The sequence below is a fragment of the Nothoprocta perdicaria genome, unplaced genomic scaffold, assembly GCF_003342845.1.
Source record: "Nothoprocta perdicaria isolate Ctin4 unplaced genomic scaffold, notPer1 scaffold_9, whole genome shotgun sequence".
NCBI lineage: Eukaryota > Metazoa > Chordata > Aves > Tinamiformes > Tinamidae > Nothoprocta > Nothoprocta perdicaria.
Window position 1 is genome coordinate 7,699,979 of NW_020456198.1, and position 128,108 is coordinate 7,828,086.

At 47.4% G+C, this 128,108-nt stretch overlaps 2 protein-coding genes across 4 annotated transcripts; both read right to left on the bottom strand.

The window, feature by feature from the left end:
- Positions 1 to 17,099: 17,099 nt before the first annotated feature.
- CHCHD6 (coiled-coil-helix-coiled-coil-helix domain containing 6) lies at positions 17,100 to 112,840 on the bottom strand. Of its 3 annotated transcripts, none has more exons than XM_026052494.1 (9): positions 112,739 to 112,840; positions 110,713 to 110,833; positions 110,028 to 110,097; positions 109,551 to 109,695; positions 85,981 to 86,001; positions 80,728 to 80,811; positions 61,428 to 61,498; positions 46,748 to 46,883; positions 17,100 to 17,235 (listed from the first exon to the last, which is right to left on the bottom strand). In XM_026052494.1, exons 1-9 carry the CDS (start codon positions 112,826 to 112,828, stop codon positions 17,212 to 17,214), a joined length of 762 nt encoding a protein of 253 aa, XP_025908279.1. In that variant the 5' UTR covers positions 112,829 to 112,840; the 3' UTR covers positions 17,100 to 17,211. The 3 variants fall into 3 exon arrangements, with proteins under 3 accessions (XP_025908279.1, XP_025908281.1, XP_025908280.1); XM_026052496.1 differs by lacking the exon at positions 112,739 to 112,840 and adding an exon at positions 111,560 to 112,249; XM_026052495.1 differs by lacking the exon at positions 85,981 to 86,001.
- A 3,142-nt stretch (positions 112,841 to 115,982) lies between these two features.
- On the bottom strand, positions 115,983 to 124,968 carry TPRA1 (transmembrane protein adipocyte associated 1). The gene is given in 10 exon segments (XM_026052493.1): positions 115,983 to 116,217; positions 117,206 to 117,286; positions 117,928 to 118,030; positions 118,501 to 118,561; positions 118,987 to 119,097; positions 120,270 to 120,349; positions 120,684 to 120,756; positions 122,190 to 122,276; positions 124,495 to 124,627; positions 124,778 to 124,968. Coding segments are annotated over 10 exon segments (1,155 nt in total).
- Between the last annotated feature and the right edge of the window lie 3,140 nt (positions 124,969 to 128,108).

Consider the following 128,108-nt stretch of genomic DNA (forward strand, 5'->3'; position numbering starts at 1 on the left):
GGGCGCGGGGAGGGGAGGGGAGGGAGGGAATGGCGGGAGCCGCCCGCCCTCTGCCTGCTCTTAAAAGGGCGATGGGCGCGGGGGGAAGGTCGCCTTGCAGAGCGGCCGCGGCGCGGGTGTGGTGGCGCTGCCCGGCTCGGTGATGCCGACAGCGGCAGAGGGACCCTCGCCATGGCGCGGCCGGCGCCCGGACCCCGCAGCAATGGATATCTCGTGCCACGGGGCCGGCGTGGCCCTGAGCAGCCACAAGGGCTGTGGAGGGCGGCTGAGGGAGCGCAGCCAGTGAAACACAGCAGGGGAAAAACTCACCCAAACGGATTTGGGGACAAGAGGAGAGATTTGGGGTAAAACGTCACCTAGGTGCTCACTGGGCAGCTGTCCGGTGCCACCAGCGCTGTCAGCCCTGCAGCCATTTAGTGCCTTGATGCCACCTCAGGTGGTGCCGCCATTTTGGATAGCGACATCCCACTGCTGCCTCAGGGGGTGCCGCCATTTTGGGTCGTGATGCCTCATTGGGCCCCACAGCCGTTTGGGACTTCAGGCCACCTTGGTCCCTGCCCTGGACCACAGCCTGGTGCCCTGGGCTCCCCAAGGCCCTGCCACCCTCCTGTAAGGAAGGACAAACGGACAGGCCAATGTCCTGGACCCTGTTCACCAGGGCACAGGACAGCCAAGATAGAAATCCCCACGTCCTGGAGGGGAGCAAAGGGCCGTCCTCCTACTGCCCCCATCCCGCCCGTGGAAGCAGGACTTTGCTCTCCAGAGCTATCATTTCAGCATCATTCCATCAGCACTACAACTGCTGAAGTTAAAAAAAAAAAAAAACAAAATTACAAAGAGGAGAAATAATAAAAGGCACTAAAAAGATTAATTGATGGTCTGAGTTGATTTTTTATCCAGCAGGAGGGACAGGGTGCCGCGTGGGTTTCGAGTCCTAGGGAGCTGCGATACTGTCTTCCTGCTGCTCTGTCATTTCTTAGCTGGGAAGTGACCTTTTTAAAGACAAATAAAAATAAATAGCGTGTTTATAAGCAGGACTACCTGCCTGATTTTATCAGTGGTGTTTGGGATATAAACGGCACGGAGCTGCTCTGTGCAGATCGCAGGTGCCCATCTGGTTCCCTGGAGCCTGGGGGGTCATTCCCTCCTGGGTAGAGGCCACGAGCTGCCAGCCACACACGTGGCCTTGTGCAGGGCACCACCAGCAACGGGGTTTTCAGGCACCCAAACGATGGCTGGAGATGGTTGGAGCAGCCTTGGTTGCCTTTGGTAAGGAAAGGTGCTGGAAGCCCCTAGTGATCCTCAGTCAGGATGGAGAAGGGGTCCCAGGAGGCTCCAGCAGGGCTAGGAAGAGGGACTGTGGTGGAAAGTAGGTGACTCGGGTGAGTGTCACAGCAAAGGTGCTCGTTACACCTGCCCTTAGCTGCTAGGACATCAGCACTGCTTGTGAGTGACCGTGCTCAAACCCAGACTAAGCGCAGGCAACATCCCTGCCCTACTCACCCAAATATGGTCCCTTTGCTTGCGTTTGGTCTTCCCTAATTTGTCCCCCTGCCCTAACTTTGTCATCACCGGCCTTGTTAAGCCTGGGAGAGGCTGGGAATTGCCATATTCCCTTTGAGGGAATGTCGCTGCCTGCCTTCCTCCCGCCTCTTATTTGTGCACAGACACCCACATGGGACCCAGACCTAAAATCTTTCAAGACGGAGGACAAAGGAACAAATGAGCTAGAGCTGACTGCAGGGAAGCGGCTGGGGTTTGGATCGCTTCCCCCAGATAGAAAGGAACAGTTTTCCTTTTTTTTTTTTTTTTTTTTTTTTTTTTCCCCTTCAGGAGACTAATTTTAGTGAATTCCTTGCACATTAAAAACTTGTCAGGTATTCACATCCAACGAGGCTGCCACTTGGGTCTCTCGGGGGAGTTACTAAGTCAGTGAAACCTCTTAAACGTACAGAGAAAGGAAAGATATTGAAGCAATCTCCCTCCGCCGTTCTTAAATCCGCTCTCAGGAGTGCTCCGCGGGCACCTTGCTCTATCTCGTGCTGCAGGCACATGAAGAGAGGCGATGAGTTACTCCTCTGCTTGGAAGTGCTCTGTGCACGGGACGGGATCCTCCAGCCCAGCAGGCAGCGGCCACCAGGCTGCTCCCCGTTTCTACTGCACTCAGTGCTAGCAGGGAGGAGATCAGAAACATTCGTTCTTGCTGAAGGAATCCCAGAATCCCAGAATGGTCAAGGTTGAAAGGGACCTCTAGAGATCATCTAGTCCAACCCCTGCTCCAGCAGGTACACCCAGAGCACGGGGCACCCGGTCGCATCCAGGTGGGTTTGGAAGATCTCCTGAGAAGGAATCTCCACAGCCTCCCTGGGCAGCCTGGGCCAGGGCGCTGGCACCCTCACAATCAAGAAGTTCTTCCTCACATGCAGATGAAACTGCCTGGGCTTCAACTTATACCCATTGCCCCTTGTTCTGTAACTGGCCACCACTGAGAAGAGCTTGGCCCCTTCCTACATCCCCCCTTCATGTACTTATACATATTGATCAGGTCCCCTCTGGGTCTGGAGATGATATCTCTCCCTCTGGAAGCAGAGGGTGATGGATTCAGTGAGGAGCAAAGCCAAGGCAAAGCAAAGCGCCCCGGTGCCCTGGCTTCCTGTTACACCTCCAGCCCCTGCTGAACCCCCCAGGAGAGTCTGCCCTGCAGAGAGAGGAATGAAAGAAATACCGTGAGAAAAATCAAGCAGCCCTCACACGAGGAGCCCAGCACAGGAGTCAGGGAGGCTTTGGGTGGCAGGGAATGTTCCCGAGTTCATGCGGAGTGGGAATGAGCTGCTCGGCAGCCGCACATCCCACACTGTGCCCAGCACACGGGAAGACTTGAGATCAAGGGGACCCGCTGGCCACTCAAGTGGCTCCTCCCAAGACCTGGGCACCTCAACCTTACATCCTCGTCCCTCTTTAGCTGGCAACCGGTTGGACGGACAGACTCAGCGGCGCTCCTGCGTGCCCTGCCTTGCGTGGCACCTCAAAGACCCTCGGGTGCCAGGGCTCGGCAGGGTGCTGCGAGGCAGGGCTTGAGGCCGAGCAGGACCCGTCCTCAGCCGGACCCACACCGAGAGCTTACCACACCGCAGGCTGGCTCGTCCTCCTTGTGCCCAGAGCTTGGGGCTGGCTCGGCACTTCTTACGCGCAACTTGGACCAAAATTGCATGTAGAGACAATCTATTCTCCGTGGGTCTGGTGCACTTTCCTGTGTTATGGAAGAGACCAAGGGGCGTTTTGTTCTGTAAAAGCAGCCTGACGACGACTTTGTGAAAAGAAACTAATTGAGAGGGGATTAGATCGCCGAGGAGAGCCAGAATAGATGAGGAAGCTGCTCCGCTCAGCGCATTGGGCTAATCCAGTCCAACAGAGTGCAGAGGGACTAAAAATAAGCAGCTAAATTCATGATTTTCAAATATTTTTGATTTCTGACTGCAAAAAAAAAAAATCCTTTTGGGAATGCAGATTCCTGAATGGTGCATAGGGGTCTTCACACCCAAGGCATCTCCCCGGGTTGGGTCTCGTGCACCATCCAAAAATGGATGCCCTGGAATCCGCAAGCGCAGGTTTAAACTCCCTGCTCTAAACAGTGATGAGCGCAGAAGAGATAAATGTAATGACCTCATCCCAGAGGCCTTTTCCTCCGTGAAATCTGCCTTGCCTGGGGAACAGCCTGGAACAAATATTTGGGCTTTGGGGACATTCACACCCAAACTCTGCAGCTCAGCTCTGCCCACCGAGCCTGGAGGCGCCTGCTGGGCCAGGAGAGGCTTCACGAGCGGGTGAGTCCTGCCCAGAACTCACGGGGGTGGTTTTTTCTCCTCCCGTCCTCACCGACATCGTTGTTGATAAAGAACCGGGGAGGGAAAGCCTGGGCGGACAGGCCGGGGAGGCAGCGCCGGCTCCGAGCGGAGGGTTTGTCAAAGTTTTCCAGGAGGCGTCGGCAGCTCTTTAAGCCCCTTGACAGCCGGGATAACAAAATGTGTCTGCAGAGCTCTGGGGATCCAGAGCGAAATTAAAACGGGTAATGAATAGAGCCATTTTCCAGGGGCTTGCAGCTGCGAACGCGAGCGGGGCCAGCAAGAGGCACCGAGGAGGCACGTGTGGGGGGACCCCGGGGTGCCAGGGGGGTCCCCAGGCACGCACGGGCTCCTCCATCTCCCGGGATGGGGCTGGCGCTTTCCTGCTGGCCAGGGTGGTTTTATCCCACGCCTGCTGCTACGGATGCCCCCCGGATGGGCAGGGCTCCGCTGACAGAGCGGCCCTTCCTCGGCACCTGCCCTGCTTATGCTCCCTGAAACGGGGACTTTCCTCTCAGAGGCGCCGGTGCTGCGGCAGCGCGGCCGTTAGTGACCGCATCATTTCTTCTGAAACCCCTTTGAACCGCAGGCGAGCCGGGGTTCACCCGCTGCCTCGCGCGCACACGAGCCGCCCCCACGCCGGTGCGGCCCGCAGAGATCCCGAGCCTCCCCGCGCAGCCACCCCGTGGCCGGCGACTCAGAGCGGCGCTTAATGAGCAGGGAGGCTGGCGCAGACACCTGTCAGCTCCTCTGAGACAACCCGCCTCTCACGTTAGCTGCCCTGGGGCTGCTCGGCAAGAACAGCTCTCTCTCCGTATTGATATTCCTTCATCTCAGCCTATTTTCCGAGCCGTGAAGCTGCCATCTCAACCCTCCCAGGCCCCGTAGCGCCAGGGAGAGCGGCCTTGTGTCCGTCAGCTCCCGGACTCCGATCCCACCTTTGCGGCGGCTCTCGAGCGTTGGAGCCACTTTGTGCTGCTGCCCAGCAGCCTGAGGGCTTTCTGCTAAGTAAATCAGACGTCCCTTGATGAATCAAGCGCAGGCTTCCCTGCACAGCGTGAACCCGAAGCAGACAGGCCTGACTTCAAGTCGGGGCAACTTTGAAGGTAAGAGAGAAAGTCACTTCCCAGCTCCGCAGAGACGCTGCGCGCACAGACCTCCTCCACCCTCCAAAGAGCACGGACGTGACTGCAGCTTCCAGGAGGGGACGGCGTCAGCACAAGCATGTTCAGTGCTGCACACCTTGCCTACAGGTATTGGCCTCTGAGGTAACTCACCTCTGGTGGGCGGAGTGTCACAATAAATCTTGCAGAGATGGCTAGAGGTAGGGCCACTTGGACCGGGTTTTAAGAGACCTGTGTTAACGGCACCATTCAGTGACTGAAACGAGGGAGGTTTGAGGAGCAGGGTGACGCTGTGGCTCACCACTCTGCTGGGTGCCTCCGGGAGGCTGGAATCGGGCTGCGCATCCCGCTGGTTCCCAGCTCCGGAGGCGCTTGGAAGGACACGCCAGACTTTTTATACCCCCGCTCCGTTGCCCAATGCTGCAGCCTCTGCAGAGCTCTTCCTTCTCTTCTGCCCTACTTCCCTTGCCAGATCAAGCTACAGAGCCTTTTTATGGAGCAGATCCACCTCCTCCTTCACCCTCGGGAGGAGATGTGCAATTTCCTCCTTCCCAAAGGCTTCCCGGTGCTCCCCAAGGGTCAGGAGAAGCAGTGCTGTGATCGGTGGGCAAGGCGCCCTCATGGGTGCTGTGGTCGGTGGGCAAGGTGCCCTCATGACGGGCGAGGAGCATTCCCACCATTTCATCCATGGAGATGAGAGTTGCAGTTGCTCCGGTAGGACCAACTAATGCATCAGCAGGACCCAGGCCCTTTCTCTCCCTATTGCCCTTTTCCAGACATGATTTGGAAAAGTCCACATTGTTGGATCATGGGCCTGCATGTCCACAGCTGCTGTAGCTGCCTCTAATTCAGGGTGTCTTCTGCTGCTTCTCCAGGCCTGGCTGTTTCCCATAGGATTTGAGTCAGTAGAAGGATCAACACCAAACGCCTTGGCCATTCTGAAACGCATCTCGGTCACAGGGGACAGGTGGGTGGCCACGAGACACCAGGGAGTCTCTTTGCTTTCTCCAGTGCCCATGTAAAATTAAAACGGACAAGGAAGAAGCTGCTGTAAATAATGCATTGGTGCAGCACTGCACGCCTTGCGCAGCACGGAGTCACTCTCTAGTCTTATTTAAGGAAACTCAGCCCTGCCTGCATTATTCACACCGTGTCCTGGTCTCCGCTTCATCCCATGTACACTCGCCGCCGGGAAGCGGGTGCCTCGGCGGCTCTTTCCATCCCTGCTCAGGGAGGCTGCCCCGTATCCCGTGCCCGGCATCCTGAGGCCCATGTCCCCCCTGCCTGCCCAGCGAATCCGGGGAAAAAGGGGGGAATCCGGGTGCTCTGCAGCCCCAAGCGCCTCCCGTCCCCCCTCCACATCCCCACAGCGGAGCCGCCTTGCAAGGGAAGGGAAGTTCCTGCAGGGAAATAACCCGGCCGCGGCCGCGCGGGCGCCGGCCCCATCGCCGCCCGCGGCCCCGCGCAGCAGCTCCGCGCAGCCCTGCGAGATAACGCACGCCTGCGACGTTAGCAATTAAGGAACATTAATTATAATAATAATAATTATCACAAAATAGCATTTTTATGGCACAATATTATGCTGAAGGATTTACAACATACTGAATCATGACGTTCGCAATTAAAGTTATTCTAGTTTCTAATTCTGTTCTAATTCTATTCCAATAAAAGAAATGATAAATATATCTTAAAAAAAAAAAAAAACCATTACTCCAGATGATTTCCCTATAAAGGGACGTTATACAGATGCACAGAGTTCCCTGGAGAAGCTTCACCATCCTCAGCGAGGCCAGAAAAGCCACAAGAAACCCGTCCCGGGAGCTGCCACTGTGAGCCCCATTCCCCAGACTGGGAGCTCACAGGGATCTTGTGGTCCTGCTCGATCCACTGACATCCCGCTCGATCTGCCGCAGTCCCACTTGATCCACTGACATCCCACTCAATCGCTGGGGCCCTGCTCAATCCAGTGACATCCCGCTCGATCCGCCGCGGTCCCGATGCGCTCAGGGCCAGCCCCGCGTCGTGCCTCCAGCTCGGATGAGCCGAGGGCTGTTTATTCCCATGTCTTCACCCAGCTGCCCGCCCGGCAGGGAGGCCCTGATCCCTGCACAGCACGTCGCGCTGCCTGTGGCTTCCCTCCGTAACCAGACACTGGTTTTAGAAGGGAGAACAAAAAAAAGACTGAAAAAAACATACCAAAAAAATCCAGGTCTGTCCAGCCTTGAGCTACTTGGAGGTTTTGCTTTTTTCAACTTTTTTTCCATCAGAAAATGCTGATTTGCTAACAGGTTCACACAGTAACCAAAAAAAAAGGCAATCGTTTTGAAGGCAGCTCATTGCTACAGGAAAAACCACACGGAGGACTTAGAAATTGTTTAGACCTAGTTGCAGAACCGTGGCGTGGAAGAGCAGCACCTGAAATTCCCACTGAAAAGGGACGTTCCGCTTTGTTTTTTTAAACTAAAGGCCCCATTTCCGCGTCCTGCTGCCTGGCCGGTGCCCGCGCGGGGACTTCCATCCAGCGCCGGCCGCGGGGTTCGGGCCCCTCCTGCCCAGCCGTCCCCAGGGACCTCTACCGGCCACGCGGCACCGTCAGTGGTGCCGATGGCCACGGGGCGAGCGGGACGGCGGCCACGAGGCCGTTTGAGCTGGAAGAGGCGCCCGCGTTACCAGCGAGAGCCGTAACTGATTCCAAGAGAGGAGAGCTGGGCGCTGCCGCGGCACGCGCAGCGGTCGATAGCTGCACTGAAGCCGGGGCCGGGCTGCGAGGCCCTTGGTTGCGGTTCCCAACGCGGCCCCGCTCGGCGCAGAGGGTGCCCAGCAGCCCATGGAGCGGGAACCGGCCCCGCGAGAGGTCCCGGCACGCAGGAACGGGGGATGCTCCTCACGGGCAGCGCAGACAGAAACCCCCTGCTGCTCCCAGCACCCGCCGGGCACCACCACAATCACCAACCTTCTCCTCCTCTCCTGGCCCCCTTCTCCTGGCTACTCCCATCACACTGATTTGATCCAGAAAATTAAGAAATGAGGAGTGATCGATTCAACAGAGATGTTCAGGATTCATCAAATCAGCTGCCTGGGCTTCCGCGGCACGGCAGGCTTGGGAGGGGGCTCCCACCTTCAGGAAGGGGGTTGCCAGCTGGGAAGGCAGATCCGGGAGATCCCTTTCTCCACACACTCCTGGCAAATCCCTGCTGCCCGGGGCAGAGCTGGGAGCTGGGAAAGCGGCCGCGAATAGAGACACTTCCGCCTGTTGATAAAAAAAAAAGTTTACAAAATGATGAGTGAAAGGCAGTTAATGATGCATAGTACAGTTAGTGCCAGGGAAAACGCTCTAAATTAAAGTCCTCAAATATGAAGAGAATCAACATTTAATAAGACAGTTAATGTATGTTATTTAAATGTCATTTCATTATTAAAAGTGTATATTTTTTGAGGATTAATAAGCATGTAATTGAGGCATCTTTTCTATAGTTAAACCTTGGCAAATATGTTTTTCATAATTAGCCAGTATTTATTTAACATGCAATAACCATCCCATTAAATTTAATGACTTCAATTAATAGGTACAGAGGGGCCTTTTTTAATATCAATAACTTTTCCCAGAGCTGGGTCCTCATGCGGTGCCGGGGCTGGCAGCCCCGGCCACCCGGGAATCGCGATTTCGGAATTGGGATTTCGGCACCACGTCCAGCATTCGGCCTCTGCTCCATGACAGGTAACAGCACCGGGGGCCCCTTCGTCTTCCATCCCCGGGAACCTGGTGATCGGGGGGACGCTGCACCCCATGGATCTCCCGCGCCCTACTAACGGCCCCACTATCCACCTCTCCATTTCCTCCTTATGCCGTTTTAAACATTTGTTCAATGAGAATAAAATTAAACCTTCAGCGGCCGCGTGGCGACGGCAGCAGAACGACGGACGGGCAGCGCGGCGCTGGGCGCGGGACGGCGGGCGGAGGACGGAGGCGCCGCGGGGCTGCCCAGCGCGCAGGTGGGCACCGCGTTCCTTGCTGCGGCGACGCGGCCTCGTCACAGCGCCGAGGGAGCCGAGCGGGTTAAACCGCAGCCTTTCCTGGGGAGCAAACGGGAAGCGCAGGGAGGAACGCGCGGCAAAGCCCTCGGAAACCAATTACGGCTCGGGAGAAGCGAGCGGTGTAAACACAGCAGCTCCCTGCCCCGGGCACTGCCCCCGGAGAGCCCCAAGAGCCGCCGGCCGAGGCCAACACGGACCCCGGAGCGGCCCAAGGCAGCCCGGCCCCCGCGGGGCCCTGCAGCCAGCGGGGCCCTGGGGCCACCTCGCGTGGTGCCAATGGTGTGCGCACACCTGGTGACAACACTGTGCGCACACCCGGCGAGGTCGCCTCATCCCAACAGCGCCGGGAGCTGCCGAGGGACTCGCAGGGGTTGTTTCCAGCCCTGCTCCATTTTTCCAGCGCCTGGAGACAGGACAAGGCCCAGGAGATGCCCAGGCCTTGCAGGTGGAGGTCAGATGGAGGGCGACACGGGTGGCACCCAGGGCAGAGCCCGGCCCCGGCAGCGCCCGCGCAGGACACCGCTCCGGCTCCTCGCGCCCAGCACCCAGGCGGGCCTGCAGGGTGGACGGGCAGGTCCAAGGCAGCCCGAGAAACCTGCGGCCCTCGCGGGTTAACGCGGCGGCCCCGGCGGCGGGGACGCAACCCGGATCCGGCCCCAGAGGGGCCGAGTGGGGCCAGGCGGGACCGGCCCCGGGCCCGGCCGCTGCGGGAGGAAACACAAGGCCGAGGAAACGGCGACGGCGCGGGGCGACAGCGCCACCTCGTGCCGCCTGCCCGGCGGGCGCGGGGCCGCCGCAACGGGCTGCGGGGCCCGGACCGGGACCGGGACCTCCGCGACGGGCTGCGGGGCCGGGACCGGGACCTCCGCGACGGGCTGCGGGACCCGGGACCTCCGCGACGGGCTGCGGGGCCCGGACCGGGACCCGGGACCTCCGCGACGGGCTGCGGGACCCGGGACCTCCGCGACGGGCTGCGGGGCCGGGGCTGGGACCGGCGGAACGGGCTGCGGGGCCGGGACCTGTAGGACCGGGACCACCGCAACGGGCTGCGGGGCCGGGACCCTGGAACGGGCTGCGGGGCGGGATCGGGACCGGCGGAACGGGCTGCGGGGCCGGGACCTGTAGGACCGGGACCCTGGAACGGGCTGCGGGGCCCGGACCGGGAGCCCCGGAACGGGCTGCGGGGCCGGGAGCCCAAAGCAGCGCGCGGCGGGCGCGGGGGAAGCCGCCTGCCAGCCCCCGCCGGCACCGTCCGTGCCCTCCTATCCAGACCGGGCCGGGGTTCTGGTTTCTCTTCAAGCGGCTGCCCTGTGAAATGGTAATAGAATTTCAAATCTAGGGGAAACAGGGAGGGGAAAAGCTGAATATGCAGGGATTAACAATGCGAGCGAGAGACAAAGGAGGAAATTATACCAAAAAATATATAGTCAGAGCTTTGCAGGAATTAATTAAATACAAACATAAAGAGAAAATTAACAGTCTCATGCTTAGGAGGGGGGAGAAAAAAGGATATTTTCTGAGTTTAATTAACCTTTTTTTGCCAAGCACAATAAAGAGGAAGGGGCGGGAGGCGAGCGCAGCCTCCCAATTGCTTTGGCTCTCAGGAGATAATTGTGTGGCGGGTCCAGCGGTCCCACTCCTGGGCCTGGCGGGACTGTTTGCATATAAATAACTCATTTGCGGGGCCTAATTGGGACGTAGGTGGATGAGGAGGGCCCTGGCAGAGCCGGCGGGAGCTGTGGGTCCCCCAGGAGCAGAGGAGGGAGACGTCCCCGCGCGGCGGCACCAGCAGGACTGTGGGGCGTTGGACACCCCGAGCCGAGCGCGGGGTCGATGGTGGCACCGCGGCCGGGTGGCCCCGCTGCCCCTTGGCGGCTCTCAGTGGGTTTTGGGAACACCCCGAGGGCCTCGCTGCCGCCCTCGGGAAGGGCTGCCCCGATCTCCTTAGCTCAAAAGCTTTCCTGTGGTGACACAGAGCTGCTCCCGACACTCAAGCGCCCCACTCTCCACCAGCAGCTCTTGGCGGAGGGAAAACACAGCGTGGGAAGAAGCTCACGAAGGCTCGAGACACTGAGGCCACCCCGACAAACCTGCAGCGGCCCCCAGGGCTGAGCGTCTCACGGGGCTGCCCCGGGCAGGGGAAGGTGCTGCCGAAGGGAAAGGTGCTGCCGGCGCCAAGCGGGGCCTGAGCAGCTCCGGGGCGGCAGCAGGATCCGTGCGGCCGGGAGGCAGCCCTGGATGTCCAGGAGTCTCCTCCTGGCCTCCTCCCGCAGGCCTCTCCCTGCCCACAGGGGGTTGTTCCAGCCCAGCTTCCACCGGCAGCAAGGGAGGATCCCACCATTCCCACCTGGAATCCTTATGGAGCTCCGTACTCATCTCACTCCGTGCACGGCCCTGCAGGTCGTTCATCACTCTGCTCCCAGGCAAGTTAAACTCAACACCAGCGCACGTTTACTTAAACTTGGCTCCCCTTCTGTCCACGAATAAATTGCAAAATTATTCAAGAGTCTTCAGCATAAATTATTCCCAGTATAAGGATTGTTTAAATTGCAAGCTGGGAATATTAGTGTGAAGTGTACAAGGTACGTGGTAAATTAGGTAACCAATTTATGTAATTTATAAATTGAGTTACATAAATTAGCCACATAAGGTATGGCATGAATGTCAAATTGTATATTCAATTGTCACCATAATAGCTCAGCATCAGATGAGCCGGAGGATTAATCCAGACAGCACAAAGTCTGGATATTACAAATAAACATAAATATCTAATTGTATATTAAGTGCACCAACCAGGAAGTTACTGGCATTAATCAAAGGCAAACAATGCCTCAGTTATGCAAGTCAAAAAGGAGGCTGAGAGAGGAGGGCCACTTTTCCTTCTAGTTCGCACAGATGGGCTCAGGTATCTAGTCCTCCAGGAATTTCTTGACTGATGGCAGCCTTTGGAGCACAGGAATTCAGACCTGGGATCTGCAAGGCGTTGTCAGGAAGAGCAGGATCCATATGAGCCACCTCCAGAAGTCCAAGTCCCACTCCCGGAGTAATGGAGTATCTCCACCAACTGTCAGCTGCATGGGGCCTACAGCATCATCAATGGCTTTGCAATTAAGAAGTTCTTAGTGTAATTAAGGGCACCTTCACACTAATTAATTCACAGCACACAGTGCCATGAGTATGGAAGAAAAATCCATGTGGCAAATTAATTTCCCATGCAACTCTGACAGTCTCACCTGCCGTTATTTACTAATCCAAGTTCTTGGGACCAGGAGGAGTTCTAGGGAACCAGAAAGAGGACTAATATTTTTCTCCAAATTAACAGCTAAAGGTGCGTTTCCACCTCTCCTTCTTCACCAGCACCTCCCCTCCATGGACTGTTCTACCCTGTGACTCAGCATGGCCAATACTCAACGCTGGACCTTTCTTTAGACACAAAGAGCTTGGAAGCCTTTGAAGATCCAAGGCTCTTCCCTTGCGGTCCTTGAGCAGTGACCCTTGATATCAGATTCCTGTAAGTTATATATAAGTTATATATACATACCACAAACCTGAGCTAAAGGAAGCCCGGAATAACGGTGCTCAGTTCCACATGAGGAGCCGCCTGCCGCGGCTCCCATCCGCTGCATCCCATCACCTGCAAGCCAGGGAAGCTGTGAGCTGGCAACAGCCAACTGCCAAGGAGTGCAGTGAAAAACCTTCACCACAAAGGAGCTCGCAAAAGAAAAACAGGTAAATAAGGATTACAGGGGCTGTGAAGGCTGTTTCATTGCAGCAGCCCATAAAGAGCAATTTCTCTGCCTTTTGTAGGCTTTCATTTTGGCTGATATGATTTAAACTAAACCTTGAACTGGCATTTCCACCCCCCCCACCCAACTCATTAAGAACCATGGAGCTTGGTTGCAGGAACCATCTAACCTTCCTCAGAAGTTCAAGGACTGCTGAAGGAAAAGGCAAGGAGGAATTAAGAAGCTGCACTCACATTCACTGCTTTATCAAGTGGCAAAAGCTCCAATCTCTCCCTCGGTTCAGCTGCTCGGAGGGGGAGTGCATGGCAGCCCTGGCAGAGTTCCTGTTTACTTGTTTTACGATGTTGTAATGAGGAACCCATTAAATTAATAGCTGTGCTTTATTTTTAATGTTATGTTTAGCTAATCCGGACTTACACTGGCACTCCTCATTCATAGAGAACAAAATTCCAACTCTCCGTGCGGATGGATTCCGTCACTGAGACAATATGGGGATACAGAGGGATGCTCCGGAGGTCGTGGGAAGGAAAACACGGTCCCCTTCGGATGCCTGTGAGGGAGCATCGCTCCAGTCCTTCAGCTGGTGCCCATTCCAGCCACGAGCTCAAGCAGTTCCAAGAGTCCCAGTCACAGCCAGCCTGGGAAGCACCGTTCCGAGATGCAGACCGGCACGGAAGCGTTTCAGGCAATCAGACACAAACAGTTTAGCACCAAACTACAGACAAACACTTCTAACCAGTTTAGAAATAAAATATAACAACAACTTGAAAGACAAATTGAAAAATTCTGCCTGGAAAAGCAGCACACAGCATGAGATCACAGGATTCAGCAGACTATAAAATAGGAAATGAGACTCACTCTTCTCTCCCTACAGCTGCACAAAACCCTCCTACAAAGATTACAGACACGCTTGGCAATTGCCTTCCTCCTCCAGTCTCTCCCGTTGTGGACAAGGCAGAGCTGATGGAAGCCCGAATACACAGAGGATGTTACATAAAGCATCTTGCAAAGCCAAGTGTGAAATATTAACAACAGGAGGCAGCGGGTTGCGTTTTTTTCTGCTAGATCACAAATTTGGGGCTTAGAAAGCCTGAGACGCCCTTGCACACTGGAACCTCAAAGCGCTTGTTGAACATCTCATTTAAAAAGCTACTGAAGCTTACTCAGAAGTTTCTATGACTGTTTCTTCTTTAACTTTGTTGTTTCATTCCTTTTCCTTCCTGTAACGCTAAGAACTTTTGCATAAATAAGAAGTTTGTGTCTGCCATTCATCTGGCCAGTTTCAAAAGAGTTCATACTGCTGAAGCGGGCACTTTGCAAGCCTGTGCTTTCCTGTTAAATTATCACAGTGGTGCACACTGGATGCAAATTTCCAGCTGCATTTGCACACACAATTACCCAATTTGCACACAGAACTGTGGTACCTGGGCAGGCAGAACGGGCACAGTGCTGCTTGGCTGCGTGGAGCACTGGCTGTGAGCTGTATCTGGCATGGGACAGTTTGGGATTGAGTAGGTAAAAAGAAGATCATTATCCAGAAGTACTTCTGGATGCAGCAAAAGCTCCATTTATCCAGCACATAAAGCATCAACGGCAGCACGTTGGCTCTCCCACCCCACCTCAAACTTGCCTTGGAGGAAACGGCTCCAAATTGAGGCTCTACAATAAACTCAGCCCATGTTTATCCCGCCGTCCACGCTGCCCGTTGATGCCAGCTGTGCCAGTGGTTGTGTGAAAAGCCTCCTATTCGACCCCGTCCACCAGGCTCCGGGAACGACGACCTTTGCCACTTTGGGACGTAACTGAGACCTGCTGTCACAGTCCTGCATGGCGCTCAGCACCCACCAAGCAGCCACGGAGAAACAGAAGCAGAGCGGCAGAGTCAGGGTTCCCTCTCTCTTTGAAAGGGTCCCAGGACCAGCGAAGAGGAGGAAGAAAAACAGCATAACCTGTATTAACAGGTAAGAGAAGCTGGGTAACCTGTACGTTTCTTGCTTAACCAGCACCCAAGGCTCTGCAAACTCCACTTCATCCCTGGCAACCTCTTGTCAGCCCCTCTGCTCCTCGTTCTTTCCTAAGCTCAGAAACCACTGAGCAACCACAGCGCTCCAGCACCATCCCCTACCATGGGAGAGGGGCTCCGTGAAGCCCGGGATCCATGGAATCACCACGAGAGCTGCACGGGAGGCCACGATCCCACAGCACGGCAGGACTGAAGAGCTTCCAACTTCACGGCTACACCGTGAATGAACTTCTGTCCTCAGAAACTACTGCAGACCAAGGGCTACACAAGCCAGCGCTGAGGGGATAGGGTGGAAGAGGTGCATTTTCAGCTCATAATCAAGCAGTTCCTCACGTGGAGATACTGGGTGGCCTCAGAGTGCCACTTTGTCCTTGCTGGGCTGCAGAACAGCCGCAGTGCACGTGGCCAGCGTTAGCTGGAGATGTTACATTTATGATTTTATGGCTGAGTTTTTTCCCTCTACCCTCTATCAATTGAGCTCACCGTCTGAACGATCACATCTGTTTATGTTCCACAGACACCTGCATATCTTGAGATGACAGCAACTCTGTGAATGCTGTAATCAGTTATTTCTCAACAGAGGAATTGCCAATTTGGTAAATAAAGCTCATTATAAAAGAACATGGAAATATATTACAGTTGCCTAACAGAGAAAATTGTCCAGTGCCGCCAGATAATCAGTCCTGGCATAACAGTCCCCCCTCAATTTGTGGTGGCTGAAACACTGACACGCAGATGACTTGTGCCAAGGCGACACTGGATGGGGGCAAGGGGAAAACGGGATGGAGATGAAATAGGTATTTTTCTCTTCAGACCAACAATAATTTAATATCTAGTCAGGGATGAACGTTGCTGCTCTGCATCTCTGCGCGCGGTGTCGGGAGTTCAGTGCTCTGCGGTACCTGGTTATCGTGGGCAGATCCCAGGGCTGCTTCGGTGGCTGGAACCGCCTGCCCAGAGCTGCTAGAGAGATCCAAGGGCCCTACGTGTCCTACCTGGGCCGAGGAAACCTGCCCTTCCTCCTCTGGGGCACCACGCTGCACCTGCATGGTGATAAAAGACAGAAATTCTGCAAGATCCGGGGCCAACAAAAATGAGCTGTGGAAAAGGAAACACTGCTTGTGAGGAGGAGGAAGGTTGCGGTATCAGCACCCTGGAGGAAGGAAAGGGATTTTGTCCCTTTAACTAAGATCTGAAGCATAAAGTGGCTGCTCAAAGGAAAGAGACCAAGCAGAACATAACACAGAAAACAGTTCTCTGCCCACCTCATCCATTTTCATAAACACTACATAAAACTCTGACATGACCTCCAAAAAAACATATCTATGTTCATATTCTTCAGAAGCTGTCAGCCCGTCGGAGGGGACACGGGCAGCAAACGCTGCCAGCTGCAGGAGAGGCTTTGCTCACAGAAAGGGAATTAAGTCACCAAAATGGACCTGCTCACCTGGGTTGCTGACAGATCTGCTGCAAACCTTCTCTCTTGCAAGAGGATGAAATGCCAGCCACAAACAGCTGCCCCTGCCCCTTGGCTGCACAAAGAGAGGGCACAAGGCAGGGTGTGGGGCTGAGGAGGGATGGGGCTTTGCAGCAGATAAAGCAGGGGCTGTACACAAGAGCTGGCACCAAGATAGATAATCAGAGCTCTGCATTCGGCAGGAAAAGGTTTTCTTGGTGTGATTCACCAAGACCAGCTCCCTTCAGCCAGCGCCTTGCCCTCTTCCAAGTACTTTAAAGAAGCCAAATTCACTCAACCCGGGACCAAAATGAACACGTTTTGTGATTTATAAACTGTGACTGGAAATATTTCTATTCCTCATACTTGCTGGGAGTTTTTGTTGGCAAGGACAGGAGGCAGAAAGCAGCCACATACAAACTCGCAGGACAGAAGGCATCTCACAGCACACGGTGACCATTAAACACTTTATTGGTTGGGAGGGAACCCTGGAAGGGAAGCAACGGGCCTGCTGGTCCAAGCGATGGGCGCACGCTAGGAACAGCTAATCCTAACAAGCTGGTCAGGGATGTTTCCCAGTACTTCAGGCTCCTGTCTCTGAAGCGCAAGGACACAGACAAAAGCTCTGGAAACTCAAATGGGGACGGGTGAAACCAAAGCCAGTACATGGTGAACCAGGCCTGCGTTAGGAGAGCCTCCAAACTACAAGCTGTGCCAGCAGCACTTGTGGCCAAAAGAATTCTTTATATTGTAACACAATAGGAAGAGGAAGCAGTCGTGTCCCCCTCCCTCAGGACCCTCCTCCCAACTCCAGAAACATCCACCGAGGCCGATACATGCAGGCAACCAGAAGAGGAACCACGTCGTCGTCTTGGACCGCTATGGGCAGAAGGCACCAGTTTGGTCAGCGTCTATCCAGAAGGATGCTGGGGCTTCCGAGGGCATCTGTGGTCCCTGTTTTGTGCTCTTGGATGGCTGCTGCTCTTTACCCAGAATTAACTAATAGCTCCTGGAGAAAAAAAGGAGACAAGGCAAAAGACAGCAAGTTAGATACTCAGCTGCAGACATTAGACTGGCTCTTCGAGAAGTGAAGAAACAGGAGCAGCACTGGCATGGCTCAAAAATTGCAGGACAATCCTCAGAAAGCACCACCAGGTATGGCCGGCTGCAAAACACTGCAATCCCTGCGCTCTCGAGTATCTTGAAGAAGGGAACGTATCACAATATCAGCAGTAGGACTGTTTCCGAGAAGCTCCAGCTCAACCCCTGCCCACGTGCTCTGTTGAGGGACGGTGGGTGGGGGAGAAAGGGAAGGCATTTTAAGTGATTTACAAACTACCACAAGAAATAGAGATCTAATAAAAATACTTTGGACTTCTAAAGAAAAGGAGCGAGAAAAACCAGGAGGATTGAGATGTTTTAGGATGGCAGCTGCAGAGCCCACCAGGGCCTCCTCCTGGTTTTACCTTCTTGCTCTTACCAAACCAGAGCACTCAGTCCAGCGGTGCCACGAGCGCAGAGGGGAGCGCAGCCGCCCCCGGCGCCAGGTCCCTTCCCGGCTCCGGCGCCTCCCGCACAAGCCGGGGTCCTGCTCTCCATCGCGGCAGGACCCGCTGCCGGCAGGACTGCGCGGGGCACCCGGCCAAGGCGCTGCGTCCTCCCCCTGCTCTGCACTGAGCAGCGTGCAGGGCACCTTGCTGGACCAGCTGCAGGAGCAGGGCCACACTGGAGGCCGCGCGTGCTGGCATCACCCAGCTGACTAGCGCTGGGTTTGAGTCACTCCTGCTCCTCGTACACTGGTTTTCCATGGGAGGGAAGCTGCTCCTTGTAAGTGACTCAGAATGGGGACCTCACAAAACGATGACACTGCCAAACCTGGCAATGTCTATGGGAAAACGAGGGGTGTCATTTAGGTTTCCTTTGCAGAGCAGCTCAAATGCACCACAAAACACCATCAAACGCCACCAAACGCCACCAAACACGTCACACCTACCTGACCAGGCCTCCCCAAGGAGAGCCCCATCGCCAACAACAACCGCCCAGAGCATTTGAGGAGAGAGAGAAAATTGCTTGCCAAATCATTTACACAAAGCTTATCCAGAAACCCAACAAATGAACCATCGATGCTGCCCGACCAGCTCTAATTTCCGAGGTAATTTTTCTCATCATTAGTGGCTCAGAAGTTTTGCACAGAGCAATATATTCTGAAGTCTCCAATAGCACTCACATAAATTGTAATGAGGGAAGCAGCAACAGCTCGCAATCAATTTCACAATAATTTGCTGCATTCACACTGTAACACTTCAGTTAAGTGTCAAGGAATCCTACATTTTGTGACAAAGACATTGATGGGGCCACTCAGTGATTAACCCTGATGCAAGAGGTTGTATTTTTTTATGGTAATTAAAAAAAAAAAAAAACATAGCTACACAATTTTATTTTCAAAAAAATACATTTTAAACTTCTTTCAGGGGAAAGAAAACCCAGCAGGCGGTGCTTAACTTGGATCAGTTCTCTCCAGCCTAAGCTGTGCACACCGGGGAGGCACCAAGCTGAGGGCTCACGAACATCCCTGTGTGAAAACCCGGCCTCCATCCCACTTTGTCCTAAAACTACTAACCTAAGGACAACTAGACTTTGCCCTTTGGAAGCCGAGGGGCTGCCAGACGGGCCGGACACCCATTTCCTGCCGCGCAGCTCACACCAGGGCAGCTTTAATGCCCCAAGGATGCGAGCGGCGAGAGCATCAGCCAGCGCAGATTGCTCTGAATCGGTCTGATACAATTTCACCCAAGACCAACCTGTGCTGCCCTGAGCGACTCAAATATTTATTTCCCCTTCCCGCTTTGCGAAGGGCACGTGGTGCACGTGGAGTTTATAGTTACAGGGCTGGCGTTCTCGGGACCCAAAGCACTCTGCACACAACTAACTGCAGAGGGACGACCTTGCAGCCGCGGCAGCCCCTTCTGCTCACGCGTCCATCCAGCTCTCGCACCGCTTGCCGAAGCGGCGGCGCCGCGCGGGGCAGCTCTGCAGGTCCCTTGTCACACCTACATGGACAGGCTCATTCAAACACACATGGATTGTTTTCATCTTTTCAGGCCACCAGCTAATAAACCCGTGGCCATCTACCTACAAGCACAGCGGCATCTGCCTCAGGCCTCACACGGTGGGTAACAGTGTGCAAGGGGCCTGCATTGCTGGGACTAAAGCGATTCTTCGCTAAGCCAACTCCTTGCACAAATGCACCGCAGTCATGCAGACAGAGCTGAAGTTACCTCTTGGTTCCTTTCCAATCTGGAGTCCTCCCTGCAGGGCTCTCTCAGGCTGCTGCGATACCCTGAGCAGAACCAGCCAGGAAAGGAAACTCTACAACGTGCTCTGATGGTTGTGGATGCATCCAACAAGACAGACATGCAACAAGCCCAGCTTGCCACATCGAGCCCTTCCCCACTGACTGAGCTGAAGTTCAACCCAAAGTCTGGTGACCCATCACAAAGCTCCTGGCCCCCAGCTGGTGCGAGCTGCTGTCCTGGCTGCTGTCCCAGCACAAGCGCTCGGGCAGCCCTGAGGGGACAGTGCCCTTGTCCTTGCCCAGGCAGGACAGAGCCCCTATATTGCCCCTACCAATATAAGGACAGTGGTATCTATAAAGAGCAGGTTCCAGGAGCTCCAATCCAGCTCCTCTCCATCCAAAACAGCCCTTCTCCCCGATGGCAGAACCAAGGTTTGGTGTCAGCCCCGGGGCCGCCCGTCTCTCCACAAGGTTTCCAGTGCTCCTCCCCACCCTGTGCATCCCCTGTCAGCCTGTGTCTGCCCACAGGGGCTCGGGGCCACCCTGGAGCCCGCAGCCTCCTCTCCTCCTGCTCACAGCCCATGCAGGCATCTTCCCCTTGAAAACCCAGGCCCTGCAGAACTTCCCTTGCCGCAGATGCTGCTTGCCAAGCAAGACGTGTTTGTTCGAAGAGTGTTTAGCCCCACAGAGGCCAACCCAGCACGTGCCCCTCAGCACAAGGCTCTAATCGTCCCTTCAGGCACCCGAGCACACAGGTACTGTGCAGCTACAAGGGAGTCCAAAAGCAGCTCCCTGTGATGAACAACTTGTTGGATCCAGAGTGTCAGTGACAAAGCAGAAATTAATGCCCATAGCTCCCGCCTTGTGCACAGAACTGGGTTTTATCATGGCTCTTTCTCCTTTTATTTTCCTCACCACCACACACGCTACCTGCTCGCACGCCGCAGACTTCAGCAACGCAACTGCACAACTTCTCACCTCTGTTGGTCTGGAAAGAGGCACCAACAAAAGGCAAAACCTCCTGCCCAGCCCTAAGATGGGTGTCCAAGGCCTTGCTCCTGGCTAAGGTATTTGTTGTGGGCTTATTAGCACTCCAGACCACTGCAAGGGACATTTAAGTCACTTTGGTTTGATGTATGCTGTAGGTATTTTTTGGTTATGTGCAATTTGTTCTGTTACATCCAGGGTATTGGCTATTTTGTGGAGCAGCTGTGCTGACTAATGGATCACAGCACTTCTGTGCCATATAGTTATTGCACTGAAAAGCCTCTCCGTCTCTCTCATCCTTCAGGAGTCCAAGAGTTGCTGTCCTTGGGTTCGGAATAAGAAGGGGCAGGAGCATGCCTGGCGGCAGCAAAGAAAAACATTAATTCCAAACGCTATGAAGAGAGTTTTGTTTTCCCTCTTTTGCGGACTGGTGTTAGTGGCTTCGCAAAGCAGAGGGTTCACCCGGTGACTTCTTGGCTGCTTCCCCAGATGGGGCCTGCCCCACACGCCCCACAAGACGTGGGATGAAGAGGAGGCAACAGAGCTTCCTCCCTCGCCGCTCGGGGCTGACGCACCGCGGGCTTTGCTTTGCCTCGATACCCCCTGGCTCTGCACGACCGGGATATGAAGCAAGTTCCCAGCCGGACTAATTCCTACCTGTCCCAGCCCCTCCGGCTGGGGGCCCCGTCTCCCCATCTCTCTGGATGTGCCCCAGGAAGGTGCAGGACCAGGGGGGCAAGCCCTGCTCTGCAAAGGGTCGCTGCTGAAAGGATGCCTGCTAATTAATCAGCATTCACACTGTGGACGTTTTGCTGTTCAATCAATGTTAATTGCATTTAATCTTGCCCCTGCCATTAAGGGAAGCCACCAGGCCAGGCTGATGGTGCTGGTCCCTGCCATGCAGATTCCACACGTGTTTGGGAGGAGAGGCAGGACGGGTAAAGGAGGGGAAGCAGAGAAAATAACCCTTCCTGCCCCTTCTGCATCACCGCTCCGTTTCCTCGGCACCGTCTCATATTTAAACAACTTTTGCTCCCTAGCAAAATCACGGAGGACTCAAAGGACAGAAGGCAGGCGTGGAGCCCTGCTCCGTGGGTACCCCTGCAGAGCAACAACAAAAACAACCTCTAAAACCCTCTGACAACCCCTTAAACAATCCCTGACCAAATCCTCCCTGTCACTCAGCACACGTTTGAAACCCGAATTTCCAAAGGAAACACTGGGGCATCCGCCAGCTCTCTGGCTTTGATCTGGGGACTGCGGCACTATCTGCAGGGCCACCTGTTTGGCAGAGCGGAGCCTTCCCGTGGTGTCAGCAGGAGCCAGCCTGGGGCCACGGGGCAGCTCGTGCAGCCCATGAAGCCCACGGGGGCAGGTTCCCCCACTGTCGCCTTCCTTCCTCGGGAAGGGACCCTTTCCAGACCGGGATCAAGAACGATACCAGAGCCCGGGCACCATCTGCCTTGCCCCAGGGCACCGCACAGCACTTGTTCAAAGCCAGCACTGCAGTTTATCCCAGATTTCCCTTCTCCCTCGGAAAACTGGTCCCGTTGCCTCTCACCATGTATAGAGCACAGAGCACAAGTGCCGTGAAGGACCGGCTGAGTTTTAAGTGGTTTGAAATGGCTCCACTAGACGTGGTCAAGACTGCTGTAAAATCACTTCCCATTAGGACTGTGACCCTCTCTTTACAGCCAACATAATGATTTTAGCTCAGGGGAAGATAATTATCTCCCGCTATCTCTACACATCAGAAAGCATAAACTGCAAACAGCAGCGACAACCCCGCACCTTTCCGAGGCATGCAAAGGAACAGGGTTAGAAAGGAAAGGCAGATGGTGCAGGAGGCTCCCTATCCCAACTGGAAGCACCCCTTGTGTTGTGCAAACCCCTGCATCAGGCTCCGGGCGGGATAAGGGGACTCAGGAGGGACACGATGTTTCGAAAGCAGAACAACAACTTGTACAAACTCAGCTCCAATTCTGTAAGGATTAAAACGAACTTCACCCAACTGTGAATTACCCTATCCAGAGCCAAAGAGAATGGAAAACTGCTGACTGATGCAACAGAAATTCACGCTTTCAAACCCTAAACCAAAGGCTTCGAGGAGGGGCAGGTGACAGTAACGTGATGCTGGGGGACATCAGCTTCTGGGGGACATCAGCTTCGGTAGCTGCAGAGGTTGTAACTGCTCAAGAGCCAAGGCAAGCACAGAGCAAAGCTAAATGCAAGAGTGTCTGCACATGGAGGAGGCTGCTGCCTGCTCTTATGTCTCCTACTGCTACCTGAGGATGAGGAGTGGGGAATTTAAGGGTGGGGGCATCTCTGAAGGCAGAAGATTTTGGATCAGGTTGTGTAAATGACCTGTTATCTCCTGTCACAAGGAAGAAACAACAAAAACCTGCAATAACCTCCCAGTGTTTTGGATTAAATGGATTATAGAAACGGAAAGGACGCGATGCAAGATGTTATAAAAGCAGAAGCCAGGAGAGTGCAGGAATTTGAATCGAGCTGGCAAGTGATCCCTGCAGACTACCGAGGAAAACTAGCACGGAGAAGGAACGGAAAAAGGATCCTGTAACAGCAGTGACTGATGAGCACTGCTGCCCAGGTGAGTGAATTCCGAGCGCCAGACTGCTGCCTAAATCTGCTCCAGTCCAAAAACAAAAGAGCAAATCCTGTTGTTAAAAGCAGTGGAAGCGCAGGGGCTCCTGTGCATCCTCCAGACCGACGCTTGTGACTTCAATTACTCCTGGAACGTGGGATTCGGTGCAGGGATTACTAGCAGCATCCTTCTTACAAGCATCACTCGTCAGTCAAATTACACTTCACTGCATGTCACTAACATACACACACACAAAAGCAAACTAGATGAAGGCAGCAGGACAAAAATTTAGAGATCCGTCGAGAAAATCTCCCAAGGTCAACCCAGAAAAATAAGTTGTGAACAGCAACTTCTAGAACGTTTCTAATTCCACAGCACATTAAAGCTTCATGTGCCCTTGACATGCTACACCTCTGGTGCTGGTGGCTCTGCAAGGGTCTGGGACCAAGGCACGGTGTCGTGTGAAGCAGTGTCATCAGAGCAGGTGGGGAAGGAAAACAAACGAAAGAAATTAAAAATAAAGAGTGAAAGCAACCCTGCTGTCCTCTGAACTACTACGGAGCTCAACTGGCTTTACTTGTTGGACAGTTCACATTTTCATTAGGTTGCTGCTATTCGGCAGCCAGTCATGTTATTTGCGTGCCGGCCATATTCATCTCGCCCTCCCAGGTGCGCACGTTGCTCTCCTTTTCTTCTGGAGAAAAGGTAAAATCCAGCAATGATAGAGCAGGGGCAGTCTGCAAATTCACATCTCTATTTACAGGTAAGTGCAGGATACGACCACTACCTGCTTTTGCAGGGATCACAGTGAAGAGCCTATAGGTAAATTAAGAATATTTTTCTTTGGGAAACAACTTCAATCATGCAAATTCCAAAGCTGAAGTTAAAATGCCTAAGAGCAGAATCAGTCCCTTTGACTTGGTTCTGCTCTTGTGTCAGGAGAGAGATCTGCTTCTCTCTCTCTCTAAATGCATCTTTTACGAACAGGACCCAAGGAGGAACATTTACCTGCAGCTTTTAAAAATACATGAGAGCAGAAAAGCAAGCAATATTTTATAAATGTGCCATTTGTTTGTCTTACTGACACCACTTAAGTGGAAGCTGTTTGGGTTTTTTTTTGGTTTTGTTTTGGATGTGACAAATGATGCTGGTCCTCTCTCGTAATTTCCCTCCCTGAGCAGAATGTCTGTTCCCAACAGATACCAGCATGGCTGCTTAGGTGCCCATTTATCTGCTAGAAAAGTGTTGTTGATTTGGAACCAACTCATCCTAAAACGGTAGCCCCAGGCGCGGAGAGAGGAAAGGGAGGTGTGACAAGCTGGGAACCCTGCACGGGTTCTGCAAAAGGCACCGCCTGTAGCCTTGGCTACAGTCTTCTCCCTCTCCCAGACTGCTCATTCCCAGTGTCACTCAACACCTCCTTAGACTCCTCCCCAACATTCCCATCAATCTTACTTCTTACCTGCAACGTGGGCAAACAAAGCAAGCCCAAAGCCAAGGCTGATGCCCACGGTCTGCGCCAGAGCACAGGAGCTTCCAGTGCCCAACCTGAGCCGATGCTCGTAGCTCCAAATAGACTACATGACAAGAGCTGCTCTGGGTCCAACGTGGGTCCAACTGCAGCATGGGCTCCTCCCGGAGGGACACTGCCCCTGAGCAACAGCTGTACCCCAACAGCCCGCCCCAGTTTATGGGGTACAGCCCCCATGGGGGCACGCAGGGAAGCGAGAGCCTTCCAAGTGCCTTAGGCAAGAGCTACATGCATGGGAAGAGCTTTAAAAGTCATGTTTGATGTTAAAAGGGTTGTTAAAATCCAAAGTAAATTAGTGGCGTGAACATTAAGATTAGGAACTGTCCATTTCAAAACTTCTATTTTTTCCCCCACTTGTAGAGTCTTATGAAAACAATGAAATTGCAAAAGAAAGACACGTAGCAAGGGAGAGACAGGGTATCAACGCATCTAGCTGTGCAAGGTATCTGTCTGCATGGTGTGACTCAGGCCTGAGACCTACATGCAGAAAGATTTGAGTTCCCAGAAAGACTTTTGTTGCTCAGGCTGCTGCCGCCTCTCCCAACTACCTGCCTCCCGCTTGCCCAGTGGGGATGGATCTGCAGAGCCACCAAGGCTCTGTCCAAAGGCTTTGGAGCGGGACGCGCCGGGACGCAAACACGGCCACACGTGGCAGCACGGCCACGCGCAGGGCACCGGCTTGCCCAAGAGCTCTTCCATTTGTCCCCCTCTGCTTGGACAGCATCAGACCAGAGCCAACGCGCTCCCCTTTCATCCACGCCGCGGTGGCCAGCTCTCCAGAGCTGCCCATCATTTCCTTATCAAGCAGCAAAAACGCGGGCTCGCTCGAGACACAGCTCGGCCTTGCTGAGATTTCACTCTCTCAGTGGGTTGTAAATGCCCCTATAATGTTGCCTTTTTTAATCTTGTGTTATTATTCCCCGCAGCTGCCATTCAGTGTGCAGAGAATGGAGCGCCGGGGCTTTCAGGGCCCGCACAAAGGCTCGGCGCGCTCGCCAGCGGCTGCACAAACAGCCCCGCCGCTGCCTGGCTTTATTGGAGACGTCCGCGTGGCGGGAGCGCGAGCGCACGCGCCCGGCGCTGGCTTTGCAAAGCCGCCAGCCGCCGCGGGAGCGACGCGCGGGCTGCGAGGCCGGCGCTGCCTCCACGTGGGACACGGGACACGGCAGCAGAGGGTCCTGTCGAGGGCTCTGTGCAGAGCGGGGTCCCCCGGCAAGCCCGCGGGTCTGCCCTGCGCCAAGGGGGCCGCCGGCCACAGGGAAGCCGGGTGCTGAATGCGGGAGTGAGGAAAACGCTGGAGCTTCAGCTCCTCAAGCCATGGGCTTGCAACAAAGCTTCTGTTCAATGCCAGGGACACCTCGAGCCTCGGCATTGGCAAAGAAAGTTTAAAAAGTGGAACCAGTTTAAAAAAATGCGTAAATGGGAACGCAAAAGATGTGAAAGCGGAGCCCTCTTGCAACTCTGGCAGACGGCTGCTTCGGTGCTTGGTTACTGCTTGCAGGGGATGCTGCAGATGTGCAGACCCTCATGCAGCTGTAGATGGTCTCGCACAAGGAAGTGAGCAGTGCTGCCCGCTCCTCGCCTGCTGAGAGCCCAGGACACGGGGCAGAAACTCCCCCAAACCCACAAAGTGACTTGTCAATTGTTTAGAAGTGCACTGGGGTCACTCCAGCTGCCTTCTTTCAAACACCTGAGTCATAATCTTTGTTCCTATCACTAGACAGAAGAGCTAGATTTTTTTTTTTCAAAAATCATTATTAAAAGAAAACCCATAACTAAGGCTTTCACGTACTTGTAAAACTTCAGAAACAACTCCACAAAAGTAGGGCAACAGAAAACATGCCAAATACTTCAAGACTTGGCAACGCTGAGCGCTGCCGGTATCTCGGTGGCAGGAGGAATGTCTGTCTTTCAGCCAATGTTTCTGAGTAAGAATTTCTAATCCCAGCAGCCCGCATACATGGAACACACCTATATTGTCCGTGCTCTGGGAAGAGATCTTGGTATTTTGCAGAAAACCACATCCAAGTCTCCCCTGAATATCAGCATAAGGCAGAAAAAAAAAAAAAAGAATTAAAAAAAGGGATCTTAAAATACAAAGTCAGGCACTTTCTTCAGTGACAGCTGAAGTCAGCAGGGGCGAGGCCGTGGAGGAATGAGCATGGGTCGAGTCGCTGCATGTTGAGTAATCGGGATGCAGCTTCCAGCTTTCCTGAATGCTCCTCCCTTTCCAACTACAACTGCCCGTCCCGGCTCAGCAGCCAGCCTGTCCCACTCCTCCTGTGAGCCAAGGAGAGAGGGATCTTCAGCTTGAGGAAACTGAGGCTTGAGCCACCTTAAAAAACTATATTAATTTAAAAAAGAGGTGCATGATTTCACAGCCTCGTGCACCTGGAGAGAGAAACTGCAACCCACTCGCTGAGCTCCAGCTTTAGGGATAACCGAGTTGGTTTAGAGAGATGAGCTCCCGTTCTCTGTGGATAGAGTAATAGGATTGCAATGTTTTCTTCCAAAAAAAAGAGTAATGAGGTGCCCAGAAAGCCTGCAGCACTCAGAGAAACAGATGCTGTTAGACCCTTCACAGGCCAAAGACATATTAAGAGGAACAAAAGCAGCATAACGGGATCTATCAGCAGCCCTGCAAGGGCTGGGAGCAGAGAGCTGAGGCGGGGACATGACACCTGCCTGCGTTAGGACACTGCTATTATTATTATTATTATTAGGGCACTGCCTTCCAAATTCCCCGCAGCCCAAGTGTCCACACGGCTCTGAAGCAAGACAGGCAGGTGAATCTGAACTCCCATCAGCTGTCTGCAAAGCTGCTACAAACACCTTGCTTTTCAGTGACATCCCTCATCCGCAGCATTTCCTCGACATCCGTTCAATCTCAGCACTCCAAACCACAGAAGTAATATCTGCCCAGGCAGAGCCTGGCGGATAAAAACAAGTTAAACAACTGTTCAAGGGCACGCAAGGACTGCAAGGCAGAGGCACACGCTGCTATGAGCGGGTAGCTCTTGCCTTTCGAGCGGCGAACACGACTACAACTGCTTAGCCAGGTGCGGAGCCTGCTGGGATCAACAGAGCTTCAGTGAGCAGCGGTTCTTGATGCTGTTTCATCGGCGCTAAAACACACGAGAAAAATAAATAAATAAGTCAAGCCTTTATAGCAACGCTCATTTGAACAGATGCAAATAGGGATGGGGGATTCTGCATCTGGGCTAAGTTACTGCAATCTCTACAGCCTGTTTGTGTCTCAGTTGTTAAATTACGAACATGCCATCAACAGCTCAAGCCTCTCCGAGGGGCAGAGATTAACTGGGAACTGGGAACACAGAAATGCTGCTGGTCTCTCACGCCAGTGAGATCGGTGTCACGATGAGCGGGGGGCACTTGGGAACAACGGTGAGCACTGCCACCGGCCAGGAGACACAAAGATGGAAAACGGGGGGATGCGAAGGCAGGACTATCAGGAATGGGTTCACATCCACTCTGCACAGACTTTTATCTGCTGCGCGGATACCTGGAGAGCTGAAAGCGGCACTTCTGCCCGAGCAGTAACACAAAAAGGAGTTTCTGTGACAGCCCCACCAAAGCAGCATTTCGCCATCTCAGAAAGCGTGAGGTCAACCCCCGGTTTCTTTCCTCAGTTTTACCCTCCCTGGAATTCTGGTTTTATAACATGCAATATGTCTTACAATCCTTACAATCCCCAATCCACCATTTGTGCAGCACACACAGGACCCGCTCTTTCCCACGGGCAGCGACGGCTGTGGAGGCCCGGGCAGCACCGCGGGTGCTCAGGGCTGGCAGGCGGGAATGCTGCATCCCGAGCCGCGCCACGGAACACAGCCGAAGCATCCGAGCTGCGCCACGGCCAGCAGCCATGGAAACCATGCGAATTCTGACGTTTCTGGCTATTCACACGGATTTGTGTAGCTTCTCCAAAAGTCTTTCAAAACCTCAGCTCTGCTCTTGCCGCAAAGAACAGTGACAACATCCCCGGCGGGCTGAGCTCGTAAATGGGCAGATTGAGCAAGAGGAACAGACCGGACTTTGTTACCCTTCCCTCCCACTTGCTGCAAGTTTCTGAGGAAATCTCCTGAACACAAGAAGTCCCTATGTACCCGCTTATCGTATGGCTAGAAAAAAGAAAAGAGGGTGGGGAGGAAGGAGAGGGAGGGCAAAAAAAAACCTCAGACCAACACTTGCTTCCATCAGACCCATGGTATTTTACAGGCTTTTACAGGGGCAGGTGCTTAGAGGTTCCTCTGGTGGGGAAGGTGCTGCAGAGCATCCCCAGAGCATCCCCATGTGTAGTAATGAGCACAACGCTGGCCAGGAGCCCTTCGCCCTTCGGCCTAACCCACCAAGTGGAAAAGCATCTCCAGGAGCGCTGCTTGTGCCTGCCTGGCACTGCAGACACGCTCCGGAGAGCACAGCCCACGGAAGCGGTCTCCCATGGCACAAGCAGTTTCTACGCAGCAAGCTCTGCATATAGGACTGTTCCTTCATCCCTCATCAATAATAAACATTCAGAAATTGTGCTTAAAGCCATTTTTATATGCAAGGGTTAAACTGAGGTTCATAGGCTTGTAGCTCTCAGAGGGTCAGATCTTTACAGCCCAGGCACTGTGGGAAAGAAGCTTCTCCAATAGGTTCACTTACGCTATCGTTTTCTAACAAATTTAGTGCTGTTTTCCATTATTTATGGAAATAGGATGGACAAGTTTAGTCTAGCAGAACTGAAACTTAAAAAAAAAAAAAGTCATGCTGAGAAGCCCCGAGTAATTCAGCGAGAAAAGTGCTACACACATTGCCAAATGGTTGATCATAAATAAGGGAATGAGCTGTTCTCTTTAATCAACTAGAATAAACCTAGAAGTAATAGATTTGCAATCATATTTACTGTAGTATTTACTCTAATAAAACTTCCATAAATCTAATAGCAATAGATGTAAGTGGCATCAAGGAAAAAAACTGAAACATTTCACACAGTTCAGGAAATGGAAGATGCTGCAGAACTGCCTTCCCAGGAGAGCTCCAGGCCGATGCTGACTCCCTTCTCCCCGAGGTGAAGCTGCACAGAAACCTGCAGTGCTAAAGGACCCCAAAGCAGCTCGTTCTAGTGCCCTTTCTTGCAGCTCTTGCAAAGTTGTGGCTTCCTTTGTCCACTGTTCTCCTCTCCATAGCAGGACTTCCATTACCCATATCTTTGATTTCAGAGCCCAGCCAGTTACAACCCAGCAGTTCTAACAAGCCCAGACCCGGAGAAAAGTTTAACTCAGTTCAGTCCTCTTGGAATTAAATTTCAAGCAGCTACAGCAGAGACAAAACCCAGCTTATCCAGAGTAATCCATTCTTCAGGCTTGTTTAAGCGTGGTCACTCACCGAGGAGAGCCTGGCAGCCGTGTGCGCAGGCTGCAGCCGCCGGGAGCTGCTCCGAGACGGATCCCCATCACACGTCAGCCGAGATGGACTGCACCCTTCAGCTGCCCGATGGAAAGATCAAGCTGCCAGATAGGCTCTCTTCCTTGCTGGAGACGCTGATCTTTTATCAACGGGAAAAGCCAATTAAAGTTGATAAAGACACATTTGCTGCTGATTTTTCCTTACTGCCCACTGCTCAGTGCTAGAATAATGGATAATGTTCTGCCTGTGGGTGTATTTTCTAAGATCTGTCAGTTCTGACAGCATTCTGGCACCTGGATAACTCAAGATTTATACCAAGGGTCCAGGAATGCACCATTTCTCTGTAGCTGATGGGTACATTTTTCAGCAGGGCTTCCCTAATTAAAGCGCTAGAAAGAGATGGGATCAGATTGATAGGTTTGCAGTCAAATATTTTACACTCACTTTGATGAAATATAAATCACTTTTCAGAACTTCTTGAACACGTGAGAAAAACGTAAGAAACTACAGCAATGTGTCCAAAATACCATCGTATGGATACTTATTTCCAATTCCACCTCTGTCCCTATGGACGACTGGGCGGCGAGAACCTCATGGAGTTCAACAAGGGCACGCGCAGGGTCCTGCACCTGGGGAGGAATAACCCTGGACACCAGGACAGGCTGGGGACCGACCTGCTGGAGAGCAGCTCTGCAGAGAGGGACCTGGGCATCGTGGTGGATGAGAACTTGACCATGAGGCAGCAGTGTGCCCTGGTGGCCAAGAAGGCCAACGGGATCCTGGGGTGCATTAAGAAGAGCATCTATAACAGGTCAAGAGAGGTGATCATCCCCCTATACACAGCCCTGGGGAGGCCACATCTGGAGACTGTGTCCAGTTCTGGGCTGCCCAGGACAAGAGGGATGTGGAGCTGCTGGAGAGAGTYCAGCRCARGGCTRYSAGGATGATCAGRRGCCTGGAACATCTGCCCTGTGAGCAAAGGCTGAGGGAGCTGGGCCTGTTCAGCCTGGAGAAGAGAAGGCTGAGGGGGGACCTGAGCAGTGTCTATAGATACCTCAAGGGAGGCAGTGAGGAGGATGGGGTGGCCTCTTTGCAGTGGTGGACAGTGATAGGACTAGAGGAAACAGCCACAAACTGAAGCACCGAAAGTTCCCCAGGAACTTAAGGAAAATTTTCTTGACAGTGACTGACAGAGCCCTGGAACAGGCTGCCCAGAGAGGTTGTGGAGTCTCCTTCTCTGGAGATCTTCAAACCCCACCTGGCCACAGCCTGTGCCCCATGCTCCAGGTGACCCTGCCTGTGCAGGGAGTTGGACAGGATGATTCCCAGAGGTCCCTTCCAACCTTAACGATTCTATGGTTCTGTGAAAGCTTCTAACAAGACATGCTTAAAAAAGCAATGTTCATTAGAAGGAAGAAGTAATAAATGCTCCTCTGTGGAAAACTAAACAAAACCTCAGGTGTGAGTCCGGTATCACAAAGTGAAAGTTCATGAGTTTCTTGCTCCCAGAGCTCTTTTCAAAGCAACCTACCCTTACAAAGTCATCCAGAAGAAACTCCCAGAAAAACCATCTGGAATAGCGGGAAGATGTTTGTTGGTGATTTAAAGCATGAAAAGGAAGGAGTACAATGCAGAGCAACCAGGATGTGAAAAGCATTTCCAGGCACTGAGAGGTTAAAACAATTATTTGAACAGCTGGGAAAATTAAAATGGTAAAATAATAGCTACCCTTCAAAATTCCACAGATGCAAAGAGACTCTTCAATGAATAACTGATAAAGGGGAAAAAACATTTTAAAAGAGGAACCGTTTCATGCATGAAGGTCATACAAGTAGCAGTTCCTCTTAAGTACCTGGATTTTCAGACTTGGCAAGAGATGAAGCAGTGGAGTTAACACAGCAGCCTTTTACCTCTGGAGAGCCAGGGTCAAATCCTGACTACTGTTACTTTTACATGAAAGTGACTTTGGTCATGGCCCTTCTGCTGCTTTTTTGGAAACGTTTCATATCCCAGGACATGCAAGGTCACCATGCAATCGTGCCCAGCGGCTCGTTGCCTTTCCTAGGAGAGCTCCTACCACAATCTCACGGGGGTGCAGCAGCTGCAGCAGGCAGAATTGGGGCAGTTTTTCTACCCCGTTATCCACAGCTCCCCACACACAGAGCCTGCTCCAGCAGGAGCGTCACGGCATGGATTCTTTTCAGAAAAAAAGCCAGGCTTTTCAGGAAAAAACTAAGTGGGCAGAAGAGCAGTGCTCAGAAACATTTTATGAGAGCCCAAGCTGGGCCGCTGCGCAGAGCGGTGACCAGGGCAGGGGACACTGGCATTCAAACTTGGGGACTCACAGCTCTTGCAGGGCCACCTCAAGGACAGGAGGGATGTGAGAGCACAGCTAGGTATGGTCCTTGTGCTGCCCGGCTCCCGGTATCCTTCTCATGGGTGATAAATCCTCCCTCCAAGGGCTATTTTAAAACAGCAAACCAAAAATCTTCAAAACACAGAGGAGAAATTAACAGTTGAATGGGCAGCACGGCAGGGCTGCCAGCTCCTCTCCCTCCTCCCCGCGCACTTCAAATGCACAAACTCTTCCACATAAAAACTGAGCAGACTATTACAAGGACAGCAGTGGAACACTCCTTATCAAATAGGGTCAAAACACAGGAAATCTTGAGTAAAAAAAACAGTCAGAATCAGAACAGGAGGCCATTCCTCCACCGCAGGCAGATCTTCTCTTGTTGCCTTTATGATTTACTAATGCAAAACCGTTTCTAACTGGAAAGTCTAACTCCTTACCTTAAGTAAAGGGATACACACTATGGTCCACCCAAAGGACGACTTTCTTTCTCCAGCGAAAGAGACTTGCCATTTCAGCTGCAATATTAGAGCATTTCTGCTGCACTAGCTATGGAGTTTACTCAATGTTTATGTTTCTTTCCTCTCCAGTGTATAGTTTAACCTGTTCTGGACATGACTTTGGTTTTTGTGCAGACTGTAGTGAGTCCAGATGCTGTCAGGTGCCTCGCTAATGGTTTAGACTCCTCACACACTACAAGAAAGCGTGCAGAGCAGGAGCCTGCCCGCCGCACTCGCAGGGAAGTGGCCTAGGGGTGACCACTTCCAGAAGCAGAAATTTCCAACACGCTGCAGAACGGAGTAGGCTCTTCCACGGTGTCTGTCACTAAACCGCACAGTCTGCCATACAGAAGGTAACAGGATTGACAGAAGGTTTTGAATAAAGGCCTTGGTCTTCTCCCATTGCCCTGAAGGACCCTGCGACACGTTTCTGGGACCCTGGTGCTCTGCCAAACTACATATATTTGGTTTAACTAAAATTATGACGGCATAAAAACTCAATGATGACTCAATATGCTACCCTTCACTTCCAATCCTCATCTGCTAGAGAGCTGTTCAGCAACTGCCTTTCCCTGCCCTTTAGGTGACCACATCACAGCAATGCCCGAACAGATGCCAGCAGCTCCAGCTACGCTGCAAAACCACATAGGAAATTCAGCAGCTGGGCACTGAGGTCCCCACCTGCCTGGCTGGGGGTGCTCCTCATACTGGGAAATCAGCTACTTCATCTCTGGCGTCTTGTCATGGCACCAATTGTGATAAGGAAATCAAAGAGGAATAGGACGGCTTGGCCCCTGACCGTCACAGCGTAATGATCAGCGATCAATCTTTTACCTGCCCAAGGCAAACAGAGCTTTGCAAGGCTGATGGATAGTTGAGGAAAGCGCTTTGGGGTCCTCTAGGGTCAAAAAGAAAAGGAAATATCTAAATGTGACAGGATGGAAAAAAAAAAAAAAAGAAAAAGAAAAAAAGAAAGGTGTCCAGCTTACAGGAGCACCTTACCACCCTCCTTCGTGAGGGGCTCCGAGTCTTCCCCACGTTTCCTGAAGTCGCTGCCCCATGCCAAGCCACTTCCATGCTGAGTGAGGAGCACAGAGCAATGCAGAGATGAGCCCGTGTCCTTAGGAGCTTCAGTACTCAGAGCCCAAAGACTTCTCTGCTCCTCTGCTCGGCCATGTTAAGATGCATATTCAGAATAAGACAGACACTGAACTCTGTCCTGCCCCTCGAGGGATCTGCAGCCTCCTCTTTCCAAAGCGCCCGCTGCAGGGAGTCGGCAGCCTGGTGTCAGCTTCAATAGCCCTTTGCAAGTGAAAGGAATGCAAAGGGGACAGGAGAGAGGAGGAGGAGGAAGGAAGAGGCTGCAGGGACTCTGGAAAGAGCCAGGTGAAACAAGATGAAGGAGAGAAAGAAAAGATCTGAGCACAGACTCTAGAAAGGGGTGAGTAAATAAAGAGGCAGAAAGAGGAGATGATAGCGGAAAAAGAGCAGGCGAAACCGACATCTGGGTTTCTTGCTCACGCTAAAAGGAAGAACTCTACAGGCAGTGAGAGCTGCTCGCACTAGGAAGTCCCAGGTAGTGGGGAGGCCATCAGTCATTTCCAGGTCAGGCCCAGCTTAGGAAGGGCCCACAGTTTGATTTTCAATCTCAAAGCAGAGCAGAGGAGCCACAGAGCGAGTCACACTTGCCTGTAAGGGCAAACATTTGTTAGACACTGTCCTGAATTAATGGAAACTCACCCCAATGCCAGGACAGCAAACCCAGCAATCTTCAGCACCCCTCGAAAAGATTAACAAAACTGAAAGCACCCTGAATAGTGCTGAATAGGACCTGACGTGCCCTACAGCACTTGATTCCAGTGTCAATAGGCCAAAAGATTTCTGGCCTCAGTGCTACATGTTTTAAGATCCAGCCCAACAGGAACGACGGTTTGTGGTGTTTTTAAATGTATACAAAGGATTCCAATTAGTTAACCTCAAGAAATCAGGATTAACATCTTTAAAATGCTGTTAGCTTTGTATTAAATAAATAAGATTTAGGCACCTGAAGTGCCTGACAGCTGACAGACACTCTGCTATCAGCAGGAGAAGGTGCTCGGCCAGCTACAAGCAGAGCTGCTCTGCTCCCTAGAGCTTTCCTTCCCAAGTGAGAAATACCTGACTGGGCAACACAACAAGGGGTGCAGAGATCACGACCACAAGCTACCTTAAGAGTATAAGCTGCTTTCTCCTTTCAAGTTGCCCAGAAAGCAAAATGAGAGAGCACGTATTACAGGATCAAGCTATTAACTTCGGAAGGCTGGACCTCTACGCAGCCCTCTCCTACAAGAAGAGATTTCCTTCTGTTTCTCAGGAGCAAATTAATAGTGGGGTAGAGAAGAAGAAGGTGCATTCCAAAGGCAATTCCTAAAAATAACACTGCTCACTCTCTCCTTAATTGCTCCAGTGTCACCCTTGGTGAGCCTCCCCAGTGAAGCCCATTAGAGGTAACTGCAAGTCAGCAGGGAAATCAGGGACCCTCAAAACATTTAAGCAAGTCAAAGAGTCCCCATGTGGAAACCAGCCATTCCATGGGCAGGCAGAACTGATGACATTTGGATTCCTCCAGCTTCATGTCTCAAGGTTAAGTTCCTGTGTGACCAAACTGATGTCTAATAAAGAGCAAGTCGATAGCACTGCCCCTGCAGAAGGGCTGCTGAGGTTCCTCTCCTCCACCTAATTGCCTGCGCTTTCACAAGACACACAGAAACTTATTACTTGAGAGCCTTTGTGCCTTGTGAGGAGCATCACCACGGCCAGCAGGAAGGCTCAGAGCGGGGGATGGAGACCAGTCTCACCAAGGCTCCCAACACGCTCGTGTAATCCCGCTGCCCGGCTTGGGATACAAACCCCGACACGGTCAGCGGAGGAGGAGAACACCAAGACACACATTCAGGACACGTGCAGGCACAAGAGACCCAGAGCAGTGCTACCCACGATGCTGGAGCAGGCTCTGCCCTGCTCTCCAGAGGCTGCGCTGTGTATGACAAAGCTCCTGACCTTCCAACATCTGTCTGGTTCTTAGACAAAAGCAAGGCAGGGTCTATAAGGCAGAACGACGACTCTGTTGACATTTCAGCCCCTGAGAGGGGAGCTCTCCTTTGCCTTTGTGTCAGCCACCTCTGGCTACATCGGAAAATAGTGCATGGCTTGTTCTCTCAAGCAGAGCCGCTCACCTGCGCAAAGGCTCCCTGCAAGCAGACGGAGGGAAGCAGCCGGGTGGAGCAGGCCTGGGATCACTGCACACAATCTCACCTTTTACCACTTAGCCACATTTACCGAACGCAGCCTGGCTTTAATCCATCAGCGCACAAAACCTGTTCATACAACTATGCAATTGGAAAGATCTCCCTGGATTTGACGGGGCTCTGTCGTAGCAAGTGCCAAGGCCCCGCAGAACAAGGAGGCGCCAGGACCTGCCTTGCGCAGCCGCCCATCTCCCACCGCTTGTGCTGAACAAACCCAGGGTCTCGAGGGCTCTCTGCCTCCAATCCCTGCCCCAGCTCTCACTGTACTGCCCACACCAGAACACGCTGCAACAAAATAGGAGATTCGCATTTAATAGCTGCCAAAGCACTTATTCTTCCTGAACAGCGTGGAGCCCCAAGTGCTTTGGATTTTTTCGTAAAAGCTGGAAAAAGCCTAACTTAAGGGAAATATTACACCCCATCTATCCTCAGTAAATAAACCTTGTGTGCTTCTGCTCCAGGGAGGCCAATTTGAAGTCTGTACACATGCTTTAAGCTTGGCTTTTGCAGAACAATAAGGTGGCCCAGTGCAAGCTCCCCACAAATATTTCTCTAATGCATCTCAGCCCTACTGCAGGACCTTCATTACGTCAGCTCGAGGCACGCAGAGCTGCAAAGATCACCTAAATCACCGCATCGAATCTATTTTTCAAGATCTATCTATTTCTGCAAGACTTCAGGGCATTTTCTGAGCCTCTGGATCCTCTCAAACATACCAAGAGTTGGTGCTAGTAACCAAATACAATAATGACGAAGGGCACTGCCAACATCCTAGGACCTGCATATATTAAGGAGCATATTAAATTACAATAACTCTAAGAACTGAGCTACTTTTAGCACTACTGAAAAGTTCTCCACAGTTCCTGCTAACATGGCTGCAGGAGTTGTTCAAATTCAGCAGTTTACAGCCGAGTTTGTAAGAAGCTACTGCTCAGAGGGCACCACAGTTGGGTGTCAGAGGGACCTGAGAGCAACTGGAAACACCCAAGAAGCTCCTGGAATCAACTGCTAACACCCACCCGCATATTGTGCTTACCAGGATCAGCACTTCAGACCAACTACTCATTTTCTCCCTTCTTCCTCCGTAAGAAGGGACCAATCCCATGCTGAAACATGGGATTCATATGGCATCAAGATGGGACAAACAGTGATTCTGTCTCCTTTCCAATTCCTTTGCAAACAGCAACAAGTCTCTATATGATAATCTTAAATCTTTCTACAGTGACAAATTCTCCTGTTCTGTCACAGAACTTTCATAAAAAGCTGAAGTCCATAATTGAAACAGTATATTACTTGCCCTGCTTCCCAGCTAGGAAATGGAATTTTACTTCCTTAATACTTGGAAGCTTTTTTTATTATTATTTTAACGGAGTATAATAGCGTAAGATTAAAAAGCTCTTCCTGAGGTTTACCCGATGAAGAAGTGTTTGCTTAGATGTTGTGTCTGAGCCTCCCTCCAGTTCTGAAGCCCCCAGATAACCACGTTGCCAACCACGGTTTCAGTCCTTGACCCTAAGGACGGTCCTTAGGGACTGTCCTGTGAGGGAAGCCACCGACCGCGGCAGTGCAGGGGACACTGACTGATGTGTCCCCTAAAAAGCAGCAATCAGAATCCACAGTCCAGGATCACTGACCTATTCCCATGACAACCAAGAGCCCATGCACAGAAAACTTCACAACAAAGTCCTGGGAATTGTATAACTGAAGAAGAAAGTGCCTCCTAGCCAGAAGCTTATGGCTCAGAGAGCCGAGCTGGGACAGTGCGCTGTTCTAAACAGGAGAATAAACATAATAAACAAAATGTAAATATTTACAGCAGCCTGATCTGAATGAAGGGGGAAAATACTCCAGTTGGTATCACTTTGCTATTTTTTAAGCAAAAAAAAATTTATCTAATTTTTAAGTTTAAATATCCAGTATCCTGAGGACCCAACCTTGCTAGCCAAGGTTCAGACTATTGCAGAGGCAATTCAAAGGTCCAGGACCCCATACACACAGTGCAAGTAACTGCAGTGGCAAGTCCTGCATGGAGCGGGTGCTCCCTCCGGTTTTTCAGACTGTGTCCGCAACACAAGGATCACCACTTGGAACCATCTTAACCCTTGAGCAAAGCAACCTCATCCCAACCCTTGGCAACCCCAAGGCAACCCCTTAGAGAAGAATCCAAATATCTAGTACAGGAAGAAAAGGATTCTCTTTGTCCATAAGAAACATTCGGATCAGGTCAGAATTGAAGCCCACACTCCACAAAGGAAGCTAGAGCGATCACTGTGCACCCTTTAATCTATATTGAAGAGTTAAAAAACATTCACGATCTCCTTTCACGAGCTTTAAATTCATTCTGGCATGGGAACTAGGTACCTGCAAGCAGAAAGCCTGCGGATGCACCGTATGCTGCTCAAAGCCCCCCAGAACCCCAATGAGGGAGCAGGGTAATACTGCTTTTCTGATGGACAGAACCAAGTAACTCTTATCTTTTCCTAACACGCAGTTCCGTGAGGTAACCCGGCAGATGATCTGCTCAGGAAAATAAACTCCTTCCTTGTGGGCAGCAAACGTGGACCGATAAACCGAGTGGAAGAAAATGCAGAGGCAGATGGGTGGAGGTAATCAGAAATGACAGCAAGATAAGCAGGCAGAGGGCAGGCAGAGAGCTTGAAGGACACGGGCAGAAGAGCAGAGATTTTACAGACTACACATATTTGGAAAGTTACATCAACAGCTTTCCAATAGCATTATTTTTAAAATCATTCCCCCTAATATATGCAGGGAGCCAGCTGCTCTCAGAACAACCTTTAGATCCTACCTACGATTCCTTATTAGTCTAATTTGGAGCTGGAAGTCGGCTGAACCCAAAATCCATTTACACGGGACAAATGAGCATTCAGGAGGGACAAAGAGCAAACACGTTGTCAAAATAATCCTGTCTGCACCTCTGGACACCCACGCTGGGTTAGCTCAGTAGAGCTATGAGCTTCCCCAACTTCAGAACCAACACGACACATTCGATGCTGCCAGACCAACCTAGCTCAAGCCTTCAGAAACCGCTTTCCTCCTACTGCAACAGTAACAACATTCTAATTCCAGCATGCAGCATTTTGTGGATGTATTTGTTGAGTCCAGAGGTCTTGAAGAGGCCTCCACCAACTCTTACAGGTCCTCACAAAGATCTTTAACACCTCACAAAGATGTTATAAAAGATGAAGTTTCTTGCCAGCAGAGCAGAAAGCATCCGTAGGAGAGCTGACACTTGCACTGCATTCAAATCACTGTGACACACTGACTTAAACACATCTTGGTCCTATTTTGGAGCATTGAAGTACAGAAAGATTGCCTAAAATGGCTTGAGAAGATCCAGCCAGGACTGACGGCACTGAATTGCTTAGGAAGCATTTCGAGTACACTAGGAAACATCTCCAGGGAAGGAGGAGTGTTAGAGAACAAGTCTGTCACAAAGCAGTGAAAACCCTAAGCAGTGGATGCAGGAACCACCTAGAAAGAAATTCGCTCATCAAGTTTAGATTTTGTGCAAGATGCGTGCCCCATGGCCTTGGACAGAGAGCCTTGTGGGGAGAGCAAATATAATCATGCAGCACGAGGGCAACTTTTCCAAGCCTTCTCCTTCAACACCACACAGCTCTGACCAGGAAGAGCAGTAACTTCCTACGCAGAAGGCTCATCCTGCAGTCCGTGAGCTTCTCCAGTTCTCTTTGGCCCTGCAGAAAAGGCTGGTTAAATTGTCTTGTTGGCTTGGTAACAGCTCTTCCAGTGGAGCAGGACCGGTCCCACCAGAATAGCTCCACTCTCTGCCATCTCCCCAGATGCAGGTGATTGGTGAAGGTGGTGAATCCTACCCCTATTCCTCAAGCTGTCCAGCCCCAAGGCCTGCTAAGAAAGCCAACTGATGGATGACGTGTGAAACCCGCAAACCTCATGCAGCATGGAAACATCCCGTGCAGACCTACAGCAACAACGAACAGAACAAACCTTCCTTCCCTGTTTGCCAGGAGGTCCCTGACATCATAGACATAATTTTTCAAGTTACAGTCAAGCCGTCAGAGAATAGATCCAACATTAGCTCCAAAGTTATGAAAGCCAGGACTGCTCTGGAACAGCTTGGAAGTGTGAAGGTGTTTGACCACTGACCTTGTGCTTCTAGGCAGCAGTTGCTATCGACAGCAATTTTCGTGGATCTGTTTCAATCTAACTTCAGCAGCAAAACACAGCTTAAAAATTGGAAATCAACTTCCTTCTGTCCAAGACTGCTTGGTCATCAGTCTCCCAGAATTAATCTGGGCAAGAATTTTCACTTCCAACTTGCCAACACAGTGCTACAAATCTTTTGTGGAAAAAAAAATAGTATTAAAACAGCATGATATATCACAACACTCACTCCCAACCACTATGGCCCATACCAGATAAGCTCCCTCATATACAGGCCGCTGTTCTCAGAAAAACATTGACCATCACAACATATAGAGAATACAGAACTAGAGAAGCCTGTTAGATAACAGTAGATCCATGTATATGGCCACTCAGTTAAATGGAAATAAAAACGTCCTGATAACAGTACAGAGAAAGGGAGTCTCTTCCTGGAGCCTTGGCCTTACCAGGCCTGAAATTATGACACTGCTTCAACTGAAGCTTTTCAGATTCACCTGCTCAAAGACCACAGCACTAAATCAAATGCTATGAGTTCTCATTCCTAACTGGCTAGTTCTTATAGTATTCTAATTATAGGAAAAAAAAACCTTTTTATACTGGTTCAAGCAAACCAATTTTCAAACCAAACAGAGCTGTAGCACAGATCACAATAAAAAGTGGTAAAACACCAAAGAGTTCAAATTCAAAATTTCAAAATAAAATTCAAATTCAAGAACAGTAACAGCTTCTTGACATTTTCTTTCCTCTTTTAGCCATGTTAGCTTCAAATGATCTGTTTGTACTTATGCATTAGACTAATTTTACCTGCAAGCACATCTGAGATTGGAACCATTAAGGGAGAAATTAGAGCCCAAAGTAATTTTGCCTCACTGAAAAACATATCCCCAAAAAATGCCCTCAAAACAATAACAGAAATTCAAAAATAAAAGCATGTGGTAGACTGTTTTGGAGAAGAGAAATAGGGTCATTAAGTCCTCCTTTCAGACTAGGAGATGCCGGGTATGGACTAACTGCTGCTGGAAGAAGAGCCTTAAAGAAGAGCCAACAGCACAGAAAAGTTTTATGTTTATGTTTACTCTTGTTTTATTTGAAAACGACAAATTCCAGAAGGTGCCACATTTGGGCTTTACGTAACCCGTGGACCACAAGCAGCAGATAGAGACAGTTGTTCCTGCGGGCCAGTAAGTGCCAACAATACGTGGGGCTTTGGGGAACACGAGGGCTCTGTGAGGTGCTGTGATACAGAGCAAATAAAGAACTTAGGTCTCCAGCTTCATAGATACAGGGGGATGCAGCAGTCACTTCCATTTGAAGCAGGCCAGCGCTCTACTCTGGGGCATGCCTCATATATTCAGGTGGCAGCTGACATCCTTTCAGCAGCTCTGCGTTTTTGGTTTATCGCCCGGCGAACTCCGGAGGGTACGAAACGGCTTTGAACATGCCCCAAAGGCCCACGAGAATGCAGAGGGGCTGCTTTGAAATCAAAGCAATAACCGTCTCCCTCCTTTGCAATTAGGAGCCAAACGTGGATCATTGCCACCTTTGCAAGCGCGGGTCGGGGGTGCTCGGGGACAGGTGATGCAGCCGCTCTGCTCTAAACAACCAGCCTGCAGCTCGCGGCCCCTCCAGTGCGTCCCAGCGGGGGCCGTTTATTGAGCCATAAACTCCTCCGATAGCGTTATCGCCACAGCGTTGGCACAAATAAACGTTGGGAGAAAGAAAGATTAAAAGACTGAATTGACTTTACCGAGAAAGCAAGAAAAACACTTTGCAGATACACTTGCTTTGAACAAGGACAGAGAGACGCAAGGTAGGGCACGTACCCACCTGACGGGGGATGGTTGAGCAGCCTGCTCCAGATACAAAATACACAGATTTATCTGAAGCCACAAAGTTGCATTTCGGAAGCTCAAACAGCCCTAAAGCTTTCCAAGGCAGATAAACTGCATTTCAAGCAGCATACTGTGTGATATATTTATATCTTCTCTGTGAGACTCGAGCAGCTAAGATCTACCTCTGCAGAATCTCAGGAGAGGAAAAAAGCACCCAAGAAAGCAACACGACACTGGCCTTCCTCAAGCCCAGATACTCTGCTCACTACCCCTGAGCAAAGTCATCTTCCCCAACCACGTGTTCTGCAGGCTGCCCACCAATCTTTATCTCAGTAGCTATATAAACAGCCTGTAAAGCATTTTGTAATGTATCAAAATAGAAGCAGCTCTGTAGAGCCAGTTTAACACTCCCTGCTGATCGCAGATACCTGCAGTGCAGCCCGTGGCATCCAATGCATCCTGAAGCTGTTTCTGCTAAGGAGAGAGGGATTGAGGCTGTGGGAATGAGGGCTCCCAGCAGGACATATCCCACCAGGAACCGAGGTGCTCGAGCGAAGCTCCTCGATCAGGACAGGACACCGTGTGGCTGCATCTGACGCACCTTTTTGGTAGCGATAACCCGGGTCATCGCCTCCAGATTTAAAGCAAACTTCAGGCAGAGTTGCACCGCTCGGCCCGGCGCATCGAACGGGAACCAGCCTTTCGTAAGGATGACTTGGAAAATCAGAAACCATAGATGGATCACGTTACCTTTTACCACAGCCAAGGGCAAAGGAGTACGCCACACGCTCAAGGTTACACTACCCTATCAGTGGAATGCAGCGAGAGCAGCAAGGACCTGTTTGCAAGGGTCTGTTTGCCCAGCACGGTGCCTCGCAGCAAATGAGCGCTCCATTTCCCCAACACTGCCCTCACTAACCAAGAATGCCCATACACGGGGAAGCTGTGCCACAATAAACTGCAGTCTACTGCACGAGCATTTCCCTATGCAGACAAGCCCTACAGCCTTACCAGAAGCAGGTTTACATTTGTCTGTTATGTCTAGCAGACGCCGGAGAAGCTGGATGGAGAACAGGCGGAGGAAAAGGCTGCAGAATTATGAATGGCTCCCAGCTCCATGTATACACCTCCTATTGACAAGGGAATACATGTGTCTGAGCACACAGCTCTTTATAACTCGGTTTGGCCAGGAGCTAGAGTGCTCCAACGTCAGCCCGGTCCCTCTGTGACAGAGAGGCTTCTAAGGAGACGCTAAGAGAGCACTTGGGAAAACAGGGATAGAGGCTCTTTGCTGGGACACAGCTTTCCACACACACGTGCCATAGGAAGATACCTTCCGAGTCTCAAATCACGTTATTCTGTGGTCACCAGAGGCCAATTTTGTTTTCAAGTGGCAGCTGATTCGAGATCCCCTTGCACAACCGCTGAGCACGCAGCAAACTGCCCAAATAAAACTCCTGGGAAATTCAGCCTTGCCTGCGGGGGTGAATAGGAAGTAAAGGAAGCAGCAGGGTGACACCAATGTTCTGAAAAGCCTCTGTGTCAGTGCACATTTACAGGGGGAGGAGAACTATTCAGCAAGAGAATTTATACCCAAAAAGTGTCATTTGTCCTTCCCCTCCATCTGGACTCAAGTAAGAAATTACCCACATTTCTACTGCCCACTCTCCTTTTCCTTCCACACCCTCTTCTCATTGGCACGAGATAAAACCTTGGGGAAGCAGCAGCAGCAATTTCCAATTCTCATTATCTGACGGCAGCAGTAGCAGCAGTAGCTCGTGGTGAAACTTGCAGTCAATAAAACACCGGCAATTTGAAAAGACACAATGGGAGCTGCCCCTCCCACGGCTGTCCCATTATCCCCGCTTTTATTAGATTTAAAACCAGCGATTTTTATGCCATAGCTGAAGTTCCGCAGAGCCACGAAAACAGGCCACCAGGAAAGATAAAACACTCCTAAATTAAACAGCAGACGCTGCAGCGACACACGGCCCCACGGAGAGGGAAAAACAGGAGCAGCTCAGCCGACCTGCTTCGGATGCCTGCTTTGGGATCAGATGTGCTCTGGTGGTGCCTGTTTCTCCCTGGTGACTATGAAAAAGAGTCGGGGCGATGGGCAACACACGGGACACATAACAGCGAGGGCCTGCGCTGGAAAGGAGGGGAGAAAACAAACTTTACCTTGGTGCAGCGATCACTCGATGCATTTGTCTGGGGCAGAAGCGAGCGAGGACACATCCAAGTTCCCAGCTCCGAGAGGAGCTCGGCAGAAGGCAAAGGGAACGGGGTGCCCAAAGGAAAGGTCTCCAACAACACAGTAAGGGGGAAGATGCAAGGAACTGCAGTCATCCGCTGTGCGCTGTAATTTTCATTTTAGAGATCTAGAGCTTTCTTTCTCTGAGTCTAATGTATATTGCACCCTGGAGACATTTTTACCAGCCATCAAAAGAAACTCGCAGAGAACCAGATGCTTCATTAAAGAATATTCACCAAGCCTTATAAAACCTTTAGTGAAAAGCAGAAGAACAAATCACCCGCATGCAAGTGAGCTGAAGCCACACATCCAGCTTTGATTACGACATCCTCCAGGCCCGGAAAACAAACTGTGCTTAAACAGGGGGAAGAAAGAAAAAAAAAAAAATCTGTCCCTTCTTTACCAAATTCCTCCAACACGAATTTCCTGAATGAGGAATGCCTGAGACTGAAAGCAATTTGGTAAAATAAAATAAAATAAAATAAAATAAAATAAAATAAAATAAAAATGACACAACAGCTCATGTTCGCTGTCTGCATGTCAGGAGTCACAGCACTCTGTAGGAGCAGTGAGACAATCATCAGGGCTTGAGCTGTGCTTGGATAATGGAAAGCCCAGAAGATGTTCTGGCTTACCTGAGAGTTTTATTTGCATTTGCTCTTGCAGAATCCTTTCAGGCCTCCATCTCGCTGCAAGACTTGGTTACCCATTTACTCAGTTACCCTCTTAAAACACAGCAAGGAGATTTTCTGTCACCTCACCACCCCCCACAGCAGATTAGTGTCCTAGGCACTGACCCTTCCAGGAAGTTTCTAAAACACTGGGAAAATATTTCCAAGTTCACTGGCACTCTGGGAGCCAAGAAGAGCCCATGTTTTGCCTTATAAAGAAAGCACGCTAAAAACCCACCCCGCCACACAAATGCAAGGAAGCTGCAAGATTACAGGATCTCTCACTGCCCTCTGCTGTTACCAGCCTTCCGCTTCCCATCTCCTCCTTACCAACGGCTGGGGCTGGCAGCTTCCCAGCCCCTTTCTCCGGCGCCTGCAAAGCCGCTCAGGTTTAATGCAACCCGTCTGCCTGGGTAATCACATTCCCTCCGCCCTGAGCGCAATCAAGATGTATTGGTAAATGCATTTGCTAAAGAAACCCTCCGCTGGAAAGGCTACAAGCCCCATTTCCAGGAGCGAGGAAGAGGCCAGGTAAGGAGGCTGGTGCTGGCCGAGGGCACGGACTGCATCGCTGCAGCCTTTCCTAAACGCTGAGAAAGGAAATGAAACCGCACGGCTGGGGAGCCGGGGGCTTCGAGGATACTCGAGAAAAGCCCTTTCCCTGGCAGCCTTAACCTTGCTGATTTGCAGACATACAAAGACCTTCTTTGTAAACAGGAAGGAAAAAAATTCCACTAGGACTAACAACAACATTTGGTCTAATATATCCTGACAATTTTCCCATCTCCTTCTGTCGGGTTGCTTCTGGGAGCCGGCTGGCAGCTTGTTTCATGTTATACTTAAATCAGGCATACAGCTTTCCCTCACAACGCTAATGCGACAGAGAAAGACGGCTCTGTGAAAGCTCCACCTTCCCCCAATCCACATTAGTAATCCCGTGAGAGGGATCTCAGCTTTCTATCCCCAGAAGGCCCCATCCTTTCCCCCAATCTTCCCTACTCCAGGCTCAGCACCCTCTGAAGAATTTCCCTTCCCCCCCTAAAAAATAGTCTATTAGCAGCATCTGTCCAAGCAAATTCTCATTTAGGAACCAGCATCCTTCATGCTCTGGACATCACAAACAGCAGAAATGTTAACACTTATGCCTTTCCTACCGTTTTCCTTAAGACCATCCTGGTCATAACATCCCACTATTGAGGCTCTGCATCTCTTGGAAGTTTTTCCCCATGCAACAATGACACCTTGCAACTGCGAGGTCCCATGACGGCAGCAGGGTTGTTCAAAGTCCCTTTAAAATACTTCTGCCATTGCCAAAAATCAACTGGTTTGCTCTCTGTAGGACAGCAAAATGTGGGGAAAATGTGGTGACCGCCTTGGAAACGTAAGAGTGCCCACACCTCTGTTTTGGTGCAAGCTCAGCACATCCGCACTTGCTGATAGAAGGCATGTTGGGACACAGCACAGTGTGAGTGGGAAACGTGAAAGCAAAGAAAGAGGATCTTGAGGAAAGTCTGTCTTCTACGAACGCTGCCATTTGACCAACAGAAATCACTACTCAGGTACTTCTCTAGGAGGACACTGTGCAAAGCAAGACAGCAGAGCCAGCGAGCACAACGGGCCGTTCCGTTACCTTCTGGGCGGCGCTAACGCAGCGCTGATACTCCTTGGCCAGCTCCGAGCACCTGAGCACTTCGTGTTTGTTTTCTTGGTAGCACTTGAGAATCTCAGACTGCAGCCTTGAACAGACGGGATCAGTGCTCCTCCTCCTGCAAGGCAAGCAAGAACACCAGAGATGTGAGCAGGAGTTCTCACCTACTTACTACCACTTTACTAGCACATAAATACTAGCACTCCAAGGTGCTCCTTGGAGCCACCTAGTCCTGGCCAATGAAGAAACCAGGTGAACAGTGCTCACAGGAGGTCAAACGGCCAGCAGTGCCTTTCAGCTATAAAATACAGAGTACTTCGTGGAAAGAAAGAGCATACTCTTTCTAGGTTAGGGGAGGAGGGAGGTTGTGCTTTATCCTTAGATAACACATCATTTCTCCTCTACAGTTAGGAAAAAATCGATTCAAGAGGTTCGATGATTTCCCTGAATCACATTGGAAATCTTTGGCAGAACTTCGTGGTCCTGGCTGGGCCTGCAGATCTGTAACAGTCTGATGAGGGACTGAGCGGGCTTGTTGAATGAGCACCTCCATGTATTGAATTCTCATCTATTTAGGCATTTCAAAAGACGCAGCATGGCTGGAAACACCGTGGTCCTCCCAGCGACTAGGAAGAGCAAGGAAGAGCAGGAAGACCTGCTATCTGTTTCTTTACATTTCTGAAGTAATTAGTACCCATATCCCATAAGTGTCATTAAGAGCTACCCAAGAACAATTAGAGATGTTCCTACATACTCTGTGATGTGCACGTGTCCATATGCACATCAACTACCTGTAAAGAGCAAGGTCACTGCTGAGCGCTGCCAGCGGCAACGGCGCGAACGCAGCAACGACGGTGCCATCAGCTGCAGACGCGCGGGCACCAACGGCAGCACTGGTAGATTTTACGTGAGGACAGTGAACATACAGAGCACTTCTCAGATGGAGCCTCCCAAAGCAAAAATCCCTTGAATTCCCCGTGCATTCCGCCCCAGGCGGGGTACAGATCCGTGCCCGAACCTCAGGCACCTCTTCCACGCGGGCACTCGATCCTCTGGGCAGGCAGAAAGGCCACGGCACGACCTGCTCGCTGCCACTGGAAGGCAGGGCAGGTAAAACAAAGTGATCTCCAGGAATATTAAGGTCTTAAGGCAAAATCTTCTAAAAGGTTTTGGAGAGCTCAGGCTTTAGTTTCCAAACGGTGATCATTTCTGTAGGGTGCTCGAGAAGGCAAGGGACAAAAGAGGAAAAGCTCCTCTGCCCTTTGCAAATCAGCAACCCAGTTCCTCAAAACAGTTTGCTTGAGGCCAGCTCCTAAAACAACTTCTTCAGCCCATTATACCACCAACATACACGGCCAGACCAAGAATTTAATAGTAATATCACAACAGTCATGCTATAAAACACCCTGATCCAAAACGTTGGGATTAGAAACCACCCCAAATACCAAATAGGCTTCCTTTTCCAGTCCCCTTCCTCATCTTTCAGCCTTTCGGAGAAATATATATTCCATATATGGTCCCTAGAGGTGCATTTGTAATTTTGTATTTTCAATAGAATACCATCATAAAAGACTCTTAAATCTGTATTTTAAAAAAATCATTTCAAAATTTGAAAGAGAAAAGAACTCATAGAGAGCTTCAGAAACTCATAATGTTGGCATTTTGCTCTGTCACTAACTTTAATATCCCTCTAATCAAATCACGGAGACAGTGGAAACGATACCAAACAATACCAGGTCAGGAAATACCATCAAATCCCTCAATTCATTGAAAAAGTTAAGACTTTCAAAATTAGGTTTTTTAACCCAGCTACATTAAACTGAAGGGCATTTTGCAATTTTCATGCAGAAAATTAGAAAGTGGTACAGCCTGTCACAAAACGCTCTATATTCATCTGAACTGAATGATACCACAGAAGCATCTCGGAGAAATATTTAGAAGGACGTTCAGGTTCACAGAGCTCCCCGTGCCAGCAAAGCCAATTAAGCTTTTCCTTTTGTGTCTGCTCCTTCAGTTTAACCTCCTACAGTACCAGGCTTCATTTCCCAGAGTAAATACAAAGCTTGGGCTTCCGTGTGGGCTTGTGAGAGTAGTGCAAAGTTTGTGGCACTCTTACTTAGGAGGCTCTCGATACTTGGCCCACTGCAGTGTCTGTGGCCACACAGGATCGACCCGTGTAGGACGGCATCCATTGCACCATACACATCCATTGAGCAGTGAGTACCTTAAATATTGCTGTTCATATATGCTGCTTCCCACAACACAGAGGATTTACTGGATAACTGCATTCCAGGTACCCAGAACCATAAAAAAAAAATGTGTGTGTATATATATATATATATATATATATAGTCTCCAAATCAATAAGTTGCTGTTTCTCCAAAATAAAATCTCAAACTCCATTTATGCACCAATAGCACCGGCCTCTCGAAGCAGATTTAGAGAAACTAATCAATGCAACACAAAGTCAGTTAAGGCAATTATCAACAGAAGCCACGGGAACCCATTTATGAGCGGCTTCGCAAGTGAACTGGAAATTCAACGCACCCAGTTAAATCCTACTGAGGAGGACACTTCCTCCGTAGGAAGGCTCTGTACACCTCTCAACCTCAGCCCAGTTCAAGGCTGCTGGCAACAAATACCTCTCATTACCCCTCATAAAAACTCATCTTCTGGACCCTCCCCTGCTCTGCTCTTGGTAAAGGTGTCTTTTTTTTTTTTTTTTTTTTTTTTTGAGGCTTCTTTATTATTTCTTAGGAGGGGAAGGCAGGTAGTGGAGCAGGGATGAGGTTAAAACAGAGACTGCTCTTTAAAAACCAGCCCTGTGGTTTAAGAACAGCCCCCTGTCAGTGCCACCAAAACAGAGGCGAGTGGCTGGCTGGGAGCTGGGAAAAGGCAGGAGAGGGGCTGGGGTGGGAGGGGCAAGGACTGGATCCAGCCCGGGATGCACCAGGAAGAGCTCAGAGACATGCGGGACAAAGGCGATGGGAGATCAAACCAGCAACCGTGTTCTCCTCTCCTGAAAGGAAGAGGGAGAGGTGACAGGTAGGAAAGGATGATACTAAGGACAAAAAGAAAAGGCTTTAGCAGCTTCTCTCTTACATCAGGGAAAGGAACCTGTGCTTCCTTGCTGCCCAATGGGAAGGGAGGCTCCGCAGGCAGGAAGTCCAGGATTCCTGATGTGCCTCTCTCCCCATTCCAGCGAGCAACCTGACCGAGCTCTTTGTCTGGAAGAGAAGGGAGTAGGTTTCTCCAAAGGCAACAAAGGATGCGGTGCTCCCAGTGCTCTGGGCTCTCCCTGGAGGGAAGTGTCGAACCAGGAACCCTGCTGCATTCCAACACACCAAGAGTTACCAAATCCTCCCTCTCGCCGCGGGTTCCCTTTATTTAATAAATGAAATCTCATCAACTTATCCTTCTTCTATTATCACTGCTGACATCAATCTGATAATATTGGCCTGGCGTGGAATCGTGCTATTATATGTCCTCTTGATATTTAATTTAAGAGAAACGTCTGCAGAGGGGTGAATATGTGAAGCAAGCTTTTTATTACTGGCAGCAGTAAGGACGCTGGGAGTGAATTAGACATTCATCTTAGTCAGGGCCAATCTAGTGGCTCAGAGGAGGTTTTCTCCTTAACCCTCTCCTGGCTGCTCTGCAGTGGCAGGTAGCAGCTGCTCTGGTCAATAACTGCATTTGTCTTGGCAAATCCACTTCTGCGCGGATATAAACCCTGTGAAGAAGTGCTGGGTATCTGGGAGGTTAAAGCAAGGTTCTCCGAGGACTTCCATCAAAACTTCTGGGCTAGCAGGAAGAGCACTGGGCTAAACGTCCAGCAGTTAATCAAGGAGCAACACAGCTTTCACACACACTTAGTGCGAGACCCGATGAAGACAACGGCAGCAGGATACAGACCTGCCAGGCAAGAGGTTTCAAACACAGCATGATGATGACTACTGAGTTCTTGCTGCTGCTGACAGCTTCCCTCTTTGGAAGAAGTATGGACTTCGGATTGGAAAGCAAAGGAGAAAAGATAGATGTGTATGTGTATGTATTTGCTACCGCATACATCCAGCTGAACAGATATAGACTAGATACAGCTTTAACGCTACAGGGCTTGGCAGAGCTTTAATGCCAAAATAGCCATTGCTCTGCCGTGATTCCCACTCTGCCACTTGGCTTTACCAGGTAAAACAGTGACCCCAGATGGAGTTCAAAATAAGATCCGTTTTTTACCTTTTATTGTGGCAAACCATTCAGGCTCAGAGAAAAACTCAACATACAGAGTGCAGGTATCTAAACTTAGACATTTGGGCACGTGCACTATTAAAGTGAAGAGAGACATGCAGGATTCCTCATAGAAGCCAGCTTCAGAGAAGCTCGCTCCAGTAGACAGCTACAGACAGCAAACTGAACAGGGCCGATTCCCTGTAGGTTCCTCAAAATTCCCTGTCAGCTGCAAGATCCACCACTCACTGGACAAACTACTCTTGCCTGGGTTGCTGCCCATGTCTGAGCCAGCCTGAGCAAACCGAGGTTCATCCGCAGCGTGTTAGTCTGTGCTGTAACTACCACGGACAGCCTGGAGAGCAGTGGGTCTGCAACAAGGGGTGCTGCTAATGTGGTGGGCAAAGCTGGGGCCCTTGGAGGCAGCTCCTGTGTGCCACGGAGCAGTCAGACTCGTCAGCAGCTCGTTAGCCTGTCTGCATGGCTAGGGCACGTTATGTGCATTGCAGACAAAGCTCAGGCAAGTTTTGTCACACAAATGCAGGGAGATGCTGGGCTGCACTGTACATACATAAAGCCCAATAAGTGGTTAACTGACCTGTAAAACTGCATTCTCCCTTGGGTAGCAGTTGGCTCTCACTGATGGCTTCTCTTTAACATGTCAGAAAAATAACTCCAGACAGATGCAATGCACAGCACATAGAAAGGTTCCATCCTCTCTCATTACTGCATCCCTGACATTTGCAGCAGCAAATTAAACACAATTGAAGCATTTCATTCACATAGAACAAACTCATCACCACAGAGCAAGCAGCCAGGAAGCCAACGTGGAGCACAGGCTGCAGGACCCATCACAATGTGGACACCACGGCCTCACTGCGGCCAGTGGGATTCCCTGACCCTGCAGGTCAGTGCAGTAATGTGGCTTGAATAAATGAGGGAAGAGTCATTTCTGCAGCTGCTTGGCAAGAGAAAGGGAAGAAACCTAGCAAATATCCAAGAGCCTACTAAAAATTTGGTAATATTGACACTACATAATCTAGCACAGTGTAAACAAACTGCATGCCTCATCAGGATAAACTGATGCGATCAGGAAGGAAATATTTCTGATCAGCCTCATGTATTCAAAGCACTGCTCAGCAGGCTTTGCCACTGATCTGGACCGAACGCAGAGCTAGTAGTAATATACTGCACAAAAGGAGATGGATTAAAAGGAAAAGTGCAAACTGGGAACAATTTCCACAGGAATGAGGGCATCACGTCCACGTTTCGGCTGGGTAACGGAGTGGCTGCATTTCAGAAGAGGCCACTCGACTGCCTTCTTCATCACCTTGTGAGTGGAAATGGCCAATAAACACGTATTTACAAAGTACTCTGAGTTTCTGTGCGACTCTGATCCTATAAAATCTGTCCCTCATGTGCTCCCCTATCGCCACTCCTGTGTTGACAGCACGTTGAAGCTGCCACACACTTCCCTGCTGCAATTTGTGCACTCTGTTCACCCCATCCTTTCCAGTAGAGATACCTCCTTTCCTTGCAATCATGCACAGAAGCTGTTCCAAAATTTTCTCCTATTTAAATAATTAGATCTCATCACTTAGCACAAAAGTTAACAGAAATGTCCAAATCTCAAATAGTGTCAGCAACCTGTTCTGTCACTACAGTATGTTCAGCAAAAACAGCCTAAGCCAACTACGTTTTCTTTGTGAAGTAACAATAATTATTCAAAAACGTGTGGATGAAAGTGGAATAAAACTAACATTTTGCAGTTTTATGTAACAATAACAACATTTAATTCGGAAAACTTTTAGAAGTCAATAGCTTGCCCATTTCAGTGATGAAACTGATAGAGAGATTGCATGACCTGCTCAAAGCACATGAGCTCTCTGGCTTATCTACCCCAAATACCATAGAAAAACCTCTGCTTTTATTGTTCTAACCTGAAACAAGAGCAACCATTCCCCATTTAACCAATAGGTTACCCTGAAAGACTTCCTATGTTGTCTCCTCATTGGCCTTTGCTTGATGTCATTTCACATTTACATTCACATTTAACAGATTTCCCTATCTGAGGCTTAAGACACTTTTATTTTGGGGGGCCCGGGGAATGAGAGGTAGAAGGGGACAATATACAAAATACAGCACAAAACCATATTGAAGGCACGGTCCCTGTCCCAGTGAACCTGCAAACCCAGTTGCTAATCACATCTCCTGACATTCTGCGAGGCAGATGGCAAGCGGTTCGGAATAATGACTTTTTCCCACAAGCAGATAATTCCAATGTAGGTTTGGATGCAATTTTTTTGCTGATGATGATTGTAGAATATTGAGTGAAGAGGAACTGTGCCAGTTTGGAAGAAGAAGGGAAAACTACAGCCTCTGCCATGAGCTGCCAAGAGATACAGAAGTTAACAGAATTGGATCTCCTGCCCAAAAAGCCATGCACCATTCTTTACAAAGATGCCAAGCTACTAAAAGTTGACTAGCAAAGATGAAAAGCCTAAAGTTAGCAGCAAAGCGATCTCTGGGAGCCAAGCAGGAATGAGTCAGAATCTCGTTGCTGGAAGGAGTTCTCTGAATCAGAAAAGGAAGCTGGCTCAGCTCCCACAAGGCAGAAAAGCAATATAGCAAGCAATAACTGCAGCCGAAAACAACACACAGCCCAACAAGTGACCCAAATAGGGACTTTTCTTTCTTTAGATAAGGAAAAAAATATCTAAAAACTGATTAAGAACTTAGCTCCGGAAGGGAATGGATGCAGCCTACAGCACGTATACATTACCAGCCCAAAGAATCCATAGGCTGTGATAAGTCAGTGCTTTAATGTGTGGAGGTCAGCCAGGGACCTGTAAAGAAAATAACTGAAGAGCTGACACACTGATTTACCGTAGCCACGAGACATGGGGCACAGACAGGTTCAGGGAATTTTTCCTATGGGAGAAGGTTCTGCAACATTGTCAGTGCGCTAGCAAAGCGTGCTTTCTAAAAGAAAACCTGGATCACTAATGTAACTAGTTGAAACTCCACAAAGCGCTATACTAGGTCCCTGCTGTTACCCTTGACATCAGACTACACAAAGGGGCATCAGTGATGGACCAAAACCAACCCAACAAAAAAACTCCATCAATATATTTCTCACTGACAGAGCCGCTTATCCTGCCAAAGATGCAGGGAAAAATTTTGAAGGCAAAAGAAGCTGCCATCATTGAAGTTCTGGTTGGATCTGAAAGTAAATATTCATCCCGCTACAAGCTCCACTTGCTTCTTGCACATGTCCTGATCTTCCAAAGCGCAGTGCCCCTTTTACCACGCTGCACAGTCTGCTGAGCACTGACTTGGCAAGATTGCCATTAAGAGCGACTCATTCCCCACGAGGACGTGGATGATATTGCTTCCAGAGAGAAAAAACACAAAGGCTTCATTTATTTATTTAAGGCTGTAGGGGAGTGGGGTGGGTTTTTTTTGTTTTTTGTTTTTTTTTTTTAAAGTAAACATCGTCTCAAGACATCCACACAGACTTAAAAACCACCCCATAGAAAATAATTTACATGAAACATCTCTTGTGAGTGAGCGAAACCAGTGGCTACTTCAGGCTGCAACAGTCAGTGGTGACCACAGCCAGGTCCAGCCCCCGTCACTGCAGTGCCAAGGAGCTGTCCCCAAGGACACGACATTCACCCCAGAACAGCCCATGCAGGTGGAGGGCTCCTGTCTCCCAGATGCCACTTTTGTGCCCAGCAGGTCATGGCCCTGGTTGGGGTGGCAGGAATAGGTCCCAGGCAAGAGAGGCTGCTGGGACTAAGGCACAGAGCAAAAGGACAAGGAAGGACCAACCCCAGCAAGGTCCCCTGACATCAGAGTAAGCACCACCTCTCTTGAGACCCTAAAGTTAATTGGATCCTACTGCCTTAAATCAAATGCTACAGGAAGTTACCAACTCACACAAAAGTTTTCATCCAAGTGACTGTGTGAACTACCAAAATGATGTGAAGGAGGAGAAAGGGGCTAGGAGGGGAGCCGAAGCTCAATGAGATGCTCAAGGTAACGTCTCCCCCTTCCCAAAGAAGGGCACAGTCACTGCCATCAGCCACAACCCGCAGCAGCTCCAGCCCCCGGGCAGGGGTCTCTGCTGCCCACAGTAGTGGTCTCCTCAGGAGGTGCAGAGGGAACGTTCCAGGGAACGGCAGCCCCAAACCACACAACTCTGGAGGTTTCTATTCCCAAATTTCCTCCATCCACACTTGCCTTTGGTTACTCCATCATCCCATCCATCACCAGTGCAAACTCAGGCACGAAAGTGCAGGCATTTTGCACAGAGCCTACGATCCAAAAATCAGGAATACAACTGCTGTCCAAACTAGCATCATTGCCCTTGACATCAGCTGCTACTCAATTAATGACCAGATTGTAAGGAGTGTTACCTCAACTTTGCTTCAGGCGGCTAATTAGCAAACAAATCAGTAATTCACTGGTAACAAGTGGTTTCTCAGGCATTATTGCTTCTGACAGGTTTAATTCGCCATTCCTTTTGGAAGGCTTCCCCAGGCAACGTCAGCCTCAATCCCACGTCCCTGCCAGCAGCTCCCCACTCAACACGGAGCAGCAGGAGAGGGGCACGAACACACAGCAGGAGAGAACTGAGCTCGGTCACCGAGTAATATCCAGGATATCTTTCCCAGCGGAAGCCAAGGGAAAGGAGGGAGCAAAGGCACAAGTAGTTCCCCATTTTACCAGGAACCCATCATCTAAACGCACAGTAAAACACTTTGAAACCCCGACAAATCAGTCTTGCTTCCAGCACAGTGCACGGGGCAATGCACAAGCCCCACGCTAAGGCCAGGGGGCAACTTCTGTTTTCACGATATTCTCTCCAATGGGGCTTGGAGCTGAAGGATTCCACGTGCTCTGCTACGCCGAGTGTGCTCGAGTCCCGTTGCGTCGGCTGCACAAATAGCCACGCGTTGCAAAACAAGCTGGATTTGCCCTGCCAACAAACCCCAATCTAAAAGCTTCATAATGGCATCATTACCACAGAATACAAGTGCTTTCCATGCAAAAATCGATAGCGATAGAAACATCCCTAATAGACTACATGGAGTCTTTGGCACCTCTGCCTCTGCTATTCCAGGCTGTGCTGTTCAGCTCTTAATTTTACAGGCTCCCTCGTTCTATCACCGTACCTTTGAAGAAAGGTTCTTGCAATTTTGAAAATATATATTAACGTTTTATACCCATTTTTCAATTCCAACAGAATTGCAATCTAGGCTCATTTGGACTGATTTATTGATTATGCCTCCTGATGCATGGGAGGAAAGCTGATATTGTGAACATTAGTTTAGAACATCATTTACTAACCCGACAAAAAAGAAGAAAGTCTTTTGTTTAGAAACAACATCTTAGAAAGAAGGTATGGCAGCGTGGTGACAGCGTGGTAGCTGATCAGGCTTCACCACATGGAAGAGGCTGAGCTACCTGCAACATCTGCACAACTCCACTCCACATCTCCGGCTTTCATTTCCATGCACCGTATTGCTAAAGCAGTAGGGAAATACACTGTGATTGGAAATCAATGCATCAGGAGGAATATTGCTTAATGATGGGTCTTCCCCAATGAGAAGGTGTTTAAGAACTGACCCATCTACTCTTTCACCCACTTCTGAAACAAGTTTGGGGAAACTCATGCTGTCATCAATTTCCCACTACATTTTAAAACCATAAGAAACTGCAAACCTTGGACTAATCCTTTTATTTGAAGACTATATGGAGCAAACTTACTATAGACAGGACAAACCAAGCACTGAGGGACTGGACTAGAGCCAAACCCTTCTCTTGTGAGGCCTCATCATTGCAGGGTACAAAAGTGCTCTGCCAAGATAAGGCTGCAGATGAGCTCCAAGCAGTAGGAGTCTTTTCTGCCCTAAAACTCTCAGATCTCTATTGCAACGGTCTTTAATTTCAACACTGAATTAATCATCTCTCTAATCTAATAATAGGAGAAATCCCAAAGCAATTTTATTTCAAAACTGTGTCTCCGCGCTGCATCTCCTTGGGCTTCCCCACTGTCCACATAACATCTATTTCAGAGCTTGACTGCCAGGCACAGCACTGGCAATCACAAGAGCTGGGGCCTTGCAAGAGATTTCAAGGTTAATAAACTCAAGTATCCCCAAGTAACTGTCTTTAAAACTTCCCAGATCTTTGCAACCAAGGAAGCAAAATAAAATTAAAGAGGGGTGAGGTGGAAAGAGGCATTCCTCTGTGTTCTGGGTCTGCTACCATTTAACCGAGGCCCCATCAATGCCACAAAATGCTGTGCAGTTTCCTAGGATGTTCATTTCCAGGAGTACTGTTCCCTGCAGACAGCCTATCCGGGCACGTTTCACCCCCTGCCCAAAAGGAGGCGGTTCGGTTGCCTGTTCCAGCTCCAGCTGGGGAGGATACCCACCACGCGCCACTTTCTCCACCACAACCCCCTTCAATCCTGATGCCCATTAAGTCTGAAGATCTTAGGACCATTCAATGGAACTCACAGATGGAAGGAATCTCTTTGGCAGCCAACGCTGGGCTGATCTCCACCAGGAGAGGACAGGGCCGTTGGTTACAGCCCTCTCGGCACAACACCCAGAGCAACCAGGCCCTTGGTTAGCGGTGTCGCAGAGGGCTCAGCAAACCACGAGGACAGCGCAGAGGGAAACGCAGCTGCAGAACCATTTTATCTCTTAACGGCTTCCTAATCCCCTCACCTCGCTGCTCGCTCTGCCTTGGGAAGCACCGAACGCTCCCCCCGGCCCACGCCGATCCTCGCATCCAAATATAACAGCTACAAAAATAAAATCAAAATAAGATAAACCCACCTTCACAAAGAAAATAAATCTAATTAAAAAAACAGCATTTTGAGAATAAATCAAGAGTGCCTGCGCTAAGCCATAACCTCTTTACTGATGGTTTTTTTCCTCTTTCCCCTTAACAGATCCAGGGACTGTAATAACATTTAATCCTCAGCAGCTAATCTAAATGTAACACTCAAAAGAAGACAAAGACAACGTAACAGAAAAAAAATTTGACCACTGCCTTTTGGGAGTGCTGCTTTATCCCCGGAGCGGGCGCATTAATAGAGCTTGGAATGAAATGCCATTTTATTCTCTGTAGCAGGGAGGGGATTAGCAAGTTGTCTTCTCTAAACCCAGTCTGAGTCATGGCTCTCTGAACACTGAGAAAAAGATGTGGAACGAAGTGAAGGGCGGAGAGCACCGGCTTTTTATTTACACGCTGCTTCTTTTGTGGGTGATTACTGATGTGCACAGTTTGCTAAACAGGCAAGGCTGAAGAAAAGAGTTCTAGGTCCCCAGACTTTAATTCGGTTGGTTAACAAAAGGGGAAAATAATAATGCACCGATTACAATAAAATCAGAGAGACAATATGGCCGTGGCAATGGTCCAATTCACAACAGCACGTAAGCAGCAAAGGCAAGGCGCTCGAGGTGCCGAAAGCTGCGGTTCCTCGTTGCTAGGATCTCCTTCCCAGGAGGAAGGAGCTGCTTGGACAGAGCCCAGAACAGCGAGGAAGGAGGTGGGATGGCAGCAGGACTGCAGAGACGGGAGCACGCGGGCTTCAGGTGAAGGGATTAGGAACAAAGTCCATCACGCGGGAAAGGCCGCGCGAGCAGCGAGCCTGGCAGGCTGCCTTGAAGGAGAACCAAGAGCTAATGCCCGTGTCAGTGATTTAAGATGAAGCTCGGCGCTAAGCACTTCACTCCTGCTGCTGTACAAATGGAGATAGAAAGGCTTACCTGCCTCCTCGCAGGCGGGCTGCGAAGGGTCACCGGCAAAAAGCACACGCAAGATTTTCAAGTCCTGAAATGCTATATAATCACTAAGGAGAGGAGATGGCTCATAGAACACTTAACCAGTTGTGCTGAGCTGTAGGTTTTGATAAAGGAATTAAGGAAGTCAATAAATGCCAAGAAAAAACTTCTTTTTTTGTTTCAGATATTTCTTATCTTTGCTGCAACATGGTCTCTGAAGAGCAGCCCCAGCTCAATCCCCCTCTTCCTCCTCAGATGCACAGAGGATGACAAACAGGGGCCAGACTGGTCTCATGAGTCAGAGAGGCAGCTCTGGGAGCCTGCAGTGAATTGGGGGGTACGAACAGAGAGGACACACAGGGAAGGCGCTGCCCTCTCCTCTTCAGGTGGAGAGGGGCCACAGTAGCTAGCACAGACAGACCTGCCACATTCACTCCTAGCAGGTCTACAAAACCCCATCCACGTTCCTCTGTGGTTCAGCTTGCTCTTCCCACCCAAGTCACTAGATCTGCATAAATTAGTCTTACCCAGCTTAGCACTTACTGGGCTTGTCTGTCTAATACGAAAGTGCAAAACAACATGAACAAACTATTCTTTCCACTGAATTCACAGCATCTTGTAATTTATTACCATAAACAAGCAGCAGCAAGTCTTGAATTTAAAAAGCCTAATAGGACGTTCTCATAACACACAAACTCTTCAAGTCTTACCAAGCAAGCAAGAATGCCAACATGAAAAGAAAGTCTCCCTCATTTGGCCCCAGAGGCGTCCTGACTCTTGCTTAAGGCACATGCACTCTCTGAGAGCATGATGTCCAACCATGATGAGGATCATGACCTGAGACGAGTGCGCACTGCACACTGACAAGGAAAAGAACAACCATTTTTCCTGCACGTGCATTATGGAAGGCCATTATCAATCCCAAATTGCACATTCTTGCACACAGCTCAGCAATGCTGGTTATTCCTGCTAATTTCTACTGTACCTAACAAGTTTCACTAGCCTCACACAGTTTGGCTCGTCTCAAGGCTCACCAGAGCCCTAAGCATCTTTTCACAGCAAAATTCCTGTGCCAGGGGCCTATTTGGGCCCTAAGGAGGGCAACCTAAGGAATTCGCCCATTTCTAATGGCTCGTGTTTATACAGCCTCAAAATAGGAGATGACTGTACAATAAGGCCAGAAGCCAGAGACTAACAGATGTTCAGAACTCAAAGAAAAAGAGAAAGGACCTCAGAGACTCCAAAACACATATGCTGGATCTTAAAAGAAAAACCATTAGCTAACATTTGCATTAGTCTCAGCCACTAACAGTTGCATTGCCATTACCAGGGGGTAACCTACATTACCAGTCTTCATGTTCATAAGGAACAGAGAAGAGGTCAAATTAATCTTAGGAACCCAATTTAAGATCATCACAGAGAAAACAGCAACAATCTGTAACAGCAAGTAAAAAATATGACCCAAGTTCACAACCTCTTCCTCCATGGTCCTGTAAATCAGTTACAGGTAGTCCCAACAACTGACCACAGAACTACAGAAGCAAATGCAGAGAAGACTGGAATGACTGCACACTGTCAAAGATTGATGTCCTGTAAACTTTGAAATTTTTATTCAAAACAGACTAATACTACGGAAAACTGGATGAAAACTCACACAATGTGTCAGCTGCGCTTTGCTTTGGCTTCTTTAGCAACTTACTGCTTGACTGTCCAAACAAAAAATGTGAAATTACAACGGGTTATTTGATGCTTTGACAGCCAAACACAATTTTAAGTAAAGACAGCACAATAGAATACACAACCCCACTACCATATTCATTGCTATTATATCATCTATTTATGCAATTAAGCACCATACAGCCTGGACCAAACCCAACTGGACTACATATGTTGCTACTCCAGTTAACTGCACGTTGGCCAACTGTTTACCCAACAGAGATACGTGTGCTTCTCTTGACTGTGTAATTGCTTTGGACTCATTAATATTAAAGAATTATAGAAAATATTTTTCCTTGGACAGCTGTTAGTGCATGTGGAACAATACGCTATATAACACAACTAGTAAATACAAGTGGAATTTAGATACTAAATATGCTGATGTTAAAAAAAAAATGATCAACACTAAAGGTCCTCTAATTATACCAAGTTGAGGAAAAAGGTCAGAAAAATCATTTCACCCGTTCTAGGAAAACATTCATTATAACTACACAGAAAAGATTTATGCTATTTACCTTTTCCTTCCCCGATCAATGGAAATTTTAAGTGATTTTTTCATACTCTCATGCCCTAGCCCAGTGCTTCAGTGTGTAAGCCAATATCCTAGGTCAACATTTGCAGAAATTAAACATGTTCCAGTGCCATTTTGAAAATCCCAGAAATCATTCGCGCGCATTTGCATTTTCTAGCCCATGCCATCCCGCTTGTTTCCCCTTGCCAAAGCTACCAAGTTTATCCCAAATTCTGTCAAGCTGGGCACCGGCATAGAGAGGATGCTCCCTGCAACCGCTCAGTCCCCAGCTCCCCGGCACGAGGCGGCTTCGTGCTCCGCGCGAGGGAATATCCTGAGGCTCCATGTAGAGCCCTGTGAAGCACAAGCAGAACTGCTGGAAAGAACAAAAAAGGCTTCTCACTTGATGGACTTCTCGGCGCCCGCGGCTGCCTCGTGGTACTGCGCCGACGTCAGCCTGTAGATCTCGGCGTTCTGCAAGAGAGAAGGCAACGCTGAGCGCCCGCCGCGCCGGGACCGCACCACCCCGTCCACGATTAACCACCGTTCCCAACAACAAACAGCACGTGCAGCTCAGAGAACACATCATAAAGGAAAAGCTAAAAAGTTTATTTAGTTTTTAGATTGCACCAATGCCACAACGGGCCCTGTGTTATGTACTTGACTTTCATGAAGGGAAAGCAGGGAGAAAAGGTCTCTAACAGCCAACCATCAGCTTTGATTATTTTGTTTTCCGCGTAACCACAATTCAAGGTGTTTCTAGCAGTAAGTTATTTTGAGGAGCTTTTTTGGGTTGTGTTTGGGGGGTTTATTTTAATTGCTGTGGAGAATCTTGAGAGTCACTGAAGCACAAGCATCAAAACTGGCTGCTAGCACTGGAAAATTCATTTTACATCTCACCGCTTTTACTTACGCTCCTTACTCCTTAAAAGAAAATTATGCAGCATGTTTCCCTCCTAACAATACAGGGAGGCATATCAGATATCAGTTAGGGCCCTGCCAAGGAGAGTCTGGAGTGTCTGGCTTCAGGGCTGGAGAGGGTTGCGCTGAATTCTCCGGAGCTGGCACAGAACGAGGGTTAATGCTCAGCCTCAGTGCATGGAGCTGGATGTGCAATTCCCTTCCCCTGCCGAACCTGCGGCCTCACCAAGCGCGACCGGCTCGAGGGACCCCGAGCTCCTTCGCTGCAAGGTCTTGTGTCTCTAACTGCTGATAAAGCTGATTTAAGCAAAGCCTCCGGACTTCGCACTAAAAAAGCTGCAGTTGCCTCTTTCAAAGCTCATCCGCAAGGCCCTCGGGCTGAAAAAGCACCTGCAAAAAATATGCAATCATCTATCATACAAAAAAGGTGACAAAGCGGTATCAAAAGGGAGGACAGCTATTCACTTGGGGCCGGTTCTAGCTGCTATCTTGCCTCTCCCCAGCCTTGGTCATTTTATACAGAATACCATTCTTGCCTTTCTTCATTTATTTTCCCGTGAAAGCAGCTGTGCTCCTGCACATGATGAGACTACCCGGATCGCTCAGCGGCTGCAAGGGGGAAGCGACAGATATAACTCAAGTTCTATTAGTGGTTTTGCCACTTGTGCAATCCCGGGCAAGTCTTTTCCATCTGCAATCAAGGGATAACAGCTGCCCCTCTCACACAAGTTGTGTGAAGCTGAGCTAATTGGGAGGTTTATTATGGTTTTCAAAGTCTCAACTTCAAGGTGCTACACTTCAGCATTTTATCTCTGGTGCCTCCATTTAAGTCACATACCAAAAAAGCCACAGAAGAGACTTTGCTTTTCTAAACTTTGACCCAAGAGACAGGCTTAAACTGACAAAACACGGATGAATAACCACTTCAAAACGCATTTTACCAACAAATTGCCGTTAATGTTTTCATTTACTTAGTTGTTTCACAACGGTCAAACTTCTGTGCTATTAAACCCATTTTCTTCCTTTCTCTAATGAAAAGTTCAGCTTTTAATGGAGCTCTTTTCTGTCATGTAAACAGACCTCATGACTTTCGCTCCCTGCTGTTACTTATTCACACATGAAACCACAAGACCTGTGCTCCATTAATTAAATTTGCCATTAAAAATTAAATAATGTGAATAAGTAGGTGTAAGCGTTATCTCCATGGGTTTCCTAAATCTCACCGTTTCTCCAATTACTTCCCAAGCAATTTTCATATTTCATACTGCCTGATTTCTCAGAGGGACAGGATTTGAGAGATCAAAATGAGAGAAAGCGGGAAAGAGGGAAAGCAAAGCAGTAAAATTAAACATTTTTCAGGCAATAGGAAGTGGCCCCGTCAGATACCATTAGCCTGCAGCACTTTGCAGCGAAACAGCAGCAGGAGAAGAAAACAGGAACAAATATGTTGTACGTGAGAGCCAGCACGAGGCTGGCATTTAACCCTCCTGAAGAAGGAAAAAAGGAGCCAACAGATTCATTAGCTGGGTTCTCTGCTGGTTAAGGTGGTTGTGGTAGGACCTTGTCTAGTTTATTAGAGATAGTTCAGCCCCTCAATAGCAGGGACAGCCGCAGCTCCAACATCAGCTACAAACGTGGATGGAGAGAGCCGGGAAAGGAAGGGGAATGCAAAGGCTGTGGCTCCTAAAGCGGATGAAAAGCATGAAATGCGGGCAAGAGAAAACCTGAGCGAAGCTGCAAAAGTCTCCGCGAGGAAGAGGGAAAGGAGCAGGGAGAGAGGCCTCAAAGGAATCACAAGGAACACAGCAGAAGGTGAAGATCAAGGAGGGGCTCAGAAAACGTTCAACTTGAAAATAAAAATTGCTCAGTTGTAGAAACAGCAAGGAAATGTCTTGGCACGCCATCGAGTTGTCCCTCTTGTTCTTAAATCAAGCCTTTCTTTCATCGTTCTTCACTCCTCCCAAACAAAACAAAAACGTCAAAGAAGCAGTATTTCCAAAGCCATGAATGAGTATTTTAAAGGTTCCCTCAAGGAAGAAAAAGAAAAATAATAGAGTTTTACCATTTAAACCTGAGTTGGCTCAACAAGCAGGCCTGTTAAACAGGTTTTCTTTGGCCTCTGGGCTTCTTCTTACCTTGGGAAAGGGGCACTTACTTTTGATCTGAACAAGAGCTAAATGAGGAGCAGACAAGGAAGGGCCCTTCGTGGCAGGTTCTGTGGTTGGGGCTCTCACTTGGCGACAGCACATTTCCAGGCTGCCTCACCTGTCCACATGGTGCTAGCTGCAAAGCTGCTTCATTTCAATATTTTAACCCCTTGCTCTGGCAGCTCGGGATATTCCAACAGCCTCCAAAAATCCAGTGTTTGCAAGTGATGAACCAAGCAAAAAACCATGTGTGCCCTTCCAAGGTCTTCAATGGGGCACCCATCCTCAAAGGCTGCTCAGCTGGACCAGCACGTGACACTCGCCTTAGAAACAGAGACTGATCCACCCCAAACCTTCCCAAGGTCCCTTAACTTTAATACTGCAATATTCCATCACAAAGCAAAACAGAGAACATTCAACAAAAATTACAACATGTCAATGTTGCTTTTAATTCACTCTCACAATATTTGATGCCTGAGATAAAATGAGAGCTCACAAAGGAAAAAGTGGAACATGAGACCTCAGCTATTATTAAATAAAGCTCCTGGCAATCTTAGTTGCAGAAGTAAGTTTAAAAACATGACCAAAGGACACCATAAGGACTCAAATAACAAGAGACAAAGAAAGAATGAATGAACCACCTAAAATGTTTCACTCCTCTCAATAAAGCTGAGCCTTAGGGGAGCCAACTTCAGAGCATCAGAGCTTTGTCATATGGGGACAGTGCTCTCCACAGAGGACAAAAACTAAACACAGCAACATTCATTTGAAGGATTTTCCCCTGCTATTAAATGATGGTTCATAGCAAATAATAAAAACAGAAGAAGCTATAAAAATACATAACTAAAGCTAGAAGACAAACCGAACCACCTTCTTTTACCCTGCTGCTTTTACAGCACATTTGATGCTTGCTCCCCATTCTTCCCCAATAAACACAGGACTGAAAATTCTCCTTCCAAAGCTAACCAGATTTAAAGCTACATTTGGGGCCATTTTACTTCATTACTTCCCTTTGCTGCAACCACACACACCAGCTCCTACACTCATTACTACCACTCTCTGCACTGCCAAGGTCCTTTCCAAACAAGACAGCAAAGAAAGCAAGAAAACAGCATACGAAGGAAGGAGTTCTCAGGGCTTGTAATTGAAGCATAAGAGAAATTGCTGCCAGCTCATTCTCACGTTGACATTAAACCACATTCCTTACAACCTCAGCAAAACACGGACTGCTTGCAGTAACATGTAAAACAGACAACAGAGCAACCTGAGTTAGAGGAACTAGGAATTAATCAAATTTTAGGGAAAACTCTTTACAGACATTAAGCAGCAGCAGCAAAATCTGTCATGGGAACATAGATTTCTTTGTCAGGTTAAGACCGGGTCAATAGATCAAAAGGTATTTGGATTTGAAGAAAAGAAAAATCACCGCAACTATCTTGAGATGTGTTGACACCTCGGAGCGCAGGAGCTTGTCAGCGGTCACAGTGCTAAAGACCCAAAGAGGATTACGAGCTGCTGAAGCTGCCAGCGTGGATGAGAGCGAGCGATGGCCCTGAGGAACAGGGCCGGGGATGGGACGGTGCCACCCGCATCGTGTCCCTTCCGTCCCCTCTCCCGTCTTCCGGCCAAGCTGCAAACGGGAGCCCCGCTCAAGCCGGGCTGCGTTAAAACGAGGAAACGTGTCAAGCACCAGGAGCAGGGAACGCCGCGACACGGGCAAGGAGAGAAGGAAAAGCAGAAGTTCCTGCTTCTCCATTAAATATCAGCTGGATGATGCTCCAATTGCTGTTTTCCAGTGATTCTGCAGTGAGGAACTAAGGCTGCCCGTGATCCTGATACCCAGCACGCGATGGCAGCCCCGCTTGCTCCATGCATGTCCATGCTCTGTGCACAGAGCTCCCACGTGGGATGGAAAGCTACGGAAAAATGACCGTGTGTGAGGCCTTGGGAATGGTACCTGCTCCTACTGCTGCTCCCGGGAATTTGCGGGCTGCTGGTTCACACGCACTGCAAGGCAGGTCATTAGTTCTGATCTCACAAGGCTCATGCAAACGGCTCCTAACGGCTCTGAAAAATCACCCCATCTCCTCGCACCCCTCCCCTGCACAGAGGCAGAGGAGCTGAACCATTTCCTTCACTGGGTGACTCTCTGAAACTGTTAAAAATCAACCTAAATAATCAATCTCTTCTGTCAGCTTTGGTCCAAAACAGGGAGTTGGGGAATTTCAGGACACAAGGCAAGAGCAACCTCTCCACCAGCAGACAGGCCTCCCAAGCTCCTGCTCAGCCTCCTTGTTGGAATCAGCTGCTATTGGGCTAAAAGACATCGCTACTGTTTTCTCATTCCCACCAAAAGCATAAAAGCTGATTAACAAGACAGAAATGTGCATATTGTGGGGAGCCTAGAAGCCAGGGGTTAAACTGCTTTTAGGGGAATTCAAATGTTTCATCTTAAAAGGTAACAGAAGGATGTTGCAAACAACTACAAACAAGTTGCTGATAGGGAAAAAATATTTTTATCCAAAGCCAAGATCTAAACACAGTTCTGCCGCTCACTGCTCATGTGTGGGTTCCGCCACTCTTCCCACGGGGTCAATAATAAAAAGAGAGCATCGAATTTGTGCCATCCTCTTCTTTCCTTTGGCAATAGGCAACGAGATCGTAAACTTTGGATTAAGAATCAGAAAAGCCAGAAAAAGGGCAACGTCCCCAGGAAGAACATGGGAAAGTTAAACCAGGCACGGATGGGAAAGTTAAACCAGGCACGGATGGGAAAGTTAAACCAGGCATGGGCAAAAGGACATTCCTGTCTGAACAGATCTTCTCAAGTCTACAATATTAGGCAGGGTTGAAGGCAGGATATTAATGCTGAGGTGCATCTAGACAGCTTTGCATAGCTGAAATCCCACAAAATACCGACCTCTGCAGAACAACTGGGAGGTGGATGAGGGAGAGGGGGAAGAGGAGCACAGCTGGGTTTGCCCTGGGGGTAACAAGCTGGGCACAAAGAGGCTACGCTACCTGCCCTAAACCGCACACAGAATCTAGGCTTCAGAAATCACAGAAGCTCCAGGCTTCCCAGGAGCAAGTCCCAGCTCCAGATCCTCCATGTGCTTTGGAAAGGGGCTACAATCGTGGATCAAGGCTGCACTCCAGAGTCAGAGCGTCTCTGGGAAGGCACCTGGAAAGAGTGCAGTTAAAACTGCAATATGTATCTTACGCTCTTGTGTGTGAAGGTCCCACACGTGTCCCACAGGAAGATGGTATCAGAAACTCTGACAGGAGCCTCACTGAAGGTGTGAAAACCCTCATGTTATTTTTGAGCCAGAAAAAAAGCCAATGACAAAGAAGGAGGAGACAAAAAAAAAAGCAGCACTCTATTTATATGAGGCTGCCTTAAAGCAGACTGTTCTGAAAGGCTGTAGTAAAACAACAGCACTTCTTTAAATACAAACGCTGGAAAGGAAAGTCACCTTGAAAGAGAAAGGCCACAAAGAGCAGGCAGGAGAGCCCGTCTTCCCGGCAAAGACAAACTCGGCAGCGCGGAAGGCCCAGGTTAAGGATTAAAGCGCAGAGGGCTCTGCCTGTGTCCCCTCCTTGCTGGGAATTGAATACGGGAGCTCAAAGCCCGAGCTGAGAACTCGCAGTAAACGCAGCTCAATGACATTGACAAGGGCAGGTAAACAGAGGCCCTGATCAAAGCCCAGGCCCGCCGGGAAGCCCGAGCCGGGCTCAGCGGCCGTGGGAAGGAGGCGCCCGCAGCTCCGGGACACGACGGAGCTGCTGATTCCCCACGGCCGGCACCGCAGCCCTGCTGCTCTCGAGCACCACGTGGGCCCCTCGGCGGATCCGCCACCGAGCCCAGAGACACGGATGGGCCTAGGGAGGAGCAGCGTGAAGGCAACGGCAGCGGCGCGACCTCTCCTATAGCAGGGAGCCAAGGAATGCGACACACGGGAAGCCAGGAGGAAGACAGAATTGGAGCGATCCGCAGCAGCAGAACATGCAGGGGATTGGAGAGTACCAAAAAAATGCATCACATCCATGCCCTTAATGGAAAGGGGGAATTGCAAGGGAGAGAGTCACTATAAGACAGGAAAAACAAACAAACACAAAGCAGAAGTAGACTAAAGCCTGCAACTTCCACCCCCTCCCAAGGTTTCTCCTCTAACCCCACTTGCAAATTACTCTGCCTGTGCAGTTTGCAGCAAATCAAGCTTCGCTCAATAACCCCGCCATACGCAGGGCTGAGAACCAGCCAACAAGCGATGATGAGATGAGATGTCCCCGCAATGATTAAGGAAAACGCCGACATCTCCCGGGTTACGCGGCCGCCTGTTGTCCCTTCCCCTCGGCGCATATGCGCCGCTGCGAGCGCCGTGCCGAAAACCTCTGAGATTCAAAGACTCATTTGGTTGACAAGGAGCCCGCGGATTCGCGGACAGATTGTCACACAAACTGTCAGGTTTTTAGAGAGACTATCAGACCTCTCTTTGCCTACGTTGTGGAGCACATCAAAGGCACAGAAGATGAACCAGACGCAGCCTGCACAGATCTGACAGAATGGTGGGTGTACATATTCAGAGTGCCGTACTGTACTGCTGGGGGGAGGGAGGTTTAATGTGAATAATCAGGGGCTGAAAGTTCCAGAAATGTGACAGTTTTTGGCAGCTATTCTCATCCTTGCATTTATTTATCTGTGAGAGAAACTGGCATACTAGAGACAAACTTGGAGAAGAAGAAAAATCGTATCAGCAGCAAGTTATTTTGCCGCCGCACTTTTTCTTTATTATTATTAAACCCGGGGCATTTTTCTGGAGATATTTGTACTTGCAGTCAGCGTTGCCTCTCCACGCTTGCGGCAGCTTTTTCCGTTTCCTCCCGTAGTAGAGTTTGGTTTAATGACTCCGTCCAGAAAGACTGTCAGTGACTGCAGGTCACTGTGCCCGGGGAAGGGAAGAGACAAATCCGCGCCCCGCGTCCCCTCCCGGTGCTCCGGAGCTCATTACTCAAAACTTCAAGCCTAAGTCATGGCTAATCAGCTGCCCTGAAGGCATAAGCCATACCAGGACAACCAAGCAGCGAAGAAACCACAATAAATGCATGTATATTAACCTGAAATGTTAGGATCTCACTTTTAAAATGGAGATAATGTGCACTTATCTCTCAGCGACTAGAAATTTCAGTTAATAAATACCTGGAAAAAGTTCCCCAGTTCAACAGCTCCAAAGTAGTCTTAGAAGATAATTTGATGTCCTTCTCCTTTATTAATAACGCTTAGATAACCGTCATAGACCAAGAATCTATTTGTTCTCACAACTGACAAAGTTATTAATTCTACTACAAAATGCTGGTTATTACTGAGAAATTAAAGTGCAAAATGAAATACCAATAATAAGAAAATGAATTAATTCAGACTCCTTTGCCCTGCCTTTACAATGCCACCACCACCTAACCTCCATCTCCGCTGCAAGGCATCAGCTGGTCCACAGAAAAAAACCCTAGTATCTTTTCATATTTATTTTTTTCCTATTCAAAATGAATTGAAATTCTCCACACAGCAAACAGAAAATAGCTCCGATGTTTATCCTAAGATAAAAAAAAGTCAAGGAGGACAAAGGGAGGGAGAAGGTAAAAAGGATAAGAAAGAAATCAGAAGATACTTGTAAGCAATTTCCTTTCCATCATTTGACAGTTTCACTCTCTCTGCTTTTAGTGATCCTCTTTCACGTGGGTTTTATAGAGGAGCTTTGTTTCTTCTGAAGAGGACAAGGCATTGAAGGTGCATCTTGGTTCCTGGCAAAGAGCTTGTGAAGTCTCTGAACAGAGACCGCTCGAACAGCAGGACCGCGAACCACCAACGAGGCAAGAGAGGCATTTTCGCCGCACAGTTATTGAGATGTAAATATATATTGCAGATATACAAATAAAACAATATTGTATTTTAAATAAATTTAAATTTTAAATAAATTTTTAAAGAAAAAAACTCTATCAGGCATTGAAGGCAGCCACACAAGTGCTCCCTTTCACTTCCCTAGCCAAAACTATCCCCAACTGTGGCACGCGGCATCACATGCAGCCTTCAACACCCTTTGGTCGCCACCAATTTAACATAATTTCATCACAAAATCCAAGAGGAGATGGAGAGGGAACAAAGGGCCTTCTCATTTTTGGCCCATTACAACGGAACAGGAAGCATTACTTACTAAAATTACAGCAGAGAACGCGTGTAAAACCTTGCAGGGAAGGTTTCTCAGCGCATCCTCGGTGTGTCACAGCCCCAGGCACAAGCCACATCTCCTCCCAGAATTTCATCTCCGGGCATCACCTCTAACAGAGTACTCCAAGCAAACAACCACAGCTTCTCTATAGGACTGAACGAAGAAGCAATAAATGCAGACTTAAAGCTCCTAAAAGAACTACAGCTGCTCATAGGAAAATACTGCCCATGGAGGGGGCTGCTGTAGCTTATAGACTGTGTGACAAGAAAGGTTTAGGAAAGAGGGTTTTAATCAGCCTATTTGGGCCTCTCGAAGAATCATTTTTTCCACCTATGTCTACTGGAGAAGACCATAAAAAACTCCCAGCCCTTCAACCAGGGACTGCTGAGCTCAGAAATCAGGTAATAGGAACACAAACAAGGAGATGCAATCATAATTTTGCTGGGGATGACAGGAAAAATATATATTTTAGCACTGCAGATCTGCAACAAAATCCTCTCAGTAGAACAAACTTATAACCTCGTCCTGTCCTATTTTCAAGTTAACAAGGACAAACTCTTCATTCCTGGCTGAGCTGCCCTCTACCTATCACAGGAACTGACAGCAAGGATGCAATTTTGTTGTTGTTGCTCTTGCTGCAACAAACTCTTGCACCAAAGTGCAGGAAGAGTTATCCTCTCCCCGCACACAAACTAAGGATCAGCCATCAGCAAGGAAGGGCTTTGCTGCTGCTCCTAACAAAGCTGCATCTGAAGGGATGACCTAAAGGAGAGAGGTCTCATATATCACTCAATCCCCCGAACTGCCATAGGTAACTTTGTGGTAGGCGACTGCGTTATGAGAACCGAAGTTAAAAATACTAATAACGACTTGAGGGAGCAGCTGGAAGTTCTGAGCTCGTTCCCATGTCCAGGCAGGCACACAAGAGAGCATCTCTGTACACCCAGATGAGATGCCTCCCCTCCAAAGGGCTACAGCCCAGCCACCTTGGAGCTTGCTGCACGTTCAGACAAATGAGATGATTCCTGTACACTGCATCGTAAGACATGTCCAGGGAGGAAGGAATCCAGGCGCTCCTGGAGCGACCCAGACACTTAAGCTCACAGTAACCTCGTAGGCTTCAAACTGTGTAAGCAAAAATGTGGTTCTTTATTCATAGCAGTGAGGGAAGGGAGACAAATTTTATTTTCACAAACTTCCTCTTGTGAAAAGACCTGAAGTGCAATAACTGAGAAGGAAAAGCTAGTTCTGCTCTTAAAATAACCTAGTTACTACAAGTCTTCTGGAATCAGAGGCTTAGCCTTTCCTCTCATTGCCTGCACTGCCTTCTCCCATCTCTTGCTCCTTAAGGAGTAGGTGGCCAGGGCTGCTGTCCCTGGCTCTGGGGACTCGTGTATATGCACGTCCCTATGTGTCTATACATACACCCCCTCAATGGCACTGCGTTTGCTGACGGCTACTCCCCTGGCGAGCAGGTAATGCAGGACAAAATGCTCTTCTCAGCACTTCCCAGGGTTGGACTCTACAGAAGGCAGCCCATTCTAGTGCCCAAGGTGGATGTTTATCATTCAAATTAAAAAGGGAAAAAGCCTACAAAACAAATTAGTCATTTTGTGTTTACCTGTAATGGGGCTAGGTTCAACGGGCAAGTCCTGTAATCTTGATGAGAGTCAAGGTGTTTGATGGGAAATCGAGATTGGGATCGTTTTTGGTGCAGCACAACGTGCAGCTAAACAACCAGCTCACTCAGAAAACCAAGCAAACAAAGAGACCATTAGATGTAATCCTGGGATCAGGAGGTTTGGCCACAGGTGAAACAAGCATCATTTGCGGTGGTTCAGGACCTCACAGCGGGCCTGGTGATGCAGGTGTATTTGAAAACATTAAAACGTGTTATTTACAAGCTACTTCTGAGTCATTCTACTCTCTTGGGATACTGCATTACATGTTCCAGAAATTGGAATAGTGTTTATTTATATGTTTCTATAGAATGACTGGTGGATGGGGAAAAACCTTCATAGAAGTAGCCCTAGGCTGTCATGAACCGCTTATTTACCACACCCTCAGTAAACTACTACTATTAGAAAAACACACATACACAAGCACTCCAGCCACTGCAAAGGCAGAGCAGCCACCACATGGAGTTTGGTCTCCCAAGCACTTAATTTCAGCACAAATTTGAGATGTTCTGTGAAGTCAGTCCAATTTATTGAGTCATTCCATGCCGTATTTCTTCATTAAAATCCACACCTGTGTTCTATAAAGACAGAACTAAAATTATAAGGACATTCTAACTAAAACTAGAACTAAGATCTAGGCATAAGTCACAACATTGACACTTCTTTCCATCCACATGTGGAAGGCCAAAACACTGTAGGAAAAAACAGGAAGCTCAGACTCCCCAAAGGCAGAGTTCTCAGCAAAGCAGAGCCCAGGAGCACGTGGAAGCTCAGTCCACCTCAAACGATTTGCAAGACCTGCAACACCCCAAGACGAGCACAAGTTTCAATCATCCAAATCCCCGCAGACACAACCTGCGGCCCAAGGTCTGGAACATATTTAATCAATTCACTCTAACGCTCTACAGTTTCATAAAATAGCCAATACTGCAATAACAGGGCCCCAAATTAATTGTACACTGGTCGGCCAATTACATGGAAACAACAGGCAGTGCTGCATGAGGGCAGTGTCGCTGATGCCAAAGCACAACCTCACTGCAGTAAATGGAGGCGAGGCTGAGCCCATCTGCATGTGCATGGGTGCCCTGCTCTGTTAGGAAAAGCAGCGCTGTTTTTACTGGTAACAGAGCTACCTGTGTATACAGACACATTTATAAATACCAGCCTGTTTACAAACAAACATGAAAAAAGCACAGAAAGGGAGAAAGCCAGTCTGAATTCTCAGACTATCAGAATATAACCGAATGAAAGAAAAATTGGGATGAATTTAAGAGGAGGAGGAGGGTAAAGTCAGAAGTATTAGTTCACAGAAAAAGCGTTCAAAAGAAATAGAAACACTCCTCATTCTGTTCTCTTTAGACTCGACAAATATTCTGGTTTTTTGCTCTAAGAGACAGACAGGATCACATTCTAGGGCTTTTTGTTCTGCCTTTAACAAGTCTTCATAGTGATACACTGATGAGACCAGATACCAGATTGCTATCTAAATTCAGCTGCTAAATTCAGTGTTAAGCCTCTAAGTTCAAACCACACGTTGCCACATTTATTTCACAAGTCGAGCCTGGGGATGGATTCCTCCAAGATGTAGCAGCCCAGAAGCATCATTTTTTTTTTCCCCTCCTCGGAAAAGGTACTCGAAATGCCAGGAAAACAAACTCACCGTCAAGGCGCTGGCAGTTCACCCTTCAGCACGCACGCTGCAAATCCATCCCTGCGCTAATCGAGCGGACCGAAAGGGAAGCAAACACTTAGTGGCTGTTTGCATAGAAGCTCCTTGTAATTGGAGGTAATGTAGTGCACATCAGGCAGCACATACCAAGGGGAACACAGGCACTGCGGAGCGGGCGAGCGGCAGCACCAACATCCAGCGCATTTTATTTACTCTATTATAAATGTTCTTGGAGTTCATCACATTACCAATCAATTTACCTGGTCTCTGAAAGCTGGGGTACTGAGGTAGATTAACTACTCAACTCCACAAGCTCTCAGCAAAACAAGCATTAACTGGCTGTACTGAGAAATTCTGTCTGCAAGGAAGCCGGCGGCAGCGAGGCAGGAAGGGCTCCATGCAGGGGCAGGCGCTTCCCACCCAACCTGGAAATGCTGCCTCCTCCGGATGCTGCCCAGCGCTTCTCCCATGGATGCTGATGGGAAGGAGAAATTAGGGAAGCGGGATCCCTTCCTCACCCCAGCGTGACATTCAACATCTGCGAACAGCTGAAAGAAGGAAGAGGACGGGAGGTCAGAGCTGCTCAGATAACTATTTTGGGGTTGTTCCTTTTTCACTCTGATCCTGTTCGGAAACTTTCCTCTGTCAGGGTGCAGAACTGGAGTTTTCGCCCTGCACGAGACTCCCCCGTTGCCTGGAGGGGACGGTCCTCACGGAGCCACAGGGAGCCCGAGCAATGTGAAGTGATCTGCGTGATCAGGGAGAGGCTTATCAGGCTGGTGCAGAAAACTCCACTGGAGATAATTCTTCTTGTGCTCAGAAGATTAAATCAGCAGCTCGATGAACTGGGTGCTTCATTATACTGCTCCACTGGCCTGAAAGGAAAACTGCTTTTCTGGATCTTAGCTGCTACAGACTGACACAAAGCCACGCGGCTTCTGTGGAAAGAAAGGTCTGGATGGGCCGGGGGAAGGCGGAGAGAATTCAGCAGATTAGGTGAGAGGAAAGAAATGAAAGATTGTATGGCCTAGTAACAAAAATACTTGTGGAAAGAATATACATTTTTTAAGCACAGAAGTTCATTTCAGGTTGGCTGTCCTTCCTCGGAGCACCTCGACGTGTTTTAGGGAGCAGTAAGTTAGTGACCGGAGGCAGCCGACGCAGCCAGCACAGGCAGAGCCATCGCCCACACGCAGCCCGAGCACGTGTGACAGGCCGCGTTCCTGGGAAAGTAAATGGTGGCACCGACACCTCCCAAGGCACATCAGCCGAGTCCCCAACCCGCAGCGAGAGGGCAGGGGGCTCCGTCCGACACAGACACCTCCTGCCGAAGGGAAAACCGGGTCGGTGAGAGCCCCTGGTGTCACAGGGACACACGGCCACCCAGGCACCCCATGCCAAGGCACTGGCTTGTTCTTTATCAACAAAAGTCACCTTCAGTCTTTGTCAAGGGACATCGGTTTGTTCAACCCCACAGAACATGTTGAAAACTCATCACAAAGACCCATCGAGAACACAGTATTTCACCCTTTTTTTCTCTAGCGCGTTTTTTACTTCCTCTGGTAAGATTTTTGTTGAGATGGTTACTGTTGAAAGCACGGGGATGACACGGGATTCCAATGCAGGGGTGACCTTGGTGCATCACAAGTGGGAGACTGCTCCAGAAACAAGGATCAAGACCAATAAGAACAACAAACAAAAATAAGTTCGCCTTTCTCCCATTCTTTACACATCCTAAATGCTTTACAAATACCAATTAAATGCTAAGTGCAAGGGCAAAAAGAGATTAATTTAAACAAACCAAACAAGGTGAATGCCACACACAAAATTACAAGATTTGTGAAGCTAAGCAGAAGAAAAAGGTGCAGTCAATCTTATTAATAAAAAATGCTATTTGTTTAACGCATTCTTTTCCCACTTGCAGAAATACACCACGGCTTACGAATACCTGCTCTGCTCCTCACTGTTCTGAAAAACTACAAGCGGAAAGCGTTGCATATTAATGTACCCACCGCTCACAGCAGTCCGCAGCCTCCTAATAAAAGATAACGTGGGAGCTGGAGCTTAGGAAAATCCAAACAAAGAAAAGAATCAATCTATAGCAAGGAGTTTCACTTCAGCTGCCAAGATTACCTTCAGCCTCTCTGCTGCTTTTTACCCTTTTTCAATGAGCTATCCATATTTTGCTATACTGTAGCACTGCCCTTAACCTTTGTCAGGTTAGATCAAAGAAAAGAGGTCAAACAGCAGGAGGAATCAAGCAAATATTTACTTGAGAGAAAGCAGACAACTTATACGCTATGTGAAATCCACTGGTATCTGAAGGAGTGCAGGAGAGGCTGCATTTCTTCCTTATGATACTTCAGCAAGGAAGTTCCTCCTATTTGGAGGAGGCAGGACACACATACAGAATACAAATAACTTAATACAAATTCCAGCTCTGAACAGTACCTATGTTAACTGTTCTACAGTACCCAGCTCCCTCTCTTCTTCCCCTCGCTACAACACAGAGCACCAGCTTAAGCTTTTCAAATTGTGTTTCTATAGTTTTCTTGCAAAAGCTCAGGCCCAACTCTCATTCTGTCTACCTGGATAAATACAGGAGTACAAAACGTGCTTAACATCAGTTAAGCCGAGACCTACTTTTTGTGATAGAGAGAAAAAAAAAAAAAAAAAAAGAAAAAAGCCATATACATACACAGAATTACACAAATAAGATGCATAATTACTTAGTCTTGTGCTCAATGCACTGCTTCCAACTCAAGAAGCTGCTGAGGTCCCATCCAGGATTCCTCCTTAGAGAAGACCTATTTCCCGGGAATTTCTGATTACCAACACAACATCCCAATACAGAGCAGGTTTCTCAGGTTGCAAGCAACCTGAGAAACCAACTTCCCTGCCCAACATGATGAGCAACTAGCAGAAAGCAGGGAAAATGATGGACAAATACACGGAAGATGAGAGACATATACATGTTATTAGGGAATAAACGGAGAACCAGAGAACAATTCCGGCTACAGTGGCAAGGCTACCGTATAAATGTTTGGTTCACCTAAATCCTGAACACTGCTGGTGAAGTTCTGGTCCCTACTTCTCAAAGAAGATTGAGTCAGGGTGGAAAAGTTTCAAAGATGGACAGCAAGGATGAACTAAGTCTGTAAGTGACCTAAATGAAATTAATGGAATCTCTTTGAAAACATGCAGAAGGACAAGTCTGTTCAAACAATATATAGCTGAGATGAGGACCTGTCTGCTACAAAGTGAGTTCAAGAGAAAAGTGGACAACCTGATGCAGAAGGAACCCACTGAGCAAACACTCTGCAATGTCAGGACCTATGGGAGCCCCAAGTGGCCAGCGGCTGGGAAAGCATTTGGGGCCGCTGTCACAAGCACTCGCACTGTTTTTGGGCAGCCCCTGGCACCCACCTCTAGTCAGGACAGTCAGGAACAGGGCATGGAACTAGGAGTGTCTCTGGAGAGCCAAGGATGGCTGCCCCCAGCCCTGCCTCCTCCAGTGCTTTAGCAGAGACCTAAGAAATGCAAAAGCCAAGTTACCCACACGGGGAGGGTGCGGGAAGGAAGAAGAGAGCATCCTTCTTGAACCCACAAGTGATGAATCTTTCTGCTGAAACACTGAAAATGATTAAAATACGCACCCTTTGCCATGAAAATATTAATAGAAGAGAATGATAGAGAAAGTGAGTTTAAGCTCTGTTTGAAACAAGGTATACCCAGAGCTCACCTCATGTAAAACTAAAGGCAAAATGCTTTTAGCATTTTTATAGCTTTACTGTTTCCCAACACCTTGCCCTCCCACTATAAGCTATTCCATCTTACAGATGGAATAACGGAGATAGATGGGCTAAGTAATTGTTTCAAACTCCCGAAAGAGAAACAGCTATTAGAAAATGAGAAGTTTTCTGCTTCCACTTGTGTGCTCTGTCCAGTAGATTACAGTGCTCTGTTAGAGATTACAAAATAAAGGGATAATGTATTCACACAATCTGCTGCATTCAAGGGAACTACCGAGTTCAATTGTGGTCAATACATTTCCAAGACAGAGCAGCAAGGGGAAAAGGGCCCCAAGACAAACAAGTAGAATGAGAAACCTCTGAAAATCGTTCACACAAGCAGAGGCTGAAAAGGTGAGGATTGCTTAGCTTAATGGAAAGATAAAAGAGGGAGCCAAGGAGAAGACTACAGATAACCTGTAACAAACAATTCTTTTTATCCCTTTCCTATCAGAGATATTAAATGAAAACAAGTATTGGAAAGTGGTAACGAAAAAAAAAAGAAAAAATATGCTTCTATAGTTAACCTATGGAACCCAATGCTACATGATACTGAGGCAAAGAGCTAAACAGATTTCAGAAAAAAATGGCTATGACATTTAGATGGACGATGAAAGTTACCCAAGTTCCATGACAGTGAACAAAAACACTGATAGGAGATAAATTCTCATGCAGGAAGCTATGTGGCAGCCTCTGACTGATAGTTCTTAGGAAGACACTTTTCAAGGCTGTGCTCTGAAAGTTTTTCTTCTTCTTTTTCTTTCTTTGTTATCTTCCTTTGAAGTCTTTGAGAACTGACCACTTTCAGAAGAGATAGGACAGTCTCGTGTTTGATCCCATGAGGCAGCTACTATGTTCTAAGAATTATGATCCTCAGATGTAACACAATTATTCTTAGCATCCTACCAGGAAGGTATTTAATTCTTTACATCAACAGTTAAAGAAGCATCTTTCAAAAGCTAATCTGTAAGTCTCTGCTTTCAAATCCTGTCATCACGCAGAAACGGGGACCAAGTCTAACCAAAGGGATGAACAGGCACCAAAGAGGAGGAAATTCCTTGTTCCTTAGGAGATATTGAGACTTTTTACCTCCACAATGAGCCAATATTTTAATTTATCTACAGTCCAGTGCTGACAAACAACTAAGTGACCCTACACCAAGTGACCATCCCATCTGAAAGCAGACAAGGAAGCCAAACATCTTCCTCAGAGCTCCTCAACCCCTAAAGATGCCTTTTATATACATATATATGTATATTTACACACATACATACATATATCTTTATATAAAGAGAGATTATATACACACGTTCAAGTATATACACACATATATATACACACACACACACACGTATATGGAAATACATAAAGAGCCCGAGTTGGAAGATTTTAGAACAGTGGCAGAAAAAAATAAATAAATAAATGTCAAGGTCTGTGTGTATTCAACAAATAAAAGCAGAATTATATAAAAGCAACAGCTAATAAAAAAGATTGTTCGGTGCTGTGTTTCCCATCTTTCCAACCATTACAGGAATAAAATTATCCACGGAGAAGATCGAAACCCTTTTTCAAAACTAATACAATTAAGCTTTATTACACTGTTTCAAGCACATTTCTCTCCTCTCCCTTCCAGCTCCCAGTGCCTCCCACTCCAATCTACACCAACCATTGGAGGCATCCGTTATTACCAGCAAAACGCTAGTGTTTAAGGGTCAGAAAACATCTAGTGTTTCAAGAGAGGAAAGAAAACCTGTCCTTGTCATCAGCTTGCTATTGTACGAGCACTAGAAGGAAGCTTCCATGCATTGTCATTTGAATAGATGACACCTTATCCCGAGTGAAGATCCTGCACTAAAACACTCATCACATAGTTGAAAAAGTTACTGTGTAGCAGGAAACATGGATGTGAAAAGGGAAATAGAAAATTCAATACAAGACTTTAAAAGGAGGATAAAGCTGCCTGGTCAAACTGCTCCCAGTGTCCATAGAGGACAGACACACATACAAATTTTCCCTGCGGTTTCCGCTTCATGAGACTAAATCTGGAAAGAAGAACATAATAGAAGCACACAGCGTGAGAGCAAGAAATTGCAAAAATTCCCTTTGCGTATGAACATATGGACAACTGTGATAATTAGAACGATAGCTGCTAGATTGTTTGCAATTTCACTGAACAATCCCCATTATCTAGAAATAGAATTTAAAATCTGAACGCAACATTGAGTGGTAGATTTAATAGTTTATTTTTTAATGAAATGTATGGATTAAGTTTTGCAAAACTATATCCTGTGAAATTGCTCATGGGCATGTTCTACCATCAACAGTTTTGGGGGAAAAAAGTGCTGCATGGACAAGCATGCAGTAGCAGAGAACGAAAAGGGGCACAGGATGTACAAAGAGCTGCTCAGCATTTCTAACCCGTAATTTTCCAGTGTTCCATATTCACCATTGTGCTTCATGTCGGTAGGAAAGCTGACCGATTTCTCTCTTTATGATCCACCTTTTTCACAGCTTTTCCTTTCTTTTTAGTCATATAACACAACTACGAATCAGACCTCCTGACAGGGAGCTGCGTACGTCTAATTGCTTCAAATTGGAGAAGATTATTCTCCACATTTATTAAAAAATAAAGACTACTTAAAACGTTATTTCATTTTGCCAGGAAGTGAAAAACGCATTAGTTCATAAGGAACAGCATGGCTGCTCCTATTTTTATGGCATCAATTTTTAAAAACTCATCATGGTAAACAATTAAACAGAGAAGCAAATCCCACGTTTAGGGGAGAGATTCAAATCCCTAAATGGATTTTAAAGGTCATTTCAGGCTTAAAAGATGCTTGACAGTGTCTCTTTAAATCACGTTCATTTCAAAGGCTTATCCAGCAAGAAGCAGACTGTGCTCTGCAGCTACAGACTTTGAACTGTTGGGCTCCCCAGAGAAAAATTAATAATACAACTTTAATTCATATTTATAGCAAGGTTTATGTTTTTCTTTTGTTTTAAATTTAGCACAGGAATTTTAACAAAAGGAATAAAAAAACAAGGCAAACTTAGCTTTCACCTAAACTCCATGGTGATAAAGTTTTCTTTTAAGCTACCCAATTAAAACCACCTATTTTTAAAGTGTGCATTGTTTAAAATAGTTGGTTCATACAGCTTTTTCATGTAACTATGTAAAGGCAGGGGAAGGATAAATAACAAGGAGGATCCACTCGAATGTGTGTGCAGTCCCATGGGCTTTCAGAGGCCACAAATGCAGGAGAACTTGCTCTCACCTTCCTCTCGATGCGGGCCAGCTGCTCCTTATAGAAGGCTTCTTGTCGCTTCAGTTCTGCCTCCCTGCCCTGCAGCTCCACAGCCTGGGAAGAAAACCAGGACAGGGCTTCAGTGAAAAAAAGAAATGAAAGGTGTAAAGGCGGGGAAAGACAGGATGCACAATGGAAGGAACTCTCAAAATCCGGGTTGTTCCAGGCTGGTATGTGGGATTTCTCTACTAGAGCTTCAAATCTTCAGTACTTTGGTTCATCTTGGACTATTCCCACAAGTCTAAATTATTCTAATTAGTATCATACTTAAACTCATTACCTCATTTTATTTCTTGTTGCTAAAATTTAAAAAAAAAAATCTAGTGCTGGGAAGATGACCGTTCTGGACCTCCCTAGTGCCTCCTTCAGAGCTGTGCGCTATCCAAGCTTATGGTACCTTAAACGCAACCCCAAGCGCTCTCTTCAAAAGCACTTGCCTCTTGGAGGGTCAAAAGGCTCCTACAGATTTCATACATTCCCTGTAACCACGAGGTCAATCTCAGATGTAGGTCTGTATTACAATATAGAGATGTATTCTCACTGAAAGTGTTATGTGCTTTTGTGCCCGTACTTTGGAGCACAGTGACGACCTGCACACTTGCTGGGCGAACACCCTCAGCACCCCCGGGGCAGTGCTGCCCAAACTGGGGTGGAGAGGGAACAAGAAAACCTCCCTTTTCTTCTGGCTGAAGTACAAGCTTGACACTTCCCAAACAGCAAACCTGGTAGGCAAACACTTGCGTGAAGTAGTTCATCAGCTAGACAGTACTCAAGGAAAAATATATATATAGTTTCTGTGGCTACAGCAACAGTGTTTTCCCTTTCAGCTCTTTACAACTGGCAGCATTTCACTGCATTCCCATCCCCAAATCATCCCCACCCCCAAACTGCTCTAGCATTAAGTAAATACGGCATTGATGCAACTAAAATAGACTTCTCTTTAAAGCTCACACAAGACCTTGCAACACCAGCCCGACCAGCCTGCTTAACACGAGCACAAACCCTTCTAACCCGCAGCACTGCGGTAGCACTGCTTTTAAGTCTTAATGATGTTGGTACAATCATAGAAATGCTGGTCCAATATGATTAAGCAGCTGGGACAGAGACATCCCTGTAGGCTCAGACCTGCCATTTTATGGCCATCAGCCATTGTTAATGAGAAAAATTACATCTGAAAGTAAGTTGCTGCACATTTCCTTCTTTCTACTCTCCTACTAATGGAAATATGCTGGTATAATAGGGCTAAGCAGAAAAGATTAAGCTAGGCGGCCAGGGATGCTTGATGAGTAAGCAAATAGATTCAAAGTGCACGAAACCTGGGAGCCGAGTGAAAAGGGAAGGTTTTTCATTCCTCTGTTCACCATCCCAGTCAACATGGCCAGGTTAAAGCATAAGCACAGACCCCCGATCTACATCCTTTTACTCCCAAAGACATTTGATTAAAGGCAAAATATCCAGCTTCAGTTTGACTAAAGCTGCTGTATGTTTTCTGGTCTGCAAATGGGCTGAAACAGGACAGCACAGGGCGTGATGAGGTGTCCAATACCCAGGAAGAGGAGGGCACCTAAGCAAATCTCAACAAAAATATAACCAGCAGAAGGTGGCAGCGTGGCCTAGTGGGAAACCAAAGCACCTCGATTCTCCTACTAGTTTTCTGCATAACACCCATAAAATCAGGTCAAACTCGTGTCTTGCGTTCCCTTAAGGGGAAAAAAATATATATATATATATATACACGTATATACACACATATGTATGTATGCACAAAAGAAGGGCAGCAATACTGATCTCTCTCTGCACAACCCCCATAGAAGGTGATCCAGGTGAAAGTGCAGTACAGGAACGGCCAAAAGATTATCACTTAGAAAAATGTTTCTGCTTAATTTAAGCAAGGAATTACACAGGAGGGCCACTGGCCTGGAGTGGAGAACTATTCCTGGAACACAAAAATAGCACGTGCAGCAACCCTATCATGCAGGAGCATTTGGATCTGCTTCTGGCTAGATATGGATTCACACATCCATCTCTGCATCCGTAAGAACTTCACCCAATTTATCCATGTACCACCCTCCCAAGGGAGGGCAGCACAAACGCCCGATCTCTCGGATGGGCTGCTGAGGTGCAGAGCCATTAGAGGTGTGTCAAGCTCCGAGTGGGACCAGGACACCTCAAGGAGAAGATGCCTCCATGCGATGCATCCTGCCCCAGACGAAGACACCTGAAGTGTCTGACCAGCAAACCCACATCGAGCAGGAGCCAAACGCAGATCTCCCAGCTGCAGATTATGGCACACGCTCATCTTGCCTTCAATACAACTCTTTCAAAAAACGGTCTCCCACATTATCACCATTAAATTGCACATCTCAGACGTATTTTCTCTGCCTTGCTTGTTTTAGAGCGCTGCAGCTTCAGCCCGCTGAAGCGATGTTCTGCTTAGTGACAGATCTACTTGAAAGTTGCTTTCTGTTTCCCTCCAGCCCCACCAGCTGTTTTTATTCAAAACTTTGGGACATTTTATGATGATGTTTGAAGTATGAATGGTACAGTCAGAGCATGTGTCATTTTGAAATATTCACTGTTCCAAACTGGGTTAGGCAACAAGGGAAATTTCATATGAATACAGGATATTTATTAAGAGTTGCTCCAGTCCTGCTGCTTATTCCCTGTCTAAAGGCAGAAGCCTGTGATGTCCCAGACAGAAGCGGCTGCCATGGAGATGGCTGCAGTTTCACAGGGGACGGAGGCTGCAGGTGGCAAACAAAAGCATCAGACAAACTTCACACCGTGGCCTTTAGGACTAGGGAATGGATGCAGCAGAAACACACTATAACAACGAACTGTTTTGAGGAAAAACAAAACAAAAGATGAAAAAATAGAAAATGACATTATCAGACTTCACATCCATACTGGAGAAGCTACATCTGAGCTTGGACACATCATGCACAAGATGACCAAAGCGTAGAGATGACAGCTGAGAAACTGAAGAGAAAAACATGCGGCAGAGAGCACGAGGCAGACAGAGAGGCAAAACAGGGAGATGGACAGGACTTAGACATGGAACGTGACCAAACCCAAAACTTGGGATATTTTTCTTTATATGTATAATATGCCATTTTATATATTGAAAAAAAACAAAGAGCATATATAGAACATGCAAGTATTTGCAAAAGACTATCTGCAATAGGAAATTTCCTCTCTGTACAAGGAAAGGGGTATAAGACATACTTTAAAATGCTCAAAAACTCTCTGCGGGCACCAGGAGCTAGAAGCACTGCCTGCTTATGAGACAACAGCAAAGGCATCTTGCTGGAGCGCTGCTTTGGCTCCATGCCCACGGGGGCACAGACGGGAGGGGGGGGATGTCTTTCCATTTCCTCTTTTTTTTCCATTTCCTCTTATCTTTAAAGATACTTTTTATCTTTACACTTTTTTCCACAACCCATTTTTTTTCCAGGTTATTTAGATGCTGCTTTGGATCATGACCAAGAGCTTGGGCACAGTCACGGGCTGTTCCTGCCTCCTCCTCCCCCTTTAGAAGCCAGTGTAAGTGCTGCAATAGCACTTCAATGTTGACCATAATTCATAATTCCTAAGTTTAGAACAGAACAATTCCAGCTAGACAACAGATAGGCCAAAATTTAAAAAAAAAATTGAAACTTAACTGTGGTAACAAAATAATATTGCTTCATTGTCCATGAACAAAGCAAAATCTACTCCTAGCCATACCCTAGCCCCAACCCAGGGTGCTGCGCTTTAGCAATGGAGTCTGTGTTTGCTCTTCTAGAAGCACGTTCCCCTCTTGCTGCACCCATTCACAGATCAGCTCTGAATTTTCCCCCTCCATGAAATATCATCACTGGATTTCTACTGCTTTAAACCACAGTCTCTTCTCAGTGCTTTGTTAAGCATGAAAACCGAGGAGGAAATCTGCTAAGCAGCGGCTCCTCAGCAGGGTCAAGCGACACCAGGGAAGTGGCACCCAGGAAGGAAGGGCAACGATAGCAGAGCCTGATGGCCGCCCACAGGCTAATGCTTCCTGGGGTTAGCAGAGGGCATGCAACAGAGTCTGCTGGGGACAAGAAAACCTGCTCCTTCCCTGCAAAGGGTAAAAAGAGCTACAAGGAAAGGTCCGTATCAGAATCTATGCAGAGCTTCCCAAAGGCAAGTCACAGCACTTGGCAAGAGGATTCCAAAAATATCTTATTGGCAAAACACGTTCACCAGCCACAGGAAAGACAGTGAAATGATACCTAGAAAAGCAAATGGGTCAGAGGCAATCCAGGGAAATAAGCTGAAAGGAAAAAGGAAGGATATTTAAGTCTGCCAAATGCCCTGTTTCTGCACCATCCTGTCTTTGCTGAGAGCAGCTTCCCCCCAAGGTCTCCAGCAGCATCTCCAGTAGCAGAGCGCAGAGGTTCTGGCCGGGTACCTCAGCTTGCCCCACTTCACAACTGCAGTGTCATCTACCTCAGGCTTTCCCACTTTCCAATCCTGGTAGCAGTCTAGGTGGCAGGGGAAAACAAATGCTATTAAAAGCTTCAGGACTAGTAGAAGAAACTGACAGCAGTGCACTGAAGACCAGAACTAGCTCCAAAATTAGCTAGTCGGCGTGTCCCTGACCAAGCCTAGCGGGAGCGGCACAGCTGAAAGGCCAACACGGAGCACTAAGCAGCAGCTCCAGCACATCGAGCCTAAAACTGAGCAGCCAAACTTTACAGGGAGGCTGCACGAGCCAAGCAGCCATGGGGGGCACTGACTCAACCTTCACTTGCATCAGCAATAACATCACCATCGACAACGTGGGGTTGGCTGCAGCCACTATTCCAGACACGTGAGACCTACAAAATCATCCGCTTTTTGTCCTTTCCCTCATTCTGCCGAGGGCAGGAGACTGTTCTCGTTTTCTTTTAACCCCTCGTGCAGTCTCGTGGCCTCCAACAAGAGCCCTGGTGTAACCTGCATTTCCTCTGGCGCCTGCTGCTCTCTTAGCCAGCTACACACATCACCAGATCATGTTTGGTTTCAGCAGCTGTAAGCTACACAAAAGGAACCAGTGAAAATCTTTATGGAGGAAATAATATGCAATTTTCTAGCTGAACACCTTTTAAAATGTAATGACAGAAAATAAAATCCTGCATCTGTGCTCAGCAATAACAATCTGTACGCGCGCAGTAACAACATGACACTTAGAATAAGCAAGATCCAGACAAAAAGAGAGCTTACCCAGGCGTCCAAATCCGCAGGCTTGGAATAAAGAGAGCGCAAGAGAGAAAGGAAAGGAAAGAGAAGAAAAAGAAATCAGTGATTTATGGAGGCCGCCTGCTGCTGCACAATATAGCTCTTAGGATGACAAGTTCAGAAAAGTTTCTTAAAAATGACAAGCATCTTAAATAGAGCAGCACTGTCCCCTGTTGGGAACCGTGTTATTAAAGCAAAACAAAAACAAAAGCACAGACACACACACCCCCAAAGAACAAAGCCCCCCAGAGCAGAGGGCCTTGCAGCAGCTCCCTGCGGGGCAGGTGCTGAGCGGGCAGCCGTGTGCAGCTGGGGCACCGCGCGAGGCACCAATACCCACTCTGCGCACCCACGGACACAGTTGGAGGCAGGTGACCAACCAGGCCGCTTCCAAATGCCCCGCAAGGAACACGCAGCTTTTGCGAGGGCATTTTTAAACACACGTGTCCTAAGGAGCTGCCGTCCTTGCCAGACGATCTGAGCACTTCCTGGCAAAGCTGGACCATGGATTTCCAGCTGTATCTCCCGTCACAGGCAGGTGAAGATATCTCTAGCTCACAGCCCAAACTGCACTGCCAAAGACGAGCTGCCTTCGATTGCCCCCTCTCCTTCTGTCAGCAAGCCAATTTAAGGGCTTCAGGGCGAAGACAAGCAGATCAAGCAGGCTGCAGTATCACCTCTTATTTACTTATTACTACCTTGTACTGGCGCAGGAAGCCTGCAGCAGCAGAGCAGGTCCAAGATGATGAACGCTTTGCGCCCACACCCACCGCCTCCTGAAGCCAAGGCGTCAGGAGGCAGCCACAAGACTCATTTGCTGTCACGGCCTGCGAGCCTCCCCTGCCTCTTGGGGCCACATTCAATCAGCAGCACCACTGCCAAGCAGAAACTTCACAGGAAGGCTGGGGTTTTTTTCAAGATTATTTATTTGGGGGGGCTGACAGGGTGGGAGGAACTTTCTTCGTCTCAGCCATAGCTCAGTGCTAGAGGGCACAGAGAGAGGAGAGCAACGTGTTTGTGGGGATCTGCTGTTGTTTTTACGGTGCACAGCAGCTCCCGCAGGTAACCGGGGGTTGATGCGGCATCAGCTATGTGCCGCCCACCCGCATCCACTGCGGCCGCCAAGGGACGAGGAACCCAAGGTCTGTGGACAGGAGGGGAGGCCACTGCCCCTCTCTGCAGCCAGGCTTCATGCAGCAGCATGGAGCTGCTGGCCAGGCAGGGCAAGGCAGAACCACTGCCACCGCCATCCTCAGCCCCACCTCAACAGCTTTCCTTCCTCATGACTTGCACAGTCAGGACCACGCGCTTAGTTTTGTCGTCTTCACATTTTATCAGCTGCCAGGCTGCCCATCCTCAACAGACAGGCAGGGGGCACACAGGGCTCTTCAGGGTGGCTATCATTATTAGAGCAGATGGGTCACACACAGAGGAGCTCTTCACTGATTTCGTATCCAACACCCTCAGGGCAACCTAAGCCGCTAACTGTCCCATTCCCAGCAGAGAAACTTTGCATGGCAAAGGAACAACTGGGGCCAGCGCAGAGCTGCTGGGCAAGGACAAAGCTGCCCTGTCGCCAGGAACCTGCCCCTTACATCAGGGCAGGACACAAGCCCTAAGAGCAGAATTACAGGCTAAAGAGAGAAAATACTGTTGCTAACACAGGGCATCTATTTGGAAGGTACTGCCAAGGGCTTTGTCACATTTCATGATGGGGAAAAAACCTTATTACTCTCAAATAGATGGATATACTCCACTGAACGGAATCAGGAAAATTAAAACCCATTTAAATGCAGTAGGATATATTCCTGTGTCAGGAAAAATAATTGTATTTAGAGTGCAAAGAGTAAATATAATAATAAAAATGAAAACTCAGAAGGGCTGCTGGGTTAAGTTTTGCTGCCTACTAAGTCTATGCCAAGATCTTAATATATCCGTACTCACCACTTTTGACTAATAATAAAAGAAACAAAAGTACCCAACTAATATTTTTTGTTATTGTTTTTGTTATTCTTTACTCAGGCTGGCTCTGAGGCCAAACCTGCCAGCCCTATTCTAGGCATTCACATGGACAAAGACACTGTCCATTAGGGTAACACTGGTTACACAGGGATCTATGCATGTAACGCATCCGAAATTTTCAGAGGCACTGAAATTTTCAGAGGCACTGCCAACATCGGGAGTGGAAGAGAGAGTGGGAGATGTGCGAAAGGGGAAGCAGCAGGTGCCCAAAACCTAAGACAGCTGCTGGCAACAACTTTTGCACTCATGTCAGGATCTGAAGAGTTCTGCAGCACATATTCCAACATCTTGATGACCAGACTTCATCACTGAATGAGCAAAGAGTCCCTTTTCCTAAGGGCAGTAATCCAACTCCAAGCTTTTTCATGATGATAAGAATTAAGGAATATATCTAGACATTCAGTATCCACACCAAGCCCTTAAACACTTCCAGTTTAGTGAAAAATTGAAGCAGCATCAATATTAAATGTAACAAGAGCCAGAGATGTAACTAGTTGACAAGGGAGAGGGAGCAGGAAGAGAGACAAGTGAACAGCAATCATTTTTAAGGAAAGGTTGTGATGAAATTGCTCACATCTAATGTACACAGGGCATACACCATTCTAGAAACACGAAGAGGGGAAGCAGCACTAAAACCCTCTGCCTTTTTATGACTCAGGGACAACAGCACTTTTAATACTTAAGGCATTGCTGAAAACAGGTCTGCAACGCTGACAGTTGATAGTTCCCATTTAAACAAAATAAAGAGAAACCTATTTCATCACATCCAAAGCAAGCCATCTGCTTTCATTGCTTGCTTTAATACTCCAGCCCATTCCAACACCCTCCTTTTCCCATCACTGTTTCTCCACATGCAGAGGCACCGAGGCTTCATTTAGCAGGCTGCCCACAGCCACTCAGTGTCTGCAGAAGCCTTTCAGAGAGGGCAGCCTTTCCATGGACACACGCTCAAGATGCTTATTCCTGACAGCAGGAGAGTCAACAACTCACTCTACATTTTTACCTCTTCTCTTAAATTCCTGCTTTGCATATCAGGCACAAGAGCCTCCAAGTCCCTCACCAATTTAGCAAAAAAAAAGTTCTCAAGGGAGGGCAGTATGAAATTCAATATTAATTATGTCTATCCTCAAATATATTTTTTGACCCCACTGAGTCAACGAGGTGTGTTCTCATAGAGCTAGATTCCCAACTCCCATCATGCCAGCTTAAGAGCAGTATCTGGCTTTCCAGGCTGGAAGGGACTGGGGAATAAGAGTTTTGAGTGCCTGCATCCCAGTGTCATTTCTGGGCATGCAACCGGGGACAGAGCTTTCCTCATGCCGGGTTCTCACAAGGGAGATATATCAGCTTCCAAGCCAGACAGACTAGTTCAAACACAACCAATATTTTGAAAAAAATAACAACAATAATTAAAAAAGATGCTGAGCATAATCAACCTGCATGCACCAGCACAACAGATATCTGTAAGTGCCAGCCAGAGGATAGAGGTTTAATATAGTGCAGTGAAGCCACAGTTTCTGCTACAAGATTACAAATCTAATTTCTTTTTGTTTAAAAAAGATTTTTCCTCAAATACTACGTAGTTTAAAAGAAATGCAGTTGACTTTGAGGTCGCTTTTTAATACTGGCAAAGACAGTCTTAATTATATGCCTGAGTAAGAAAATTCTTGAAAACCTTCAAAGTCGTGGGCACGCAGCTCCTCTGCCTGTCTCTTCACGACTCCTTGTGCAGGTGGAGACACGAGATACTCTTTCGAGTATCACAGTTTATAATTTTACCCACGTGAAAATTTTCCTGCCTTCCCTAGTCTTTCACCCTAAGCAGATATAAAACACTTTACTCAGCACTGCAGGGGCAGCACCATGCCCTTCTGGAAGCAGAAACCTATCTACCAGCTTACAAGATATATATATATGTGTGTGTATATATACATATATATATATATGGGAAAGATACACAGTAATTAAGATTTAATGTAAATCAAGTGCATTCCAAAGCCTTACTGAATGAACCTCAAAGAGTCATGGAGGAGGGGAAGTTTAAATAAGTGGTATTGCTAATATAAATATGTTATTGTGCTTTTAGTCAGGTGTTATATATGGAGTAAAGTGCAACCAAAATATGCAGGAAGGTAACAGAAACTGCCTGGAAGAAGAAAAAAAAAAAAAAGAAAGAAAAAAGAAAGAAAGAAAAAAAGGAAAGAAAGAAAAAGAAAAAAGAACTTACTGCAATCACCTCCTTTATAAGATCACTGAACAGGTTCAAGAATCATCACTAAATTTCTGTACCATCATTTCTGAAAACGTACCTGTCTTGGCCTGCAGCACTCCCTACATCCTAGGCCTCAGTCAGTCTTATGAAAAGGCTGCCAATTAAGTTGTGGTTTTGAGCTACAGAAAAACCGCCCGCCAGAGACCGATTCTTGCTTCCGGAGAACTCGCTTCCCACTGCGCGTCCTGGGAAGCGGATGTGCTGGATCTCAAACGCACCCCCTACGCGCTCCTTGCAGGGCTACGATCAGAGAGAACGCTGCAAGGCAGCCTCTTAATGAAGGTCAAGTATATCCTAATGAAGTCATCAGCATAGAAAGGGTGTAGATTCAGCAACAACAAGGATTTTAGGCTGTTGTAAAGCTGTATTCTTTATTTTTACATTGCTGTCTCCAGGGCACAATCGTAACAAGAGCAACGTGCAAGTCTCTGTCACTGCCAGGGAAATTTTGATTTCCATTTGATAGGACAATTTGCAAACAGCAGTTTTCTACATTGTGTGAATGCTTAACACTTGTAAGAGCTGCAAGGACTCAATGCTGACTCAATGCCTACTTGTCGGGCAATGCAGCACACGCTTGCATGCACTAGGAAGCATAAGTGCTCAAGGCAGGAAGCTTGGAATAATCTGTGGGGGTGAAGCCCATTCTCTTGTTAAAAAGCAGCAGTTACTGTTAGCCTCTCATCAGGACACAAGCCAGGGGGTTCTGCTGTACCGAGGAGGAAGGTTGGAGCGGGGGATGCAGGAAGAGTCAAGCAGCTCTGATGAGTTTTCCCTGGAACCAAAGTGTTTGTTGTTTCACTCTCAAATCCCAGAGGAGCCCCTGAAGCTCAGACCTGATGCCACATGCTAAGAAGTATTTACTCCTAGACCTTTTGATCAAAAGCAAAAGCCTTGAAACCTAGCTTTAAAATACTGCAGGCGTTAAATACAGCAATTAGATGACCTGACAGAGCTAAGATTCATGCTCCATGAGTCTGCAAACTGGAAGAGTCAATCCAGCCCAGAGTATCGCAGAGCCCTAGAGACAAGATCGCCACATTTATTATAGCAGATCCTCTTTACAAACATATCTCCACAGTTTGCTCCCTAATTATAGATGGGGCACACACAATCATTTACTTTCTGCAAGCTCCTTTTGTACACTACACCTCCAAGTCAATGAAAGTAATTTTAAAGAACCTGTTGATTGATTTATTGATCAAACAAGTCGACCAGCACAGTGGACTAGAAATAACTGGACTGCAAAGGGATTTGGCAAACATTCCTGGAGACCAGTCACTAAAGGCAGCAAAAGGAAGGGAAAAGAAAGACTAAAACTTGACTTTGGGTATTTTTAAGCAATGGAATCCATACTAACAGTTGTCCTAAAGTTGAACTTCATTCCCCACGCAGACCTGCTTGGTCAAGTGCATGCGGAGTCAGCAGAAACACCAGCTGAAGTTCAGCTCCTACTAGCAAGAAATGGGAAGAAAGAGAAAAGGAAGAACATGGTGCTGTACAAGAGGTTGAGACATGAAAGGAACTCTTGTATTTAACTGAGAGCTTGGGATGGAAGGAAAAGAGGCAGAGACCACTTTTCACAGTTAATTGACAGGGCCCTGGACGAGTTTCTGGTAATTCTGCAGTGGGAGGCACTGCACCTTGCCACGAGCTTCAGCAGCAAAGAATGGGTTATGTCCGTGACCCATGCTGGAAAGCGCTAACCTCACATATCAAGTCTTCACTTTGATGGCCTATTTTTCCCTTGCAGATTTACTGGCGATTTAAGCAGATTTCAAGTGAAACGTGCTGGCAGTTTATCACAGGCCTAGGCTGAACAGCTCGTGCTCATTGACGCTGCCCAGCGAGTTGTGCTCAGAGGTGCCAGGTAACTCCAGCAAGAGGCAGAGCTGGGGCTGAGCTTCGCTGCACGCGAAGGCTGTCTAGCAGCAGGGAAAACTTAAACAGAGAAGGAGGTGAAGGAAAAAGCTTGCATTATTACTGCTGATTTCTTACAGATCATCCTGTTTCATGGTGCTATTCAGAAGTTTACATTCATCCCCAGTGCAACAAAAGAATTAAAGTTTCCAGGCATGTCAGTAACTTTCTCCACAAGCATAAAATTGAAAGTGGAAAAAACAGTCAGGTACAGACAAAATAAATTAGCAAGACCAAATTCAGACTGTCACTACCCCTCAGCATTTTTGGAAATGAATACCAGACTTGTCAAAACAACCTTTTAAAATTATAAGAAGAATTAAAAAAAAAAAAACCCACAAACTTTAAAGCCTTCTATATCAACCAATATTTTCCTTCCTACTTGTCATGTAATACATATACTCTATGTATATAAAACCCAAAGTCCACTCAAAGAACCAACACTGCAGTGCTCCATTTTTCCATTTAATGTTGGAACATACACCCACAGAGACCTTAAAACACTGTAAAGGATCAAGCTTTTCTCCTCATTAGCAGCTCCATCACGTCGCTCTGACCTGTGGTCATATAACCTTTTGCACCTTCTCTCTCTATTGAATCAATCTCCCCTGGCAACTTCTGGTGTGGCCCTGCTCCCCCTGCCTCCGGCTCTTCTTCCCTCACTAATTCTGTGTTCAGAACTGTGAAGCACAAAATTAGACGTTTCAAATTAAGCAAGGAGAGAAAATGAGAGAACCTTATTAAATCAACATTAGCATCAGAGTGTCTTTAAAAGAGAAACTCAATTGCAAAGTATTACTTGTCTCTGTAAAGCTCTTTACATTGAGAGAAATGAGAGACAGAGAGCAGGGAAGGCACCGACCTCCCTCCTCACACTGATCACAGCGCTTGAGCAGAAAGAGCAGAAGCCCTTGGAGAGCACAGCCCCGAAAGCCACCAGGGCTTCCCAGGAGCTCACAAGCACTGGAGCCGCCAGGAAAAAAGGAGAACGTCTATTAATGTGATATGAAAAAACAAACTAGCCACTCCCAAAAGCAACTGGAATAGGTTAAGTGTGAATTACGTGTGTGAGCACATGCCCATCTCAGCAAAGCGGTGTTTGGCCTTTCAGGAAGTCAACCACAACACTGGTACCTTAAGCTGAATTACAGTTAAGTTTTTTACCTCTCACAGCAACACAAGGAGGCATTTGAAGATTCAGTTTTCATCCTCAATCCACAGTGATCAAGATTACTGACGCTCTAGGCAATGCTCAGCATCCTTTCTTCCAAAACACCTTGACATTTCTGGGTGCCAACCCACGATTCCTGGACAGATATGCTCAGGCTCACTCCTTTTCCAAAAGGACTCACGGGATTATCCCACCATTCCCATGAGGATCAGTCACTCTTGTGACTACTAATGTGCCTCAAAATTAAGGTATCATCTCAGGGGATGGGATATAACTGTCTTGCAAAGCCCCTTTCTGTGCACAGAACACTGAGAATGGCAAAGTGAAGGAGTACCACCTCAGTCTGGGGGAGAAGATGCAGTAATTTGTCTTGATTTGCACAGAAAAGGCCACATAGGACCATGGCTGAAATTCCTTCTTCTTACATTTATTAATGTTCCATCAGATACCAAACTGAAGAAAAAATTAGTGTTTTCACCATCACATGTATTTGCTCAGATTACTGAAAGGAAGAGGGTGACAACATTCTGACGCTGGCCTGTTAATATCCTTCCAAGATGGCACAAAAGATGCAACCATAAAGGAAGAAAAAATTACATACATTCAAGATAAGGGAAAATAGCTGAACCAGCAGAGAAAGGAATCCCTACTTAATTCTCAGGTCTTTAAAGGACTCATGAAGCAGCAGTGAATGCTGGAAAGCTGTGCCCCATACTCAGATAACTAACACTGCTCACAGGGATCAGCTCATGCTGCCAGCCTGCCACCTACTACTGTCAGCAGGGAAAATTCACTATGAGCACCGAGCAGATTCTGAGGAAAGGAACAGGAACACTTCAAGAGCGGCAGCAAGACAGACAAAACAATGCAGAGAGTCAAGCAGGGTCTGCTTGCAGCACTAACTCTTGGCTGCAGCACTTAACCCGTTTCTGAGACATCTCTAAAATGGACCTGTCTCGTCATCGTTCTCTTTTTTTCCTCCCTCTCCCAAGCAGCAACTCAGGAATTAATATTCACAGGTTCTATAAGTGACATAATTGCAATTTAAAAAGAGCAATTAATCATCAGCCACACTGGCGGATGACTTGCCAGGCTGGGATCCTTTCTCTCCACACCTGCCAACAAGCACACAGCAGGCAAGAACATCACCTTCACACACAGAGCCTACAAAAGCAATTCTCCCTCTTCACTTTTCATTCCCTGGCTTCTCCCAGGCCCTCTGCACCCCTCCAAGGGGCTATATACACAGCCCATCTGGATCACCCTTCTACCCCACGATGCCCAGTCAACCCCTTGATGTTTGGGCACAGGATCTGTGTTTAGCTTCCTCATGCCAACCGAGAGAACTGAGGCACAGAGCTCATCACCTGCAGTACACAGACCTCCTCGCCTCCCCATTTTCTGATGTGCTCTTGCAATCCTTGCACAAACATAACATCTTTTGAAGAACAACACCTCATTCTATCCCTGCATGGAAGGCATATTACAAATCTTCAAGATGCCAAAACTCAGCAAGTGCCTTTTAAAAGAATTAATAATACACATACATAAAGACATTAACTTCAGTGCTCCCATGGGATTTTTTTTTAGGGTATACTGGAGCATACCACAAAAACAAATACATACCCAACACACCCAGTCACCTATTCTAGAATCAGTTCTGCACACTTAAAATCTTGATATGTCAACATCAACTGCCAGAAATAGAAGGAATTTCCACCAACAGTACTTAGAGAAGTGACAGCTGGAAGCTGAGCAATGGTGTTTACATTCCAGAAAAAAAAAAGAGTTCTTGGAAACAGAGTTACCAACGGCTGAGTTTATATCTTCCAGTGCAAAAAATGTGCCCTTCTTAACCTAAAATCTCTTCATGACAAGAAGAAAGCCAGCACACAGACCATTCTACAATGCAAGTCTACTTTATCTCAAAACTATGTAAGATAATATGGTGATAAGACCTGTAGAAAAAAAGAATCTGCAAAGGTTTAGAGCTCAGCAAGCTGTGAGGTCTTCAAGTGACAAATTCAAGACAATAACCTTAGGCCAAAGAATTCCTACAGAAAGCCTCCGGCCAAGGAAAATCTGCATGAACAGGTGCCCCTGCTCCTAGCCAAGGGGAGCAGATTCAAGGAGCCTGAGGACAATTTTTGCAGAGCATTCCTATCCCCATTCCCGCCAATCTGCAGCATAAAATTCCACCATAACAACACAGGAATAAAATTCAATGCTCTTGTATACGAAAAGGGGTAATTTCAATCCTAAGAAATAAGTCAGAAACTGGAACGCAAATACATACTGCGTGTCCTGGTCAGCGTTCCAAACAGAGATAGTTATTAGAGAAACTGCCAGGAGATAACACCAATAAATGGCCTCTTTTCCACTTATTATAAAATAATAAACAGCCTTTCTTCCTCGCACTGCCCTCATTTCTGTGAGGTCTCTCACAATTTGTGATCTTTTTGACACATGCTCAGGCTTTCCTTCATCCACGGGCCTGACCACATCTTTGTGGGTTAGATGTCCATAGCTCACTTCCCTCAGCTCCACGGCACTACACAAGCACAACTATGAATTCTCACCAGTTCTTTCTTCATGCAGATTGGGCAGAGTTTGGGGAATCTCTTAACACTTTGTTTCTAAGCAGACCTTGGCCTTCCAGCAGCCAAGTGTGAGGTTGTTCTTTGGCCTCTATTCAGAAAGGGCCAACCTTGCCTTTCACTAACAAAATTACTCCTTAACAAGCAAGGGAGAGCAGTGTTAAGAAACACCAGATATTCCACCTAAGCACATAATCCTTTCCCAATTTAGGGGTTAACCACCTTGCACATGTTGCATTTCCTCACAAATGGCTGCATCCAGATCTTACTGGGCTCTTCTGCACTCCGAGAGAGTGTTTACAGAAAAACAGATTTGGGAACAAAGTTTGAAGGCTGGAGAAAAGAGAGGGATTAAGATTATCCCTGAGACACAATCAGCGCTCCTGTGCTGACATCCAGGATCACAGATGCTTCATTTTTTAGATTTCTTTGTTAAAAGACAATCCTTGTGCTTCCAAATTTTCCTAAGACTGGTAAACTTCGTGCTTCCAGTCAGCACTTGCTCACATCTTTATTTTCAAACAAGTACTACAAAGTGTTGAAGAGCCTTTTCCTTCCCAGTATCTCAGTCCATATTAGCAACAACCATTAACAGAAACATGAGACCAAATTCCTTCCTTTTCCAATGTCCAAATTTAACAGTCAACAACCGCCCAAGTACTGTGGAAGACCCAAAGCACTGCCAGGTTATTACACACTTATCTCTGCAAAACCACCCTGCACAAGTGACAACTTCCACGGCAGGAGGAGGGGAAACTGTGCAGCTTTGCGATAATTAAAGCATAGACGAGTGTCACTGCTCTAGATAATTATGCATTAGCAGTGAAATTACTTAATGGAATAAAATAAAGCCAAACATTTTGTTTTAATAGGAATTTAGGGTCTCAGAATGAAAACAACCAACACCCCAGGAGATCAAAAACAACAGCCCTCCGTCACTCAAAACCGTGATATGAGAGTGGCAGGAGCTCGGCAGGCTTCCACCTCTCAGCCAGGCATGAAAGGGAATGGAAGAAAAGCAAAATAAAATTTCAGTTTTCCTGGCCATTCAGGCTCTTCTGTCTGACGATCGTCCACACAGACACCAGCCACCGAGCAGAGGAAGATCTGACTGGGAACAACTTCCTAAAACAAAGACAGCAGCTCCAATACAATGGATCATTTCAACTATAAATCTTCCATAAAACCCCCTTAGCAGCTATCACGGTACCACTATTAATCGGTGCCAGTCCAGACTCCAACCAAAAGCAGCAATGGGGTAAACAGGTCCATCACCCACCACAAAGTCTCTTCTCACCAAGTCCATGAGGTTTCCCCTCTCCTCCCTCCCATATCTCTTGCCTTAACAATTATGCACCTCCACACACCCTGCCTCTGCTCTCATCTAGAAGGCTCTCAGAGTCCTCCTGCTTCTTCAAATGAGGACTCTCAAGGTCAGTCAGAATTTATAAGGCAGCCATTTCATCTTTTGTGCTTCTCTGGCTACTTTCCTTCTTAAAAGCTGCTGAACATTGGCGATTCTGCTGCCTCTGAAAGCCCTGCCAACACCAAGGCCAATTAGGAGCTTCAGGATGATGCATATTAAAGTTATTATGGGAGGCAGTTATGCAGCCAGAATAAATCTTAACTGAACCTTTAAGTGGTTTTTATAACTCTTGTTTCTCCTTCTTGAAAACAGATGAGAAGATACAAATCTCTTCCCTAAAAATCTGCAGGGATTCAAGCCAGCCACCACCTTCTCTCTCAAGAGGTTTCTGCTCTCAAAACAATAATTCGTTTTGACCAAGGCCATCTAGATCATCTCTGTTTTTTTCTTTTTTGAAACTCCAAATCAATCAAATTAATCAGAAATTCACAATCCCAGCTGGGACTGACCCTGAGGTACATGTGAGAAGGAACAGCAGCATATACATCTCAAACATCTTCTCACAAACTCTGAGCTTTGCAGCACAGTACTGCTTAAGACAGTCTAGATAGTTTAATGCTGATAGCCCGAGGGACACATATTCTAGCCTATTTTTACAAAGAAGTAGTTTTTGTAGATAGTATCTAATTAGAAGACTGGATGTAGCCTGAAAGGGGGACTGAAGAGGATCTCCGGAATGGATGCAGTGACATTCATCTTGATACTAAGCATGAGATGACATTAGGAGGCATGTGCATCTCCTCCCTTCACCTCCAGAACTGAACTTGCTGCTGGCAACAACTTTCTGCCCCAAAAGAAGAGTGTTATTGGAACTCAATTAGAGAGTGGGAGAGCAAAGAGAATGCTCAGGTGGCTCCTATACCGTATCCTTCCACAGAAACCTGCACTGGCTTCACAAAAATCTGCTCACCCCTCTACAGCTCGAGTACGCAGCAACTTCCCAAGCTGCCAGACCCATACATTCAATCAGGAAAGCAAGACACAGGAAGCACGGAAAGAAAATGAAAGAGAAAAGCAGGTGGATTCAATGTATATCTCCAGTTTATAAATTCAGTCACTAAGCAATGGCCTCAAAAATCCAAGCAAGGTATTTCTAGGGAAAGCAAAGGACTGCAAGTACACAGGGTAAATTCACCCTGAAAAATATTATAGTAACTCCTGGAGACACTAGAGCCAGAAAGCAAATAAATAAGTAAAAATTTAGAGATATTTCATTGGTATGCAAACAATTTGAGGGCTCAGCAGTTCCTGGTCCGATCCTGCAAGGAAGCTCTCCTAGCTGCGTTCCCTCACTGCCACCTCCTGGAAATACTCACTGTCCATGCAGTTGCTCTGACTTTCCAAAGATGGGCAGAGCGAGGAATTCAAGGAAGGAGTTGGCACTGGCATGCAACTGAAGTATTTAGCGAAACCCTTTAATCTCAAAATAAGAGTGCTTTAGTTACAACTACACCCCAATGAACTGAGCAGCAGAGCACAGAGGCTGCAAGATGATACACAGGGGCAGACTGCTGGCTGAGCAGGTTTTGACCCCCTCATACTTTATTCATCTTCTAGATCCAACAAATGAGACTAGTAGAGGGATACTAATAAAATGAGCTGTTTATGGGCTTATTAGATTCCATTTGCACCATCACATTTGAAACACTGACTGCTTACAAATAAATAAAATTGCTTTGCTAAATAAAGGATAATTTTTTGTATGAGCTCAGAGTCAAGAATGAACTAAAGAAAAAATGCAAAGGTCAAAAAAACAGTTATTATCAGTTATCCATATACATAGACACACAAAATGTACCTAAAGTCTGTGGAGCAGTAGATGACCTGACTTATCAAGCAGGAAACTCAGGTCCAAATCAGTCAGCATTAAAGCTCTTAAACAAACACTACAGGGAGAGTAACCAAGCTCAACAGCAACATCTGCTGGCCAATATGAAGTTGGATTTCCATTTCCATTATATGGATTTTTTTTTAAACAAAGCTATAAATTTTCACTGTAGTTTCAGAATGCTGAGTAAGATGTACTTCTTTTCCAGAAAACAGGCCCAACTTCTAAACATCAGTGCAAGCAATATAAAGGCAAAACTTTGTATTTGTGTATACAAGTACAGTCAGAAAAATCCATTATCTATCCTTGTCTATCCTCCGAGATATTAGCAAAACCCTGAAATTAAAATGGGTTGAAAATTACAGGAAATCTTCTCTGTCCAGCTGCTTCAATCCATCTGAAGAATCCCCAAGGAAGCCCTTGATCTCCTTCATTTCCCACAGGAGCAGCCAGCATATGAAAGGCTGGAGGCAGCAAGGTATTTACCAGATACATGAAGTCCCATCCACACAAAAGAGAATGGTAACTAAGACCATTAGAGCTCCTTTCCCTCCAGGTGCTTTAACAGATTCCTTATTAACCTTGGGAAAAAAAAAAAAAAAAAAAAAAAAAAAAGCCTGCTGCAACCGAATGACATTATTGGAGCAGGAGCACTGCTAAAAGCCCCACTTAAATTGAGCGCAAGCTGATACCTCATCTAAATCAATTACAATGACAACGCATTTTTACCTCAGATGCGTAAGATTTGGTAAATTACTTTAAACTATTGTAAAAGGAAGAAAAATGCAGGTGGCTGGCAACACCACCGAGGCTTCGTCTGGACTTCTTCTCTGCCTGGAAGAAGGGCACAGTGACCCAAGAGCCTCGTGGTTACAGAGGCTTCTAACAGCACTCGGGTGGCAAGAGACAAATCACAGACAAATGGATCTGCTGCAAACTACAATGAGCTTCTTGTAAGCAAAAAGCACAGAAATAACTGAACTACGAAAGGCTGAGCCTTGCACAGGGAATGGCACACCAGGGTGTGGGGGGGTGCAGGGGTAGAAGGGGCCACTTGGAAATGATTTAAACAAAAAGAGCCAACGCTTTGGGCTAGACTGACGTACGTTATGTTCTAAAATTTAGTTTGCTTCACAGCTTAAGGCTCTTGTACTTTGTCAAATCTTGTCCTCAAAATAGCATTCTTCTACCCTGAAAAATCAGGAAAGAGGATTTAAGAAATATGCAAGTTTAACTACAGCTGACATTACTATGTTTTTTTAAAGTCTCACCAACTCCCCCTTCCCACATTCAGCTGTACAAATAAGCTTGACAGTGCCCATTACAGCTATCGCAGGATGAAGAGCATCTAATGCACTAATCAAGCCACTATTAAACTTGAACTTTTTTGTTCTGAGCAGTAATTATACCCAGATCTGCTCTATGCACCTGATTACTTTTCACTTTTTGACTCCTACCGCATCATCCTTAAAGTTTGCCAATTATCTTGAAGACTTCCAGGATAAAAAGGCTCTAAACTTCTCATATAAATGGAAGAAAAGCCAGCCAGCTAACTCCAATTCCTTCTCCCCAGCCCTATTTCTGCTTTTCAGATGTTTATTTTTGTTGCCTTAAAAATAAAAAATACACAAAAGAGAAAGTCATAAGCTCATTTCCTCTAAGCACCATCCCTTCTTAAGCAGCTCCTTTCCATAATGTTTTCCTTGCTGTCCATAAGTAACATAGATTTATTGCAGGCAGCCATAATGAACAAGCACAGAAAAATGTACACACGTATATATATATCTCTCACAAAGGAAACAAAACCTCCGAGGTGATGCATGGGCAGAAGAAACTCCTGGCAAACAGCAGCAGCTGCCTCCAGACACTCCCCACACACGGCTATTCCTCCCCCCCCATAAATCTACACGAGGAAGCAGGAATGCCACTCATTTGGGTTGAAAACTGCTGAAACTCCACAAATCTACATGCAGTGTTCAATTAGGGAGAAATTTTGCTGACTGTAATAAGAGCCTCCAAGAGAGTCCATCCAGCTGCCCAAGAGTTAACACAAGGCACTCCTCACCCAAACCTCCTGCAAGGAGGTTAAGCACACAATAGGCTATCTAAAGCACAGCAAGAATAGCTGCTTGAAATTCCACACATGTGCCTCAGCAATGTATTTCTATTAATGTCCAGTGTGTGTCAGCGTGAAGATAAGGTACCAACATCATGTCCAACCAGCCAGCGAGAGAATGGGATGCGATGTAAAACATTGTCTGATCCTTAGAAAGCTGGGAACAGAAGCACCCGCAATCTCGCCCTCTGCACGCGCGCCCGATAACGCCACCGGCGAGGACAGCCCTGCAGGTTGGGGGAAGCAAAGAGATGGAGCGAGAGAAGCCAAGAATGAAAATAAACTTCATCAGTAAATAACAGCAGGTTCTAAGGGGCCCTGCTGTAGTAGAGGATAGAACTAAACAGAGGAAAAAAAAACACTTGGTGAAATTCACTTTTCATATAAACTTGTTTTAACTTTTCCTTAGAATAAAAACTAAACAAATATTCTCAGTGCTCAGTCTGACTGCGCCCCTCGTACTATGTGCAACTCCGCTTCATCTCTAGTGTGAGCCCAGGAAGCTCTGGGCTCTTCTCTGTAGTACCTCATGTTGTCATATAAAAATCACTTCAAAATCTGTATTTAGGCTCCACAGCAAGGTGAGAGAAGCACCACAGGCAGTTTTCGTGGCATTTAGGAAACAGGAAGGAAGTGACACCCAGTAACAGGTCACCCACCCTGCATCCACATTGTCTCAGAGTACAAGAGCAATCTAAGCTTCTCATTCCCTGCAAACTCCCTAGCTATTATGTGCCATTTAAATTCATGATCTCGCTCTCTTTTTAATAACACCTTTCACTCAGAAATATCTTCAGAAAATTTACAAGCTTATTTCCAAAGATTGTCAATTTAGGACTCAAACACCACTGTCACCCTGGAGAGTTATAACCAAGTACAAAGCTACATGTATATCGGATCCCAAACACAGAAAACATAGGAAACCAAACTCATAAACCTCACAGCACAAGTCATGCCACATCTGACTGGCTCACAGGAGAGGAAGAGAAAGAAAAAAAAACACTACTCATGGCAAACTATCAAAATACTATTCCTCTATTTCTTTATCAGTTAAGAAAAGGAAAGAGGAGGCCCAATCCTAACTTTCCCTTCTTAAATGACAGAATAGCTTTGCTGTAACCCAAAACCAGAGCAAGTGATTCCTGAAGAAGTCTCTATCGAACATGTGAATTTTGTAGACAAAAAGTGTGAAACACAGGACAAGAACTGAAGCCAAGAGAGGGGAACTAGGCAGTTCCACAGACATCTTCATTTTTTTGCAGATGTAGGAATTAAGAAGAGGCCAACCTGTAATAAGGTCCCTTAGCCCCAGAGACTACAAAAATGAGCGACTCGCAAAGCACCATCAGCTGCTGAAACCTGCAGAAACTCCCCAAACACAAATTAACCATCAGGAGATAAATAGCTAGAGATGCAGAAACTGCAAGCTGTTCAAAAAATGAATGCCATGAGTGTGACAGAATGTAACAGCTGCAGGAAAAATAAGGAATCGAGAGGCAGCATCTTACCCCAACCCAGGTGGCACCTTTGCCTTTCCTCAAGAGAAGAGGGAAGGAAAGACGTGTGGTGCAGGAGGAAGGGAATACTTTTACCTTCCATGTTCTTTTTAATACATTTTCTCTAAAGATTTTTTTGAGTTAAATTTAGACCTATCTTTCCTGCTGTTCATCCAGACTAGGGAGCACCAATGATGTCTGAAGTTATTCGTTTGCTGGAGACAACAGATAGGTAGATGCTTTACAGTCCCACACCAAGTGCAAGTCTAATGCAAACCTTTCCAAAGTGCATCATTTAATACTGAAGATTAACTTCCTACAGGGATCTCTTAAGTGTTTAACAGTTTCATAAAACGAAGCAATTCTTTCATCGCAGAAATGCCCCTATTCTGTTACAGAAGACAGCTAAAGAGAAACCAACTGGGGAAGAAAAGGAGGGATGTTCTGGGAAGAGACCATAAGAAAAACAGGCCACTAACTTTAAAGACTCCACTGATTAATATCCATTCCTCTAAAGAATGCCTGGAAAAATCTCTCTGAACCCACACAGCAAGAATGAGAGAGAGAGAAGCAGCAAGTTCTGGGGCTGTTCAGCCAACCTATTTAACTCCCCGTCAGTATCTTGCAGCACAGATACGGAACCCAGCCCAGACTCCTCAGCAGCAGAAGCAAATGCAGAATCGCTCAAGTCCTACAGCTCTCCTCCGCACAGGAGAAGGTCTCCACACCAGACATTAAAGATGCACAGAAACAGAACAAATACCCTCGTTATTGGTACTTAGACTTTTTCAGGTCAAAAAATAATAAGATTTAAAAGAAAAAAAAGAGAGAATTTGCAGAAGTGAAGGCTGTCTGCTCTTCAGATAGATCTTTTGCACTTAGTGACACATTCTCTGCTAATTAGAAGCACTGACACTAGAGAAAGACCACGAGACACCACATGCCTAACAGCAGACAGCTACTCAGAGCCTGAACCAGCCTTCAGTAAAGGCAAAGCAATACTGCATTTCTGTTAATTGCCAAGTTCTCCATAGAGAATTTTACTATGCAATTTTTAAAAATTAAACCAATTTTAAAATTAATCTAGAACTCAGAGAACGCAGGTCAGAACTGGAATCCCTCTGATCTGTTAAAATACTTCAGCTATTTAAGCCTATATATAAATATATATAAAAATACACACGTATATATTACATGCATATGTTATGTCAAAAGCCCTGAACTAGCAGCAATTACTCTTTAACTAATGGAACCAGCTCTGGCAATGGAGGAGTCTCTTGCAGAGTCGCAGCACCTTCCACCAGTCGAGTTTAGGCGCCGCTTGCAGGGGGAAATAACTGCGAATGGCCCTGGTTTTGAGGGCTAAGATTTTCCCGTTTTAAACATAAAGCACAAAAAAAGTCCTTAATAGACAAACTACAGTTATTATCTTTGTAATAAATCACTACTGATACAAAAGGAAAGATTTGCTTTTGTAGCAACGTACTTAAAGTACAGGTTTAGTCAAGCAGTGAAAGCAATCAGAAGTGCATGGCAATGTTGAGCCGAAGCCAAGCATTGAGCCTTCATTCAAGTTAACCCACTTCAAAGAGTTCCTTGCGTGACATTAATGGTATGTGTTTTACACCTAATATGACAATATTCTAAAAGCAAAAAAAAACCTCAGGGTACAACACTGATTAGGATATCCTGACCCACAACTGCTACTGTCCAAGCAAACTTTACACAAGAATTCTTGTTTTGTAAGTGCATCAGTAATTTAAAAAAATATCTGAAGAGGGTATCATTCCTTTAAAAAAAAAGGCATGTAGATACCTGCTCCTAAACACTATAGCATCAATGAAAACACCAGTCTGAAGGAATAAAATGAATTAAAAAAAAAAAAAAAAAAAAAAAAAAAGGGCTTTTCAGTTGAGACTTGCGTCAGCAACATCTCCTTCTAAGAACAACCAGTTTCCTGCATACAGACTTACAACCTTAGAAGGGAAAGGGTTTTACTCCAACATTCTGCCTTTTAACTGCAGAGTAAACAGGCCCAACAGAACTGTCCGGACATGAGCAGCATCCAGACCACAACACAAAGGTCTGTCGAGAAGCATTTTTCAATCAATTAATTTATGGGGGGACTCAGCTAGGGCAGAGACGCTCAGCCTCACCCCAGCAACAGCAGCCCCTGTCGCAGCCCTGTCGCAGCTGCCAGAAACCCCGCGATGCTGCAGGACCCGTGCGGGCTGCGCAGCTGGTCACAGTGCTGCAGAGTGCAGGCACCAAAGGCCTCCGCGTAGTGAGGAGTTCATGAGGCGGGAGGAGGCTGCATCCCGGGCTTAACAGAAACTAACTGGAGGCTTTAACGGAACTCGGTTGTGCCCAGCACCATTTTAAAACATCCTCAGGGTGAGCTTCACCACATCTACAGCTGGTAGGTGATCAATATTTGGTTCATCATCTGGTCAAACTGGTATTAGTCAACAACACTGGGGAATTTACAGCAAAAAAAATAAAAATAAAATAAAAAAGGACATAAGATTGACTTAAAGCTTCAGAAGGTGACCATAAACCTACAAAAATCTTTCCACTCATGGGCTGGATCATTCCCTCCTCTCTATGAGACCAAAGATGACATGATCCATCTGATCATCACCCTGTACCACCAAAACTCTCAATCTGTTTTTCCATTACATAAATATATAAGCAGCCCATCTACGTCATTTCCAGCAGTTTTACCTATTCATTCTTTGAGCTGGGAAAAGAAATGCACTGGTACAAATGTCAGAGCAGCCTGACAGTGGAATGCAGTGACAGGATGTTCAAAGCAGGGCCACTCAAGCCTCAAGAGTCCAGAATCCCCATTGACAAGATCACACAAATATCAAAAAAAAATTGCATCCATCAAAAGCCTTTCCTCCTTGCATTCTTATTTCAGCCCTTTTCTACTGAATCAAGACATGGAGACAGGCTCTGAAGAGCAAACAGGTTACACCTGGAAAAAAAAAAAGTAATTTGAAAGGCATCTTATGGCTATCTTATGACTATCTTATGACTAACCACAATCAGTTGCCTGAGATGTACCAGGCCCTCACACCTCACAGGGATTTCTTCCAGATTCATATTCCAGGGCATTCCAGTTGCAACAACACAGTGTTATAGCCATCAAAAAGCAGAAACTGCCACTCAGTGAGCAGGGCACAAGCAGGAGCCTTGGGAAGAGGAAGGAGTCCTCCATCAACAGCTCCGGAAAAACTTCCCCAGTTTTTCAGCGGTTTTGTGTCTGCCCCATTTTTCACACAGCAACTAATGCCCTCTAGTCCTTCCTGAAAAAGCTAATTATGGTGCCAAGTTTGTCCTTCCATCACCCCATTTCTTAGCTCATTCTTTCAAAGTGGAAAGGAACGGAAGACTTTTGGTCAGTAACTCTGACAAAGCCATTATCCTAGAGGTATTAAACAGGCAGATAAGAACTTCAGGGCTTTGCACAAATCATATTAGTTCAATTCTCAAATCCGGGTAATGCTTCTTTTCAAAGTATTAATTTCATTTATTCTATTTGCTCTCCCTCTGTCCTGATAACACAGGCGCACATGGCCCCTAAATGAGATCCTCCTATTTTATAGGTTATAATCCTCCTTTTCCAGAGTAGTAATGAGATGGCTGCTTAATCACGTTTATGTCCCCCACATACACACACTCCTGCTTTCTTCCTCCCCTCCAGTCCACACCGATTTGTTTCAAGGTTTCAGCAACAACCAGCAGCCTGGGAGCCACTGCTCCAGGAGGGAGGCTCACGATGCACATGCTGTATAACCTTAAGAGACTACAAAAGCACAAAGGACAGAAAAGAGCAGCTTTGCTTGCAAAGTTTCTTCAAAAAAAGATGTCTGATTTAAGAAGAGGTAAGACTATTCATAATGCCACCCAGCAACTAAATAACTTGTTTATGACAATTTGGGAGGTTCCTAACACTAGAATTTAAATTGGAAAAAAAAAAACAGCTTATTCAAGCTAACTCTTGAATAAATTGTATGAGACACAAGGAATGCTACAAGCATTAAGCATCACAGACCTCTTTGCAAAATGTTACATATATAATCCTTGCTGTATCCTGCGCTCTCATGACATTGAATTATTCAGAGGGTCCAGACAGCACCAGAATCCTATCCCATAAGTGATGAAGTAACCGTACTCAGGAACTGACAGCAAGGCCCTTATCAACAGTTACTGGCAGTCCACAGCCTCATCAGGAAGGTAGACTACATAATAAGGCTAAAGAATCACCTCATAAAGACACTATTCTTAATAAAAGCGGAACAAAATCATAAACACAGATTAAATGCCAAATGACTTTCAGCACAATCAAAATCAACTAATTTCAAAATACAGGTATAGTATTTGGACATATGGCCTACAAATGCTAAGGCTAATGGAGAATATTGCAGCATTACCACAGATAACTGTACCAGTAAAGGCTACTAATGACCAAACTATTGAGATGCTGAGGCCACAAGGCAGTTAAAAAGAAGAAAGAGAAGGGGAAAAAAAAAAATTCCTCATTCTGGGACTACAGAAGAGAAAAGTGAGCAAGAAATAGTCAAGCTCTGTGGCAAATACAGGAGCAAAAGGGACTAGAAGACAAATGACAAGTACAATTTGTTTACGATTAAGAAAGCAGAATAAGATGCCCGTGCCTGAAAAGAAAGCATAGCCGAGATGAAGTAAGTCTGGTAAGGATCTCAATAATTTCAGAAGCTGGCAAAAATAGCTCCTTCTCAGGAAAGCACACAGAAACCAAGAGACAACAGTCCTGACCTCATTTTTGAAAGGACTGGCTAGACTATTCTATTTTTAAGGGTCTTAAATTTATGACTGATCAAGAGATGGCTAAAGAGCAGTGAAAATTAACAGTTTCTCCATTCTTGCACAACAGCCAGGGCTAACACTCCACGGTCGTCATTTATCTTTTATGAATTACTCTAAAAGAGCCTAAGCAGATTTTTGCAGAACATCAAGTATGCAATATCTGGGAATGTGACACTGCAGCATTAAAAGGTAATTCAGATAACAGAAGAGCCTTTGTATGCTGGGGATCAGATCCCAACTCAGTTTAGAGGTGCCCTCTTTATACTTCATTAATATTGCCTGACACTACTGGCCACATTCCTCCACCAACTCCGTATCTCCCTGGTGAAGGGCAGGTCCTTACTTCTAAGCAGGGCAACATCTTTTGATCTGAAGTTATATCCATTAACTCCCTCCCCTCTAATGCCTTTTACAAAGGTCCATAAATTGCATTCACAACAAGAATATTCTTTCTAGTGCGAAGAGAGCTAACATTGTGCCTGTTGACCTGGTCTGCTACCCAGGGGAACAGTGGACACTTGGCCTCAGGCATCGCTATCCTGACGCATTCCCGTGCAGACTTCCCATTCCTAGCGCACTGACAAGTTTCCAATACTAACCCAAGCATCAGGGAGTCAACAGCATAAATGGATCTAAAACCAGAAATACACAAATTCACAGAAAAGTCCATCAAACGGACTGTTAATCACAGGGTGAAAATGAAACCTCCTGCCAGAGGTTTTTATTCAAGGTCATTATTCAAGTCTTTTCTCTCCCTAAACAGTCCTTTCAACATGCATTAGAAGAGGATGACTCCTAATCTGCAGCTCTCAAATAGTTTCAGCATCACAGTGAACAGGTAGTTCCCTCTCACTGGGGCAAGTGCAGTCCCACCTCACTGTCACAGCCCAACACCTCACACTGCTGCAGCTCAGGACAAAGCGATAACTTCAGCAAGACTACATCTTGTTTATAGGCCACCACTGTCATATTAATGCTAGTATTTAAATGAATACAATTCAAAGCGATATCACAAGAGTACTGGGCATCAATATCACAACTGTACATTTAAGGTTTGGAAGAAAGAAAAAAAAAACTACTACTTTTTTTTTTTCTACTCAGTTTCATCCCACTGTGTATCTGCCTGCATCCCTGCTCCTCTCAGAGCTGGTAGGACAATAACCCCAGCAACCCATCCCAGCAACCCCAAGGTGACTAATAGTAAAGACAACAGTTAGAAAAAGTCTCTGAAAATAAGCTTGCCTACTCAGCAAGAATTGGGTTTGGGAGTCAGTGAAGTACAAGGGTTTAAGATACTTGGTTCCTTTAAAAAAAAAAAATCAAACTTAGATCTTCAGAAACAGTAAAACATTGATAGTTTTATAACAATTCTTCAGTTACTAGCATCAGGAAAGTTTTAAATAACAGAACGCACTGGTTCTTTTTACTAATCTGGGTATTTGCATAGTTACAGTCTAGCTAGCTTAAACAGAGACAGGTTGAAGGACAGGTAGGGTCAGCAGAACCTGTACCGAAACATTCATTTCATACACTTGGGAGTTTAAAGGAGCTCTCTGGCTCAGACTGCAGCCCCTGCGCACACACAGCACTCCAACCTGCCCGCCACCGCTTCTGCCCACACCAAGGACTGTCCCCAACAGTCACTGCTGATGCCCTTCCCTACAGCCTTGGCCTTTGAATCACCACATAACAAAAGGTTGTGCCAGCCACACTGCAAGCCAAAAGTAAATTAGGAGGTAATGAGTACTTCAGCCTAGAGCACAATTTCTAAACTCATTACACAAGTAATAATTAATTAATTCCTTTAAGCAGAGAGATTTTAAGTCTGTTCTGCTTTTTTTTTTGGTACTCACCAGCTGGGCCACTCTCTGTCTCTCTTCACTACTGCTGTCCTTTTCCCGCTGAAGGGCAGTGTTCAAGGCCTCGCTGGCCGCTTCTCTTTCTCTCTTGGCCAGCCGGAGCAGCTCCTCCTGGACCAGCGCCTGTTCCTGCTCGTACCTGCAAGAGTGCCAAGTACAAACAGAGAGGAGGTGATCAGCAGACTCTGGCAACAGGGTCATGACTGGGTGATAAAATGCACTAATTTCTTTATCTACCAACTCTTCACCTTAGCCTTCTCTTCCAATTGCTCATCTCTCCCTTGCCTGCTCCTTTGGCATAGACTTGCACTACAAGGAACACTCCACATCCCTGAACTGAACTAAAAGGCTTCAGAGGGGATTCTGTGGGCCTGAAACCCCACAGTCACTGCTCTCAGACTGAAACAAGCCACACATACGTGATCCAAAAGGGGCTAAGCTGCATCTTCTTTATGCAAATTTTCACCTCACCTCTTATATAGTTCCTGCTCTGCTGTAGAAGACTTCTGAGCAGAGTTACTTGCTGTTGGTGGTTGGACTCCTAGAAAGAGGAAGAGAAGCAAGTGACTACTGCAGTAGATGACACCTTCTCATCAAATCATAGATTATCTGGGAAGAAAATGAACACTTTAAAAGTGAATATTAACCCAGCAAGAAAAAATCCACCACACCCAAAAAAGTCTCAGGAAAAATTAAAATCTGTGGATGCAGATAGAATTCATGAAAATAAAAAATCCCTGCTTTTCTTCTTGGGTGCTTATCTGAAAGCCTAAAGAGATCTTCACATACACAGTCACGCAACTTTACTAATGTACCTGAAAAGACTGGTATTAAGATTTCACAAATGCAGGACCTAAAGAAACTAGTCGTCTTACTGAAGGCCATACAGAGCTAGTCAGACTGTTAAGATTCCAACTGCCACACGATGTCGCTGCCTTTTGTGTGACATAAAAAGCACGTCCTAGGACTGTAACATTCAAGGCTCTCAATGACAGTGATATCTACCTACATAAACACATCAAAAGTTAATTAAAGTGCTCCTTTCATAACAGGGTATTCTTGAAGAGATACTTCACGCCCTATAACATCAAGGGGTTGTTCTGTTGCTAACTGTGATATAACTCCAGGCAGGAGATCTGACAGGGGCTGACAGCACCTGTAGGAGACTTGGGTGTCCCTTCTGCAGCTGGTGACGATGCGGTGCCATTGGGTGAGTGGGGTGATCTCTGGTGGTCCCTTCTATCTTGTTTCATTCGGTTCACGACATCTTCAGAGAGCTGAAATAGAAATCAACCAGTTCATGTTAATCTATACGTTTCACTAAAAAGTGCCATACTTGATAAGTTTTCAAAGACCTGCAAAATTTCACAGGTTCATATTTTAATACCGGATTCCTTTCAATCCAGGTAGTCATCGTCTGTACACTGACTTCTCCTCCCCCAAAAAAGGAAAAATAAGCAAGACAAGCAAAACACACACAAAAAAGACACACATTTATCAGTAAGCAATAACGTTCCCAAGAGAAACTGCATGACAGCAAGAGAGTCTAGTAATGATAATGATAAATTCATAACTTTACAGAAGTGCCTTTATTTCTCTTGGGGCTGATGGGTGGCAGGAGAAAGGGAGGAGTGAGAATTCCCGGTACTAATGGTCACATATTTGAAGCCTGGGTGCTTATTTACTTTTAGAGTTTAATCTAATTTTCTAAAGGAAATCAGTCTCATTATAATATACAATGCTACTGGTGAATTTAAACCTCAAAGATGTAAATACCTCAAAAATAATTCAGTTCTTTACGGACTTTATGAAAACCAGCAGCGGGCTGATGCAGAGTTCATTATGAGCATCCCATGGGAGCAACTGTAGCTCAACTTGAGGCCACTCTGCACTTGGTCAGCGTGCCTATATGAACTAACACACAGCACTTCAAGAGCACCATCCCTCTTACCCAGAGAAGGATGCCCAAAGGAATACAGAAACAGGCTTCTGGAAACACAAACCTGTAGGAACCCAGTCTTCATCAACTGCAGGGTTCAATGGAACTGCTTTTTAGGCACACATCCTCAAAAAGCAAGCAAGCGATCCCTAGGCTACTCTACAAAAGGGGAATGACTATTCTATTTCACAAAACAAACCCAAAAGTAACTAAAACCTTTTACTTTTGGAGGTAAAACAGAGAGGCCTAAGACCACCACAGCTGATTTAGCATAATCAGGTATCACAAGACAAACGTGGCCCTCTTCATCTGGAGCTCCTACAGGTCACACAGAGATCCAAAATAGGTAGCCCACATTTTTCCTCCAATGCCAGCAGGATGCAGCTGTTGGAGCTGGACTAAGCTAGACTAAACCATTTGGTTCTGCTGCTTATAGGACAGGTCACATTAAGCCATGGATTGGCCCCACCTGCCAATGGAAAAGGGCAACCAGGTGAGAACTGACTTCACCTGAAACAAGCAGTAAAGGGAGACTTAGCAAAACCAAGTGAATGATCAAAACATGGGGGGAAATAAGGAACCACAGCAAAATTCACCTACAAACCCAACCTTCTACAAACCTATTTCAGAGGAATTTTTGGGGGGGAGGAAAAAGCAGGTAGAAATATAAAGAAGCAACAACGATGAAAACAACGGTAGAAGCAAAAGAATTAATTAGCTAAAGAGAGAGGAAAACCCCAAAGGAAAAGGGAACGATAGGAACAGCTCTTTCCAGAGCTTGTTTTCTGGACACAAGAACGTCGGTGTTGGGTGAAAGCCCCAGAAGCAGCTTCCGCGGGGCCCGCCTGCTCCCCGCAGCCCCGGGCCCGCAGGGGGCCTCGCCGCGGGGCCGGCCTCGCTGCTCGGGGCCCGGCCGCGCTCCCGGCCGCAGCACCCGCCGCTCGCCACGCCGGAGGGGACGCGGCGCAGCGGGAAGGGGAAAAGGGACAGGGCGCAACCCGGGGGAGGCCAAGCGCTGCCGCCCGCTCCTTCGGCGCTGCCTCTCCCCGCTCTCCCTGCCCTCCAGCCCCATGCCCGCACGCCCGGCCCTCCCCGCTCCGCCCCAGCACCGTCCTCGGCCGCGCTGCCCGCCCCGCGCAGCAGCCCCTCACCGACCCGGCCTCCTCCAGGCCCCCGGCCGCCTCTGCTGCCGCCCCCGCCCCTCTCCCCTGCCCCGCCGGGGCTCCCGCCCGCGCCGCCTCACCCGGATGCCCTGCAGCACGCGGACTTGCTGCCGCTCGTCCAGCCCGAAGGAGACCTTCCTGCCGCCCTGGCTGCTCTCGCTGCCGCCCATGGCGGCGGGACGAGCCGGGGGAGCCTCGCGCGGCGCCGCGCTCCGCTGCCCTCCGCGGCGAGCGGGGCCGCCTCCCAATACCCACGCGCTTCATTGGCCCCCGGCCCCGCGGTAGCCAATAGCGCGGCGCGGTGCTGGCGGCCAGCGCGGTGCAGCCTGGGGGGTGTAGTCCCTGGTGTGAGGGACGCCAGGACGCACTGGGCTCCATGGGGAGACTAATGTCCCAAAATTAATGTTTCTCCAAAGAATAAAAACAAATACGGCTTACACTCACCATGAATTACAGTCAGTTTTAAAGGAGATGCTTTATAGGCAGAATTTATCATCTCCTGTGAGCTGGCAAAGGCTTAGGAGGTGCAAGTCTCTCAAAGTTAAAGCTTCTCTAATTTGATTATTTAGAGCTGGAGATCACACTCTGCAGACTCAGCTGCTGTCCTAAGAACATATTTCCAACAGTCAAAAAAATTCTGGCTCTACCGTTCCCTTAGTATGTGGCATATCTGACCAAAGTATTTTTTCTTTAAAAAATGAATACTTTCCCATTTAGCATGAGTCACTTGAAATAAAGTATGAGTATTTATGCCAAATTTAATTTCATTTCTTTATTTTACAAACAAAAATATACATTTACTCTATACTTAAGTCTCTTTGCATCCCCCCCCAAACACGTAACACACTTCTGCTCAAGAGCCATGGTGAATATGGCCCAAGGCATTTATATACATAAAAATACAACCGGAGGAAAGTCAGTCTGTGACCTAGTGCAGAAACCCCTCAGCAGTAGAACAGGGGACACTCCAGAAGATGCTGGGGTGCTGCCAACAAAGGAGAGGATGGACACGTCGACCACCGGTCTTTGTGATCCTTCAGCATTGACTCCAGCTGATGAAAAGGTGAATTCATAACCCGCTCCTCACTTTAGGAGGGCAGCTAAGTCCTTTCAACTTCAAGGTGTTGGAGAGGCAGCAAATACCCCTCGGGATGGGAAAGCATCTGCTCTTCTGTTCCTGATCCGCCTCAAGACTTTCCCATCTCCCGCCCTCTCCCTGGCCGTGGATCACAGAGCTGCCCCTGGCTGGTGCTCGGAGCAGCTTCAGGAGCTGCCCAGGCACCACGTCACCCATCCCTTTTACAGCAAGGAGTAAGTGCTAGATCACAGCAAGTGATGGAGGAACACGAACATTTTTTGGATGTGGCCAAAAGGCCACTTGGCCAGTTGCTTGTGCACCCTTTTACACAGTTATTGCATGGAGGGAAATGTGAAAGGCCACTGAACCACGTGGTATAAATACAGCTCGAGCACACAGACAAATGGAAGCCTTTTTTTTTTTTCTCTTTAAAAGTAAATAAAAATATTTTAAAATGAAGGGGGTGAGGGGGGTGTTTGTTTTTAAGGTGCTGATGCTACTTGGAAGCCTGCAGGGTAAAGTCCACAGGCAGCAGAACAGAGAGGCTGCGTTGCTCATTAACAGAGAAGATAAGCCCAGGGCCTGCATAGTTTTGGCAACCACTGTGCACTTTGTGCTCTTCCCCAAACTGTCTTTCCTTGCAGTAGGAACACCTGGTAGCAAGTGCTACTACCTAGCAGTAGTGCTTTACATGATCCAAACTATCCCTGCACTGCACCACCTACAAAGATTTCCCCAAAACTCCTACCTCTGTTCTTCTTCAGAAAGAGTGTTGAGCAAGAAATGAAAAGTTCCATATTCCCTCATACTGCCATCTCTAGTGGAAAGCTGCCTTTGGTTACAGCAGATCTCCACCTACCTGGAGGACTCGGGTAAGAAAGCACCCCCAAAGGAAGAAGCCTCTCTATCCCTGGAGAACACAGGATGCCTAGAGAGCCAGTCCGGTGCAGCTTCCAGCTCAACAGTCCCTGGATCAGGCCATAGGGACAGTCATTCAGACAACAGTTCTCCCCAGACTGGAAGAGAATAACAGGAAGCTCCAGGGAGTCTACAAATGAAACACACTTTGCATGCACAGAACTATTTTCAATGCATCAAGCCATAAAGCCTATTCAGGCCAGCAGAAATCCAGACATCTGAACAGCAGCATAGAACACCACCACAGAGACAGTAGTAGAGCATCCCTCTCGTACCTACCTTCCAAGAACACCCATCAGCCCAATCCTGGCATTCTCCACCGTGTTTGAGAACTCCCCTGTCACTAGATGCTGGGAGCTGGGATTTATCCTGGGTTTCTGCTCTGCCTCAGACACCGGAGCCTTCATCTGCAGAGTCAGCCTCCTCCTTTATAGTCCCTCCGAGATCCTCCCAGATGCACAAAGCAGGATCCCCTCTGGACACATCCACATCACACATTTTACTCTCAGTGAAATCCAAGGACACCAAGTCAAGGCTGAGTTCCAAGTTCAGCCACACAACAGCGCTGGCTACAGCGACTGTTTCACATCTGCTTCAGCTCAGCTAGTCAGCACCTCTGCCTGTTCTGTCTGCCTGTCCTTCTAACAGGTCATATCCACTCTGCTACCTACTAAGCAGTCCATTCCAGAACAGCCTCAGGACACACTGAACAGCTCTCTTTATACCCTCTCTTCTTCCCACACACTCCAAATGCTCCTTTTAAACCCCAGAAAGTGCCATTATTTTCATCAGTATTAGCTGAAACTGAAGAGCTGCCCAGCTTCTTTCTGCAGACACTGCTGTCACCAGGAACCTACACAACTGTATTACAAGACCCATGCAACTCTGCTCAAGAAACCCCAGGAAGACCATCTGTGGCTCCACACATTGAACATTTTCTATATATGCACAATACAGCAGGCAAATCAACACCCTCATATCCCTAAGTGCCATTACCCCAGAGGGCAAAGTAGTGCTTCCAGTCACTGAAGAGAAAGGGGTACCAGGCAGGGTCATATTCACATCTGGAGCATGTAGGATTGGGAAGATTCACTATTTGTAATTTTATGAACAAAATTGTTATAGGCTGTTCTTGGGTAGCAACAGAAAGTGTCCTTTCCAAGGGGTGTTGCGTTGCCACCTGTTCCACGGTAGGTTTAGGAAATCCTAAGGAAGAAGGGAAACGCCATGGCTGGCATCCAAGGACTGATCCAATGGGCATCCCAACAGCTGTGGCATCTGGGCGCTCGGAAGGAAGAGGAGGCATCGTGTGAAGGGGCTGCGCTGCCTCAGGCATTGATGGCTTTCCAGCGGTCGCTGTCCATGCTGTTGATGCTGCCCACATGATAGGGCATCGAGGCGACATCATCCAGGTAGGCTGCAGTGTCAATCTGAGTGCTCGAGTAGAAGCCAGAATCCATCCCTTCTTTCTTGGCAACTGCGTACGGGTGGGGTAGGTGCACATCTACGTCTTCAGGTTCATCCACTTGACATTTGTAGGAGAAAAGGATCTTCGGCTCAGACCTGGGGGCATTAAAGATTTAAAATCCTTACTTAAGGAATGCAGTATCCCATAGTAGCCACCCAGCCTCAACTGAAACCCAGTAGCAGAAGAATCCCTACACACAGGCCCTAGAGAAGTCTCTGCATTACTTCATGGCAATTATTGCACTAGATGAATTTCAGGATTAGCTAATGCCAGGCTGCAGAGCAGGCTACCTAGGCAAAATAAAAATAGAAGAATCCTGACTCCAATGAGGGAAAATAATTAGCTCATCCTGGTGGTTCTCAATTACCACATGCATCCAAACACCACTGGGCTTCATGACAGGCTACAACAGAACAAGCTTTTGCCCCAATCACCATTCATAGGTATCATGAAAATCAAACCAAACATCTGAGGATCTGCAATTCCCATCTTTTAACACCTGAAATCAGAAGGGAACAGTGTCTGCAGGCTGTAGAGGCACATTTGGACAGTTTAGAAGAACTTTATATTCCCAGGTATTTTAAAGGCTACTCTTCCTTGCTCATGATCAATAAAAGGTTGAGGTTCCTGCAGTGAAATATTCTCCTGTGAAGATGCCTCTCTCCCGAGTGGCCACACGGTGGCACCTCGGATCCAAGGAATCTTGCTCCCCATTTACCTATTTGACACATCAGAAATCCAGACACTATTTAGAGAAGCCCCCAGCCAAAGGATTCCTAACAGCCCCTGGGTTACCCAACTGCCAGACCTCTCTGCTGAGCTGTCACAAATCCCTCCCAGGATCTTAATCTTCCAGAACTCAGACTCTCACTAATCATTTAGTTGCTAATTTCAGTAGCCAAACCTTTGCTTAAATGCAGACACTTAAGAACTGATCCTCCAAACATTTAGGCGGAATAATTACCAGAGCTACTTCGCATACAAGGGAGTCTTAAATAGAATTATCTCTATAGATGGAAAGGACTCAGGTGCAGAATAGCTGAACAATACATACTTTACAAACTCCCGCTTCTGACTACTTACCCAAAGAAGCCTTTCAGGAAGGCCACATAGATGAGAGGTGCAAAGAAGCTGAAGTAAAGGAATGTGGTAACATCAACACAGCTGTCAAAGGCAAAAGAGAATATGAAGGAATTCAGCATTCACACGCAGTACAGCTAGATGACCCCAGCCACATCCACCCACACAACATCATCCCATTTCCCTCTAGAATGTCTAAGAGCGGCTGGAGAAAAGTCTTTTGCTAAAAAAAAAAGGTAGACAGTGCAAAGTAATAAGCACTGCTATCAACGTCTTGCTGCTCACTGCTAGATACTTTGGGAGGAGACCAGGTCAAGCCCCAAGGCTCGATCAAGAACACAATCTCAGTGCTCCCAACTCAGACCACAAAATGTGATGTTGGTCCCTGCAGATTCCAGATACAGCAGAAGGCATCCATGTTATTTCAAGGAAACTGCCCACCTCCTGCTTTACTAACCATGAAACACGAACCAAAGCCAACAGTCAACTTATCACCCTCACTCACCACCTCAACTGCAGAGCATGAAGCTCCACAGACCTCCCCACTGTGAGTTTTCCCAAGTACTTTAAACTCACATAAGAAAAAAAAAAAAAAAAAAAAAAAAAAACAAATAAGACCCTAACAGCTTTATTCCTCCCTAGAACACCACAGGCTGTTTTCTCAGGAGAGGCAGTGCTGAACAGCACTCCATGCTCCATGGGCAATCCTCCGCCAGCGCACGTACCACAGTCCCTCTATGATATCCACACAGAGGAGGGCACTGCCCAGGCCCTGCAGCAGGTTCAGCAGAGCCAAGATTCCAGCATAAACATAGAAACTCTTCCTGGCTGCAAGAAAGGCACAGGCACAAGGGTGAAGCTCAACTTCAGGAGCACTAGCCCAGCATATTTGATAAGTCTTGTACAATGGAGATAGCAAAAGGAATGAAAGCATCTTGCCACGCAGGCTGCTCAGACATTCCTGAGGAGACAGGACTGCACGTTTGTCCCATGCGGCCAGAACAGATTTAACTGGCTCCATCATGCTCTCCTGTATATGTGTGTATATGTGCACATACATAAGGCACAGATGGGTCTTAAAGAGCATCGTGGCAATAGATACAAAGATGTTACAGGCAAACATCTGCAGTCACTGCCAGTCACGTGCTCAGATATAAAGAAATGCAGGTGAGTGAGCAGCACCACTTTCATCTGCAGCACAAACAACTGCTCAAGCAGCAGCAGGAAACAGGCCAGGAGCAGAGCATCTCAGTCCAAGCTATTCCCCACCTGTACTCCAGAACACATTAGTCACTTACAGGGCAAAGAAATCCGGTCTTTCAGAGGAGTTTTTGGAAGAATCACCACCAAGGAATAGACCTGTTGAGAGAAAGAACTAACTGTTCCACAGCTGTTTGGTAACTAAACTCAACAAGCCCGGCGAGACAGTGTGGGCGGTCAGGCAGTCCCTGGGTGCTCTGAGGGGAGCACAGACGCCCAATATTGCACCCAGTGAGCATATGAAGGCCCCACACTTCACCCCATAGCACACACAGGCTGGTCACCAAGAAGCAAGAAAGATCACTTAAGTTCAGCTGGAATTCAATTGCCAAAATTCACATCACCCCACAACACTCATCTGCTGCAGCTTCTCTGCCTCATGAGAAGTATCAACACTCCATGCTGATGGAGCATGTGTGTGAGTAGAGGAGAAATCTATGGCCCTATCACACACAAATCATTCTCTTTGTTTCATTTACAAATTCTAGGAGTCAGACAGTGTGCAACACATGCTTGGTATTCACCAGAAAGAAGAAACAAGAGCTGGCAAGCCAGAAATGTCTCCCTCCGTGGCCATAGATGTTGAAGTCTTCTGCTGAGAGGTGGGCATCAGGGTACAGGATTTCCAAGGTCCCCTAGAAAAGAAATGGTACCATTAGAAGAGCATTACAGCCAGCACCCTCCCTGCTATGGGCATCTGGACAGAGGTGACTGTTTAAAGAAGTTCTGGTAACTTTTGTCTCTGCCTTCTCAGCAAGGTACCATTTTCCTGCCTAGGTCTTTCCAAGTTCATATAGGAATAGAGCAAGAAACTTAAGCACTATGTGGTAAAACCAACAGGAAGCTATGGGAAATGAGCATCAGTGACATTCCATAATGGAGACGGAAAAGAACAGAATGGATAGAAGCAGCCATTGGTCTGAAAGGGTCAGATTTCCACTGCTCCATTGTCAACTCTAAATTAGATCTTTCACATTGGATTTTCTGGAATATAAACACCAGAATTAGCGCAAAAGTTGGGAAAGGAAATTATTTCATTCACCTGTTACCTGAAAAAGAAAATGAACAGAAGATAACAGAGTAGCAAGAAATGTCCTTGTATTCAATTAATGTATATATGACTCATGCATTTGCTGTTTAAGGAGACTCCTCCAGAGCATCATGTGCTAAGGATCAGCTCAGGGCCCCTGCGTGCAAGAGCCTGACCACTGAACAATGATCCGTGTGTTACTCTGGCGCTGCCTTAGATGGAGGCCCAGGGCTGGCCACCGACACAGCAAGAGGAAAGCTGGACATCCACTGTATTGTTTGTGGAGAGCTGGAGACAAAGCTAAGAAAGGAGCCAGCAATCCAGCTGCTGGTTTGCAGGGAAGCAAGAGCTCTCGGCTTGGAGAGGCTGGAGACAAGAGGCTGGAAGGGCTCACTGCACTGCCCTTCTCTGACAAGGGTGTCAGAGAAGAACTTGGTGTCTCGCCATCTAATTTTGGTGGAACTTGAGCTACAAACTCGCTGCTCAGACATGAGGAACTTTCACTTTTGTTTAAAACCCATTTGTCTAAACCTCATCTGATTTCTGAACTCTGCCTGAACTAGTCATACCACAAAGAGCAGAGATCTAGTCTTGTGCATGTTCTGAAGATCCATGTTGTGCATGTTCTGAGGAATTCAGTCATTCCCCAAAATCTCCCCCAAAGAGAAAAGCTGCCATTTGGCCACATTCCAGACAGGAATCCTGTACCTAAATGCCTAATTCTGAGTGAAGCTCTTTCACCAAAAGAGACCAACTTTTCTGCTCCAGCTTACTCACCTGGGTGACAGAATATGCCAGGGACAGCACCGTGGTGATTGCCAGAACACGCTTCACACTTGACTTGCTCTCCAGGTGACCTGGAAATAAGGAATGTGGGAGTGAATCAGGATACAAACCCAAATCTAGTAAAAAAATGAAAAATAAAAAGTGTCTCTAAACCCAATATAGGGGAAAAGAGAAAAAAAAAATACCCATACAAACTCTGAAACCACTCGAGTCAGAAGAACTGTGAAGATTAGAAATGGCTGCCAGCCATTTTTAACAAAAGACTATTGAATTTGTCCTCTGTGTTTATTCTAGAGATTTTCCACTTTAAAGGATCAGCACTCACACACACTTACAGACACAGGCTCTGTGGAAAGCAGGGGAACAGGAAGCATGCAAAGCACTCAGCAGCTTCCTGACACATACCAAAGGCAAGGCCTAGAATCACCACGCTCAGCTCAATGGCCAGAAGGAAGAACCTTGTGATCTCCCACAGGATCTGAGGGATAACAGAAACCAAACAGAGGTGATTACAAGGACCGTGGCATCAGCTGGAAGTTATTACAGCAGAATTCCCCTTTCTGCTCCAGGAGACGGCAGCCCATGAACGGAGCAGGACATTTCCACACACATTCCTCATGTTTTTAGGGTGCTGTGTGCTCTTCTGCCTGCCCCAGCCTGCAGAACAGCAGCACGGTGTGGCAGCAAGCGAGCAGTGTGCCCATGGAGAGGGGACGTTATAATTGGGGAAAAGCCAACATATTGCCAAAGTCACTATTCCCAAAATGTAAAAACGATAAAGCATTCCCTACTGCCAGCTAGCCTTTTTCCTTCCCATGTTTTATTTTGTGAGCCAAAGCCAGTAAACAGTAGGTTAAGTGAATTTTCCGAAGGCTGTTTCTTGAAAGTTAGGCAATAAACTAATTGCAAACTCAGGGCAAGGTCCCAAAATCTTGTCTTATCAATACTTTCTCTGAGCAGCACTCTTAAGGATACACAGTATTTTAAAAAGTACTTGGTGAGATACTTAAGAAAATATAATCTCACTTTTAGCATCTCGAAAACAAATAGAATGAATAGAATGTATGAAAGGGAGAATAACACAAAGCTAATAGACATATAATAGAACATGTCTCTACAGGAAAAATTGACACAATATCTGCCCCAGTTTGCAGCTTCCCACCCAGGAGTGTCAAGCAGCAAAATTAAGAGCTGAAGAGAATCACTTTTTCACCTATTTCTCCATTATGGAAGTATCTATATCTAGTCAGAGGTGAAGGAAAAAGCTGCACCCATCTGCTCATAAGCAGTGCAGTAAAATGCCTCGAGGGGCAACATGAAAGGGAAGGGTGTCACACTGACCCAACCAAATAAAGACTAGAGAACTCCGAGGGTGTCCCCAGCAGCTCCAGAACGACAGAGCTTTTTGCTTTAGGTGATACTCTGCTACCAGTCAAATGCCTACAAAAGAGAACAGCACGTACAGAACTATTTCCTGTTTGCTAAAAGGTTTGCCCTGTGCTCAGAGTGGCTGCAAGGACATGCTGCTATCTGGCTCACAATGGTATTTGCTTTCAGTAAGAAAAAGAGACTATTTTTCCAAGAGCCACACAAATAAGAATGACCGAGACCAGGTGGTGCTTCTCCTTTTAAGGTATCTGGATGTTCAGTTCTTGCTAAGAGCCGTTTCACCTTTGCAGGAGAAAGTTTCACTGCTATTTGCGTGTCTACTGTCAAAAGTTCATTGTTTTACAACCCTGGACATGGTTATCATACAGATACAGTTATCAGAACAGGATTCCATAGTACACACATAGCTACGAGTATCACAAGTGAAACATTCCTGCTGGGTTCACATAAAAAGGAAGCAGGAATAGATGGCTGTGACTGAACTGCATGAGGCAGAGCTGCTCAAGTCAGGGTTGTACCTACCTTATCAGCAACCGTGGCAGCATCAGAGGCGCTGACGGTCATGGAGACAACGGCACGGGCAATGCCAACTAAAGCCACCACAAATACCTACGTGAAAAGACACCCAAGTGAGCTGATGTCAACAGGCAGCAGTTGCCAGAAATTCCTTTGGAAAATAATTTCCAGGCCAGCTTTGAAACCTGATAGCAGGGACTGGGACTTCAAGTCACACATTCAAGCTAATTTGCTGGAAGTGGCAGGAAGATTCCTCAGGCCTGTTAAGTGCAGTAGTACTGACTTAAGCGTCTAATAGGGAACAAATTCCCTCAAGTGTTAGATAAAACAGCTCTGAAGAGGTCTCACTCAGTCCTTATAATAATGTCTTTAAGTGCAAAGAGGCTGCACATCCTTCAGCCCAATGTCTGGGGAAGGAGAAAGCTAAAACAGAAATGCATACAAGCTCAAATGCTCCGTATGACTGAATAAATCAAACTTAAAAGGGCAACAAAGCCACTTGACAGTAACTACCACACCAAGATTTGTAATAAAGGTGAAATCTTCCTCTGCTCAGCACTCGACAAAGCTCAGGAATGCAGAGGATAAGTCAGCTGAAGCCACAAGCTTGAAAGTCTCTTGCCCTGTAGTGCAGAGAGACCTCTGCTCATGCACCACTTGAACATGACAGCATGGAGCTCAGCAAGGCACATCCACCAGCCCCTGTGCTGTTATAGCCACCCCACGCAATTAAGAGCTCAGCTGGATGTATCTTCCTTCCACTGCGCAAGGGAGACTTAGCCTCAAGTGAGTTTTTTCGTATTAAAAGAAGAAAAAAGGACAAAAAACCACCACACACCAAAGTCACAGACTAATTTATAACTCAGTAAATGACACAGCTACATTTATCACATGTTTGAAGGAGTCTAGACTGATTGCAAGCGGTTTGAGCACCTACAGGCAAACCACCTACAGCAGAATGTTTCCCCTTAAAGAAGGGATGAAAACAGCTCGAGACAAGAACGAGACATTCCCTTCCAGGGACTTCCACCCCAGAAGAGAGCACTTTCAAAAAGTCTCCGAATACAACTATTTTATATTCGTTGGTGAAGAAAACACCCCTTTTTTGTTTCTTTTCTAAATAGAGACTCTTCCCAATCTATTTACTTAGTTTTAATCAACTGACTCCACCAGAAAGTATTCCTTGAAGATGTGACAAATGACTGTTTGAAAGGAAATCCTCACAGAATACGTTTACATTCCCATCTCCCAACAACATACTCCAGGAGATGTGAGTGAGAAGCATTTCTCTCCAACACCATTGCAGCCGTTTCTGCTTCTCTGTCTATTTTCAAAAGTCAACAGCATACAGTCAGGTCACTTCTTCCCTTTTGTTTCTGTGGAGTTTTGCCTTCCAAAACCTTTGGCACTAACTTTTTAGTTCATTACTGGACGCAAATTAGAACATTCAAATCAATTTGGAAACGACCAATAGTATTTTTAAAGAATTTGAAGCATTTTATGTACCTGGTAATCCAAAACTGCACAGCGTGCACAAGTCCAACACCAACATTCTGGGAACGCCAGAGCTAACAACACTTCTCATCAGACTGGCACTGTTTTTGCTACACCTTGGGGTTTATAACATCAAGTCCCTGCACACAGGCCGCGGAAAGCTAACCCTTATCTATCCCAAGCCAGACATACACATGTACTTTTACAATCTGCATTAATCTCACTGGAGGAGCAGGCACATTATGTTACAATGAGACAAACTGGGTCTAAAATACATCCTGATTAAGACTTCTGAAGGACATTTCTACATAAAACCAAGCAGGTCTTTAGCTTCACTCACTGACTCATGAGCAGAATCAGAACAAATGCTCAGACTACTACAGACATCACCTGAAGTGAACAGGAGCTACTTGCACCTTATTAAAACTGGGAGAAGGGAACAAACAAGAGATCTCACATGTCAGAGCTGTGACTGTATGGTCTGCATATTCTGTTTCCATTTAAAGAAGCAATGAGAACATTCCCAAATGGGCAGCCACTTGGATTTGATAGGAAAGAAGCTAACAGGGTTTGGGTTCTACATGCCCAGACTAACTAGAACACAGCAGATGAACCAACTTCAGTGCACACTAGTGAGAACATGATTATCATTTCTTATAAAACATCTATATCTAAAAAATCCTTGTTTGCCTGTTTTCTTTAATCCTTGTGGAGATCTGATCTGTGAGGTCTCCAATGTTTCAGTGATGCTGTTAGGGAGCAGTAACAAAAAACTATCAGTCCTCCATTCAGTTCAAAAGCACACAGTGGTACTCACCAGTATGTAGAACGTGGTGAAGATCGGGCTCGAAGTGGCACGGATTTTGGCCCTGGCAGAGGGCAGCTTCCAGAGAAGGAACATAAAGAAAAGCACATTGGGAACCAGGAGCAAAAGATCCCAGTAGCGGACTCTGCAAAAGGTAAATAGAACAGTATCTTCCTCATCTTCTACATCTAGAAGGCAAGGTACCAGCTCCAGTCCCTTCTCACCCAAACCCTGAGATAGGAAGTTCTTTCCCCCAGTCCAGGGACAATCTTGGGTCCCAACTTTCCCATCTCACCTGGATTTCCCAATGTCTTCATAAAGCAACAGCAGGCACTTGTGCGGCACAGTGATATTGGTGTCATTGATGGCCTGCGTCGTTGCTGGGGACAGCGTTGTCACGTTATCCAGAGCTGTCACCAGGGCAGTAGTGTGTGTGACGTTGTCATACATGGCGACCTTCATCGCAGACATCACGGACTAGAACATCCTGCCTTCTCTCTGGTCCAGGTCAAGCAGAGCACAAGCTAAGCAGAGGCAAGAAAAGCAACATTAATTTAGTTGTGAGTCAGAGTTAAAAAACACATGCCCTCCATTAGATCCTAGCACAACTGCTTCCTGCTCATTACAGCAAATTACCATCATCAGAAAGACTGTATTATACAATGGAGCAAGTGGCACCTGGCCCCACTCTGCACACAGCCATTACAGTAGGCAAGACCAAAAACACTATCTGGTACCAGGATAATAAGTACTTTCAAAATGGTACAATACTAAACCACAGAGATTTCAGGATTTCTTGAGCTTTAGCAGAACTGTAGAAGAAATCAAGAGTCTGCAACAAGACACAGCATCAGCGGATGAGGACAGAAAATCTGCACTACACCATTAATTACCTTTCCAGCTCCCAAGGTCAATAGAAATTATTGTCAATGATTTCATTTCAACTATCTCAAAGAAAAAGACTGAAGGTCCCTCCCTAAAACCTTGCAGTCTGAGAGCAGCAAAGACTGACATATTTTTACATCAAGGGACTGTACAGACTCTGCCTTCGCAAACCAACAGCGACAAAAGACAAGATTAATCACTTTTTCTCCTCATCCTCTGCAAGGCACAAGTGTTCTGATCTTAAGCACAACAGCGAGACTGCAAAAAGACGACGCCTTTCTACAACCCTGCCTGTGTAAAGCTCTCAAACGTCTTTACATCCACCCATCTCAACAGCACAGCACTTCTCGACCCCGTCATCTTAAAGATGCACATTGCCAGGGAGCACTTGAGCTGCCTGTGTGCTATAGCTAATCCTGGATTAACCTCAAAAAAACCCATAGCCACTAACAAACAAGAAAAGAACCTGACAAAAAATAATCTGAGTTTAGGTCAGGGTGGGCTGGCATGGCAAAAATGACAGCTTCTTTGAGAGGACTCAAAAGGTCCTTTTCCTGTTTGGTACTGGATGAGTCACATGCAGCAAAATAAGCAGCACAGCCCTGTGTCACCTATGGAACTTGTGGAGTTCAACAAATCTTCCTGCAAACCCTCTGCACCGACAGCTACAGACGGGTTCTCTGCAGGGCTGCGACTCTTCCCAGTGTCCTAGGTTGGAGGGGATCGTCCCTCTCTGCTGACACCCCTGTGCTCCGGTTATCCGCACCGGCAGGTACCTGCTGAGCCAAGGCTTCCCTTTGGGGCTGCACAAGGGACACGGTGTCAAACACACACGCAGAGATGGAACGATCAGCTCTGTGCTGAGCTGCAGAAAGCTGGGCCAAAACCCTCAGTCCTAGCAGCGGATTGAGCAAATCACCTCCCTGCTACAGACTTCTCTTTCCTCCAGGTTCTCACTTCTTTGAGTTCTTATCACTGATTTCCTTGCAGTGCCTCTGCTCCATTCTCTTCAGCTGAAACTTTGGAAAGCTCTGTCTCAGCAGCAGCAAGAATATGTTGCAGCACAGAGGAAAATCCATCTATTCCTTTAGAAGCGGTTGGAAAGGATGGAGAGGAAGCTCACAGGGCCCACGTACAACATCAACAACTCTTCCCCCTGCAAGATGGAATGTGACCCAGCTGTCCCACTGAAAAGAGCTCCAATACAGAGCTGCTGGGGAATTACATGGGAAAGAAAAGCTTTCTTATAAGAGGGCAAACAGGTGCCTATTCCCCCCTGCCTCTGCAAGCCACCACTATCATGAAACAGCAGTAAATGGCTGATAAGGAAGGGACTTGGCCACGTGTATCTGAGCTGGTCACAAGCTTTCAACAGGCAAAACAGCCCTTGCCTCTGCCAGGCTGCTCGTTACAGCCTCGTGTTAGTGTCTATTTTTTTCCTCCCAACATGAGGGATATAAACAGGCAGAGCAGAACACACACCATGAGATCTAAAGGCAGTCAGAGCCACCAGACAGGATGGTTTTCATGCTTTCCTAATAGTTACAGCCTACAGGAAGGATGTGGGGAACTAATCGGTTCCTGTTGGAAAAGGAAAAAAAATCCCAGCACAAATTCCAGAGCGACGGGACCCCAAACCCGTGGCAAAGATGCGGTCGGGCTTCACCAACAGCACCGCTGTGCTACACGGGGCACGTTATCCAAATCCTCATCCCGGTCCTGGTGGATCCGGCAGCCGAGCGCATCCCGTGGGGAGGTCACTGGGCACAAGCTGCCCCAGCCAGGCCCTCCTCAGCAGCCTGGGAAAACAAGAGACCCGGCGCCGCGATCCCAAACATCCTGGGACTCATCCCGGTCATCCTGGGACTCATCCCGGTCATCCTGGGACCGACACATCTATTTGCCGCACACCAGGCGGGTAGGAGGGAGAGAAAAAAAACACATTTCTTGCACGCGGAGCCGAATTACACGCCAAGCAGAGCACCCGCTTTGGGAAAGAAGGGAGAGCTTCCTTTCCTTCAGGAAAGGACACCGGGAAACCTGTTGCTATTCATATCCTATGGGGCTGGCACGGCTCCCTGGATAAACAGCCGGCGCAGACACGGACCGGCTCGGCAGGAGCTGCACGGCCCGGGCCCTGCTCCAGCAGCACCCCTACCTCACGGGAGGATCAAAGCAGAGACACCCATTTCTGCTGCTTTTTCCCCATTTCTCCTCTCTAACACAACTTTCCAAGTCCGACACCTCGCAGTCCTTGGTGGAACCGGCGGCTTTTCCCCACTTTGCCCTCAGGACAAAGCCACACGAGGGGGATTTTCCAGCAACAGGGCTCTCATCTCTCCGCTTACCTTAACTCGGGTTTCACCATCACACCCGGTACTGGACTAACTTCCAAAAAAAGAAACTGATTACATAAACCAACCGATCAACCCAAGAAAAACGTACGAACAGCAACACAGGCACTCATAAAGCAGTAATGATGAAAATACAGAGAATCCTCGCGTGGGGACAGGGGCACCAGGGGTGCCTGGGGGGTCTGCAGGAGGGCGGGTGCGCCCAGAGCCCCTACGGGGAGGGTAAGGGACAAGGGGAGCCGGCAGGGGCACCGAGGGCCGCGAGGGGCGAGGGGCAGCGGGGGGTCCCCGCGCGCCCAGACCGGCCACCCCCCCCCCCAAACACACCCCGCGGGCAGCGTAAGCAGAAGGAAGCGAAAGCGAGAGCAGCGGCGCGAGGCCTGCGGG

Bases quoted from the DNA above. Each gene is read 5' to 3' on its own strand.
- CHCHD6 (XM_026052494.1), bottom strand. From the start codon at position 112,828: ATGGGCGGCAGCGAGAGCAGCCAGGGCGGCAGGAAGGTCTCCTTCGGG. The intron at 110,834-112,738 runs GTGAGGCGGCGC...TTTCTATTTCAG, and splicing joins GCGTGCTGCAGGGCATCCGG to CTCTCTGAAGATGTCGTGAA. The intron at 86,002-109,550 runs GTGAGTACCAAA...CTTTATTCCAAG, and splicing joins GACAGAGAGTGGCCCAGCTG to CCTGCGGATTTGGACGCCTG.